General features: G+C 32.2%; 13 protein-coding genes, 4 long non-coding RNA genes, 3 other non-coding genes and 1 pseudogene across 22 annotated transcripts; 10 read left to right on the plus strand and 11 right to left on the minus strand.

Annotated features, from left to right (window-relative positions):
* Nucleotides 1–4,077: 4,077 nt before the first annotated feature.
* On the plus strand, nucleotides 4,078–9,681 carry LOC108466323 (uncharacterized). The gene is made up of 7 exons (XM_053021848.1): nucleotides 4,078–5,901; nucleotides 6,691–6,781; nucleotides 6,899–7,056; nucleotides 7,649–7,700; nucleotides 7,804–7,883; nucleotides 7,973–8,066; nucleotides 8,781–9,681. The coding sequence occupies exons 1-7, from the start codon at nucleotides 4,312–4,314 to the stop codon at nucleotides 9,527–9,529; spliced, it is 2,814 nt and encodes a 937-aa protein (XP_052877808.1). The 5' UTR covers nucleotides 4,078–4,311; the 3' UTR covers nucleotides 9,530–9,681.
* A 1,631-nt stretch (nucleotides 9,682–11,312) lies between these two features.
* On the plus strand, nucleotides 11,313–12,439 carry LOC108466324 (uncharacterized). The gene is made up of 2 exons (XM_017766655.2): nucleotides 11,313–11,428; nucleotides 11,518–12,439. Exons 1-2 carry the CDS (start codon nucleotides 11,331–11,333, stop codon nucleotides 11,876–11,878), a joined length of 459 nt encoding a protein of 152 aa, XP_017622144.1. The 5' UTR covers nucleotides 11,313–11,330; the 3' UTR covers nucleotides 11,879–12,439.
* Nucleotides 12,440–23,896: 11,457 nt separating this feature from the next.
* On the plus strand, nucleotides 23,897–26,476 carry LOC108461814 (uncharacterized). The gene is made up of 2 exons (XM_017761763.2): nucleotides 23,897–24,254; nucleotides 24,651–26,476. The coding sequence occupies exon 2, from the start codon at nucleotides 24,769–24,771 to the stop codon at nucleotides 26,209–26,211; it is 1,443 nt and encodes a 480-aa protein (XP_017617252.1). The 5' UTR covers nucleotides 23,897–24,254; nucleotides 24,651–24,768; the 3' UTR covers nucleotides 26,212–26,476.
* Nucleotides 26,477–27,613: 1,137 nt separating this feature from the next.
* Nucleotides 27,614–30,254, plus strand: LOC108467169 (uncharacterized). Of its 2 annotated transcripts, none has more exons than XM_053025227.1 (2): nucleotides 27,614–28,011; nucleotides 28,413–30,254. In XM_053025227.1, the coding sequence occupies exon 2, from the start codon at nucleotides 28,543–28,545 to the stop codon at nucleotides 30,022–30,024; it is 1,482 nt and encodes a 493-aa protein (XP_052881187.1). In that variant the 5' UTR covers nucleotides 27,614–28,011; nucleotides 28,413–28,542; the 3' UTR covers nucleotides 30,025–30,254. The 2 variants fall into 2 exon arrangements, with proteins under 2 accessions (XP_052881187.1, XP_017623208.1); XM_017767719.2 differs by having other exon boundaries at nucleotides 28,510–30,254.
* A 6,126-nt stretch (nucleotides 30,255–36,380) lies between these two features.
* Nucleotides 36,381–40,050, minus strand: LOC108466929 (heat shock cognate 70 kDa protein 2). Its single transcript, XM_017767310.2, has 2 exons — nucleotides 39,706–40,050; nucleotides 36,381–38,563 (listed from the first exon to the last, which is right to left on the minus strand). The coding sequence occupies exons 1-2, from the start codon at nucleotides 39,917–39,919 to the stop codon at nucleotides 36,831–36,833; spliced, it is 1,947 nt and encodes a 648-aa protein (XP_017622799.1). The 5' UTR covers nucleotides 39,920–40,050; the 3' UTR covers nucleotides 36,381–36,830.
* Nucleotides 40,051–48,438: 8,388 nt separating this feature from the next.
* Nucleotides 48,439–52,423, minus strand: LOC128289397 (uncharacterized). Its single transcript, XR_008279051.1, has 5 exons — nucleotides 52,202–52,423; nucleotides 51,971–52,108; nucleotides 51,425–51,856; nucleotides 49,175–50,413; nucleotides 48,439–49,033 (listed from the first exon to the last, which is right to left on the minus strand). It is a non-coding gene; the product is annotated as an uncharacterized LOC128289397 (long non-coding RNA).
* On the plus strand, nucleotides 49,356–53,773 carry LOC108466325 (uncharacterized). The gene is made up of 3 exons (XM_017766656.2): nucleotides 49,356–49,892; nucleotides 51,228–51,395; nucleotides 51,490–53,773. Exons 1-3 carry the CDS (start codon nucleotides 49,356–49,358, stop codon nucleotides 53,197–53,199), a joined length of 2,415 nt encoding a protein of 804 aa, XP_017622145.1. The 3' UTR covers nucleotides 53,200–53,773.
* LOC108461354 (dolichyl-diphosphooligosaccharide--protein glycosyltransferase subunit 4A) lies at nucleotides 53,618–53,878 on the minus strand. The gene has a single exon (XM_017761184.2). The coding sequence runs from the start codon at nucleotides 53,876–53,878 to the stop codon at nucleotides 53,768–53,770; it is 111 nt and encodes a 36-aa protein (XP_017616673.1). The 3' UTR covers nucleotides 53,618–53,767.
* A 1,507-nt stretch (nucleotides 53,879–55,385) lies between these two features.
* Nucleotides 55,386–55,457, minus strand: TRNAH-GUG (transfer RNA histidin (anticodon GUG)). The gene has a single exon. It is a non-coding gene; the product is annotated as a tRNA-His (tRNA).
* A 72-nt stretch (nucleotides 55,458–55,529) lies between these two features.
* Nucleotides 55,530–55,601, minus strand: TRNAH-GUG (transfer RNA histidin (anticodon GUG)). Its single transcript has one exon. It is a non-coding gene; the product is annotated as a tRNA-His (tRNA).
* Nucleotides 55,602–56,966: 1,365 nt separating this feature from the next.
* On the plus strand, nucleotides 56,967–57,048 carry TRNAS-AGA (transfer RNA serine (anticodon AGA)). The gene has a single exon. It is a non-coding gene; the product is annotated as a tRNA-Ser (tRNA).
* Nucleotides 57,049–57,610: 562 nt separating this feature from the next.
* Nucleotides 57,611–60,710, minus strand: LOC108465465 (rop guanine nucleotide exchange factor 7-like). Its single transcript, XM_017765789.2, has 7 exons — nucleotides 60,127–60,710; nucleotides 59,900–60,016; nucleotides 59,256–59,410; nucleotides 59,057–59,131; nucleotides 58,692–58,985; nucleotides 58,278–58,610; nucleotides 57,611–58,196 (listed from the first exon to the last, which is right to left on the minus strand). The coding sequence occupies exons 1-7, from the start codon at nucleotides 60,392–60,394 to the stop codon at nucleotides 57,774–57,776; spliced, it is 1,665 nt and encodes a 554-aa protein (XP_017621278.1). The 5' UTR covers nucleotides 60,395–60,710; the 3' UTR covers nucleotides 57,611–57,773.
* Nucleotides 60,711–64,514: 3,804 nt separating this feature from the next.
* LOC108466791 (copper transporter 4-like) lies at nucleotides 64,515–65,268 on the minus strand. The gene has a single exon (XM_017767157.2). The coding sequence runs from the start codon at nucleotides 65,110–65,112 to the stop codon at nucleotides 64,681–64,683; it is 432 nt and encodes a 143-aa protein (XP_017622646.1). The 5' UTR covers nucleotides 65,113–65,268; the 3' UTR covers nucleotides 64,515–64,680.
* Nucleotides 65,269–66,710: 1,442 nt separating this feature from the next.
* LOC108464974 (phosphatidylinositol:ceramide inositolphosphotransferase 1-like) lies at nucleotides 66,711–71,381 on the plus strand. Of its 2 annotated transcripts, none has more exons than XM_017765274.2 (13): nucleotides 66,711–67,216; nucleotides 67,303–67,392; nucleotides 68,089–68,175; nucleotides 68,263–68,331; nucleotides 68,415–68,495; nucleotides 69,044–69,115; nucleotides 69,199–69,259; nucleotides 69,357–69,459; nucleotides 69,653–69,748; nucleotides 69,831–69,877; nucleotides 69,955–70,082; nucleotides 70,165–70,310; nucleotides 71,034–71,381. In XM_017765274.2, the coding sequence occupies exons 1-12, from the start codon at nucleotides 67,184–67,186 to the stop codon at nucleotides 70,228–70,230; spliced, it is 933 nt and encodes a 310-aa protein (XP_017620763.1). In that variant the 5' UTR covers nucleotides 66,711–67,183; the 3' UTR covers nucleotides 70,231–70,310; nucleotides 71,034–71,381. The 2 variants fall into 2 exon arrangements, with proteins under 2 accessions (XP_017620763.1, XP_017620754.1); XM_017765265.2 differs by having other exon boundaries at nucleotides 67,325–67,392.
* A 4,643-nt stretch (nucleotides 71,382–76,024) lies between these two features.
* On the plus strand, nucleotides 76,025–80,391 carry LOC108466543 (serine/threonine-protein kinase BSK6-like). Its single transcript, XM_017766910.2, has 10 exons — nucleotides 76,025–76,292; nucleotides 76,374–76,597; nucleotides 76,700–76,835; nucleotides 77,164–77,297; nucleotides 77,386–77,491; nucleotides 77,644–77,729; nucleotides 78,301–78,489; nucleotides 78,591–78,755; nucleotides 79,138–79,251; nucleotides 79,489–80,391. Exons 1-10 carry the CDS (start codon nucleotides 76,211–76,213, stop codon nucleotides 79,729–79,731), a joined length of 1,479 nt encoding a protein of 492 aa, XP_017622399.1. The 5' UTR covers nucleotides 76,025–76,210; the 3' UTR covers nucleotides 79,732–80,391.
* A 7,182-nt stretch (nucleotides 80,392–87,573) lies between these two features.
* On the minus strand, nucleotides 87,574–89,164 carry LOC108466667 (uncharacterized). Its single transcript, XM_017767045.2, has 3 exons — nucleotides 88,975–89,164; nucleotides 88,527–88,853; nucleotides 87,574–87,931 (listed from the first exon to the last, which is right to left on the minus strand). Exons 1-3 carry the CDS (start codon nucleotides 89,036–89,038, stop codon nucleotides 87,783–87,785), a joined length of 540 nt encoding a protein of 179 aa, XP_017622534.1. The 5' UTR covers nucleotides 89,039–89,164; the 3' UTR covers nucleotides 87,574–87,782.
* Nucleotides 89,165–100,127: 10,963 nt separating this feature from the next.
* LOC128289399 (uncharacterized) lies at nucleotides 100,128–102,625 on the minus strand. Its single transcript, XR_008279053.1, has 3 exons — nucleotides 102,506–102,625; nucleotides 101,950–102,033; nucleotides 100,128–100,589 (listed from the first exon to the last, which is right to left on the minus strand). It is a non-coding gene; the product is annotated as an uncharacterized LOC128289399 (long non-coding RNA).
* A 3,649-nt stretch (nucleotides 102,626–106,274) lies between these two features.
* Nucleotides 106,275–109,116, minus strand: LOC128289398 (uncharacterized). The gene is made up of 3 exons (XR_008279052.1): nucleotides 108,657–109,116; nucleotides 108,104–108,187; nucleotides 106,275–106,736 (listed from the first exon to the last, which is right to left on the minus strand). It is a non-coding gene; the product is annotated as an uncharacterized LOC128289398 (long non-coding RNA).
* Nucleotides 109,117–112,443: 3,327 nt separating this feature from the next.
* On the minus strand, nucleotides 112,444–114,426 carry LOC128289400 (uncharacterized). Its single transcript, XR_008279054.1, has 2 exons — nucleotides 114,273–114,426; nucleotides 112,444–112,905 (listed from the first exon to the last, which is right to left on the minus strand). It is a non-coding gene; the product is annotated as an uncharacterized LOC128289400 (long non-coding RNA).
* Nucleotides 114,427–127,059: 12,633 nt separating this feature from the next.
* LOC108466740 (receptor-like protein 7) lies at nucleotides 127,060–130,781 on the plus strand (annotated as a pseudogene).
* A 2,698-nt stretch (nucleotides 130,782–133,479) lies between these two features.
* Nucleotides 133,480–137,243, plus strand: LOC108466855 (receptor-like protein 7). The gene has a single exon (XM_017767214.2). It carries the CDS (start codon nucleotides 134,046–134,048, stop codon nucleotides 137,241–137,243), a length of 3,198 nt encoding a protein of 1,065 aa, XP_017622703.1. The 5' UTR covers nucleotides 133,480–134,045.
* Nucleotides 137,244–144,179: the final 6,936 nt, after the last annotated feature.

The following is a 144,179-nucleotide window of genomic DNA, read 5'->3' on the forward strand; positions in this document are numbered from 1 at the left end:
AATTGAAAAACTTAATTTTTTATTCGAGTTAATCCGAATAATTTGATTAACTCAAATAACTTGAACTACTTAATTCAAAATTTGAAATTTTTATTGAGTTTTTCGAATCGAATCGGATTTTGCTCTAACTACATTTGGAGTGGCCTAACCATGGGGTGCCCTATTCACTGGTGGACTAAGACATAAATATGCTCTTAATTAGATTTGAGCTACCATTTAATGTTCAAGCTAGTAATTAGACTACTGAAAAAAATCTCATTAACATCATATTACTACTTTAAGGACTTAATTAAAACATTTTAAAATTTGAAACCATTTCAAAATCTGACCCATAATTTGAGGACTTTCAATCGAATTAACCCTAATAATATAATATTTCATTGGAAGTGGTTTGAAAATCATATGAAAACTACCCATTATCCCCCAATGCATAGCAAACCACGTGCACATGCATAACATCAAAGCCTCAAAGAGGGTAGTTGGTGAAAAAATATTATGATAGGCTTTTTCAAGGATCCAATGCACAAAGATCTATAAACTATCTCAAAGCCCTCACCAAAAATGTAGAAAAAAAGACAGTGATTTGATGATTACATTCCACCACTCTTTTGCTTTTAATCTCTATATCCAAAAAAACAAAGCAAAAAACAAAACCCAAATGTCAAGTTCAAAGCTTGTCGTCGTTAAAGATGATGATGAAGCTGAAAGGACCAGCTCATTGGAGTTTCAAAACGACAAGAAGAAGAAGAAGAAGAAGAAGAAGATGATGATGATATCATCGGGAGAATTGAAGGCAAATGATGATGAAGATGAAGACGAAGACGAAAGGAACTCGTTGGAGTTTCAAGACAAGAAGAAGAAGATTATATCATTGGGAGAATTGAAAGCAAATGATGATGGTGATGATGATGGGTTTAAGACTCCAACATCATTGGATCATAAAATCCCAGTGATGAAACAATGTCCACCAGCACCAAGGAAACCAAAGCCACTCTCATCAAAAAAAAGGAAACCATCATCGCCGCCATCATCAGGTGGTGATAGGAACCTGCTGAAAATCGACTTTGCCAAAGAGGTGGAGTCTTTGTTTCCTAGTGATGTTCTTGCTGATATACACCGCAAGGTCAAGAAAGCTCGTAAAGAAGATTATAATCAATGATTTTTTGTTTTTTGTTTATCCATATATGGTAAGAACATTTATAAGATGATCATGGTTATTGTTTTGGGAATTAATTTTCTTGTTTTATTTTCAAGAAAATCATCATCATCATCATGATGGTGGAATTGGGTATAAGCAAAACTTTATGATTTGATGTTATTGTATAGTTCAATGTATGGGGAAAGAAGAATTAAGAAGCATGAATTTCAAACCAAGAAAAATGATATTGGTATCTATATATATATATATATATAGTAGAGGTGGTTATGGGTCGGGTCGAGTTTAAGTATAATATTAATATATTTTATGCTTGCTTCAGCTTAACTCGGCCTGAAATCTGGGCTAAAATTTTACCCAAATCCGTCCATATTTACAAAAGACTAACCCAAGCCTATTTTAAGCTCGCTTATATTATTTTTATTTTTTAAAATTTATATTATATTATTTTAGCAATTAATAATTTTATGCAATTTTATTTATTGAAAATTTTCATATATTCATTTTAACTTTATTTTAATGTTTACATTAGAGTAGTATATATTTCGTATATGTTTATTTTTTTAATGTGTTATAAATTACATAATATATAAAAATAATATAATATAAAGTATTATAACTTAAAAGGGCGGGTTGGGTCAGGCTTAGGCCTTAAATGTTTTTTGCCCAAGCCCATTTTCGGATTTAATATTTTTGTCCAAACCCTCCCAAATTTTGGGTAGACCTTTAGGCCTAGGCGAATACCCGACCCATGAACAGGTCTAATATATACTAAAGTTACTATCTTTCATATTTACTTTATAGATTTAGTTGAATGTAAGTTTTAATTTTATTCATATAATAAATTCGGATAAATTCAATTCAAATTTCAATATGTGTAGGTTAAAAGTTTAATTTAATTTTTAAAATGTATTCATGAATTTCTATATATTTTTATATATTTTTGAAACTATTTCAAATCTCCCAAAATATAAAAATCTTTAATTCTTTTAATTAATTATATTGAACTCTCGTATTTTGCTTGATGGTTAAGAGTCAGCTTGTTCACTCATAAAATCCATTCAAGTTGAAACTTTGAAGAGCAGGAGGTAAACCTCTATTTGGATAGTTCCTTTTAGATCTAGCGCGGTGTATAATGTAGATGTATCCATACTAGATTTGATCATGGATTGGGCCGGGTGTCCGCCCGAAAGATAAGAGGATTTGGACAAAAATATAAGCCCGAAAAATAGACTTGGGCAAAAAAATGATGCCCAATTTCTAAACGAGTTGAGCCTCGGGTAAACTTTTTTTACCCGGACTCGGCCCAGCCCGAATTTGCAAATAAAATACTGTTGTTTTGGTGTCATTTTGTTATTATATTGCTACTATTTTTTTGATATTGTGTAATTCTTATTTTATTGTTAATTTTGCTATTATTTTAAAGGTATTTGCTTGCTAAGTTGAACCCATCTTACTGTTATTTAAGTATAAATAATTTTTAAAATTTATTTTCAATTTGTTAGAAAACATTTATTTTAATATTTTTAGTGTATTTGATGTATATTATATTTTTAAATTTGTTTTATATAAAAATAAGAATATAAAAAATTTTAACAAGGTCAATTGAGCTCGAGTTTTAATATTTTTATTTAAAACGGGCTGAGATAAAATTTTAAATCCATTTTTCAAATTAAACCGATCTAAAAACTAAAAGATAAGCTTAAAATTCTATTGAGTCCTTATCCTTACACAATCACCTCTATTCCATACCGTATGCGTGTAAATGCTACACCCAATTTACATTTATCTGAAGAAAAATATTATGCATCTTAATCAACTTCAATCCATTACATCTAAAAATCTAAATCTTCAAAAGTTGGTTCTCCAAAACTATACCTAATTACAATTACAAAATCATTTTCTCCATTTTTCAACTCAAACCCAAAAGTCTATACATTAAATAATAATAAAAAGCCTAATGATTCTTTTCTAAATTTCACTTCCAATGCCCTTTCCATTATGGCCTACCAATCCCAACCCCCTTTTTTGGGTCAATCAATATAAAAAAACCTCAACCCTTAATCAAACCCAAATTAATAAAATCAATCTTGATTTGATCATACATATTTTAAATGAAAAAAATAATTACGAGAGTTAGGTAAAATAGTAAGAGTTTTCTTTATCTTAATCACTTGTTAAGGGTTTAATTTTTATCTTAGGTATGAAGCAGTTTTAAAATTCGTAATAAGTGTTTATCCCTTTAGTAGGCCTACAAAATACGACAAATTAATTAAGATCTTGTGTTGATTATAAGTTTAAAATAATGGGAAAAAGAAAGAGAAAAGCAATAGAGTTTGAATTGACCAAATCACACAAGGTAAGTGGGAGTCCATGATCTTTTCATATCTATATACAAATGATGTAAGCTAGAAAATATATGTGGCGAAATCATGGGTAGCACAATCAAGCAAACCGATATATAATATATTTAAAAGGTCTAATTATATCCTCAATCCCTATATTATTAAAAAATTAAAGTCTAATTGAATCGACTCCAGGGAATAGGGGTCATGAGTAGTTTAGGCATTGTATAAAAGAATCTATTTTTTTAATTCTTCATGTCTGTTTTATAGTCCATAATCAAGATTCGTGGTCACTTTTCCTAACAATGTTGCCTTCTTTTAAAAGTGTAATGTATCTTATCACGACACTCAGTACTTGTTAGTATAAAAGAATCTAATTAATAACACTATTAATCGATTTTATTTAAATTTGTATATGTATTATCAATAAGACTTTAATTTTTAAACCAAAGTAAAAGAATTAAATTATAAAAATTAAAAAGATACAAGGACCAAAGACAAAATTAAACCAACATTAACAATGTCAAAACTAAACGACCCTATTTGACGGTCAATTTACTTTTCATTAACGATAATTTCCCTTCTTTTCCTCTCTTCCATCCTTCAATTTTCCTTCCAATTTTCTTCCCAAACACTTTCCCAAGAAAACAAAAGAAACGAAAGGAAAAAAAACAAAAACAAAGAATTGTTGAATCAAAAACCTATGTTTCAACCTCAAAAGTGATAACTTTTTTTTTCCTTTTTGTTGTTATTGTCGTTGAAAAAAGAAATTATCTTTGTTTTTTTTTTATTATTATCAAATGACCCAAAATGGAGCCTCGCAAATTAGAGCGAAGAAAAACCATGACCATGAATTGGGATGGCCTAGGTGACGATGATGATGAGTTCTTTGAACCTAGTAATAGAGTATCCTCCGCCGTGCCTCGAGACTTGACCGATGAAGATAGCGATGATTTCGATGATTGTCGACTTTCGTTCTCGTCCAATGGCTCACCCATTCATCGTGCAACGGAGGTGGCGACAGTCGCACCGCCAAGAGTGGCACCATCAATAATGCCACCAATGTCGCCTAATTACGATATATGGAAGTCATCGCCCGGGTCCATAAAGCACCGTAGACAACAATTATTTCAAGGGATGGGCTTATCCGCTAACAAAGAGCTTTTAAGCTTCAAACATTTAGATACCAATGAGGTACTTAATGGTTCGGTTGGGACGACACTACCACCACCACCACCACCACCCAAAGTTACAACTACAGTTACAACTGATTCTAAAGATGAGAAAAACAAGAAAGATGGTTCGAAAGAAAGCAAGCCACGTTCTGCGTCGGTGGGCGGATCTCGATCCGACGGCGAAATGGAGCTGCTTTCGATCGAAAAGAAACGAAAACAACAGTTGCTCGGTTCGGTATCGAAACAAAGCTTGAGGAGAACTTCGTCATTAATGTCAACACCCAGAGCACAATCGCATCCTAACAAAGAAGCAACCGCTAAGAAAGCTTCACCTAAAGATGCTACCTCCGTGGCGAGTAGTGGTAGCAACAACAACAACAATAACAATGCTTCGACGAAGCAAAACGACGGTTTAACGTCTGCTTTTTCGGACAACAACTTTGAAGCATTTTTCTTAATCAAGAATTTGGATAACGGGAAAGAATTTATCGTCAACGAGTTCGATCAAGACGGAATGTGGAACAAGTTGAGCGATATCCAAACGGGTAAACAATTAACAATGGATGAATTCGAGAAATCGGTAGGGTATTCGCCGGTGGTTAAAGATTTAATGAGCCGTGATGAAAATGTTAACCGCATGGTAACGAACCAACACGGCAGCGACCGGAAACTCAACTCTTATTTTTCAAAGAGCTTGAAAGTAAGCAAAAAGCGCGGCGCCGCCGTGTTGAAAAGCATCAAAGGGGTGGCAACTTCGATGACGTTGAGAGGTGAAAAAGAAAAGGAACAAAATTTATTTAATATCGATCAAAAGAAGAACAACGGAAATAGTAATAATAATCAATGGGTGAAAGTTCGACAAACGGGGAAATCGTATAAGGAATTGAGTGCTTTACATTTATGCCAAGAGATTCAAGCTCATGAAGGGTCGATTTGGTGTATAAAATTCAGTACCAACGCCAGGTTTTTGGCTAGCGCCGGTGAAGATACGATGATATATGTATGGGAAGTACAAGAATGTGAAGTGACGCCGATAAATGAAGCGTGTTCATCCCCGGAAGATAAAAAGAAGAAAGGAAAAGGATCGTCGAGTAGTAAAAAAGGGAATCAACTTCCTAACTATGTTCATGTGCCGGAAACTGTGTTTTCATTGTCGGATAAGCCGATCTGTTCTTTCAAAGGACATTTGGATGATGTTTTGGACTTGTCTTGGTCTCGATCCCAGGTATGATTCTAACCATTCTTAATTAAGCATCTAAAATTTTCTATTCGTATAGGTTATATCAAAATATAAATTAATTTTTTCTGTTAAAAATTTTAACTATTCGTACAATTAAAAATTGATTTGGTTGACGAAATAATCATATAGTGACACGTGACATACCATGTGTACATTATATTAACGGATAAAGATCAAATTTTAATAGTAGAAATAAATATAATTTTAATAGAAAATTAATTTACTCTTTGATATAACGTAAATAAAGTAAAGGGACAAAATGTAATTTATCTCCTAATACAAATATCTTCATGATACTTTTATCATGTTTTGTAACATGCATATATATATATATATATATATATATATATATATATATATGCGTTAGGTCTGGTCGGGTTTTATTTAAGTTACAAGCAAATACAAGAGAGTAATTGATCTCTTCGATTAAAAAATTAAAAAAAAATCTATTTAACCGGTCAATTTCATACTTTAACTAATTGTTTAGTTCTTAACCAATATAATTGAATCACCTAAACATAAGTCGATTTGGTTGGTTAAGTCAATAAAGCCGATTTTTGCTTACTGTATTCTCAAGCTTAATCCAATCAAGTTTTCAAATTTTGTCCAAATCATCTCTATTTATAATAACTAACCTAAGCCAGTCTAGTTCCATTCATATTATTTTTTAATTTTTTTAATATAATATTTTTATTTCAGATTTAGTAATATTTCAAAAAATCGAATCTCATTTTTCGAGTTTAATATTTCTATTGATATTTCATTATTTTGCAGCAATTGCTTTCGTCTTCTATGGACAAAACCGTAAGGTTATGGGATTTGGATACCAAGAGCTGCCTAAAATTATTTGCCCACAATGATTATGGTAAGATAATTTCATTTTTTTTAACTTCAAAGTTTATCAAATTACAAATCAATCCCTTTTTTATCAAATTACAAATCAGTCCCTTTTAATTTAATTTAATTTAATTTAATTTGGCAGTAACATGCATACATTTCAATCCAATGGATGACGATCATTTCATAAGTGGGTCACTTGATACAAAAGTTAGGATTTGGAACATACCAAAGAGGCAAGTTGTTGATTGGACTGACATTAATGAAATGGTTACTGCTGTCTGTTACACTCCTGATGGTCAGGTATTTTTCAATTTTCTTAAAATTTCTATACTCAGACCTTAATTGAGATATTTGAGCTCGAGTTCGATTTGAAATTTATTATTTAAAATTTAACTTTAACTCGATCAAATACTATTATTTAAGTTGATGTTCAACTCAACATAAAAATTTATATACTTGAACTTGAGCTCATTCCATATATAATCTTTTGGGCTAAGTAGTTACTTAATATCATAATATTAAAAATAGTTAAACTACTTTGGAGGTCCTTATAGGGACTAGATTAAATTATTCTATTATTAAATGGATTAGTTTAGTCTTTATACAATTTTAAAAAATCAAATAAGTCTAACTTGTAACAAAGTTAACATTTACTGCATAAAAATTATTTTGAAAATTATTTTTCCAATTGCATGTTCATTCGGTTTTATTTTTAAACAGTAAATATTAACTCTATTTCAATTTGATCTTATTTAATTATTTTTAATAGCACAAGGGCTAATATATTCCATCCCTATAATAGAGGGACCTCTTATGTACAATATATGTATGAAATTGAGATTTTGTAATATATTCAAATTCTAAACTATGAATATGTTTTTCATTAATGAAGGGTGCCATAATTGGTACACATAAAGGCAATTGTCGACTATACAGTACTGAGGGTATGGTTTGCTCTGATTTTCTTTTTAATCCATATATTCATAAATAGCTTTTAATTGAAATTAAATTTTATTTTTCTCATCATTAAATAAATTGATGATTTAGATTGCAGATTAACTCAATTAGATCAGATCACCAGTCAAAACAAGAAGAAAGACAATACTAAAAAGATCACTGGTTTTCAAGTAATTTCATTCCTTACCTTCAACCTTTATTTTTTTTAAATTTATATTTGATGCATTCACGGTTTATAATTGTTTTTAATATCAAATAGTATTGTCCGATTAATCCAACCGAATTACTTATCACTTCTGCCGATTCCCGAATACGAGTTTTGGATGGTCCCGAAGTCTTTTATAAATTTAAAGGTACTCCATGACTATTTATTGTGTTTAAAATTTGTATTCAATGTTGCATACGAATATGGGTATGAAAATATGATGCAACTTAATGTTAATCTTTTCTTAATTGGATAAGATAAGTCTGAGTATTTAGTTTAATGAGAGATAAAAAATAAATTTATTGATCTGTGAATTATTATTTAATATAAATCAAGCTAAAAAAAGGATTAAACTAGTGGTAAATTTTATATTTTTTTAAAATTTATAATTAATTAATAATTTATTAGATTTAAATTAAATTGTCTGATTAGATTGAGAGCGAATGGTATCATCAACCACCAATTTGATTCTAAAAACATTCACCAATGTTGGACGAAGGTAACAAAATCCGCACTACGAAGTTCTTATTGATATACTTCATATAGGTTTATTTTGTCAAGATACTTACTGTGTACTCACTCCCATGTTGCTCTGTTGTTATCCTTATATTGAATACATATTCGACTCTAAGTAAACGGAGTTCTACGAGTTTATTTTGGTTAATTATACTTACCATGGTTGTAAACATAGGATCAAACTAGTTAATTCAACCAGCTAAATCGAAAAATCGAAAATTGAAAATCCAACTGATTTGATTTTTGTTAGAACCTAAATTTTTTCCATGTCAGGCGTATGCCCAACTCCAAGTAACATAGTTCAACAAGTTTATTCAGGTCGATAATACTTTCTCTTTGTGATCAGGGTTCAAAAATACAAACAGTCAAATTGCAGCTACGTTTACATCCGACGGAACATATGTGGTCAGTGCAAGTGAAGATTCTCAGGTTTTCATATGGAGAACCGAAGAGCCTCGGAACACCGGCACCGGAAAACGATCGGTGATCACCGCACGAGGCCACGAATATTTCCCATGCAAAGACGTTTCGGTAGCAATCCCATGGCCAGGCACTATCAAAAGCGAGCCCCTGTCAATGACAGGATCATCGCATTTGAAACGGAACTCCAAAAGTTTACAAGTTCCCAACGGCGAATCCCCGACTAAAAATGATCACAACAAGAAAATTTTGCCCTTACCGCCACTTCCGAAAAAGAAGAGCAACCACCATCTAGGCAAAATTATAACTGACGAAGAAGGTGAGATGGCCGATTCGATGTCGAGGTCTTCCACTGCTTCGGCTTCAAGTCGAAGTAGTTCGGTCTCAAATGATGATTCATCATCATCAACATCATCGATGTCAAGGTCTTCCACTCTTTCCGGTGCCAGTAACTTGAACTCTTCAGGTTCGAACCAGGGTTCGGGTTCAATAAGATACGGTGATTCACCATCGATATCTTCTTTCATAGGATCGTCGCCTTGGTCGTGGTTCAATGTCAGCGGTCACGGACACAATGCGGCAGCTTGGGGACTAGTAATTGTGACGGCCACTTTGAGTGGCGAAATAAGGATTTACCAAAATTTCGGGTTACCACGTAGAGTTAGTCGCCTCTAAAATTTTATAATCATATATATCAAAGCATCGAAAAACAAATTTGCTTTTTTATTTTTATTTTTGTTTTATTTTAATCTAACAATTTTTTTTTTGCATGACAGAGAATTGAATTACATTGCAAAATTGAATTTTTTAATGTAAATTTTAATCTTTTAAAAGAAATTAATCAAACCCTTTTTGTGATTAATTGCTTCATCTAATTGAATTTCAAAAAAAAAATTCTGTTTGCATGTAAAAATACCATAGAGTTTGGACTAGATTGCATTTTGCCTCTTTTATTAAAAACAAAAGAGTAATTTTATCATTGTTTGTTAAATCAAAGAGCATACCGGTCTTTTTGGAAAAAAATTCCAACCATTTTTATTATTAAGTGCTTACGTGACTGATGGAGCAATTATACAATGACACTTGGCGTGCCACATGTACCTCAGGTTGACAATGAAGACTTATTCAAGCAAAATGGATGAAATTTTAACGGAAGAAATTGATGGAATTTTTAATAGAAACTGAAATGGCTGGAATTTTTAACATGGAGGAACTAATTCAAGCAACTAGATAGTAATGCATCATCACTTAATAATAGAAATTGATGAAACTTTTGTCAGAAGGACCGGTTTTCTCTTTGGTCTAACGTATAATGACTCATTTTACCTATTTTTTAAATAGACGGAGTAGAACGGACTTCAAACGTAAGGTCTCCATTGTAGTTTTATCGTCGTTTGTAATAATTTTTTATTTAAAGAAATTACAAGTAAAATCAATCACAATTAATACATTTAATAACTATAATTAAAATTAACATTACAAATTAAAATTAGATTAATATTCAAAATATACTTATACAAGGTTCACAAACTAAAATAAATCTGTAGCGATAACTCGTACATGATCTACACATAATGTAATCAAACTTGAAATTTCAAAGTTCTCAAAGTTTCAACTTTGTCACTAAACTAAAACCTCATAGACTATATTATTTTTAAATAATATAATGGGTCAAGTCGATTGACCCAATGTTGAAAAATCTACACACAAATTTGGCCCAAAGTGAGTCAGACCGGGCAAATCGAACTTAAACACCTCTATTTTATCATAATGGTGTCTGTGAGTTGAGTTAGGCTGGTTGAGTCATGTATGTCACCAATATATAATATAGTTGATTTAGTTCAGCTCAACGCGAAATATAACTATTAAATATTGTCTAAAAAGTTACTTCTATTTGTAACGATTAATCCAAAACCCATTTTTGTCCATATTATATTTTTCATTGTAAAATATATTTTTATAATTATTAATTTTCTGATAAAATTTTAAACATAAACAACGAATATCATTGAATTACATATTTAATTTGCATATAATATAAATTAGATTATGTATAAAAGGTTAAAATATACTCCAAATTTTTGTAATTTTTTACATTTGAAATTTAGTCCTTCTCTTTTCAAAAATAAAATGTAAGTCCAATTGTTAATATCGTTAAAATTCTTCCATTAAATCCGTGTTTATTACAATGTCATTTTTATTATATGACTACCGAATAATTTTTTATTTTTTAAAATGTCATGTTAGCGAATTTAATAGAAGAGTTTTAACAGTGTTAACGATTAAACCTAAATTTTAAAATCTAAAAATAAATGTATTAAATTCTTGCAAATAAAAGTAGAGAGGTTAAATTTTAAATGTAAAAAAAATACAGGGACTTGTACCATATTTTAACCAAAATTATAAACCTGATGCAACTTAGAAAAGCTTAAGTATTTGTAACCGATTAACTGGTTTGAATTTAAGGCGCGAAAGTATGACAGAGAACATAAGGCTTGAAGATTCCAGTCCTCTCGCCACCGTAGAAGATATCCAAAAGCGCCTCCTCCGCCCTGCCTCGCTTCATTCTCCGCCGTACTTTCTCTTACCTCTCTGCTTATCCAAAGCGGCTTTGAATTTCCCGTTTGATTTAATTGCAAAATTTCCTTCTTCTTTTTTTGCAGGGAAGGTTCAAACTCTTTGGCATTGAAAGTGAATTCGAAACAGAGCGGAAGAACAGTTAAAAAAAGGCTGGAAGATTATTTAGATCCGGTCATTCTAGCAGCGATCTCGTCCAAGATAAGCCGCTCAAAGAAGGTAAAATTGGAGACGAAATTTAAAGGATTTGAGTGGCCTGTTGATGAACTTAAGGTGTTCGTGGAAGAGGATTCGAGGAACTCTAACGGAGGCAGCTGGAGAAACAAAGCCATTGATCTTAACGATGATTTCGATGTGCTCCGGGATGGCAGTGATGGAGATGAAGAGATCGGTTCTCCGTTTCAGCGTGTGGGAAAAAAAACGGCGTTGAAAAAATTCGAACATTGAAGATCTGGAAATCCAAAAAAAAGATTCAGCTGAGGTTCGTTAGTTCATTGAAAATTGGTGAAGAAATTCGCGCGCTAGATTTGATCAAAAGGTAAGGTTCCTCATTTTCTCTTTCACTGTTCTTCTTGCTTTCGCAGTTAACCATTTTTGAATCTTAGGAAACCAAAATCCACAAGTATTAGGATCAGTTATGGTTTAATTCTTCCTCCAGCCCTTGTGTTCTTTAAACTTTTGAAATTTAGTCTACTTTTAATTTCATGAATTTAACATTAACAAGGTTGTGAATTGGACTTTAGTTTTTAAGTCAAACAAGTAATGGATTGAATTCATGAAATTAAAATTAGACTAAATTTCAAAAGTTTGAAGAATACAAGGGCTGGGGGAAGAATTAGACCATCAGTGATTCACTCTTGATCTTGCTTTAATGGGCTACTCAGGCCTAATTTAAAGCAGGCTTCCAATGGCTAGAAACTTGCTATTATTTTTAGCATATATGTCAACTAAACATTCATCGAACTAATAATTGAAACGAATTATAATAGCTCATTATTCATGAATCAATCTCTTTGAAATTTAATTTCATCGATTTCATTAATGGCAACTTGATTAAAACTCAACAATTAAGAAATGTAACACATGAGCATGAATTCTTAATCTTAGATGATCAAAATTCCATAAAAGTCATCGAGGTCGATTAATTTGTATCGAATGCAAAATGAAAGTTGTTGAATATTTATTTATGTCCTTTTTAGATGGTGATGTTTCTTTATTTATATGATATAGGTATTGTTCATTAATATGACGTTCTAGGTAGGTTTCATGCATATCAACAAGTATCCTACTCTAGACTTAAAACGTGTTTATGTAAATCCTATACGCGATTTTACGTGTGATTTTACAGGATAATATAGGTACCCCTACTATGAATACAAATCCTTATGCAAGTTTAGTCTACTATTATCATGCGAGCTTGATGACATCTGACCCGAACTCATTTAGGTTTTAGACTGATAATAACAAGTATCATAACAAAAATCTTCTTCTATTTCTTTATTTTGCTACGGATTGGAGAGGAAGAGAACGAAAACTAATGTTCATTCTCTCTTTCCCACTAAAGGGAGATGTATATATATATATATATATATATATAATTAGTGATTTAATTAAGTTAATAAATCATTAATCTATCACTAATCATGTTTTCTAATGTTGATTAATGAATACTGGTGGAGAAAACCATGGAATTCCACTACCATAATATTAATTGTGGAATATTTATTTCCAACGACTTGGTTACTAGCTTATTTAAGAACTTATAAAATTTCTAATCAATTGTCTATTCATTTATACTAACTTAATTGATATATTTAATTATTAATTAATTATGTTTTTAATCTAGTATTTGACTCATAATTTTCGTGATTCTAACTCCTCGAATAGCTCTAATTAGTTCAGTGCTTGCTTCGTACCTACTCAATTAAAAATTATAGACAGTTCAATTTAATGAATTTAGTTTTAAAATTAATTTTTCCGACACAATAAAAATTGAATCCTTATATTTTTCCTTCAAAATTTTTAATATATGTGAATGATGATTGATTTGAATTATATAATAATTCCATATTATTAAGCTTAAAACTCCATTAAAGATAAAAAGAGCTTAAAACAGATATAGGAAAGTTGGCAGTTTTTTGCTTGAGCATCAGTGACTTGCTGCTGATGTTAAGAAGAAGAAATGGTTGATAATAGTTATTGCAATTTGAATTTAATAATAAATAAGCAACCATCGTATCATTATTGTGTGACGCAAATCCCTCATTCGTTGAAAAAATAAATATACAGTAGTAAAATAAAGAGATTTGTGGGGGTGAAGGGCCAAAGCATAAAACTGGACTGAGGCACCTCTGCTATACGGACCATACAACACAAGTTGAATCCATATAGAATTATTCTTCTTCTATTTGACTTTCATTGGAACAAAGTTCTTCAACACTTAAATAAATGTAGTCAAAACACCTCTTGTACCATTTGTTTTTCAACATTAGTGAATTTTTTCTCCTCTGGCCGTGATTTTTTCCGAAAGGGTTTTTCACATAAAATCTGCATGTGCTTATTTTCTTTTCTTATTGCTTTATAATCGTTTTACCGCCATTATCAACGTTTATTATAACATAATATGTTAACAAATCACTTTGTGTTATCCTAACTGCTCAACCTAAAAATTTTAATAAAAAAAGTGATTCCAATTCACACATCTTAAATGAATTTCTTGATGAAAAAGTATTGAAATAGAGGTATTTATCAATCGGATATAATTGAATTAAAAATATCTTTTAAATTTAAATTTATTTTAATCTAAACTATTTTACTATTTAAAAATATAATTTTTATATTAACATTTATGTATTTTAATAATTAAATTAAACAAAAATATATTTTAATTTAAATTTAAATTTAAAAATCTTTACTCAAATTCAATTTAAATCGAGTAAACTTGTCCAACCCGATAAATGATCATACTCATAAACAAGTCTCATAAAGCGCAATAAACCGAAGATGATATGCTTTCTTACACAACAATGTGCGCACTACTTTTGTGGCTTTAATTCTGTCAACTAAAGTACCTACATACAACTGTGATGATATAAGCATGTGAATCACCTTGAATAGCATTAAATAACAAAAACAAGCATTCAATTTGCCATTTCATATATATTGTTAGAATTAAGTGACCCAAATTCTTATTTAAATAAAATACGATGGAAAATAAAATAAAAGTAAAATCCATATAGAACTAGACTTCTTTTATTTTATTTTAGAATAAGGTTTTAAACCTTATTAAACTCCATCTATTTTATATTGATTAGATAAGGTGTTTCAATCCTACTAGAATATGGCTTTGCAAGCCTATAAATAGACATAGTCTATTCCTCTTGTATTTGAGTAAAAATTTTTTCGACATAGTGAATTTTCTTCTCCTCCTGCGTGGTTTTTTTCCGAAAGGGTTTCACGTAAAATTTATGTGTTCTTTATTTTTATTTATTTTATTCTATTTTATTTTTCACAAATTGGTATCGAGCTTCCGGTTATTCATCTCGATCACGGTAATGGCGTCTTTGAAGTATGAAATTCACTGTTGGATCGCAACACCGATTTGCGTTGTGGCAAATTAAGATGCAAGCGCTTCTTGCACGATGGATCTAGAGGATGCCCTGCTAGGATAGATAAGATGCCTTCGACATTAACAGATGAAGAGAAGAAGCGTAAGGATCGAAAGGCATTAACACAATTACATCTGCATTTGTCCAACGAAATTTTGCGGGATGTGATGAAAGAGAAAACTGCCACGCATTATAGAAGAGGCTAGAACAAATATGTATGTCGAAAACTCTAACAAGCAAGTTGCATATGAAGCAGCGTCTTTATGCTCATCGTTTGGAGGAAGGTGCGTCAGACACGAACACTTAATGTGTTTAAAGAAATTCTCTCAAACTTGGAGGCCATGGAGGTTCAAGATGATAAGGAAGATCTAGGGTTGATTCTACTTTGTTCGTTGCCCGTCTTATTCAACCTTTAGAGACACGATTTTATATAGCCGCGAGTCTCTCACGCTTGATGAGGTTTATGATTCTTTAACCTTGTATGATAAGATGAAGCATCTTGTGGTTAAACCCAACTCTCAGGGAGAGGGTCTCATTGTTCGTGGGAGACAAGACCGGAATGTTGATGATGATCGTGGTAGAACACATGAACGGAATCCTCGTGGTAAATCTAAGGGTAGATCAAAATCTTCAAACAGAGGTAAAACTTGCAACTTCTGCAAGAAGAAAGGGCACATTAAATCTGAGTGCTATAAGCTACAAAATAAGATTAAAAGGAGGTCGAATCAAAAGGAAAACAAATGAAAAAATTCGGTGAAGTCGATATTGTAGAAGACTACAGCGATGGTGAACTTCTAGTTGCTTCATCAATGATTCTAAAGTAAGCGAGGAGTGGATACTTGATTCAGTGCACCTTCCACATGAGTCCCAATCGGGATTGGTTTACAACTTATGAAACAATGATCTCAAGGTGTTATTTTGATGGGAAATAATGCTTCATGTAAAATCGCAGTGTTGGAACAATTAAAGTTAAGATGTTTGATGGAGTTGTCGTAACACTTAGTGACGTGCGGCATGTTCCGAATTGAAAAGAAATTTAATTTCGTTGAGTACTCTTGATTCAAAAGTGCAGATACACACATTGAAAGTGGGGTTTTAAAGATTTCCAAAGGGTCCTTGTTGTGATGAAAGGGCAAAGAAAGATTGCCAAGTTATATGTTTTACTGTGGTTCTATCATATCGGTGATGCAATTGCCGCTTCCTCTTCCTTGTCGATGATGATATTACTAAACTTTGGCATATGCGCCTAGGGCATATGAGTGAGAATGGCATGGCGAAATTAAGCAAAGAGGACTTCTTAATGGGCAAGGAATTTGCAAACCGAATTTCTGTGAGCACTGTGTTTTGGGAAGCAAAGAGAGTTCGATTCACTAGAGGAATCCATAACACGAAGGAAACGTTGGAGTATATCCATTCGATCCGTGGGGCCGTCCAGAGTGCCTTCGAGAGGTGGAGCTAATTATATGCTAACCTTTATTGATGATTTTTCCGAAAAGTTTGGGCGTTCTTCCCAAGCGAAAGCGATGTGTTTTCCACATTTAAGTCTTGGAAAATTATGATTGAAAAAGACGGAAAAGCAGATAAAATACCTCCGCATGCACAATGGCTTAGAGTTCTGCTCGATGAGTTTAATAGATTGTGCAAGTCGAAGGGATCATGAGACATTTGACATTCGTCATACTCCACAAAAAAACGGCGTTGCGAACGAATGAACGAACGATCATGGAGAAGGTTCGATGTATGTTGTCAAATGCCAACTTACAAGTCATTTTGGGCGTAAGCGACCTCTCTCGCATGTTTTTGATCAACCGATCTCCATCCGTTGCCATTGAGAAAAAGACTCCACAAGAGGTATGGTCCGTAATCCTGCTAATTATTCCGATTTAAAGATTTTGGGTGTCCCGCTTATGCTCATGTTGATAATGGAAAATTGGAACCGAGATCCATTAAATGCGTTTTCTTGGTTATAAAGCTTGTGTAAAAGGCTATAAGTTATGGTGTCCTGAAAATAGAAAAGTTGTGATTAGCGAGAGATGTTGTTTTTGATGAAACCGCTATGCTACCTAACTTATCTCTTAAAGACTCTTCCAATAAAGAAAACCAAAAGCGGTGGAGCATCGATTAATACGAATCAACTCCTCAAGCCAAGACAAAATTGAGAATAGAGTTGCTTCTTCACCGCAATACTCTATCGCCAAAAACAGGACAAGAAGAGAAATTAAACCTCCAAAGAAGTATGCCGAGGTTGATCTAGTTGCTTATGCTTTAAATGTGGTGAAGATATAGATGAGAATCAAGAGCCATTTAATTATTCGAGGCGATTAGTGTGAAGACTCGAAAAAGTGGATGTTTGCTATGCAAGAGGAGATGGAATCACTCCACAAAAATGTAACATGGGATCTTGTAAAACTTCCTAAAGGTAAAAAGGCATTCGTTGTAAATGGGTGTTTAAAAGAAAGAAGGACTCAGGAGTTGAAGAACCGGATATAAAGCAAGGCTTGTTGCAAAGGGTTACAATCAAATTCCGTGAGTGGACTTCACATGTGTTCTCTCCAGTTGTTAAGCATAGTTCGATTCGAGCTTTGCTTGGTATTGTGGCCATGCATGATTTGGAGCTTGAGCGTTAGATGTAAAACCGCATTTTGCATGGAGAACTTGAGGAAGATATTTACATGCAACAATCAGAGGGTTTTATAGTCTCGTAAAAAGAGGACTATGTTTGCTTGTGAAAAAGTCCCTTTACGGTTTGAAACAATCACCAAGACAAGGGTACAAGAGGTTTGATTCCTTTATGACTTCTCATGATTTCAAAAGAAGTAGTTTTGACAGTTGTGTCTACTTTAAGAAAAAAAGTGATGGTTCTTTTGTGTATCTACTTCTTTATGTTGATGACATGTTGATAGCGACAAAAAGATAAAAGAGAGATAAGAAAGGTTAAAGCCCAACTAAGTGAAGAATTTGAGATGAAAGATTTAGGACCAGCAAAGAAGATACTTGGTATGGAGATTCTCGAGAGATAGAAAAGCAAGTAAATTGTACCTAAGTCGGAAGGGGTACATTGAGAAAGTTCTTTGCGGTGTTCAATATGCAGAGTGCTAAGCTCGTTAGTACTCCTTTAGCGACCTATTTCGGACTTTCATCGGCCTTATCTCCTCAATCGATAATGAGATTGAGTACATGTCACATGTTCCATACTCTAGTGCAGGGATCTCTCATGTATGCTATGGTTTGTTCACGTCCCGATTTATCATATGCAATCGGTCAGCTTAGCGATACATGGCGAATCTCGGTAAAGAACACCGGAAAGCGATTCAATGGATTTTAAGATACTTACGAGGCACTACTAATGTTTGCTTACAGTTTGGAAGAACTAAAGATGGAGTTATAGGGTATGTTGATGCTGATTTTCTTGGAGACCTTGATAGAAGAAGATCTCTCACGAGTTACGTCTTTACAATCGGAGGTTGTGCAATTAGTTGGAAAGCCACTTTGCAAACTACGATCGCTTTGTCTACCAATCAAGCCGAGTACATGGCGATTCATGAGGCTTGTAAAGAAGCTATTTGGTTGAAGGGACTATTTAGTGAACTCAATGAAGACCTTCAAATCAAGACATGATTTTGTGACAATCAGTGCCATCTTTCTTACAAAAGATCAAATGTTTCATGAGAGAACAAAACACATTGATATTCGGTATCATTTTGTTCGTGATATTATTGCTCGTGGTGATATTGTTGTGAGCAAAATTAGCACTCATGAAAATCCTGCAGATATGATGACTAAGTCACTTCCTATAACCAAGTTTGAGCATTGCTTAGACTTGGTTGGTGTTCATTGTTGAAGTTAAACCCTTAAGGGGTTTTTGGAAGAGGTGAAGAACTTGTTTATTGAAAGTTCGCGATGAAGAACTTGTTCATTGAGAATTTGTGTCAAGGTGGAGATTGTTAGAATTAAGTGACCCAAATTCTTATTTAAATAAAATACGATGGAAAATAAAATAAAAGTAAAATCCATATAGAACTAGACTTCTTTTATTTTATTTTAGAATAAGGTTTTAAACCTTATTAAACTCCATCTATTTTATATTGATTAGGATAAGGTGTTTCAATCCTACTAGAATATGGCTTTGCAAGCCTATAAATAGACATAGTCTATTCCTCTTGTATTTGAGTAAAAAATTTTTCGACATAGTGAATTTTCTTCTCCTCTGCCCGTGGTTTTTTTCCCGAAAGGGTTTCCACGTAAAATTTATGTGTTCTTTATTTTTATTTATTTTATTCTATTTTATTTTTCACATATATATATATATATATATATATATATATAAATGATTAAATTTACGAAATTTTTTAAAATAATTTCATTATAAATTTTGATCATATCTATTATTTTTAACATAATTTTTAGAACTATTCAATAACTCCTCTCTAACCCATAAATGGGAGGATAATGTGCTTTAACGCAATCAAACTCACGTACTTTTGTATTGGTAACAATGTCCATGCCAATTGAGCTAAAACTTAATTGACAAATGTACAAAAATTTTAACTACAAGGATGATTGTACAATACATGTATCAAACGTTTTGTGTAGAGTTGATCATGGCCTGGTTAAGGCAAAAATTTAGGCCTACCTGCTTTTAAAATTTTTATATAAAATAAATTTTAAAAATATAATATATCAAATACAATGAAAATACTAAAATAAATATTTTCTAGTAAATTGAAAAAAATTATACTTCAATAACAATAAGATACGTGTAATTTAGCAAGCAAATGCCTTCAAAATAGTAGCAAAATTAACACTAAAGCAAGAATTATATAATATCTAAACAATAATAATAAAATAATAGTAATATAATAGCGAAATGACAACAAAACAGCAGCAAATAGAAACTTTTTTTTTTTTGCAAATTTAGGCAAAGTCAGGTCCAGATAAAAAAAGACTTACATGAGATCCGGCCCGTTTAGAAATTAAGCCTTATTTTTTTCAAGTCTATTTTTCGGGTCTACATTTTTACCTACACACTCTCTCTTTTAAAATGGTCCGACCCATAATCAAATCTTATTTTGTGGTAATTATATTAATTATATTTTAACACAGTCAAACATTGTATATGTTATATCACATAGTGTAAGTCCAAAAATAAACACCAAAGTCCAAACATTGGATTTAGCCTAAGAAATAGGTGTCAAGCAAAAGGAATTAGCCAAATCCCCATTAATATCAGTAATAGTACTTATGAAGGAGTAAATGGCAGCTATAAAACAAAAAGAGTAAAGGGCAGGAGTCGGGTAAATTTAAAAATTCTTTTAGAAGGACCGGAATTGAATTATAATTTTTTGTGAGGTTAAAATATAATTTTATTTTGCATTCACTTACAATTTCAATACTTTTAAAAAAATTATATAAAAATCTTTTTATTTTTGAGGGACTAAAGTGAAATTTATCACATAATAACATTTACTTGTATAAATTATTAGAGAACTAAAAAACATTCTTCCCATTTGGGAGACGCCCCTGCATGCTTGCCCCCTTTAAATTCGCCCATCGTAGGAGTACCTTTGTCCATCAACTAGGGGTGTTTAATCGGTTAACCGATAGGTTAACTAACCTAAACTATCATAAACTGAACTAATCGACCTTTTTAAACCCTTAACTGTTAACCGAATCAAAATTTTTTCAAAAAAAATTAACCGAACCGAACTTTTTCAGTTAATTCAGTCGGTTAACCAAATTAATCGAAAATTTATATATATTTTTTTTATTTTTGGTTAAAACAAATATAAAACATATAAAAAATTAACTGACTTAACCGACCGATTAATTTATATTTCCAAAAAATTAACCAAACCGAACCGACCGAATACTTATATATTATAATATTATTTATTAAATTCGATTAATTCAATTAATCGACTGATTTCGAATTAAATTAACCGTTAACCGAATTTTTAAAAAATTATTAACCTATCCCTGACCAAATTAATTCGGTTAATCGATCGATTAACCGAATTCGATTGGTTAACCGAATTAATTTGATTTTATCCGAAATCATATACTTTTCAATCTAATCTTGTCTCTACTCGGAATCACCCAAATAAATTGTTTATTAAGTGCAAAAAGTCCAAAAAAATTGCTAATTTACATTGAGGTGCCTTGAAGATTTGATACCTACCCATCAACTCATTTGAATGGCTAATAGGATCCCCATATTCCACCAATCACCTTCATAGATCTCTATATAAGTTGTTTCAATTATTAAGTTTAAAATAGTAAGAACTATTGGGTTTCTTCTACTTAATTATATGCAGTTAAAGTATTCAACATTTTAGCCAGTTGAGTCTTAATTCGATTGACATGAGCATTATTATCAATGTAGAAGGACATGGGTTTAAGTGCGTTGAAATGCATTATCCTCCTATTTATGGGTTAGGGAGAGATTATGGGTAGTTTTAAGCATTGTCTCAAAAAAATATATATATATATATGATCAGAACTTATAATGAGATTATTCAGAAAAAAAGTATCCAAGGTTTTTGTTTTACTCCAAAATATTGAGTCTTTCTATAGTAGCTTTTAGGCACAAATATATATTCAACCACTCATTGATTGATGTTATGGAAATAAAATTATCAAACATCTTACAAACAATGTGTCACATTTATAAATTTGTAATGATTTTTGCTTATGCTTGATTTTGGGCATTATCTAAAAGATAAAATATTTATAGATATTATATGATATAATGATAAATTCAGCTTTCATTTTTTATATATTTTTATTAATTTGGATAATATTTTTAATTAAATCTAAATATTAATTTTTCAAAATGAGTTAAATTATTTTTAAAATAAAATGCTCACTAAAATATTAATTTTTAATGATGTTAGTGTAGCAACTTGCGTGGTAGTCCACTCGTACTTTCATACTGACATGACCCTGTTTATTGCATGCTACATTAATAAATAATTTAGAATTATAAAAAAATACAAAATAAAAAAATAACATGAAACATATGTGGATTGTTATATAGGTTGCTATATATGTTTAAAAATTTAACATATTTTTATTAAAATAATAATAATTCGATTATTTTTTAAAGGTTAATAGTCAAATTCAACTCTTTTTAAAAATTTGAAGGCCAAATTTAACTCAACAAAGAATGTAAAAACTAAGGGCTAAAACGATAACGTAAGTAACTAAAACGTAATAGTTCAAACATAAGTGACTATTTTAGCAGTTTCCCCCTTCTTTAAATAGTTATCAATTCCAATCGAAATAGTGTTGCTTTTCATCCTTGTCTTCTTATAACATTCAACAATTTGTACGAGTTTGTCTATGAGGGAAAATTCTAAACTCCAAAAAACATTAAAGAAGAATAGACAGGTGTCAATTTTTTATCACTATCATCCACTTGCTACTACAATTTGATAGAAATTAGTTGAGAAAAACTATTGGAACTTGGAAGCAACCCAAATTACTTCTTTTTTTTTTTTTTTTTTATATTTCACCATTAAAAATAAAAAAAAATTCGATTTAGTTTTAACTCGATTGGTATAGGTATTATTGTTAATACAAGCGAACATGAGTTCGAGTGTGCTAAAGCGCATTATTCTTTTATTAATGGATTAGGGAGGGACAATAAGAAAAAAATAGATATGATTAAAACCTACAAATATTAATTGCATAATTTATATTGAATTTAATAAAACAAAATATAATTTTTTTTGAAAAATAATCTTGATTGTTGTTTGTTGAAGTTTATTTAATGAAATTTATAAAATGATATCATTAGGACACGTGTACTCTAATAAAAAATGTGGGTACTTAATTAGTACAAAATAAAAGTTAGGTGCTTAATTTTGATAAAAGAAAACTCTTAAGTATTTAAGTGAAAAAACATAGTGCTAAAGTAAACATTGAAGCCAAATTCACGTTCTAAGTAGTATATCGACCTAATTAAAAACTAAGAACACATCACATCGTTATAAAACAATTGGGTAAACTACACCCAAGGTTATTAAATTATTAGTAAGTTTACGTTTTGATCATTTAACTTTAAAAAATTACAAAATGGTTATTGCATTATTCAAAAGTTTTCATTTAAGTCACTGAACTATTCAAATTTTTATTTAAGTCATTGGATTGTTAAACTTTTTTTTAAAATCTAGCTGGTAAGCTTTTTAAGTGACGATTCGATGATTAGTGTAGTGGATCAGTACCCATCAACATGTAAAAGAATATATATTAGATCCAAGCCGATCTAACAATCAATGATGGTGACTAGAGAAAAAGTTATTTGGATTTTGATTCGCAACTTTAGATTGAGGCACCGAATTTAACTAATATTGATTCAAAAAAAGAGAAAGCAAGAAATTGGTTCATCTGTTGTGTGTTTTTCTTGGAAACTGAATGGTTTTTCCCATGATTTTGTTGTTTCAAATAGTGTTGTTTTTGTAGTTTCTAGAATTCCTAATTTCTATGGCTAGATTTATTATTTAATTCAATATATATTTTCAAAAAAAAAAATTTTGAAATGTAAAAGAGAAGGGAAAGAAGAGCTTTCAATTGATGCAATCATTACAAACAAAGAAGGCCAAACAACAATCATTTTAATAGCTCAGTGACTTAAATAAAAATTTTTAAATAATTTAGTGACCATTTTATAACATTTTTAAATTAAATAATCAAAACGTAAACTTACAAAGAGTTTAATAAACTTGGGTGTAATTTACCCAATAACCAAAACGCTGGAGTGCTGAAAAAAGTGGCGCAAGGGAAAAGTCAACCGTTACCGTTAATTAACGGCGATAATCAATGTTGGTGATATCCAGTGTAGGCTTTTACTAACGAAATAAACCTCTCTACAACGAGACGGTGGCTTACCTGTCAATTATCTCTTCTTATAAATCTCTCTCACATTTTTTTTCCCTCTGTTTCCTCTGTTTTTTTCTTCTATTTTCTTCTCTGTTTTCTCTTTAATGGCCACGAAACAAAGGAAGTAAATGGAAGGAACAAAAAGGGAAAAAACCATATAAACGTATAATTATATAAACAAGAAAATAAATTTTTTAAAAAAAGTTGAAGAGAGAAAAGAAGTGGAAAAAAATGGTGAGTAAGGTTGGGGATGATGATGATTTAGTGGGGCTGAGCATTATAACCGTTCATGAAGGTCCTTCTTCATCTCGATTCCTCGATGCTTATCTCATAAGGTAATCTTTGAAGATCCCTTCATTTCTCTTTTAGAAAACTTGAAATTTCTCTCTTTTTGTTCTTTTGCTTTCTTAAAGTTGGGTCTTCCTTCTTCTTTTTTTTTAATTCTTAAGATGTAATTTGTTTCTTTTTGTTTATGTTAAGTAAAAATAAGAATTGGGTTATTTGTTTTTTTTTTATGGAATTTATGCTTTTGATTCAGTTTCTGGAGACTTTAGGGTTCTTCCTTTAGCAGTTTTTTAGGAAAATATTCAATAGATTTTGTGTTAGAATTTAGGGGAAATATTACATATTTTACAGTTTGTCTGTTATATTGTTGATAAGTTGGGGTTTATTGAATTTGATTTTTCTGGGGATTGTTGTTTTATGTTTTTGATTTTTTGATAAAATTATAGGGTTTTGATTGAGGGGAAATCATGTGGTGATTGATAATTTATTGAGTTTTTGGGGGGTAAATGGAAAAATTCAATTCACAAACAGCAATAGTTACAATCGCCAATTGCATAAGCTGAAATGGGAGCTTCTCTCCTTACAACTTTCTCAATGGAGAATCATCATCCTTCAACTCTTTTATCTATGGATTCGAGTGCTCACGACGAGTTCGATTTAGAAAAAAATCGGCAATCGGTTCTGTCCCGGCCACCGGATATCAATTTGCCGTTATCTGCTGAGCGTAGCCCTCCACCGCAGCAGCCATGGAACTCCGATCAGTGTGATATTCTTGATGTCGGGCTGTGTTCACAAGCTTATGAAACCGAGAGCTACCTTCCAGTCTCGAAAGCCGGACGGAAATGCGCTAAGCGGGTAGATAGTATATGGGGTGCTTGGTTGTTCTTTAGCTTTTACTTCAAACCCGCTTTGAATGAGAAATCCAAGGCTAAGATCGTTCGAGATAGCAATGGTGTTTCTGGTTTCGATAAATCGGATCTTAAGTTGGATGTTTTCATGGTTCAGCACGACATGGAGAATATGTATATGTGGGTTTTCAAGGAGAAACCTGAGAATGCGTTGGGTAAAATGCAGCTTCGAAGTTACATGAATGGGCATTCTCGTCAAGGGGAACGCCTTTTCCCCTTTAGTGTTGATAAGGGATTTATCCGTTCCCATAGGATGCAACGGAAGCATTATAGGGGATTGTCAAATCCTCAATGCGTGCACGGGATCGAACCTGTTCCATCACCGAATCTCATGGCTCTCAGTGAGGAAGATCGGAAGAAATGGATTGAGCTTACCGGAAGGGATTTAAACTTCACGATTCCACCTGAAGCTAGTGATTTTAGTTCATGGAGAAACCTCCCGAACACTGATTTTGAGCTCGAGAGACCTCCAATAATGAAGAGCGTACTCAATTTATCTACTCAATCTTCGAGCCATATGTACAGTGATGGCACTGACTTATCACTTGTGAGCAACAAAAGGAGGAAAGACGATGATTGCTATTTGCCAGTCATTCCTCCATCCGACCGAATCCCAGACATGGAAATTCATCCTAGTGAACCACACTGGTTAAATGACTTCAGCGGGGTAATGAAAAACGCTTACGGTCCCGTTACCGCTGTGAAAGCCATCTATGAGGATGAAGCCAGTTACTTGATCATTATCAGCTTGCCTTTTGTTGATCTTCAAAGGGTAAAGGTCTCATGGAGGAACACACTCACTCATGGTATTATAAAACTATCTTGTGTGAGCACAACATGTATGCCGTTCATCAAACGACACAACCGGACATTCAAGCTTACAGATCCCGCTCCCGAGCATTGCCCTCCCGGCGAATTCGTTAGAGAAATCCCATTGTCAACTCGAATCCCCGAAGACGCCGACATAGAAGCATATCACGATGGGCCAGGTTCTGTTCTCGAGATTATGGTTCCGAAACTACGGATGGTACCTGAAGAACATGAAATCCGGGTTTGTCTTCGTCCTAAACATGTAGGGAATGATCTCATGTTGACATGAACTATAAAAGGGTAGTTGCTATGGTTGGTTCTGCATTGTTTTTACTGACTTTTGTACCATACAATGTAATCTATGAAAACAAAAATATGGGTCTTCCGTTTTTTACTTTTTACCATTTTTGTCCCACTAATTAATATGTTTTGTTTAGTGGTCCTTTTTTGACTGTAATTAGATTTTGATTTTTCGGACATTTGATTATATTAAACTTGTGTTTTGTAGTTTCAGACATTTATTGAATTTTAATGAAGAGGTAGAAGTTGTTGAATTACTTGGTTAATCCTTGTATTATAGATCAAAGAACAAATTCGTCTTTTTAGTACAAAATATCGAACAACAAATTTATCCCTCTATTATAAAATAGATAATTTACTCCTTGTATAAATCTTTGAACTTGTTAACTTTTCTCAACTTAACCTGTAAAATATTTTTTGCCGCACTATTTAATTAGGACAAAAGAAAAAGTGAAGCATTAAATTCAACATTGAAGCTAAATTTTAAGTATTTAATTTTGATTAAAATAAATTTTAAGTATTTAACTAAAAAATTTAAGTATCAAAATGATATCATTAGACACATTATTTGAATAAAAAATGCACGTATTTAATTAGGACAAAAGAAAAACGTAAAGCACTAAATTGAATATTAAAGCTAAATTTTAGATATTTAATTTTGACTAAAAAATTTTTAAGTATCAAATAAAAAAACTTAAGTACTAAAGTGAATATTAAAGCAAAACTTAAATATCAAATTGAACATTGAAACTAAGCTCAAGTTTCAAATAGTACATTAACCAACTAAAACTAAGAATACACAATATCGCTATAAAATAATCATGGGTAAATTACAATTAAGATCACTAAATTATTAATAAATTTATGTTTTGGTCACTCAAATTTTAAAAAGTTACAAATTAGTCATTAAACTATTCAAAAGTTTTCAATTAAGTCACTGAGCTGTTAATTTTTTTTTAAAATATAGAACGATTAGATGATACAGTGGAGTAGTACCCATTAACGAGAAGAAGAACATACTTAGATCTAAGTTGATTTGACAGTTGATGTTGAAGACCAAAGAAAGAGTTATTTGAATTTTAATTCTCAAATTTGTGACATTCAAAGCTCTTTTATAAAAAAAAAAAGAAAAAAAAATTTTAGAAGAGATGAGTAAGGGAGAGCTTTTGATTGTGTAGGTAATTCGAATAGAGAAGGTTATACAATAACAACTTTAACAGTCTAATAACTTAAATAAAAACTTTCGAATAGTAACTTTTTGATATTGAATAAATTTAATGACTTTAGATGTAATTTACCCGGTAAACGAAACGGTGGAGCATTGAGAAAAGTGGCGCGAAGGAAAAGTGCACCGTTACCGTTAAGTAACGGCGATAATTAATATGGGTGATATCCAGTGTAGGCTTTTACTAACGATATAAACCTCTGTATAATGAGACGGTGGCTTACCTTTCAATTATCTCTCTTCTCATTATCTCTTTCACTTTTTTTTTTATTATTATTTTCATTTTCCTCTGTTTTTTCTTTTCTATTTTCTTCTCTGTTTTCTCTTTATTGGCCACAAAACAAAGCAAGTAAATGGAAGGAACAGAAGGGGGGGGGGGGAAGCATATAAACGGATAATAATATAAAAAAGAAAATAAAAGTTAAAAAAATAGCTGAAGAGATAAAGGAAAGGGAAAAAAATGGTGGGTAAGGTTGGGGATGATGATGATTTAGTGGAGCTGAGCATTATAATCGTTCATGAAGGTCCTTCTTCATCTCGATTCCTCGATGCTTATCCCATAAGGTAACCTTTAAAGATCCCTTCATTTCTCTTCTAGAAAATTTGAAATTTCTCTCTCTTTTTTTAATTTTGCTTTGTCAAAGTTGGGTCTTCTTTTTTTTTTTTAATTCTTAAGATGTAATTTTTTTTATGTAAAGCAAAAATAAGAATTGGGTTTTTTGTTTTTTTATGGAATTTATGCTTTTGATTCAGTTTCTGTAGATTTTAGGGTTCTTTCTTTAGCAGCTTTTTAGGGAAATTTATTGTGTTAGAATTTAGGGTAAAATTATTTATGTTTTACAATTTGTTTGTTATATTGTTAATAAGTTGGGTTTTGTTGAATTTGATTTAAAAAAAATAAGTTGTTGATTTCTGTGGGTTTTTCTGGGGATTGTTGTTTTATGTTTTCTTTTATAAAATTCTAGGGTTTTGATTGAGGGAAAAATCATGTGGTGATTGATAATTTATTGAATTTTTTGGGGGGTTTTTTGGGGTAAATGGAAAAATTCAATCCACAAGCAGCAATTATTACAATCTCCAATTGCATAAGCTGAAATGGGAGCTTCTCTCCTTACAACTTTCTCAATGGAGAATCATCATCCTTCAACTCTTTTATCTATGGACTCGAGCGCACACGACGAGTTTGATTTAGACAAGAATCGGCAATCGATTCTGTCCCTGCCACCGGATATCAATTTGCCACTATCTGCCGAGCGTAGCCCTCCACCACAGCAGCCATGGAACTCCGATCAGTGCGATATTCTAGATGTTGGGCTGTGTTCACAAGCTTATGAAACCGAGAGCTACCTTCCAGTCTCGAAAGCCGGACGGAAATGCACTAAGCGGGTAGATAGCATATGGGGTGCTTGGTTGTTCTTTAGCTTTTACTTCAAACCTGCTTTGAATGAGAAATCCAAGGCTAAGATCGTTCGAGATAGCAATGGTGTTTCTGGTTTCGATAAATCGGATCTTAAGTTGGATGTTTTCATGGTTCAACACGACATGGAGAATATGTATATGTGGGTTTTCAAGGAGAAACCCGAGAATGCATTGGGTAAAATGCAACTTCGAAGCTACATGAATGGGCATTCTCGCCAAGGGGAACGTCCTTTTCCTTTTAGTGTGGATAAGGGATTTATCCGTTCCCATAGGATGCAACGGAAGCATTATAGAGGATTGTCGAATCCTCAGTGTGTGCACGGGATCGAACTTGTTCCATCACCGAATCTCATTGCTCTCAGTGAAGAAGATCGGAAGAAATGGATTGAGCTTACCGGAAGGGATTTAAACTTCACGATTCCACTCGAGGCTAGTGATTTTAGTTCATGGAGAAACCTCCCGAACACTGATTTTGAGCTCGAGAGACCTCAGATAATAAAGAACATACCACATTCTCACTCGAGGAAACTGCTCAATGGGTCTGGACTCAATTTATCTACTCAATCATCGAGCCATACGTACGGTGATGGCACAGACTTATCACTTGTGAGCAACAAGAGGAGGAAAGACGATGATTGCTTTTTGCCTGTCATTCCTCCTTCTGACCGAATCCCGGACATGGAAATTCATCCTAGTGAACCACACTGGTTAAACGACTTCAGCGGGGTAATGAAAAGCACTTACGGTCCTGTTACCGCTGCGAAAGCCATCTACGAGGACGAAGCCAGTTACTTGATCATTATCAGCTTGCCTTTTGTAGATCTTCAAAGGGTAAAGGTCTCATGGAGGAACACACTCACTCATGGTATTATAAAACTATCTTGTTTGAGCACATCGGCTATGCCGTTTATCAAACGACACAACCGGACATTCAAGCTTACAGATCCCGCTCCCGAGCATTGCCCTCCCGGCGAATTCGTTAGAGAAATCCCATTGTCAACTCGAATCCCTGAAGATGCCCACATAGAAGCATATCACGACGGGCCAGGATCCGTGCTTGAGATTATGGTTCCGAAACTACGGATGGTGCCCGAAGAACACGAAATCCGGGTTTGTCTTCGGCCTAAACATGTGGGGAATGATCTTATGTTGACATGAATTATAAAAGGGTAGTTGCTGTGGTTGGTGCTGCATTGTTTTTACTGACTTTTGTACCATACAATGTAATCTATGAAAACAAAAATATGGGTCCTACATTTTATGTTTTTACCATTTTTGCCCCACTAATTGATATATTTCTTTGTAGTGGTCCTTGTTTGACTGTAATTAGAATTTGATTTTTCAGACATATTTGATTATATTTAGTCATTAATATAAGATATATTAAACTTGTGTCTTGTAGTTTCAGACATATTTATTGAATTTTAATGAAAAGGTAGAAATTGTTTAATTACTTGGTGAGTCCTTTTATTAACACGTAAATTGTTTTTTGGTCCACAATTTTTATCCAAATTTTGGTTCCATGTGATGATCTTGTGCTTTGATATTGTGCCAAAATTATATTTTCATAGAATAATCAAGTCATCATGTATTATAATTTTAGAGTATCGTATCATCATAAAGATCAAAATTGAGAAAAAATTAATGATATTCAAGTCATTACAAAAATATAAATCATTAACATTTCGAGAGCTTAAAATAATGTTTCTGGTCATATGGCTAAAACAGTTTAAAGTGGATTAAATAACGTACAACTGTTTCGAGAGTTTTTAGATTCAGTATGAACTCTACCAATAGTTGCGCGTAATACTATTTTTCTACATTGATAGCATTTTAAGATTGTAATTGTTTTATGCTGTTTTTTAAAAAAAATTTAAATTAAATCTAAACAAAATTCACGTATAATTTAAATATAGTAAAACTCGAACACAAATATTTAAAATTGGAGACCTATGACTTATCCTTTATCAATTATTTCAAAGTTTCATTGTCATAATTAATTTAATCCTAAATCAAGGACACAAGACCAAGTCCAACTGCCACCTAATTTGATGGAAAAGGGCAAAATTACTGTTTAACACTAATGAAAACATATAAAACATATAAAGTGGTGACACCTAACAACCTTTTATTTTATATAGGTATAATATTTTTTTAGCCCTCCAACTTTATAAAAAAATTATTTTAATTTTTTATTTAATTTTTTTTTCTTTTAACCTTTAAATTTATATTTTTTTTATCAAATCACCCCAAATGGATAGAGAAGTTAACGTTTGTTAACTTTGCTGACATAGCATACACGTGAATTGTTGTGTAGATGACATGTTAGCATTTAATTAATTTTAAAAATTTAAAAGATATTTTTTATAGTTGTTTATATACTTAAAATAATTTTAATGATTTTTCAATTTTTATATTTTCTTGAATTTTAAAATTTAAAAAATTAATTTAATGCCGATGTGTCATCTACGTATGTCACTTCAGTAAAATTAAAAATATTAACTTTTTCTTCTATTTTGAAATGATTTGATAAATAAAAATAAAAATTAAATGAATGATTAAAATAATATTTTTGTAACATTAGAGGTCTAAATAAGTCATCTTACCTTTTATATAATATAAAAGAAAGGTATAAATGATAGATAATTTGGGTGAAAAGAGATACTAATAATAAATAAGCTAAGCTATCTGTGGTGGGTGGGTGGGTGGGGAATTAGTCCACATTCTATGTATGGCTAATGACTAGTAGGAATTTGAGGGCAAATTCTTGTAGATTTAAAAAACTTAGGTCAAGTATGGCGTCTCTTTAGCTTAGCTTATCTTAAATTGACACTTTTGGTAGACTTTAACGTGGGCAGTGTAACTTGAGGGGATGAAATTTTTTCTCTTTGTTGATTGATTTTATTTAAATTTGTTGTATCGAGTTTTATTTAGGATAATTTAATATTTAATTTATAAATTTGTTAATTTTTTTATTTTGATCTTTTATTTTTTTAAGTTCACGTTAATTCTTGAATTTGGTAAGTTTTATATGTTTTGATCCATTTGATTATGTAATATTTCGAGATTATATCACATCATAACTTTTTTTTTTAAAATGGTACAATAGCATAGCACCAAGTCGGCATAATAATTAAAATTAGAAAAGATTGTCAAGTTCCAAAACTAAGAGACACTCAATGTCGTTAAATTATTAGTAAATTTACGTTTTAATCACTTAACTTTAAAAAAATTATAAAATGATATAAAATGATCACTGGACTATTCAAAAGCTTTTATTCTGGCTACTTAGTTCCAATCGACAGTTCGACAACCAATATCCATTACAAGAAAAAGAACATAAATTAATATAAGTCAAACGACAGTCTGTGTCGAATATTAGAAAAAAGAAAGTTTGGATTTTGATTTATAGATCATTAACATTTAAAGTTGTTTCATAAAAAATATAAATTATAAAAAAGAAAAGGAAATTAAAATTTTCGATTGATGGTGTGAATAAAGAAAGCCATACATAAACGATTTTAATATTTCAATGAACGGGATTAAACCGGACAGACGGTCCGGTTGATGCTGAAGTGTGGCTATAAGGTAACGTATGGCATCTAATAAAGTAGTACACTTTTTTATCATTTAACGCGCTTTTTTTTTTTTTTTTTATGGCTCATAGCCGTGTTGTAGGTATCGTCTTATCTATATGTACCAATTGTCAAAGCTAATAGTTAATTTTTTTATTAGGATTTAGTTGTTATATTTTAATTTTATTATTTTTTAGTCCTTATACTTTTTTAATTGTGAAGTTTTAGTTTTGGCTTAAAATTTTTAAAATTTAGGGGTGAAACCAAAAAAAAATTTAGGGGGCAGAACTGAATTATAAATTTTTGTGAGGTCACAATGTAAATTTATTATGTATTAATTTATAATTTTATCATTTTTAAGGGACTAAACATATTCTTTTTCATATTTTGAGGGCAGAAATGAAATTTTACCACGATTAACTTGAAATTTTATTATTTCTAGTGAGTCTGAATTGGAATTTTTCATTTTAGGGAGGGGTCGAAGCCCTTAACAACCCCCTCCCCGATAATCTCTTCTAATAATGATCAAATTGGAGAACAAAAATTAAACCTATAACTTATGCATAGGTCAAAACTAATAGTAGAATTTAACCTAGTAGATTTAACTACTGCCATTTGAGATAGGATTAAAATTTAAAAATTTAAAAACTATAAGGACTAATAATAAAATTTTCCCTTGTTTGGCAAGGAAAAACACACACGCATACGAAGTCTATTGTTGAACAGGTTCTTATCTATGTCGGTTACAGTTATAGAAAAAAATATTTGTATTTTTTTAGGGGTTAAATACCTATGAGGTTTCTGTATTATAGAGACTGAATCAATTTAGTCTCTATACTATTAAAAATATCAAATAAGTCTAAATTGTAATAGAGTTAACATTTATTTTATAAAAAAATCTTGAAAATTATTATTTTTCAAATGCAACTAAATTTCAAATAAAAGATTTCATTTATAGAACACAAAACTTTAAAAATATTAACTTTGTCATAGTAAATATAAATTCTATTCCAGTTTGGCCTTATTTGATTCTTTTCAATAGTATAAAGATTAAATTGATATATTTAATAGTAAAGGGACTAATTTGATTATATTCCTACAATAGAGAGACCCCTCAAGTATATTAACCATTTTTTAGGTCTAAAATCATTGCGTGCCGACGCAAAGTGATAAGGAAGAGTGAAGATGGTGCGTCCAAAAACATCCTCAGAAAAGATGGATTGAATTGTAAAGTGGGTTGGACCACTTGTCTCCCTTTGAATCATCATTGCTTACGAATTTTTGATAGGGAGCATTTACTATCAATCACATGAGAATATATTGGTATAAATATTAAATTTACACAAATTTTAGTTTATTTAAGTTTTTTTGGGTGTCGTTCAGATTGTGTGATCTGTATATTTATACAATAAGATATTATTTATCGATAAGATAGATTAGGTAGGCTTTATGCATGTAAACACATTCATTACTCTAGCCTAGATACGTCATCAACCTACGCACTTACCTCGCAAGCTTAGTACTTGAGTCAAGCCTGCGAGCTCATTAGGGCCTGGTCTAGTCCCAAACTTGAGATGGGTTTAGGCCAATAATAATAATCATCCTAACAAGTTTAATTTGTAATTTGATACATTAATTTCAATTTGCTGTAGTTAAATACACAAAATTGAAATGTGGTTTATATGTATACGTAAAATTTTGATTTCGATTCAATTGTACACATTTAAATGAATAAATACATATATTTATTTTCATATTGAATTAATATAATTATTTGTGTATGTTTTATATCAACATAAAATGATGTTAATTCAATAATATTATTAATTATTTGCAAAAATAAATAAAATCAAATTTTCATATATAAAATTGTGCAAAATTAAAGTCTATGTATGACATTGCACATTGAATCAAAGTTCATGTATAATTTTAATATTTATCTCCTTTTTCATGTGTTTATTTTAAAAAATTCTTTTATTAAAATATTGTGAAGATTAAAATTAATTAAATTTGTAACTAATATACAGTAATTTGAATTAATTCAAATTTATTATTCAAAAAGTAAAGCAAATCCATATATATATATATATATATATAATTGAAATATCTCGGTTTATATTCATATTTGTTTCAATTCTTTACGACTAATAATAATTAAAGTTGTTATACATTATGAGAGATGATTTATAAAACTGAGATATTATGTTATTTGTATCTATTTCTAATAAAAACATGCCACTTCAGTATTTTCATCCTAAATTTCAACATATTATATTGGATTTAAATTATTTTTTACAGGATGAAAATACTGAAGTGACAAATTCTTATTAAAAGGGATATCCCAATTTTATATAATCTTTTCTACTCGATTATTGAGCTTTTAGTTAACGATTTAAAATGTTTCTTCCAATGGATATCTATGGGCTTCATTTTTGTTCTTCTTGATGATATTGTAGATTTTGTTTAGGGGTCATTAAAACGAACGTTTATGGGTTTTTTTTTTTTGTTGAGGTTGGGTGTGATGGTTCTTGAAAACAAACTGGGGTGATTGCTTACGCTTTTGAAATTAGATAGTTAGAGTTAGGTTTTCGAGATTGGGTATTTAGAATTTGGGTTCTTGAATGAAATTGAATTGGGTTTTTAAATCTGGGTATTTTGATTGGGGTATTGGGATTTGGGTATTTTAAATTTTGTTTTTTAAATTGGTGTTTAAATTGGTTAAATTAGTTAAATATGTCGAAAAAATATTAATTAATAAAATAGATCAATTTTGTTGAAATTTAGGGAAATATGTCGTTTTTTGAGAGTGTGAAAGTGCACCCACAGAGGCGTAGCTAGGGGGCTGGTAGGAGCCCCGGTCTCCCTTAAAATAAAAAAATTATTATTTAAATCCTTCAAAATTTTTTAAAAATTTAAATTAATAAAAGTAAAATTACACTTTAGCCCCCTTAAATTTATAAAATTTTGATTTACTCATTTAAAAATTATAAAGATATAAACTATAAAAAGTTAAAATTTCATTCAGCCTCCTAAAAATTTGTTCTGGCTTTACCCCTGCGCACCTAGCTTTTCTGCTGACATGTAAGAGAAAGTGCACACAGCTATATGTGTTTTTTGATAATTACAAATAAAGCACATCCAATTGGAGAAAGAATTGTATAAAACTATGATTTCATATTATCCCTACCTCTCCCCAATAAATTTTTTCTCATGATTTTCAGTCTTTTCCTCTTGAAAAATTTCAAATCTTACTAAAAATGCTAAAAATCAAGAGTAAAAAGTTGATTTATTATTCTCCTATTAGAAAGTAGGGATGACGTGGAATCACAATTTTATACAATCTTTTCTCTATTAAATTGGGCACACGTTCACACTAACTGTGCAGAAAGTGCTTCCAGTTGGACGTGCATTCACATTCTTTCTCAAAAAATAACATATTTTTTTTAAATTAAAAAAAATAATCTATTTAATAATTAATTTCTTTCCGACATATTAGCTAATTTAGCCGTTTAAATTAGGAATTTATTTTTTAATTCTAATAAATTGACTCTTGTTTTTCAGTGCATTACACTTTCAAAAAATCACTTTTTTAGAGATTGGATCCACAAGGGCAAGATAAGTCAGAGAACTGTTCTCTATCTCTCAAAATTTAATATTTGTTTATGTGTGTATATATATTATTCCATGTTGATTGTCCGAGAGAAGATGGCAAAATGGTATTGTACATTGATATTATAATGCTACTGCTATTTATATATAATGGTTATTATATTATATATTCTATTTATACAATGTTCTTACTAATTGTTATTTATATGTAATTCTACTATATATATGATATTGGTGGTATATATGCTATTTCGAAAAAATACTATTTAGTATTTGGTTGCAATGTGTTACTGAAATTTGGGTTTTTTTAGTTTCTCATTTTGCATAGTGTTGACGTAAGAAACTTTTTTTTATTTATCGAAATGGATCTGAAGACCACTATCTCAATATTAACAAGCATCACCGAGTACAAGTCCATGAATATCGCTTGGATACTCTATATTAAAAGAAAAGGTACAATATTTATCAATAGAAAGTTTACAAAGGCCATCGACCACCCTATCATTCAAACGAGCGATCTACTCAATCACAGACTTGATAGTTCTTCAATCGAAATTCAGAAATTAAATATCCATTCAATACTATTGTTATGTGCCCAAGCAATACCTTCTCTCAATGTCTCCGCCTCAGCCCACTGAATATCCATGTTATAATCCAGGTAAACTACACCACCACCTTTTAAATTACCCAATATCAATTTAAGCGAATAAATTACCCAAGTTCAAGCAATAAACTGTATTTTAAGCGAATCTAATTTAAAATAGAGCCCACACCAATTACTTAGTCTACTTCCTCAATCTTAGGGCCAGCACCGCTTCCACCAGACGGAGGAGCATCCTCATCCATACTACCACCCATATCACCACCAGCACCTTGGTACATTTTAGCAATGATAGGGTTACAAACACTCTCCAATTCCTTCATTTTATCTTCAAATTCATCAGCTTCAGCCAACTGGTTACTATCCAACCATTGAATAGCTTCTTCAATAGCATCTTCAATCCTTTTCTTATCATCTGGTGAGAGCTTTGAACCAATCTTTTCATCTTTCACTGTGTTTCTCATGTTGTAAGCGTAATTCTCCAATGCGTTCTTTGCTTCCACTTTCTTCTTGTGTTCTTCGTCTTCAGATTTGTATTTCTCAGCTTCTTGAACCATCTTTTCGATCTCTTCTTTCGAAAGTCTTCCTTTATCGTTCGTGATGGTGATTTTGTTCTTTTGACCGGTTGTTTTGTCTTCGGCTGAAACGTTTAAGATGCCGTTGGCGTCAATATCGAAGCACACGGTGATTTGCGGTACACCTCGTGGAGCTGGTGGGATGCCGGAGAGTTCGAATTTGCCTAATAAGTTGTTATCTCTTGTTCTTGTTCGTTCACCTTCGTAAACTTGGATTAATACACCGGGTTGGTTATCGGAGTATGTTGAAAAGACCTGTTCTTTCTTAGTGGGGATGGTAGTGTTTCTTGGGATCAAAACAGTCATCACACCGCCGGCGGTTTCTAATCCGAGGGATAACGGGGTGACATCTAAAAGCAGGAGGTCTTGTACCTTTTCATTGCCTTCGCCACTTAAAATTGCGGCTTGGACTGCGGCACCGTACGCGACAGCTTCGTCAGGGTTGATGCTTTTGCAAAGCTCTTTACCATTGAAGAAATCCTGCAATAGTTGTTGAACTTTGGGAATTCTAGTGGAACCACCAACGAGGACGACATCATGGACACTGCTCTTGTCCATCTTGGCATCCCTTAAGCATTTCTCAACTGGTTCCATACACTTTCTGAATAGATCCATGTTGAGCTCCTCAAATCTGGCTCGGGTTATGGTTGAGTAAAAGTCAATACCTTCGTATAACGAATCTATTTCAATGGTGGTTTGAGCGGTGGACGAAAGAGTTCTTTTCGCCCTCTCGCAAGAAGTCCTCAACCTTCTAAGAGCTCTAGGGTTACCACTAATGTCTTTCTTGTTCTTTCTCTTGAACTCTTGCACGAAATGGTTCACCATTCGGTTGTCAAAATCTTCGCCTCCGAGGTGAGTGTCTCCGGCAGTGGCCTTCACTTCAAAGATACCTTCTTCAATGGTGAGAAGGGAGACATCAAAAGTACCGCCACCGAGATCAAAGATCAAGACATTCTTTTCACCAACACTGGTTGCCTTCTTGTCAAGACCGTAAGCAATGGCTGCAGCCGTTGGTTCATTGATGATTCGCATGACGTTGAGTCCGGCAATGACACCAGCATCTTTTGTTGCTTGACGCTGAGAGTCATTGAAGTATGCAGGGACGGTAACAACAGCATTCTTAACTGTAAAACCAAGGTAGGCCTCAGCGATTTCACGCATCTTAATAAGGACCATAGAAGAGATTTCCTCAGCAGCAAATTGCTTCTCCTCGCCCTTGTAATTGACGACAATCATTGGTTTGTCACCAGGTCCTGCTATGACCTTGAATGGCCACAATTTGATATCACTTTGCACTGAAGAATCAGTGAATCTACGACCAATCAACCTCTTAGCATCTGTATATGATGAAGCACATTAGTTTAGATTAAATAAAAATAATGAACAATACAACAAGAAAAACAAGAGACTAAGCACAATATTTTAATCCATGAACTATATGATAATATGAATAAGCATTAAAAACACACAACATTTTGATCATGTTATTTAAGCTGAGTGTGAGTGAAAACATTGATTACTGATATTTGATGTTCATATTCTTATATTTATATGAACGCGAATACTTTAATATAGTGAAGAGTCAAAACATACATAATATAACTAGTGAAATTAGTGACGGTATAACGTTGATTATGTCATGCAAAAATAATGATACCATAAAACTAGATTATGAATTAACATATTAGAACCAGTAAGCATTGACCACTAACACTTATCAGCTCTGTAATAAGACTTTTAAGAGCCAAAGGTCAAATAAAACTAAGAATAAAGCAAAAAACTACGCAATAAAGCATTGACCATTAACACTTATCAGCTCTGTTTTAAGACTTTTAAGAGCCGAAGGTCAAATAAAACTAAGACTAGAGCAAAAAACTACACAATAACAACTATATTAGACAAGCCAAAGTTTAATTCAACAAATAGCTAACAGTTCACCTAAATATTCAAGAAACAGTACGATTCAGCTTCGAACTAGGATCTAAAAACAAGCTAAAGTTGTCCTCCCTACGTAAATCTTATAAAACTTAGCTCGTAAACTTCAGATCTGTATTTTTTTGTAATTCATCAAACAGCTACAGTTCACATAAGGATTCAAAAAACAGTACGATTCAGCTTCGACCTATAATCTAAAACCAAGCTAAAGCTGTTCTTCCTACGCTAGTCATAGGCTCATAGCAAACTTAGCTCGTAAACTTCAGTTTTGTATTTTTTTTTTGTAATTCATCAAATAAATAATAGTTCACGTAAAGATTCAAAAACCGGTATCATTCAAGCTTCGAACTAGAATCTAAAAACAAGTTAAATCTGTTCTTCCTACGTAAATCTTAGCGATCTTAGCTCGTAAACTTCAGATCTGTATTTTTAAGCAAAACAACTAATCTTAGCATAGATCGAAAGTATGCAAATTCAGATCCAATCAAATACGAGATTCAAACTTCAAAATAAAGCAAAGTTACAAAACAGAGTCGAAGCTTACCGAAGACGGTGTTAATCGGGTTCATTGCAACCTGGTTCTTTGCTGCATCTCCGATCAAACGCTCGGTATCAGTAAAACCAACATAAGACGGCGTCGTTCTGTTACCTTGATCGTTAGCGATGATTTCAACACGGTCATGTTGCCAAACACCAACGCAAGAATAAGTTGTACCGAGATCGATACCGATAGCTGGACCTTCTCCTTTACCGGCCATTACTAACTATTTGTTGTGTAGACGAAAAGAATGTAAAGAACAAAGAAGAAAATTAACGAAAACTGAGAATCAGCTACGAACGGCTAGGGTTTCAAGTTGAAGCGTATGAAGCAAAGAGTTGGTTTATATAGAGTTTTTTAAAAAAGAAAATTGATTTCTAGAATGTTCTAATCCCTGTAGATTTGGAACCGTCGGATGTCGGAAATTGTTTTAACGGTCCCAGATCCATTTTAGCCTTTCATGTCTAAATCTGTCATTTCCAGTCAGGTGTCCATGGTTCGAGCCTAATCGATATTCGATTTTTTTAAAAGTTAAACTTGAGCTCAAATTTAACTCGGTTTAATTCTCTAAATGAACTAATATTATTGTTTAAAAATAATTATATAATTTTATATTAATATTTATAAAATAAATTATTATTAAATCTCGACTCAATATATACAGAGCAAATTATCTAACCCATAAATAGATATAATAGTTATATAAAATGTGTTTGAGTTGAGTAAATATATTATAGAGGCGCTTGTATTAGAAATTGAATTGTATTCGATTCTTTTTATTTAAAAATAATAATAAATTAATTTATGTACATTAATAAAGAATAAAATAATTTTTCTATTAAATTTTTTATTAATTTTTATTACTAAAAATTAATTTTATTAATTTTTTAACCTACATATTGGGTTCAAATTCAAATAATTTGAATTTAATTTCAACAAAGTTCAAGATGGTTGAACTCGATTTTTTTCTAATTAACCAATAAATAGTCGCCACGTCATTGAGAGATAGATATCTGATGGGATGTTGACCGTACGTTTGAGATCTGACGTTTCTGATTGGCCGAAGAAAAGGGCACATGCGAAGAATCTTGTTACGGCTGTTTCTCATTGGACCGTCACCATCTAGGTAGATTCATTCTATGTTAGGAAAAACAAAAGGTGAAAACTCGAAGACTTTTTTGGTCTTTTCCGTTGTCTGCTATTACCTTTTGTCTGTGTTGGGCTCGAGTACCGCGCAAGTTGGATAGTGAAAAGACATAAAAGGACACTTATGCAAGTGGCTGGATGCACAAATGAAATTGATTACATATGGTCAAATTATATAATAGTCCCTGTACTATGCCTAACTTATAGTATTAGTCCTTATCCTTTAATTTGGTCAAATTTACAACATATACAATTATAAAGACTAATAACACAATTTAACCTTTTCTTATTGCCTTCTTTTACTTTTTTCTGTGTCGTGCTCGAGGAACACGCAAGTTGTTGGTGTGAAAAGACGTAAAAGAAACACTCGTGCACGTGCCTAGTTGCACAAAGGAAAATGATAGAATAAGCTAATAATTATATTTACACAGTCAAATTCAAACTCTTGATTATGGAAATAAATAATTACATAATCAAGTAATCTAATCAATTTATAATTTTATACTAATTAATTAATTTCAGTTAATTACTTAATTCTTTTTGACAATAAAATAAATAAAATATCATATTAAATTGTGGTATATAAATTAACTAAACGTGAGTTTAGATGGACGCAGTGATGTAGTACAGTGCGTTTAGTTTACTTTTTATTTTATGTTACAATATCTAATTTTATTATTACCGTTATTTTTATACTAACCGTAGGTAAATACATTATCCATCCAAACTTGCACTAAATCTTACATAAAAGGAACTCCGCATCCTGCAGCAAAGGTTCGAAGGATGTCTCCATACGAATGGGTTGGTTTCACCAAGAAGTTAGCTACTGTATTTGCTTCATGATAAACATGTTTGAAGTTAACAGTCCACTCTTGAAAGTAAAACTTGACAATCTGTCTAAATATGCCCACTTCAATCCTTCCACTTACAATTCCCTTATTGTCAGTTTTCACTATTATCTTTTTATAATCCAAAGACCAAGTTAAAAATAATCCATTCAAAATGCCCAAACCTTCGCCATACCTACAATACTAGTCTCTAAACTTTCTAATAGTACATTGGTAATGTACCAGATACTAACCCTATATATATTATATACTTAATAAATTGGTCTATTTTTTTGGTTTTTTTTAATCAAATATAATATCTTATTTCAGTCAAAAGAGGGGAGGTTCAAAATCAAACCATTACTACATCCCAACCCAACCGAGAAGAGAAAAAAAAAAAATCTCTATAGGCCACCAAACGAGTATTGATTAACCTTTCTAATAGTGGATTTGGGAAAGGGATCATCTCCATGCAACGAGGAGCCCATCCATGTATAGAGGTGCCAGCAAGCTGTATAAATGCGTATGATCTTGTCTACCTCATGGGTCCCTCAATTCTATTGACTAATGGACCCAAAAAGCCAATTATGAAGATAACAATAAGTACAACCACAAGAGAGTTGAAATCCCGATGAGACTTGACAAATCAAAGTCATCGAAGATTTAGAGAATTGAGCCCCATGAGACTCGAAGGATACAACCATCCTAGGCAAAGGATAAATTTATCAATTCGGTCAGACCTAATCCTATGGGCAAAGCCTAAGATAAAAAAAAATGAAAAAGGGTCGATGATCAGTTGTTCCACGACCAAACATCCAATCACCGTAACAACACTTAAACTAGAGACTCAGATGGTTTTGTGCGTGGTGGATGTGCACAAAGGGTGGTTGAGTGCATGGAACCTGTTTGAGCAAAGGCTCAAGCAATTATACGTGGGTTGCGTTTGACACATTCCATGGGCTTCCATCATGTCATGCTTGAGAGTGGTGCCGTCTCGATTGTTAATAAACTTCATTTTAACAGTCTTGATTTGTCCATTTTGGGTTAATTGTTATTAGAAGTCCAAAGTTTGGATGTTTTATTTGATTCGTCGGTTTTTTTCTTATGTAACTCATTGGTTCGATAAAGTTGTAGATTGTCTCAATCATGTGGGCTTAGAATATGACGATACGTACTCTCACATCTAGACTAAATTATATGTCCTCTATTTATGGTATTGTGGTTAATGATGATACTAGTTATGAATGAATGGTCTATTAAGAATATCAGACAAGAGGTCTGTCCCTCCTTGTTGCAGGTTGAAAGAATGAAATTCACATATCTGCCTAAGTTAAATTATGCATCAAGTTGTCAAGTTGGATGCCCTTGTTCATGAACATCTCATTTCCCTTTTCATATGCAAATTGTATTAGCATTTGAATCAAACTCATTCCCCAACAAGGCCCATTTTGGTTCAATTAATAAAGTATGTTTGAAGTATCAATTGGGCTGAATGGTGGGTTGCCCCACAATAAGCTTTAGTCATATATGCTAAAGATTTGGGGTTAAGATTTAGAGAATATGCCAGCTCTCTATACGAAGCAAAAACAGATTACATTCTTAGTTCAAGATAATGTTCATATTAATGTATAATTGCTTTAATGGTTAAATTCTCAAATAAAATTATTTAGAGTAATGAATTACTATGATAAAATTATACAGATTATGTCTTCAAATCATGTTAATTGCATCTTCAAATTATTGAGGTTATAATAATTAAGTTCTTCTATTACTAAATCGATAATTTAATTGTTAAATGACACATCAAATTTTATGTGATATAATTTAAAATGAAAAAATTAATAAAAATGAATATAATAAAATGGATGTTTTAAAAGTTTTATCATTAGCTCTTTCTTTCTTTTTTCAATTTTATTTTATTTTTAGTTTTTCTTTTAAAAGTTATGTAACAATATTCTTTTTCTTTAAAAAATCGTTTTAAATTTAATTACATGAGAATTGGCGTGTCATTTAATAGTTAAATTAATAATTTTAAAAATAAAAGGACTTGATTGATTTAATATTGATAATTTAAAGATGTGATTAAAATATTTAGAAGTTTTAAGGCTAATTTAGAATGAAGGCTATAATTTGATAATATTTAAATAATACAAAATATCGAAAATAATTAAAACTTAACATATAAAAAGAAATAAATAATATCTTAAATTTTATGTAAAAGAAATTATTAAAGTGTAAATAAAGACAAATTCGGTGGGAGAAAGTAGGGCCTTGACTTCCTTACTTTTTCTTTTAAATAACTATGACCAAACTATACTTTAAGACCACTAAAAATTAGTTAATCTAATCTTAATTTTATTGATATAGACATTGTTACCAACGCAGGAGGATGTGAGTTTGAGTACGCTGAAGCTCATTATTCTCTTATTTATGGGTTGGAAGGAACTATAGATATTTATAGAAAAAAAATTTAACTTGATTGATATGGACATTGTTACCAAAGACAGGAAGATGTGAGTTTGAGTACATGAAATATATTTTTCTCCTATTTATGGGTTAAAATAGACTATAGAATACTATTAAAATTAATAATTTAACTTTAAAAATTTTAACGTATTTTTTTAATAATTGTTTTCTAAAGGAGTTATTTAAGTTTTAAACATAAAATTTTAATTTTATCTTAATTTTCTACACAAAATTCTGATTTCTTCTCTAAGTGTAAAGGATTATCTAAACATAATATTTATATTAATATATGCTTCAGTATGATTGCATTTTTAAATTAAAATTATATCATTACGATAAATCATTCAAATATGTAAAATGAATTGAAACATTAAATCTCAACCTAACCCTAAACTTTGAACTTGAACCCTTAAATCCAAGGCCTCAAACTTGTTTAAGGATCAAGATTTTAGATTTGAGGTTCGGGAAAATTTTTTATCAAAATTATGTGTTAATGATATAAAAATTGTTGAAATATTATTATATAATTCGGAATAGACCGTGAATAATGTAGTGAGAACGGTCCATAAAATAATTTTTTTATTTTGAATACATTAATTTACTCTTTTCTTTAATTCCTTATCCAAAGAAAAAAAAAAGCAATTTTCCTAAATAGCCCTCTCTTTTAATACCCAAACTTGACCAAAGTAAGTACATCCGAAATTGAAATCGAGTTTTCTTCTCTTTTTGTCGAAAACTTTATTTATACAATTCTTAACTTATTTATAACCTCCAATTCCTAAAGTGAGGATATAACGCGTTTGAATCTATATATTCTAAATGTTGCAACAACATTGATATTAACGAAATTAAAACACAATTAATGTAGGTTACATGTTGCAAGCTAACTTGCTTGTTAAAAAAGAAATCGAAATAGTTTCACTATGAAAATTAATGTGCTCTTATATGTTTATATGATTCTTTTAACTACCACTATCTGATTACGTTGTTTTTTATATTTTATCTATGATAACAAATTGTAATCGTATTTTTTATATCGTATCTAAAATTATCGGATATAACAAGTTGGGAAGTCATATTTTACTTTCTTATTTTATAATTCATTGAAGATTACATTGGAAATATATTAGGTACATCACCTTTTTGTGTATCAAATTTGAGGCTTACATTCCAAGTGATATATGAATGGCTACAATCTATAAGGCAATTATGTGTGCTTTCATTTTCATGACTAAAATCCCAATCCAAATTTAATTTTGTCCTCATCTAATTCTAGTAGTTCCATCAACTCTTATTTTTAGTCCAATTAATGCCCTGCCTCTGATGTTTGGCTAATCATTAATGTTGTTGATTTATAGTAAATTTGTTGGAAAAAAATTATACATGGTTTTTATTTGAGTATTATATTTAAATTTTTACGTTCTTAAAAGTTAAATTCTTTTTTCGACTGAGTTTTAGTTTGATTAATATGAGTATTGTTGTCAATATATGAAGACGTGTGTTTAAGTGCGTTGAAGCGCATTATCCTCTTATTTATGGGTTGGAGGGGGGTTATGGGCAGTTTTAGACATTTGTTAAAAAGAGCATATATATGATCAGAACTTATAGTAAGGTTGTTTAAAAATAAATGAACTTTAATTTTGTGCCATTTTATACATGGAATTTTAATTTGATTAAATTTCATAAATCACTAACAACATTATCAAATTCTCATCATTTTACGTTGATATATTGCATATACAAACAACTATATTAAAATGAAAATAAATGTATGTATCAATTTCTTAAATGTGTATAATTAAATCAAAAACAAAATTTAATGTATACATATAAATCACAATATTCAAGTTTCATGTGTACAATTTTACCAAATCGAAGTTCATATATCAAACTGTACATTGGATCAAAGTTCATGTATAAATTTGATATTTCATTTTGAATGATATCAAGAATTTAGAGTTTCAACTGATTTAAACTTAGTTGGCACTGTTGCCATTGCAACAATTAAGAGGATATGGGTTCGAACACGTTTAAATCTATTTTTCTTTTAATTTAAGTGTTTGAATAAAAATCATTAAATTTAACAAAAAAAAATTATAAGTGAAATGCCAAGTTTGCTTTTGCATTAAAGAGACTTGATGGAGAGTGACTAAGCTTGGAGAATGGACTTTGTCAATGTAAAATTGATAGCTTAAGCCACGAATTAAATTGCCATTGCAAGTGGAATCATATTAAGCTGTTTGTATCAATGGCAACCATAAATCCAACACTCTTGCTTTCCCAGTTTCCTTTACCGTAAGGAAGAGGGAGATCTTAGACTCCACTTATTAAAATATCAATGGGAATGGCGTATATTAATACTAGATTCATCAATTATGCATCAAACTAAAAAATTCAAATTTAAATTCGAATTTAAAATTAATTTAAACAAATAACAATATAATTCGAAATGATCAAGGTAAGAAATCCAAAATGACCTGATTAAGAAAATGTCAATTGGTAATTACAAATTATTCGAATTCAAAACAACCTAAATCGAAAATGACTAATCTTTTTGTTGAGCGAGAAATCTTCGAAGTGTTGTCTGTTAGGAAATCGACCTGATCCCTTAACAACTGAAAGTATTATCCTTCCGAGAAGATTGTCTCCCATGCTCTGCTGAGAGATAGTGTGCTGTGAGCGACTACTTGGAGGACTTGGTTCACAAAGCCGAGCACCTGGACCATACATGGGTGTATTGCCACTCACCAAGGGGACGTGAGCGTCTCGCTCTAGGCGAGGTTCGAACCCGACCAATTGTCAACAATTTTAAAACTTGAATTGACTTTACCAGATTGATTTCGTAATCACTCAATTATAATAAATTTCATCTTTTATCACCCAACTATAAAAAATAATAAAATCATCACTCAACTATGAAAGTTACCAACCTAATAAATTTACTCTCTTTTTCCATGGTTGTTGATTTATGATACAGTAATTTTTGAACTGCAGAACAAAAATTGGGTGATTCTAGGGAGGATACAAAATTTTCCGGGAAAATTATGATGTCACATTCGGTCATGTATCCTATAACAAGGACGTAGAAGATGTGGCCTGAATGTGACCGCTCATCTTTCAGATATGAACCAGCTGCGATAAGGGTTAGGAGGAGGGTTTCGTAAAAGAATCAAAATCATAAAATAACGATAAAATACTAAGACTTATTCGGGGTCGTTGGATTACAACTTGTTAGATTCTGGTTCTGGTCTCTTTCAAAATTCCCTCAATTGCACCCATTTCAACATGTGGAATGGAAGGGAAAGGAGGAACTTATTCCAAATGCAAGATGGTGATTGGAAAATTCGTATTCTTTTCATCTTGAAAGATTTTATGGAACTATCATTTATAACCTAAGAATTAGGAGATAAATAACATCAAACAATTTGAATTTTGTTTTGATTAGTGAATTTTAATCCAAAATGATATCCAAGTTTATAAAAAAAAAAAAAAGGTAAATTATACTCAAAATCATTAAATTATTAGTAAATTTGCGTTTTGATCACTCAGCTTTAGAATGTTACAAAATAATTATTAAACTATTCGAAGGTTTTTATTCATTTAAATCACTAGACTGTTAATATTTTTTTATAGAAAAAATTCAAGTCAGCAAGCTATAAACAACGATTTGATGATCGGTACAATAGATCAATACTTATCAACGAGCAAAAAAACATATCTTAGATCCAAGTCAATTTGACTGTAAATGTTGATAATCGAAAAAGAAAATAGTTTGGATTTTGATTTGCAGAATCGTTACATTTAAAATTGTTTTATGAAAAAAATTGAACTATAGATGAGAAAATGAATGAGAGTTTTCGATCATTGCAAAATGTGCAAATAAAGAAGACCAAACAACAACAGTTTTAATAATCCATAACTTAAATGAAAACTTCTGAATAATTTAACGATAATTTTATAACTTTTTAAAGTTAACTAATCAAAAACTAAAATCTTGACAAATAAATTTAGAAAACAAACATGCATGTAAAATAAAAAATTATCATATATGTCTCATTTCTTTAATTTTTATTTTAAAAATATTAATTAAATACACATGAAGATTTTTTTAACTTATTGAATTGAGAAAATCAACAGCCAAAGAATCATATAATTATTTATTAAACAAATTAAAAATGATTTGGCCAAGAAAAGAACAAATTAAAAATGAGTCAACACATGTATGTCATCAATTATTCATTTATACTCTGCTTTATAGAGTTAAAAACTCCACGTAATAATCCAAAATAAGAAAAGGTCGTTTTATAAAATCTAATATGGAAATTATTGTTGAAAAATGTTCCAAAAAAATGTGGGATTTTGGAATGTAGGACAAAAACAAGTAGAACAGTGACAATTCCGGATTTCTATATTTGGTAGTAAAAATTAAAAGGAATAAAGAGTAAAAATTCGATGAACGAGGTAAAAATATCATAAAGATCTTTGTATTAGGAGTTATATTGTATTTTATCTTTTTTATTGAAAAAATAAACAAATTAATCCCTATATATTGATTAAAGAGCAAACTAATACTGTTAAAAATTGATCTATGTAAGAATGAAATACATGTGATATATCACGTGAATTTGGTTATTCTATAAGCTATGTTAGTTTTTAACCGTAGAATGATCAATGTCGGGTTTGCTCTTTGATCTAACATATATAGATTAATTTACCTATTTTGTGAGTAAAGGAGATAAAATATAATCTAACTCTTAGTACAAAAATTTTCATGGTACTTGTACCGAAATAAAAAAATTATCCCTCAAAAAAAGGCACTTGATAGAAGGGTTTTACCGTATATGCTCCTGGTCCAATAAATGTTAGTCTCGAGTCCAACGTAACTCGGGATATACCTGGAGTTTACACCCAAAAAAAGGGAAAGATTAGCAATATTTTTTAACCATAATCCATGCAGAATCTCCAACGGTTTGCCTAAACTGACAATGACTTTCGATGGCTAAGTTAAAAAAAATACAAAAAGTACAACGAATCACCTTTATGATGCCAAAGAAATACTGCCGGCTTGAGCATTTTCACTCCAATAATGTAAAATACATCATAATCCTTCCATTAATCTTCCCAGGCTTGCAATTGCATACCACCATGTGTGTCTTTGTTCTCCTATAAAGCCTCTCGTCAACCAATCTCAGACTCTTGACAGACCTAAATTACATAATGAAAGCACCAATGGATAGCTCACAAGCTCCATGGCGTTTACGCCTAGGATCTGCTTTGCGGACTGTGCTAGCTTGCTCCATAGTGGGTTGCACTACCCTCTACGGGCCGGAATCTGTCCGGCATACCATAACGTTTCCTGCGTTTTCCTATGTGACAACTATCTTAATAGTCTCGGATGCTACACTTGGTGATGCCCTGCGAGGTTGTTGGCATGTTCTATGTGCCAGCATTCAAGTAATACTGCCTTCTATGTTGATTCTCCGGTTGATTGGACCATCTAGGTTCAACTGTGGACTAGCTGCTGTAGCAGTGGCACTTAGTTCATTCCTGATCGCGTTACCTGGTTCCACGCATTTGACGGCTAAGAGGATTGCCTTCGGTCAGACTGTGATTATTTATGTAGGTGCAGTTATTCAAGGTGCAAAAACTGGAATTATCATTCATCCGATTCATGTCGCAGCAAGCACAGCTCTTGGCGCCGTGGCATCTATTCTAGCCATGTTGTTTCCGTACCCTCACTTAGCCTACCGTGAGGTAAGTACCGAGCTGGAATATGAACTTGCTTTGTTTTGCATGGGACTGCATCTATTTTGCATCAAGATTTATGTATTGCATAAGCATAACGAAATAGTGCAATGTTTAGGGTCAAGTTTCATGGTTGTTCATCCTCACCTAGTGCTGTAAAACACTAAAATAGATGCCAATAAACCTTTTCATCAAATATCCAATCATTTTCCTTCTGTCTACAAGATGATGATGAGGATTACGTTAATTTCTTTTCTTTGTTAAAACTAAGAGCATGAAAGTTAAGGTACATCGAAAAGCATGGTCCTTCATAATGCATAAACAGGGAAGCAGAAGAATAGAAAAATCATGAAGCATCAGATTCTTAATACCGCCATAAGGGAGAGTATATCCATATGTAGACCATTCAATTTTGGCCCAAATCTGAAAACTCAACCCAACCTGATTTAATCATAAAAAAGTCAACTTGAATCTGTCCAACTAGAACTTGAAATGCGCCAAGCTTGAGTGTCAAATCTGAATGACAAAACCTGAAATGACCCAAATCTGAAATTATCCGACCTGAAAACCTTAACTAGCAAACCCAAATGACCCAAACTCAAAGTAATTCAAACCCAAAACACACCAAATCCAAAACTGACCCGAACACAAAATAATCCGAAAATTTTAAAACCTAAATTGATCAAATCCAAAACTAACCTGATCAGCACAATTAACACATCTTTCTGTATTCTTTTTTGGACAAATATCTATATTCTTTTTGTTTTGACTATTGTTTGCTCACATTCCGTTTAATGGTATATCATTGAACTTTCATGCTCAAAGTTGAACTGATATTTTACTTATCAAGTGTCTTCCACTCCCTTCGATAACACACTTTGGCATGTTAGCCAGTGACTATATTAGGAATTAATCAGTAAACTAAAGAAGGATTAAGCCCTTTTCATGAATCTTATTCGTTTTAATATTCAACATTGCCTTTAGTTCAATCAGGGTATCTAATTTAACTGAATATAGTCCAATACTATGAATAGCCCTATCAATTGGACAGGTCAAGTTGCTTTTAGATCAGTCATTCCAGTTTTTAAAATTTTTGGGTCATTTTGGTTTCAGTTTGTTTTACTTTAGGTCATTTTGGGCTTGAATCATTTGAGTTTGCCAGTCATCTTTTTTGGATTCAATCATCTCGGCTTCAAGTCATTTTTGTTTTGGGTCTTTTTAGGTTTGGTTTAGACAGGATCATTTAGACAGGTTTGTATTGTTATATCAGGCTTAGATTTGGATTAATTGGGTCGAGTTTTGGGGTTCAAGTTAGAATTGACGGGTCTTAATATGGATGTACAGGTAAGAAAGATATGCAGATTCTATGCGGAGAATGCTTCAAACAGGTTTAATCTCTTAGTGGAAGCTTTTTGTGCAAAAGGCGACATGGCAGCGCATAATTTAATAACAGATGCAAGGTTACTCTCTAAAGCAGGAGCCAAGCTAATTGGAAGTATCAAAGATAAACATGTAAGTGAAAAAGCAGTTAAAGAGCTAACCTTTTCTAATCTCTGTCTGAGCTTTTGTTTGAAAGTAACATTGACGAGGTGTTTTCTGTTAACAGGAAGGCATGCTTTGGGAGAAACCTTGGTTGAGATTCTTGAAACCAAAGCGCTCAGATCCCGGAGAGAAACTGAAAGAGATGGATATGCCGATTCAAGGGATGGAATGGGCCTTAACCAATTGCACTCCCTTCCCTGTCAGGATGATGGACGAAGAGCTCGTAAATGTTCTACAAATTGAAAAGAAACAGATTGCTCTAAAACTTGAGCAAGCTATGCGTTCCGTGCCTTTTGATGCAGCAACAACTCCAGATATGAAGGGAGAAAATACAGACAGATCTTTGTGGACCCAAAAAGCCATTTCAACAAACCATGAAGATCTGTCATCCTTCTTCTTCTTGTATTGTATGGAACTCCTACAAGACGGTCCTGCATGCATTTTAAAGAATGGTGAGGAAGCTAAAATACAAGAATCAAGTCAGCCAAAGAAGCAAGGAAAAAGTAGAGTGAAACAGATGCAGAGTTTCCGCAGGGAAAACTTACTTTTCGCAATCAAGTGCTCACTTTCTCTAGGTCTCGCTGTGCTATTCGGTTTGATATATAACAAAGAGAACGGATACTGGTCGGGACTAACAATTGCCATTAGTTTCGTAACAGAGCGACAAGCAACATTTATGGTGGCTAATGCCCGTGCGCAGGGGACAGCCATGGGATCAGTATATGGAATACTATGCTGCTTTATTTTTAAAAAGCTTACAGATTTAAGGTTCTTACTTCTACTTCCTTGGATCATTTTCACCAGTTTTCTGAGACATAGTCGCATGTATGGCCAAGCTGGTGGGATTGCAGCAGTTATAGGGGCATCACTGATATTGGGAAGGAAAAACTACGGCACTCCAAGTGAATTTGCAATTGCTAGAACCGCAGAAGCTACCATCGGATTAATATGCTTCGTCGCAGTGGAGATTCTGTTCCATCCTTCAAGATCTGCAACACTAGCAAAAACAGAACTCTCTAGGACCTTAAGAGCACTTCAAGATTGCTTTAAGGTAATAAGTCTTCATACTGATCAAAAAGAAAATTTGAGAGAATTAATGCGAGAAAAGCAGAAGCAGCTGAGATATCATGTCAGGGAACTGCAGAATTTCATTGCAGAAGCTGAATTGGAGCCAAATTTCTGGTTCCTGCCATTTCATTGTGGTTGCTACAATAAGCTTCTAATATCTATTTGCAAAATGACAGATTTGCTACACTTTACTATCCATCTAATTGGATTTCTCTCAGCAGCATCCCAGATGCTGGGAGTCACTTGGGAGGAGATCCAAGAACAGATAAAGAATGTCCTAGAACATCTCGTGGACAAAACAGGCTCTTTATCAAAATGCCTGGATAAGGTATTACTAGTTAAGTCTCTGGAAGAGATTGAAAAACAGTTGCAAATGGAAAGTGTATCCCAAGACCTTGAGTTGGGAAAATCACCAAATGCAGATGTCTCTACACGATTGGGGTATGAAGAAACCAGCATTTCTGAGATCGGAAAGTGTTTTCTTCAATATACAATCAGAGTGGCAGATAAGACAGAGTGTAATGAAGTCGAAGAGATGCTTAAGAGCCAAATGGTTCTATGTCTAAGCAGCCTAGGCTACTGTCTTAATGATTTGAAGAGAGAAGCCACAGAAACAGAGAAAGAAATAGCTGAACTACTGAAATGGGAGAATCCAACAAGGCATGTAAATTTTCCTGAACTGTTATCCAAGCTTCATGCCACATGATAAAAATACAAAATCACACTAAACCTGTCAAATTGCAAGCTATACGAGGAAGCCTCAACGGTGACCCAGCTATTGGCAACCTCTGGTTCAATTTCATTTTTCTCTGCAACTAGATAAAAGAGACAACAGAAGTGAATATGTGAACTAGGCCTTTTCAAAGCCTATGTATATATGTATCAAGGAGGTTTCAATGCAATTTGCAAAAATTTTTCGGGACTTATCCAATCCGGCAAGGCTATATTCAGGATAGTATGGATCAAGTGATTGACTATCCTCAGTTGAAATGCCACCCCCTCTTTCAGCTCCAACACAATGCGGTGCTGCTATACGTTTAAAGTATTTGTGTAGGGAATTCATTTCCACTAGTTGCTGCTAAAGCACTTACGAATGTAAAGAATAAAAATATTTCTCAAACAAATTTCAACAATAAGATGACATTTATAGCCACAATTTGTCAAAGGTTTTCAACAACAATGATTTGTCTCTATTTTCAAAACAAGTCGGTCTACAAAAGCTAATCATCTAAATGTCCATTGCAGACACTTTTAAAAAAAATGCAAAATCTTCATTAGTTTTCATATTTCGGGTCCGCCATCACAAAATGATACGCTATAACCAGAACAAAAATGAAGATTCCAAGGAAACTTGCGAAGAAACCAAGGTCTTGATCGTCAATCATCTGAAACATTACAAGCAAAAATAACAGGATAAATCAGTTTCGGAACATAATCTTTCTCATTTCATAGGGCATATCTTGCAGCCAAATGGAGTAAAGAAAGAAAACACCAACAACCAGAAATAAAAACAGTAGTTTGTGAATAACACTTTACTCTTTTCTATATCACTAACCAGAAAGGCATACTAGAAACAGCAAATTTCCCAATCGCAACATTAAAACTAATTATAAAATTAAACTACTCTGATAAAAACAGTACTAACACACTTAATCAAATAATGATTGCTTCCAACGATTGAGTTAAAACCCAAATGATGAGTTAAACTGCCACACTCAAATTCAAGACTTTCTTGGAACATAGTGAGGCCAACCTAGAGATGACAATCGAAGGTGTGGATACGAATATTTGTGAATATCTGACTTGCTTTCTATATATTCAAGTAATATTTGGATTTGGATATTTAATTACTATCTGCATAAGATTCGAAGCAGCTGTGAATATTACTGATCCGAATCTGCTTTACTTTTGTAGATAACAAATTCAGACATCTAAATCCATTATCCACTTTACATATTAAAAATTTTATTCTAAAAACTTTCTACACTCACTATCTTCATATACTTAACGGATTTGGATATTTGATTGATAATTTAATTAATTTTCGGATAGTAATATTCAAATTTAATACGGAAAAATAAGGATTTAGGTTTTAAAGCAGATTTGCAGTCTCAGATTCAAATTCAAAATCGAATTCGAATATGAAGTTCACGGAAATTGCAGATATCCAAACTGTTATCATTCCTAGGCCAACACATCCACTATTCCGATCAAAGCATAAAACTGGAAGCTCAAGCAAAAAATAAACCACGAACTAAAATTTCTTAAGAAGCAATAATAGATCAGTCATGGATGATCAGCAGGAAAAGAAGATTAAATCTTTCTCGAACAACACCATAGTGGAACCAAGAATTCAGTTCTAAAAGTTAAAACTCGGTGATTATGAAAAATTAGTAGCTAAAAAAAGAACAGATTTAATGGCAGAATTTAGAACACTTACGATGAGAGCTTAAAAGGTAATGAAGAAAAGACGAATCTGAAAATTCCCAAATGGTCACTCACAATACTAGAAACGCGCAAGTATTGGCAGTGTTTTAAACAAAACTGGGCGACAGTTCAGGGTTGGCCTATAAACGAGGTCGTCTTGCAGCAAAAACATATGGTTCAATTCTTATATTAGTCCCTATATATTTCAAATATTGTAAGTTTAGTCCCTATACTTTAATTTGATCAATTTTAGTGCTATACTTTTTAAATTTTAAATTCTAATCCTGACCAAACAGAAGCAATTAAATCCAAATTTCTACTGAGTAATATATAAAAAATATTAGCTGATATGGCATCACACATCTTAATGAATTTAACAATTATGAGAACTAAAATATTAAAATTTGAAAAGTAAAGGGACTAATAGCTAAAATTAACCAAACATTTAAAGAACAAAAAATACAGTGTGGCTGCTGGGATTCGAGCCCAGGTCTCCATGGCCACAACGTGGAATTCTTACCACTAAACTACAGCCACAACTTGTTAAAGTTTTGAAAAGTAAAGGAGTAATATCTGAATTAACCAGAACATATTAAATAAAAAAATATTTGTGGCTGCTGGGATTCGAGCCCAGGTCTCCACGGCCACAACGTGGAATTCTTACCACTAAACTACAGCCACAAGTTGACAAGCATAGTCATTGTATAACTATTATGATGTTATGTTATTTTCAACAAAGTGCTTTGACATTCAATATTTAAGTTTGCAAAGAGCTTTATTGGAGCAATAAAATAACAAGAGCTTTAAGCATGTAAATAAGTTATGTAGAGAAGAAATAGTTGTAATTGAAATATTTATATTGATTCTTTGGGTTGTTTGATTGGATATGTTAGCACATCCGTTTACCTAGTGATTAATTTGTTAATCTTGTAATTTATATTACTTGCGATTCTTTTTAAAAGATATTTTTATTCTTGATAACTACTTATTATGTCAAGTAATTAATTTTGTTCTTTTAAAATATTCTCTCTAAATTTTAATAACTTTGTATCATTATTTATCACTAACAAACTATGTTAATCATGATCTCTCATTCAACCTTTTTACCTTGTGTATCACTAACAACTATGTTATAAGTAACTTCTTCTAGCCTCTCCATCATCATTATTATTAACCTCTTTTATAATATTAAGAAAAACAATATTTACTTCATTAATATTAAAATGACTTATTATAATATGTAAACAATTTTAAAACTTGTGTTATACATATATTTTTCTTTATTTAGCAAAAATATTAAATAAGTGTTTTGAGATATTATTTTATAAAACATCAATTTTACTTTATAATAAATTAAATATTGATGACATATCATAGAGTCTTAGAAAAAATATATGGTATTGGTTTAATCTAAAAATCTTATAATAATATTTAGATTTGTAAACTTTTCTCAACTTTCAAAACTTAATTCTAATTAATTTGAACTCGAACTCAATCTAATTTGATTTTATCATAAAATAATAACTAAATTCATTCAACTTGAATCTTAATTGGTTCGAATCCAAATTAATTTGAACTTAAAATGATTTGTATCGATGTTTACTTACCAAAAATCATTTCATGGTAAAAGTATTATGGAAATGAGTCAGATTGCATTTTTTCATTCTACACAAAAATGGGCAAATGAGTCCTTATACATTAAATTAATGAGCAAATTTTAAAATTCATCTATTTGTACTGTTAAAAACTAGCGTGGCTAACGAAATAACCAAACTATGACATGTGGCGTGCCATGTGTATCTAATGTAGATGTATAAAGACTAGTTTTTAACAGTAGAAATAGATGAAATTTTTAATAGAAGGATCGGTTTGCCCACTTTTCTATATAGGGGGTAAAATGCAATTTGACTCTTAGTTTATGAGTCTCCATGGTACTTTTACCTCATTTCATAGTCTCCATGGTACTTTTACCTCATTTCATCCAAATCTAGTCAAAATAAATTATAGTAAAAATTAAAGTTAACGAAATTCTATCAACAAATTGGAGTGGGTGCGCCGGAGTGGTTATCGGGCATGACTAGAAATCATGTGGGCTTTGCCCGCGCAGGTTTGAATCCTGCTGCTCACGGTTTTCTGGCCTCTAAACTTGGATTTTGTCAAGATTTGATGATATGACTAGTGTTATTAGAACAAGACCGAATTGGACAAATCGACCGAGAACTGATCAATATAATGGTTTGAACAAAAGGGTTGAGCCAATTAACTCAAAAATTGCTTGAAATTGATAAAAAATAAAAAAATTCAAGACAAAAATCGACAATTGAACAGGTTGACTCGATTTAATAATTTCTTTATTTTTATTTTTTAAATTTTTATAAAATTTTAATTATTTATTTAATTATTGTTTGCCTGACAGCTGAACTGATCGAACTAGTTGAATTGGGAACAGGGGGTTTAACATTTTCAATCATGCAATGTAGTTATTAAAACACTGAATGTGGCATTTTAAAATTTGACCACATTATCATATTTATCTAAATTTTTAAATTTTCAAGTAATGATGTGACACTACATCATCAAAATTTATAATTTTCTAGTCTAGGGATCAAAATGGACTTAATTGTCAAGTTCAAGTATCAAAATAGACTAAAAGAAAAAGTAAAAATACCAAACTGAACTTAGTTACCAAGTTCAGGGACCAAAAATTACAAGCTCTTTATTTATTTTTAAATATCTACTAAGGATACAAATTACACAAATGTGTGAATGTTGAAACATTCTCAAGCATCTCCCTATTCCTACCAAATAGATTCGACTGAAACAACAGTTTTCGCCGAAAATCGGGTTCCAATCTCACTGCTCTTTCTCTGGAACCGGCTCCTCATTTCGATGTTCAGACGATACCGATGTTTCTTGATAAGTGCTTGAACCTGATTCTTTCGTGCTTAAATCGATACTAAGATAATCCGTCAAGACCTTCTTCGCACCCGTGCTGCGATGTGCGATTTTGTTGCTTGTGGAAAATGATGATCTGTCCCCCCTCGCGGGGCTAGCTAGCTGTGCCGGTGAAAAGTTCGGGGTGGTAAATGTTGTTCTGTAAGGAGTGCTTGAGACACTCTTCGGACCTATTAAACCGGCTCGTAACAGCGAAGAGAATTGCTCCGAATGTTTCGTTAAGTCATCTATGTAGAGCAGGTCGTCGATACGTGCAACAATGTTATGCGCAAGGCTCTCCAACACTCTCGAGTAGCTTTCTAGAATCGATTTCCCAACATCCTAATCAACAACGTTAACGACTTTTTGTAACTACAAGCTTGGTGAGAACGAATGTTGTTATCGGGATTTATCGAAACATACCTTGTTGTATTGAATTTTGGCCATGTCTAACGTGGTCTGAGGAAGACCGGGGAACCTTTGCTTCAAGCAAAGGAGGAGGCTCTCAGCTCGGTCCGCGAGTATGTCTCTCTTGTCTACATCAACCATCAAGTCCTTGACCAATTCCCAACTCGACCGGGCTGCATTGTTGACAGGCCTTTTACGCCATAAATACATCGAGGCCTCCACTCGGTTGGCAATCTCTATCGCTTGATGTTCGGAGGACAAATTAAGGCAATCGAGAAGACATTCGGGTGTAAACATATCTGATGAAATATGTCGATAAATGACATCACCTAAACTGGCTCGACCATTCTGAAACACATTTGGAACAAGAAAACTTAACAACCAAGTAATCAAAACGCCCGAGAAAGCGTAAACCCAAAAACTTATTACCTTTGGAAGTGCTTCCAAATACGATTCGGGGACTTCAATATCAGCAAGACTAACATTGTTGATAGCCATTGCAGCTTTTAGTATCTGGTTCGTGCAATCCCGTTTATGTTGCAATTTCTTTCGTGAACTATCATCGAGGCCTCCTGGAGGTACTCGAGGTACGGGAAGCCACCATTTTTCCTCTTGTCGTTGAAGGGCTTTTCCGAAACAGTTCATCAATCCATCACCTTCCGGGGCTACTATCCCTTGATCAACATACCAAAACTCGGTATCGACAAAGCTATCCAGTATTTCCTGCAACAATGTTGTTCATATCAACAAAACCAAATCATTATCGCACCGAAACGAGAACCAAACGATCTTACAAGAAGCATTTTGTCCAATTTTCTCAATGCAGGGAGGTTAACGTAAAGATCCGATCGAGGCCTACAAGTCATGACCTGAAAATCACAGGTGATTTTGGTGTCAATGGCATTCGAATTGCTTGGGGAGCATGTTGTCCAATTTTCTCAATCGCATTGCATCGATACCGAATAAAAACATGTTCGCTTATCTAGCTTTTACCTCAAGCTTAGTTCCATCAGGAAAAGTCTGAAATGAAGGTACCAATTCAACAATGTGATCACTAACACAAAGAAGCCATTCGATCTCTCGTCGCCACATCGATTTCTTCTCGGCCGGAACCGGTTCTAGCCTCCACATTTGCCCAAATAAGGTGGCTACAAAGTTAAATCAGCCAATACCAAATCATAAAACAAATGCTCACATTGAAATTTTGATTAAAAAAAAGGATAAATTGCATTAGTAGTCACCTAATTATTAGTAAATTTCTTTTTTAGTTACCTAACTATGATGAAAAGTTACAGAATGTCACCTGACTATTTGATATATTTCTTTTTTGATCACCAACCGGCTAATGATGACAACTTTTAAAATTGGCATTAGAGTAACTTTAACCCTTAATATTTATACAATGTGTCAATTTAGTCTTGATTTTAAAAAATTTAACCTCAACGATTACTTATATTGTAAAAATCTTTTAGAACTAAGACTAAATTGACATAATTTATAAATATTGTGGGTTAAAGTTACTATTATGCCAATTTTAAATGCTAATAAATAATAGGGTAAAAATAAAATTACTAATAATTGAGTTACTACCAACTTATTTTACCCAAAGAAAGAAACCATTGTTAGCAATAGCATACCACAAAGATTGGTGATGGCATTTGAAATAGCCAAAGCTGTGCAAACACCATTTCCACAACCAGACATATCTTCACCAAGCAACAATTTAGCAAATCTTTCCTTCATCAATCCAATCTCTAAAAACCCATTAAAACCAGACACATTAGCATAATGATTCAAGCAAGTAAAATGACGGCCACACACACACACACACATACATATATACATACATAAATACACTCTTTACCTGAAATTGTGGAGCTTTGTTTCTTTAATTTTGTATCATCCAATGGGGTCTCCTTTGCATCTTCACTACAACTAGAAGTGGAGCAGGAACTACTGTCACTGTGTTCTTTGTTGCTCTTTGTTTCTGCTGTCAAAATATCAGAACTTGAACTACTTTCACAACCCTTGTCTTCAAGCAACACTGCAGATGTACCCAATTGCACACCATTTTCAACGAAGTTTTCATTTTTATCTACAAAGCTTCGTTTTTTTTCAACCAAGTCCTCCATTTCAGCTTTATTGCCACTATGCTTTAGCCTCTGCAAGCAAGAGCTGTTTGTGTCTATGTCTCTGCAACACAAGCTGGTAACAGATTTTGAAACCCAATAGCTGTCAGCTTTAGGCTTTGGTGAAGACAAACAAGGCTTGAACTGGCAATGCTGTTGTTGGTGATAATGTGGTGTTGGGTGGAACTATTTGTTGTTGGTGGGTGAAATATCCATCCGTAAGGTTGTAACCATGTCTGCTTCAATGGGGCAAATTGGAAGTTAAAAACAATAAATAAATGAAGAGAATTTTGGTATGGGTTTTATTTTTCCTTTATATTGTGACAAAAAAGTGGGAGTCTTTGTTATCTTATGGCATGATAACTCATGATAAAACTATTGGTCTAATTTTTTATTTAGTCCTTCTATTATACTAAAATTTTAGATATAATTTCTTTGTCTTAATTTGACATTGTTATTTGGTCCTCTATTTTATATTGTTATCATTAATTGTTGTTAAATTGATGATGTAGATTTGTTTACTGTCAAGGGCAGGTAGGATTTAATCTCGTATAATTATAAGTTAATACATAGTAAAATTTTATTTTAACCTTTTAAAAATAATAAAATTTTAATTTAGTCATTTTAAAGGCTATAAAGTTATAAGCTAATACAATGGTAAAATTGTATTTTGACTCTTATAAAATTTATAATTCGATTTCGACCCCTAAAAATTCTAGTTTTGCCCTATTTACTATTATTCGATCACACAATTAGTGTAAATCCAATTAACAATGTTCATCCAACAATAAATTTACATGTCAATCGAATGTCAAAATTGTTCGAAAGAAGAAAATTCACATAATCAGTTTAGGGGCAACACCTAATAATATTTTCGATTTGACTCTACTAATAACATTATAATAAAAGTAGTAAAACCAAATTATATCAAATTAAAGGATTAAATGCAAATTTCACCTAGGGACTAAAACAATAATTAGACCAAAACATCTAAAGACCTCCCAAGTTTCCAAATTTAAAATTTTTTTTTTGGATTTTTTAAAATCAATGAAAAAGTAAGGTAATGGGAAGTCGTGTAGCCGACGGATCCTATCCATTATGTCTACCATTTTTAAAGTTTAAATCTTTCATTTTTTTTTTATTTTTATTTTTTTGCTTTATTGCCAGTTCTTGAAGTTACTTGACAACCCTTTTTCATGGCTATCTTGAATTTAAAAAGAAAAATAATTTCAAAATTCAAAACATGTAAAGTAAGAATAATTTTCACTTTATGATGCTTATGTATGTTATTTTCCACTTTTGTATGGTCATTCATGCAAATATCCCCTTTGGCATTTGAAATTTGACAATTAGGAATCTTCTTTTTTTTCAAATTCAAATCAAATTTGTCAAATTTTGATTTTTTCATAAAAGATGTTTAATTTAATATTTAAATTTAATGTATTCATAATCATAAACCTTGATATGCTATTAAAAAGTAAAGATTGGTATGAGAGTAATGGTGAGCTGATTGGTTATTGAGAGTTACAGTAAAATATTGGTGGATTTAATACTAGGGAATGAGAGAGGGGGAAACTTTTCGCTGGAGTTAGAGATCTGTAATTGGATGCTGAAAAATTAGTATGTTAAACTTCGATTTATGTCAAGAACAACAAATATAGTAGTTGATACTATAAGTAAGGAGGTTCGGAGACGTAAAATGGGATTGCTTATATTTGCTTGACCACCTGTGAGGATGCATGATGTAATCCTAAAAGATAAATGCTAAATAAGTCTGTTTTTAGTTTTTTCTATTGAACATTGCAATTCAACTTCCTTTTTGTAACCAAAAATAAATGAAGTCATATAAATTGATTTTAAAAATAAATTTAATGAGTCATATAAATTGATTTTAAAAATAAATTTAATGATAGGCCAAAGGCAAAGGGGAATGTAGAGGGTTTGGTTCAAAATTGGTAAATTTATTGTTAAGTCCTTGAAATTTTTTTAAAAAAAATTATATGGTAGATGGTGCTCGTGAGTCAGGCTAGACTGAAGGTTGATTTTTAAAAAAATTCTCAGGCTCGGGTTCAAGTTCTACTTGCTCAAAAATATTGTCTTACATTAATATTTATATATTTTTATAATTAAAAATTACTTAAATTTAGTTTGGATAGGGTTGGATCAACTCGAACACAAAGACTTTTTGTCCAAGCTTGACCCAAGTTGAGTTGGTTTGATAAGACCAAGCAGTCCACTCAACTCATGGATAGGTCAATTTTCAATAATTTATAATTCAATTATGACTTCTAATTTTTGTTACCTTTTTTCTTAATTAAATGAAACTAGAGGTGTTCATGAGTCGAATCCGGCTAGTCTTAAACATAATATTAACACACTTTATGCTTGCCCAAGCTCGGTCTGGTCCAAAATATGTGCTTAAAAGTTTGCCTAAACTTACTCATTTTTGCAAAAGACTAAACCTAAGCCCATTTAAGGCCCACCCATATTATTTTTAATTTTTTAAATATATATTTCTATTATATTATTTTAATATTCAATAATTGAATACAATTTTTATTTATTGAAATTTTTATATAGTAATGTTAATATTATTTTAATGTTTACACTATAGCAATATTATATATTTAGTATAACTTTATTTTTTTAATGTGTTCTAATTACATAATGTATAAAAATAACAAAATATAAAGTATTATAAACTTAAAAAATGGTCGGGCTTAAAAGGGCCTAAATTTTTTTACCCAAATCCATTTTTCGGACTTAATATTTTTACTCGAATTCTCCCAAATTTCAGACGAGCCTAAACGAGTAACCCGATCCATGAATAGGTCTTAACGAAACTATATATAGAATTATATACTATCAATATTTCAAATAATTCATTAATTTATGTTGTTCCTTTCTTTGCGTACAAAAGTGAAAACCCAAGTTGGAAAACAACTTCTTTTAAGGATTGATTTGAGAATTAAGACAAAATCAAAATAAATTTTCCTCACAACTAACATTGAGAATGATTGGGAAAAATGACATTGAAATTTGAAGTTTAAGGTCTCATAATTATTTATCTAATGAAATCCCTTTGTTTAACATACATCTACACCACTTAGCCTTTTTCTAACTTTCCTTGTAAGGCTTTAGAATCTTGTGGTCACTTCTCTTTGGTTAATGCGGTTGGTCCAACAAAAATTATATTTTAGAATTTGGTTGATGTTGATTTCTAATTTGAAAAGTCATTAGAGGGATTAAAAAAGAAAAAAAAAAAAACTTGATTGTCAAGCTGTTTTGGGTCTTAGTATATCAAAAAGTTAATGTATTAAAAGTTAGATTGTATTTTGTCCCCTTCACTAAGAAAAAGGATAAATTAATCCATGTATGTTAAATTAATCCATTTGTACTATTGAATACTAGCTTGGTTGACAACATAACAAAATAGTGACACGTAGCGTGTCACATGTACCTCAGATTGGCGTACAGGGAACAGTTGAAATGGATGAAATTTTAATAGAAGGACTAGTTTGTTAAATATAGGGACTAACTTGTATATAATTTAGTAGAAAGTGTAAAATGTAATCTGACTCTTAATATAAAGGCTTCATGGTATTTTTACTAATACATGTCTTATTTAAGGTAAAATAGAAAAAGTGTAACGCAACATTTAGCTCTTGAACTTAACAACTCTTTTTGGTCCACGTTAGTTATAGAATTTGATAGTTTTCTTAGTTTTGGTCTATGTGATGATGTGGCACTCTGATATCGTGCTATATTATAACCTAAAAACTATAATTTTATAATAAAAAAGTGATGATGTGGCACAATATTAAAGTACTAAATTAAATATACTAATAACATTATAGAAAAAATAAAAGGGCTCAATTATGCTAAATGATAAAGAGATTAAAATAATAATAACACCTATGAAATTTCAACTACTTCATTATGGCCCTAACTTATGAAGCAAATTTTATGTTAATCCTAAATTTTGAAACATTTCAATTAAATCCTTAAATTAAAATATTATTTTAGTCAAGTTTTTTTTCACTGTAATCCTCAATTTTTGCTTTAAAATATTTATATATTTTTGACTTTACATTGACATTTAATTTAAAGCCGACTAAATTAATTTTAAAAAATAATACTTTATTTAATAAATGCGAGTGCAAAACTCAAAATTTAAGATATCTTATGCCCTTAACCTATCAACTCAAAGTGAAACTTATACAATCCGTAACGAATCCGAAACATGAACCATAAAACACACTCGAAAATAAACTTATCATTTCGTTTCCCTACTTCCTAGGAGGAAGGTCAGGCACTTTTTCAGCTTTTCTAAAAGCTTTACTCCCGAAAACCAAGAACCCGATCGCATGTCCGAAAACGGCAGCAAGAAAGACTCCGCCGTTAAACGACATGACAGCCAACATCACCATGTAACTCAACCCGGCTCGCACTGTGTGCATCGCTGTCTGGAAGAACCCGGCGGCGACTTTATTAGCTCCGGGCTTGATGATGCTGCAATAAGAGAGCCATTCCACGACCATGGCTAGTGCAAATACCAAGATCAAGGCTAATGCGTACATGCCCGAATTACAACCGGGCCAACCTGAGAAAAGGATTTCGGATTTATGACCCCAATAGAAACTCATGTGTAGCAAGGATTTCCGGTGAACGTGCAGGCCCGTCGTGTTCCAAGCCGACGTGGTTTCGACCATGTTCGCCATCTTCGTACTAGTTTTTTATGGGATTTTGAATACAACTGTGATGGGATTTTAAAGAGAAGTGAATTGGAATCTCCTGAAAAACTCATTTGAAAGCAATCCCAACATGGAACTGGCATTTTCCAAGTTCACACGGACCGAATGAACTGCTACAGCAGAGATTTTCAGAATTTATTCCCTCTTTTTCCATATATAATATATACACTTTAGCTTTATTTTGAGTCCTATTACTCTGTTCTGGCCTTCTGAGTTTTGTTTTAGGAAAATTGTTTTGGCTTTATTAAATGCCATCTTCAATAAAGTGGATGAGGGACTATTAAATTTTAAAAAAAAAATTTAGGAATTTAATGATTTTTTTAAAATCAAGGGTATAATTAATATTTTTAGATTAATGAGAATTTTAAAAAAATTAAGGAGGTTTAATTAAAATTTTAAGGGAGAAATTAAACTTTTTCAAAATCATCGTAATATTTGTTTCTCTTAAAAAGTAACTAAATTTGTTCAACAAAGTACTTTTTAGAAGCAATACTAAACACACCCTTAGAGGTGTTAATGGGTTCGATAAATTCAGTTCCTATTAAGCTTATACCTCTACTATTATTTAATAGTACTTTGTTCTTTTTTATTTTTTAAAAAATTGCATATGGGGAGAGTTGAACTAGACTTGGCCTAATCCGAAGGTTCGTTCGCAAAATGGGAAGGTTTGATTAAAAATAATACTCATTTTTTTAATGGGTTAGGCCTCAGGTAAGTTTTTTTTTGGCTTGAGTTCGGCCCAAACTTGCAAAAAAAAAAATTGATGTTGTTTCTATTGTTTTGCTGCTGTGTTTTGTTATTGTTTTGCTACTATTTCGCTATTATATTGTTACTATTTTTTTTTGTTGTTGTTTGGATATTGTATAATTTTTGTTTCATTGTTAATTTTGCTATTATTTTTTTGTCCAAGCTTATTTTTCGAACCTATATTTCTTTTCAAACCCTTCCACTTTTCAATCAGGCTAAATGACCCGATCCATGATCAGGTGTAATTATCATTAATTTTCATATAAAATATGAAAAAAGATTAAAGCACCCTCTTAATAATATAATTAACTTTGTGAAAATAATAACTTTTTATTTATTTCCCAACTAAATTGTTAACTGATTAACTCTTGACATTAATTCGGTCAGAGCTTTTAAGTATAACCAACATGTATGCATGCGTATATTTTCTCCTCGTCTAATCTTGTTTTATCATCATTAGACTTAATTATTTTGTCCCGAACCTAAAACTCCAACTACTTAACACGTATCCACTCATTCCAACTCAATTTTGACAAAAAAAAAAAGAGACAATTTTAATCTAAAATTATCAAAATTTAAAACCAATCAAAATTAAAATAATTCAAACCCAAAATAACTCGAAGCCGAGATCAGAATAAAAACCTAAAATAATCCCAACATTGCAATCTAAAACCACCTAAACCTAAAATTAAATCCAACAAAACAAAACTAAAAAAAGTAACCGAAATGTCCTAAAATTTTAAGCCCTAAATAAGTTCACCTAAATTAACCCCAAATATTATTTAGTTTACAAAGTCATCCCTAACCTTAATACAGTAAAGTTTCTAAATACAACTCAACTTGCTAGCTGCTACGGGTGTTTGGGCTAATTGTTAAAAAAAACCCCTTCTGAACGGCTTCTCCGTGTTACCCTCGCTGTTTTATTGTTCCATTTTTCTCTTAATTGTTGCCATTTTTAGCAAAAAAAAATGAAAAAAAAAGAAACAAAAATTTTCCATTTCATTTATATCAAAACCCGAGGAGAAGAAAGACCTTTAATACCAACCCATTTCCCATTCCTTTGATTCTCTTTCTTTGTTCTTCCTTTTGGGTTTTTGTTCTTGATCGTAAATCGCCGAGTCTTTGATCATTTCAAGAATCGGCTACATTGAAGGAAGCAGAGAAAGAGAATAATAAGATAACCATTTGTTTAAAATTTTTTTTTGAGGACTTTAATTTGGTTTTTAAATGATGTTGATCAGAATTGGGTGGTTTTGAAGTACTATGGAACTGATTGGTAAACGATTAAAAGATGACGCTTTACATTGGTCGCGAAGCTTCAAAGGTGGGTGTCTGTGTTTGTTATGGTTCGTTCTACATGAGGTTTTTTCAGGGTTTTTGATTTGGTATTTTTTAAAAAATTATTTGTAGTTATGGAAGAGAATTTGTGCAGAAACAAGTGCAGAGAGCAATCTTTTTATAGACAATTGGAAATACATTATTGCCGGTTTCGTTTTTCAGGTTCATTTTCTGCATTTTTTTTAATAGATGCTTGATTTTATGAAGAGATTTGTATATAGTGAATTGTAATACTTAGAGAAATCTAAGCTTATGGCATTGTTTTAGCATTTGAATTAGGGTTGAAGGTGTTACTTTTATGCTGTTTCTCGAAAGAATTTTGGGTCATTTGAGATTGTTAAATGTGTGTTTGTGTGTTGCAAAGTTCAAGTAATACTTTAATTAGTCATTTTCTGGCCTTTTGTTTTGGTATGAAATCTAGCATTTGAGGGTTTAAGTTGTTACTTTTATGTTGTTTCTCGAAAGAATTTCGGGTCATTCGAGATTGTTTAGTGTGTGTTTATGTGCCTTTGTTTTGGTTTTGAAATGTAGCATTTGGATTAGGGTTTAAGGTATTACTTTTATGCTGTTTCTCGAAAGAATTTCAGGTCATTCGAGTTTGTTTAGGGTGTGTTTTTGTGTTACAAAGTTCAAGTATACTTAATTATGTTCATTTTCTGGCCTTCTGTTTTGGTACTGAAATGTAGCATTTGAATTAGGGTTTAAGTTGTTACTTTTACTCTCTTTTTCGAAAGAATTTCAGGGTCATTTGAGATTGTTTAGTGTGTGTTTATGCATTACAAAGTTCAAGTATACTTAATTATAGTCATATCTGGCCTTTTTATTTTGGTACTGAAATGTGCATTTTGCTCTCTGAAGTACATACATGGTGTAGCCGCTCGAGGAGTTCATTATCTACACCGGCCTGGACCGACACTACAGGATCTTGGATTCTTTCTTCTTCCAGTAAGTACACGTTTCTTCTGTTTTTCCCTTTTGCTTATATCTCCATGATGTACAAGTTTCATATACTTAATTTTCTTGTAAATTTAGGAGCTTGGACAAGATAAAGTCTATGTTAGCGAGACAGTGTTCATGTTTGTCTTTCTATCATTTTTCTTGGTAAAGTTATATTCCTCATTAGTTTCATTTTTTTGTAGCATCGTTTTTGTTTCCACTTCTAATGCATGAATTGTTATTTGCAGTGGACTTTCCATCCTTTTGTTTTCAAGGTCAAAAAGTTCTATACGGTTCAAATTTGGTGCAGGGTGCTAGCATATTTAGTTGTAAGTGCTAATGCATTAGTCTTTCTCTTTTGTTCTGATCATAAATATGCACCCACCATAGGTTCCTTCAATAAAGCAGTTTTAAGGTTCTTTGCTTTTCATATTTTGCCAATTTATGTTACCATGTTTGAGTGAGAATCAACTTCAGCATTGTTGGTACAAAACCCTTTTTATCTTTGACCAAAGGTTTCTATCCACAGGGACGAAGCTAGAAAATTGCTTTAGGGGGGCTAGAAATGAATCATAAATTATTGGGGGGCCAAAGCGCAAATTTACTAAGATGTAATTTCATAAAAATTTAAGGGACTAAATGGAAAATCTACCATTTTGGGGGACCAAGGCCACTGCTTGCCCCCCTTTGTCTTCATCCTTGTCTATCGATTGGAAGTACCACTTTCATCAATGACCGGTCCAGTAAAAATTGAACTCAATGCTGAAGTTGTTCATCTATACTAATTTGGTGCAAATCTTGATAAATCAGAAGCCTTTAGCATTTCCTCTGTAATTTTACTTAATAGTTGTTTGTTTCATTTATTTATTTGTTGCAGGTTTCTCAGACTCTCCGAATTTTCACTTTCTATTCTACTCAGCTTCCCGGTCCAAATTACCATTGCCGACCGGTATATTTGTTCTCTGGGGGTTAATGTAACAAATGAAACGGATTGGTTTTATTGTTTTAGTAAATAACTTGTGTTTGTTGCAGGGTTCAAAGCTTGCTAGATTGCCAGAACCGGATGGTGTGCTAGAAGTCCTCGTAATTAATTGTTTGTATTTTTCTTTTGTTGAACTCTTGATTTATTGTTTTTAAAAAACATAGATATGTTCTTTAAGCATATACTCATTTGATTGTCGAATTTGCAGTTCCTCAAGGTGTAATATATGGCTGTGGTGACTTGATTTTTTCATCACACATGATTTTCACCCTCGTCTTTGTTCTCACCTATCAGAAATACGGCACACGAAGGTAAAACATGGTTTGTTCGTATTTAATCAATGGACGAGTCATCCTAAGTATGGCTGTAGTTGTAGCCTAAGTATGTTTGATCGGTTTTCTCGTATATAATCAATGCACTAATCATCCTAGCTTTGCTCTGTAGACATTGCATATGAGTAAACAAATTGATTGGTTTCTAACGATGTCATTTGTACAATTGCAGATGTATAAAGCAATTTGGTTGGTCGATAGCTGTTATTCAAAGTCTCTTGATTGTAGCATCTCGCAAACATTACACAGTTGACGTAGTTGTCGCTTGGTAATGAAGCAAACTCCCAAAATTTTTTATTTATACATAACTAAACTTCATCTTCGTTTTAATTTGGCGGGGTTTTCTGCAGGTATACTGTTAATTTAGTGGTATTCTTCGTAGACAAGAAATTGCCAGGTTAGAAATGTTTCGATCTTATCTAACTTTGGTCATGGCATTTTGGTAGTGGTTCTAACACTAACATTTTACTGCAGAATTGTCCGACAGAACTAATGGAAGTTCGCTTCTTTTGTTACCATTGAGCACCAAAGATAAAGATAATTGGACCAAAGAAGAGAATCACAAGCTTTTGAACGGGAATTCTGTAAACCCTGCTGATCGGGTACGGTAACTTTATCAGTTTAACTCTTTTCCCTCTTTGGATATCTTGGTATTTATTGGTAGTGTTTTCTAAATTTGTTTAGAGGCCAAGATCTCAGAGTAATGGCAAGAATCTGGAAGATGTCAATATAAACCAGGTCGATACTTAAATGAACAGTACACCATAATGGGGGACTGTTTTGAAACCATATCGTTCTTGGATTTAAAGGCTCGGCTTCTTCCAAAAATGGTAAACTTTATTTGTAATTCTTAAAAGAAAAAAACAGTACTTGCTATTTCTTGGTTTAAAACCATCATCAGCTATCATTAGCATCAAACATGTACATGCTGGTTCTTTCTTTTCTCTTGTTGATAGCTTTTTTTTTTCATTTGTTGTAGCTTTTGAAATATTGGTTCTCTTTTTTTGTCTAATTACGGTTTTAGTCCATCTAACATGGCAAAATTTGAGATTTAGTCCTTCTACTTTATTTTGGCATAAATTGTTCCCTCGATTTTTATAATGTTTTTACTTTTTAGTAGGTAGTTATTGTTAAAGTGATGACAGTAAATTTTCTTAAACAACATTAAGTATTCATTGAACATCTAAATTTATTATTGGTTGAAATAATAGTAAAAAAAATTCAATTATTCTTTAACTGCAACAATTAACGGTACTATTTGGTTTTAGTCCATCTACCATGGTGCAATTTGAGATTCGGTCCCTTTATTTTGGTATAATTTGGTTTTAGTAGGTAGTTGTTGCTGTTAAAGTGATGACAATAATTTTTTCTTAAACAACATTAAGCATTCGATTTAATTTTCCATTATCTTGACTGTGACCAAATAATGGTAAAAGAAAATCCCAATCATATTGATTTAGACCTATTTATAGTAGAGGATCAAATTATACTATCGAATTATGTCAAATTCAATGTGAATGATTGGAACATAATTGTTGTCTCTCTCAATACAGGATTTGCAGGTGAGAAGTGCTTGAATCTCAAAAGAACTTAAATCCCAAAAGGGGGTACGAACTATGGCCAAGCTTTGAAAACTCTGGTTCCTGTGACTAAAATGGCTATGGTGATTTCAATACCCTGGAGCCACCATTTGTCTACAATTCTTACCCTTTTTCAATACCTTTGAATGGGGCAATGATGTACATGGAAAGAAAGAGAAAGGCTTCTTTTCGTAGCCAGGCTGCTTAGTCTTTATTGCTTGTGTAAACCCTTTTTCTTGTAATGTTCCAATTAATATACCTTCCACAGTTTTTTTAACAGCATTTCACTCTTTAATAGAAACTGTCACTCTCTAATAGAAACTTGAAACTTGTTAGGATAATTATCACCATCTATCCAAATTCCATCTGGGTTTGGGCCGATAGGTTTTGAACCGGCATCTGCCCAAACTTACAAGGTCTCAGATTGAGCTTGCAGGCAGAGTTCGCTCGCCGAGCCTATTACCTATGAATCTATATGTGCATGAGAACATTTAACACGTATTAAACCTAGAATAGCGGCGTGTCTGTATGAATAGAGCTTACCTAGTATGTCAATTCAATGAATAGTACCCATATCATAAAAATAGAAAAATATCACTAGAAAAAGAGAGAAAAAAAATTACCTCAACAAAACAAAATATTGGGTCTTGATTCTCTATTTTTGGGGGTCAATTAATTGGAATTTATTAATATGCAAGCTTACAAAGAAAGTGAATCTTAATGGTATCGGTACATAAGAATGTAAGCGCTAAGCTACACATATCTCGAAAAACTAGTATCATCGTTTGATAAAAAATGAAGACATTGGGAAATACATGACCCTAAAAGATGTTTTTTTCCGACTTTTTCACCTAAAAAGTTTAAAAAATAAATTATCAATTAAATTGATTAAAAATATATAAAAATTGAAACCATCCCAAAATTCAATATAATAATTTTTATTGTTTCTTGTTCTTTTAAAATTAACCTTCAATGTTACAAAAAAAAACTGAAAAAAAGTTAAATTATATAATGTGTAAATGTTGAAGGTTAAAAAAGTTAAATTACATAATGTGTAAATGTTGAAGGTTATGTTATAATCAAAACTAAATCTATATAATTTATAAATTTTGATAATTAAAGTTGCTATTAAGTCAATTTTAAAAGCTACCACCATTAGTTAACCAGTGACCAAAAAAAAAAAAATTAAATAATTGAATGATCAAAAATAAATTTACTAATAATTAAGTGACTACAAATATAATTTAACTTAAAAATATGTTATCTATCTTTATAAATTGTCAATGTAATAAAAATGTCAAGTATATGTGCTGTACAACAGCTAGTGTTGCTTGCCCATGTGGGATTCTCTATGGAGGGTGCTTATGTCGACAAATTGACGGCAAAGAGGCCCCATTTTTCTTCCATAATCTTATAAGCTAAGGTTAAAATGTTTGATGCCCTCAAAAGCAATGCTGCCGCAATTTAAGCTCTGAAAAATTGGTCCTACTAGTTTATCTCATTTTTATCCCGTAAATTTTGATATAAATTCGAAAATCAACTTGATTTAACCTGATTAGATCATAAATATTTAACAACTCAAATTTATTAACCCTAATTAAAATAACTTTAAAATATAAAAATCTAAATTGTTCCAATCCAAATTAACTTAAAATAGATTTCATCCGATAAATTTTCGGGCGGAATGGAGGTGCAAACTTTCATCATTGTTGCATGTAATAACGACCACTTTCTCCTTTTGCATGCATTGCCGGGCCTTTAGGTTTTTTTTTTTTCATGTAAAAGAATAACCAAAAAAAGGGTCCTCTTGAACCCTAATAAGTGGGTGATATTAATTATGTCACCACCTGTTAGACATGGATTCTCTTTATTTTTCTATTATTTTTATTTTTATTTTTTCGATCTTTTATAGGATTAAGTTTTAAATTTAAGCATAATAGAATAATTAAAATTATGGGTTTTAAAGAGGTTATCAATAACATAAAGGTAGAGGAGCTACAACCATAAATAGAATGGTTTGATTGAAACGATATTTTTATTTAAGAGTTCGATTAAAATTAAAATTCTAAAACGAGCATTGGGATTTCATCTTATTTTATAACTCAAAAATAAAATTAAAAAATAAATCGATGAGTCATGTTTACATATGGTTATAGACGGGCTAGGAGAGATATTCTTCGAAAAAAATAAAATGAAACTCGATGTTCTCAAGTTTTTATAAGATGAAAGTGAACTTCAAAAATGTCGAAGTTTTATAATGAAAAAAGTAATAACATAAGTTTCTCTCCTTCATCTCTCCTTTTTATTCTATTTCTTGTGACTTTACATTTTTCTCGTCTCTATTACGAACATTTGTATATTTAATCTCATATTTATCTTATAAAAATTTGAAATAGTCTGAAGTTATTTCGTTTTCGTTGAAGAATATTTCTCAAAGCGTAAATAAATCAAATTACATGTTTTTCCCATGTAAGATGTGCAACTCAATTTTCCAATGGATTCCTAAAAAATAATTTTTTATGATAATTGTATATTTATAAATAATTTTTAGATGATTTTTTTTTCATAAAACATGATTCTTGTTTCATGCAGAACACATATTTCCCAATTTAATTTCATGTACCACATTTTCAACAAAAACAAAAGCGTGAATCCAAAGAAAAAAAAATTGTGGAATTGTCCCTCTCAAGATTCTTAGTAAAATAAGGGTCTAATTGTGATTTTAATCCTTTAAACATTCAACTGACATGTAAATTTATTAATAATTGAATATGATCGATTGGATTTTCATGACCAAATAAATTTATTTTCAAAATCACAAGGATTGTAATTACTTGTGCAATCAATTTAAATTTATTAATAATATTATAAAAAGATCAGATATATTAAACTAGAAAGATCACGATTCAAATTTTAGCATAATAAAAGAACTAACATAATAATTAAACCCGAAATAAGATCATTAAAGGCAATCTTTTCTTCTTTTTTTTTTTTTGTACATATAATGATATAGCCTTAAAGCTAAAGTTATGTCAGTACTAATCTATCTCAAACAATGGACACATGGTGCGATGGATGTCATCATCCAATAAATTTCTCACAATATCTAGGGGTTTCTTACAAATAATCAATTGTTCCATTTTGTCTCGAGCCTCTTTGGCGATAGATCTGTCTCTATGTTACTTTCTTTCAGGATCTACTAAAATTTTACTTCCCAATCCTTAATATATCAGTCTTGAATAAGCCTAACTTCACTGTAATTATTGGCTATTGCTAATCCCTTTTGTATAACGGCAATCAGCAGAGAATTATCACTCTCAATCTCTACTTGATAGTACTCCTATGCCCAAGCATACTTTAAACCTTCAAGTAACGCTCGAGCTTCAATTTGAAAAATATCTGACAATCCTACTACCATTTCAAAAGCCCCGTCCAACTTTCATTTGGCTCTCTCACCACTCCGCCTATGGCCGCTCTTGGACTAAAATTCGATATTGAACCATCAACATTCACCTTATATATATGTCATCCATGAGTAGAAAATTGCCACTAACCCTTAATCATGGATCTACAAGTTAAATCAATTTCTTTAGTATAAAAATTGTAAGTTGGAGCTTAGAAATGTATAAAAAAAATTGTTAATGCAACTTTACCAAAATCTTAAGACCAAACTGATGGACAATCACATAAAATCTGCTTTCCCACGCCATTGATTTGTTTGACTTTTTGAGCAAACGAAGCACGTTGCTTGTCGTTGATATGTTTGACTTTTGACATTATGTAAATTAAAAATCAAAGAGGGAAAGGAAAATCAAATGATGAGTTTTGAAGAAAAAGGAAATAGCTTTTATGGAATGGGGTTGGATAAATTGTAAAATTCAATAAATTATAGGGTTAATTTTAATAGACATCCTCTAATTATGCTTAGATTTTAAATTGATCCTTGAACTTCAAAATGTTTTGATTGCATCCTTAAAGTATTAATATTATATCAATCAAATCCTTTTATCAACCTAGACATTAGTTTAAACATTAAATGCCATATCAAAAATGGCGATAAGCATATTTAGAACACGTGAATTAAATTATAAATATGTATATGTGTATATATATATTATATGGACAATTTGTATCTAACATGTTAAAAAAAAGAAAAGAAAATAGTTTCTACATTAAACACGTTATTTTTAAGTTGTCCATTCGATAATTTGGGTAGGTGTATTTACAATTTTATTCACATGTTTTAAATATGTTTCACATTAAAACTTAATTAGAGGTGTCAATTGAGACACTGGTGCTCCTAAGCTACTTGAGTTTCATTCAAAAAAATTAAACTAGATTCTTTGTTTGTCGAGCCAAGATGGAACTCGAGGTGCTTGAGTTATTAATTAAGTCAAATTTGAGCTTAGTAATACCTGGTTCGAACGACTCATAAGACTTATCAATCTTTTCAATTTTAATATATATTTTAGACATTTTATATTATGTTATTATGTTATTGCCCTTAATATATGTTATTAACTCTAATATTAATTGTTGAGCCTAGTTAGAGCGCAAGTTTAAATACATGCGAGCTTAATCATGCTTGAGCTTAAGTATAAAAATTGATAAACAAGCTTAATTGAGTTAACTCGTTTATATCCCAACTTGACCTCAAGCTTGAAAATAGATGTTCGATTAAGTTTAAGTGAAATATCGAGCTTTGAATTTCAAGTCGAGCTCAAACTTTTCAGTATTGAAGCTCAGTTCGACTTTCCTCTATTACTCCCGTAATTTGAACTAGAATTTAAGTACTAAATTGACAATTTAGTGGAAAGAAGAACCCAAGGGATATAATACTAGTACTTCGAGAACTTAACAATTTGACGTTTAGGGACCAATTTAAAATCTGAGTGATAGTTTGAGGGCATTAATTGGAATTAACCCTGAATTGCAAGTCATAAAATGTCGCATTTTTATTGCAGAGCGAGGGAAAAAGTTGTGTTAAGCTGAAGAAAGCACACAGTAAAGGACAAAAAAAAAAAAAACAGAACTTTGGGTTCACAACGATCAGAATTTGGGATTTTAGCACCAATGTATGGTGTATGATCATTTAACAAGTCATTGATTCCCCCATTTTTTGATCGATTTGACTTGAAAAAGAAAAAAAAATGGGTGCTCGTTGTTCTAAATTCTCTATCTGTTGGTTTCAATCTCACCTGAAAGCTACCGTTCTTGAATCCTCCGATTTTGGTACCTTTTTTTTCCCTCTGTTTCTCTTTCTCTGTTTAGGAAAAGCAATGTCATGTTTCTTTATGTTATAATTCAATGTAGATAATGGAGGCAAAGGTGAGAAGCAAACATGGCCGAGTTTCACTGAGTTCAGCTTAGAACATATGAAAGCTGCCACAAATGGATTCTCTTCAGATAACATAGTATCTGAACATGGTGAAAAAGCTCCTAATGTTGTTTACAAAGGGAAGCTCCTCAAAAACGATCATTGGGTTGCCGTTAAACGTTTCAACAAGTTCGCTTGGCCTGATCCTCGTCAATTCCTGGTCTGTTTAATTCAATCCCATTTGCTCATTTTCATTTTGTTTTCTAACTGTTTGTTTAAAATACTGAGTGAATTTTATGTTAAAATTTGTGTGTGTTTTTAGGAGGAAGCGAGAGCTGTTGGGAGTTTAAGGAGTGAACGGTTAGCTAATCTGATTGGTTGCTGTTGTGAAGGCGAGGAAAGATTGTTGGTCGCCGAGTTTATGCCTCATGAAACGTTGGCTAAGCATCTTTTTCACTGTACGTTAATACCTTTTTCTGGTTAAAAAACCTCTCCAGTCCATCTCAATTTCAAAATTGAGCGAATTGGTTCCTATAAAAAAATTGGGGCAATTTAATCGTGTCAATTTCGAAACTGAATAACTAAGGACAATTAATCACGATGCTAACCTTAGTTGTTTAGTTTCGAAATTGACTAGATTAAATTGCTTTGATTCTTTCGAGAGGGACCAATTTGCTCAATTTTCGAAATTGAGAGGGATTGGAGAGGTCTTTCTACCCCTTTTTTCTTTATTTCTTCTTCGTTGTGTAAATGAAGTAAAAATAAGTACTGGGTTATATTTGTTAGGGGAAAATCAGCCGATGAAATGGGCAATGAGGTTAAGGGTGGCACTATACTTGGCACAAGCATTGGAGTATTGTAGCAGTAAAGGAAGAGCTTTGTACCATGATCTTAATGCTTACAGGATTTTGTTTGACAATGTGAAATTTAATGAAGATTTTGCTTGTAAAAATTACCCCTCTTTTTAAAAAAAAAGGTTCTGATTCTGAATTGGGTTTTATGTGGCAGGATGGTAATCCTAGGCTATCTTGCTTTGGCCTAATGAAGAATAGCAGAGATGGCAAGAGTTATAGTACAAACTTAGCTTTTACACCTCCAGAATATCTAAGAACAGGTTAAAATTTGTTTAAACAATTCATTTTTTGGTCTAAAGTGTAAGGACTAATTTACTCATTTTTGAGTAGAGGGGGCAAAATACAATTCCTGATACTTTTAGCTTATGGATTACTTTGAATATTAGCTCAAAGTTTGGATATTCTTTGGCAGGTAGAGTGACGGCTGAAAGCGTTGTATATAGCTTTGGAACCTTGCTGTTAGATCTTATGAGTGGCAAGCATATCCCTCCTAGCCATGTAAATTATTGTCTCTTAATGAATTTTTATTGTTTTTAGGATCTTCTCTTTGTTACTGAAGTTTTCTTAGCAGGACAAAGTTTGGTCATATGAACTTAATAGGAAACTCTTGTACCATGAAAACTCTTGTACTAGGAGATGGATTGCATTTTGCTGCTTCTACTAAAAAAATAGGTAAATTAATCTTTGTACGTTAAATAAAAGAACAAACTGGTCTTTCTATTATAAATTTCATCCGTTTTTACTGTAAAAAATAGGTCCTTGTACATCAACGTGAGGTACATGTTACATGACGTCTAACTGTTTGGTTATTCCGTCGGCTACACTAGTTGTTAACAGTAGAAATAAATGAAATTTTTAACAAAAAGAATCAGTTTGCTTTTTAATCCAACGTACAGAGACTAATTTGCCTATTTTTTGAGTAAAGGAGGCAAAATGCAATTTGGCTCCTAGTACAAGGACTCCATGGTACTTTTACCTCTAAAAGCTTTTCGATGCCAGCATTTGGATGCTGTTTAGGATGTTGAACTCGAATTAATGCATGGTGTTGAAGTGAATTCACTGTTTGTAGGCACTTGACTTGATTCGTGGCAAGAATTTTCTCATGTTGATGGATTCTGCTCTGGAGGGTCATTTCTCTAATGATGATGGAGCAGAGTTAGTTCAGTTAGCTTCTCGTTGTTTACAGTATGAAGCTCGTGAAAGGCCAAATGCGAAGTCACTTCTTGTATCTCTCATGTCAGTTCAGAAGGAAGCAGAGGTACGTTTAAATTGCAGATCGAATTGACTACAAGAAGTTCATATTCTCTAGCTGTTATTTTGTGTACCATGCACATATCTCATGAGATTGAGTATTGCTAGGTACCATCGTATGTTTTGATGGGTATTCCACAAGGAACCACTTCTCCAAAACAGCCACTGTCATTAACTCCTTTTGGAGAGGCTTGCTTGAGGTTTGATCTGACTGCCATACATGAAATATTGGAGGAAAAGGGATACCAAGATGATGAGGGTATCGCAAACGAGGTTCGCTACTTCATCCTTGATGTTCTATTTGCACAAATCGTGAAACATGTCGTTCTGTAAGCCATTTATAGCATAACCAATGATTAGTGACAAGCAAAGCTTCGTTGTTATCTTAAATTTAACTAACGGCAAACATAAACATTCTTCTGCCTGTCACAAGCTCATATCGGGGTACGGATTTGAGAAGATAATGGATATAAGAAACGCTATTGTCAATAATTGATAACCATTTACTGCTAAATTTTCCAGTGGAGACACAATTCTATATACCAAATTGTTTGGTGAAATCCACATTTTCTGACTTAAATGAGCACAAAGGATTATTTCCTTGGATTATTTGCAGCCTACTTGGTCCTGCTCATTCTTTTTCCTGACTTTTCAGCTTTCTTTCCAAATGTGGACCAGCCAAATGCAGGACACCTTGAACTCTAAGAAACATGGAGATACTGCTTTTCGAGCTAAGGATTTCACAAGTGCAATCAATCACTACACACAGGTAAGCTTCCCACATCCAAATCTATATAGTTTGTGGTTCTTGACTATAATACTGAGTTCAAGACTATATGACTCCTAATTTGAAACATTAGACACCATTTTATGCAAAAACAGAGAAACATGAAATGGGATTTGGGTGGGGTTGAAGCACTTGGCTAGTGTTTTCGGTAAAAAGAAAGTTGTCTGATAATCAGCATGATATATATGTATAGACTCAAAGACCTTGTCTGTCATGTAGTTCATTGATGGCGGAACTATGGTGTCACCAACAGTCTATGCAAGACGCTGCTTGTCGTACTTGATGAATGATAAGCCACAAGAGGCGCTCGGGGATGCTGTGCAAGCACAGGCGGTTTCCCCAGAATGGCCGACCGTGTTCTATCTACAAGCAGCTTGCCTGTTTAGCCTAGGGATGGAAAGCGACGCCCAAGAGAACCTCAAAGATGGCACTAACTTGGAAGCCAAAAAGAGCAAACACTGAGCATTTTGTATAGGTTTTCAATTTATTTTTTTTAAAATTTAATTTTCTTTTACGCCCATAGTTTACTTTAAGCTCTTTCATTTATTCCTTCATTTTCTTCATTATGGGATTTCGATAGATTTCTTCAATTTTTTTTTTTATTGTTGGTTTTGATAATTCATGTTTATTCAATGTCTGTTCGAGACTTTTAGCTGTTACAGATGGTTGCCTATAGAAAGAATCATTAGCATTATTGGTCATTTGACCTCTGCCGTGTGTGATCAAATCAGTCTCTCCGGTCATCATCTCTAATATTGATAAAATGTCTTGTTCTGGAAGACTTTTTAGTGCAAAGTCATCCTTAGCATCGGCAACCATCAGAACTTGGGGACCCTCCAATGTATGCTGGAGTACCAACCATTTCAATTTGAGGAGACTGAAATGCAGAAGCAACCTAAGCTGCAGCAAAGACACAAACTTGAGGATCTTGCATGTGTCATGGACCACGTGTTGAGACCGCGGGTGACAATTGAGATTGCCAACGAGGGCTAAAAGGCCGACCGAGTCACTAGAGGGATGTTGGATCTAGTGTCTAAGTGTAATATTTTTTTTATGTATATTTATATTTTTTAAACAAAATGATTTGATAAAATATTTATTAATTACATTAATATTCTTTTATCTTTGATATTTTTACACACAAAGTAAAACGAAAACAAATATTAATTCATTGGTTATCTAGCATTTAACTAGTACTCCACATTATTCGTAATCGAACCGTAATGCAAGAAGATATTTTGTATTAATAGATGAATCTAAACATGTCTTTAATCTAATTGAAAATGGGCAAACTGAAAGATTAATATGTCGCCTATCAAGTCCAATTGGAGAGATAATTTTTCTTTAAGTATCAGAGTGGATGACTCATATGATATAGAAAGTGACTGATTAGATTGACAGTACATCAGGTAAGACCTAAGTAGAATAGATACTAAATCCATTTATAGATTTATTCACTTATGACATTCGTAGTGTGACATACCTAAATTCTGAGTAAATAATGGACTATATATGCGTGACTCGTATATTCTAATGTAAGTAAGAACTTAAGTTCAAATAATTAAGGAACTGAAAGTTGATGTGTTGGGTATACAACTTCTACAGTATATAACATTATTCACAATAGTGGAATTCATAGCCCAATTAATAGGTAAATGATATCTTCTCATCGACATTACATGATAGATGAAAAATAAATGTGATCACAAGTCATTTATCTTTCTGATAAATGACTTAATTACTATTTAATAGTAATTGACTTTTCATTAGGAAAGATGAAATAATTATCATGAGACAAAATATGATCATATTGGGGAACAAATTTATTCCAAAGAGACTAATGGAATTGTAGATAACACACTTATAACAAGGTCATTAGATGAACACTAATTAAGTAGCTTTCGTAGTAATATATAATTGAAGAGAGTTTAGTCATAATACTATAATGGAATGATTTTGTGACTAAATGAATTTATAACCAATAGGCGAAAAGTTAGAATTTAATTATAAATCATTCAAGCCCTAATTACATATGTCCAATCAATCTCTTCACTATCTCGTTGAAATCATAAATGAATCGCATGTAGAATCAAATGAACAAAATTGAATGAAAAGGATGAAGTTAGAGAAATGGTTCGTGTACATAAATGAATACATTTTCTCACTAAGTATAAATATGACTTGAGAATTAATTTAAAGTTTTTGAATTATTATTTAATTAAATAATTGAGTTTCAAAAATAGAAATAAATTAATTTGTCATTATGAATCCGTTGAATATGAAAATTAAATAAAATTTCTTATAGGTTCTTTTATGATAAAGTCAATATGATATTTACGAAATTAAAATTGAGTTGACAAAATTATTGAATTGAGAAATTAATTTAATTAATTAATTAATATTTATTTTGGGAAATAGAAATCAAATATTAGATTGCATTAAATTCTAAAGTGCTGAGTCAAAAAGTTGAGAAGCACATATAATTGAACCTAATACATGCATCTAATCCCCTTTAAATGATAAGTGAGGGGTGACAACTCTAGTAATATTTACTAAGGTGTGTCGCCCTTACTCTCGTAGTTAGAGTAGGAAAGTGTTTTCTATTAAATAAATATGATTTTTGTTATTCTTATTCAATAAAAATTCTTCTATCTCTTGTTATAAATAGATGATACTAGTAGAGTTATTGAGATAAGTTTTGATATATAAGTTTTATATATTGTTATTCTGCTAGAAAGTAGTACGAATTTATTTTTAATAATAAATTCTATTACTTGGGAATTGCAATTTCTATCTGTTTCTATTTGGCAGAATTACTTTCCTAATGAAAGTAATTTAAACGTTTCTTGTTCTGCATTTGGTTTGTGCTGCTCAAACTCACACTTGACACAATTTAGGGTATGAGTATAGCGATGAAGACTGTCCGATTGAAAGATGGGAACGATACTTATTTATCTTGCACAAAGTATATGTACTTTTTGGGAAAAAGTTCATTATTATAAATATCATAAATCAGTTCAATTTTCAAAAATTTTAAATTTTCACTGTGACTGAAAATAGTTTTCTAAACTGAATTTTTCCAACAAAGGGCTCCCGAGAAATAACAGGTTTGAGCCTCCAACAAGGTTGGTAAATCTTCTAGAGATAGGAGAAGTCTCTAAAAGCTTGGAGGAGCAATCGAAACAATAAGGTAGCACCTAGAACCCTCTAGAACCAAGCAAGCTTGTAAGCAACACTATGGTAGGGAGAATTGGGTTGCTAAGGTGTTAGAATCAAACTAGTAGGGTCCAAGCACATACAAAAGACTCTAGAACCGTCTGGAGCGCGTAGGAAGTGTCAGGCATGTGGGAATAGTGCCTGACAAGCTTAGAACTTTCCAAGAATGGCCTAGAAAGGTCTTATATTGCCTTTAAAAGATATTTTAGGCTAGAATTAATCAGAGCCGTCCACTAGAGATAATATTAACCATTGGATCAATTTGAGCTGCCTATAAATAGGATGGCACCTATCTCATTTGTAACAAACAAGAGAGCGTCCAAGTGAGGTTGTGAACTTAGGAAACTTAGGCATACTCATAGTTCTTTCTTTGTAAGGCCTTTTTTGTAAATATCGCTTTGGGCTTATTTTACTATCCAAGAATTCCCTTACACTTCCTCATTCATTTTGTTCTCTCAAGTTGTCATTGTTAATTGTTCGAAAGGTTGAACTTAAGGAATGTTGGCATAAGACTTGTGTCTGAGACTGCACGGTGTGCCGAGCTAAAATCTCATCTCGTGACACTTGCGAGTTAGGATGTACAACCACTTAATTCAATGGATGCTTCAACACATACCTTGATCATTCAAATCTTGGTCGTCTGCATGCCTAGATCACCCTCTCAATTCTCCATGGGACTTTACCTCGATGAAAAACCATGGTAAATAATTTTAAAGATCCAGTAGAGGAACGAATGGGCATTTCAACTCTTGTTGGGCTAGTAAATTATACAACTTATGAGTATTTATTCCAAATATTGAGTCCAATATGAAAATAAATGTTATTACAAGTGTATACTTTTGAGCAAGGTGAGCTTTGGGCAATATAATTTTTATTTAAGAATACCATCAAAAGTCAAATTAAATTATAGTAAATATTTTTTAATTAAATTTAATTATTAAAATATTAAAAAAGTTTATTTTAAATATTTTAAAATTTATGAATAATGAACATAAAATTTTCAATCAAAGTGAGTCAAATTGTGTTTAATTTTAAACATAAAATTTATTTTTGAGTAGCTTAATTCATCAACAAATTTTAAACATAAAATTTCTTTTTGAGTAGCTTAACTCATCAACAAATTTAATTGTAATGACAAAAAAAAATACAAGTACTTGAAAATTTTAATTAAAATTCAAATTATGTAATCAAGTGGTTATGGCATATGTACTTACAAAATACAAGTACTCAAATTTGATTTTTGCTTGCTCGATCAGATTCGAATGTTATATGCGAATTTAGGAGGGTTGGCAAGTTGCCAACAACCCTTCCTAAATTTTGTAAAATTATTTTTGAAGGTCATTTAAGTTTTAAATTTTTTTTATTATAATTAGTGTTTAGAAAAAATTTATATTTGGCCCTCAAATTTTTAAGTTACTTTTGAAGGCCCTTTAAGTTTTAAATTTTTTATTTTGATATTATAATTAGTGTTGATGACAAATTTGTGTTGTAACAGCCTAATTTTCAGTGGTGTCGGAATAGTGATTCGAGATCACTAAATCCTACAAATGAGTAGGAAATATTGTTAATTTAGTGAGTATAAATTAAATGTGAAGTTAGGAATTTTTTTTTTTGAAAATAGTGAATAGTGTACTAAAATAAATATTAAAATAATTAGAATCGAAAACGAGGTATTGAGACCTCGATAATTTTAAATCGAGCCATAAATATTTTTATAAATATTTATGGAGTGTTAATATGTTAGTACTAAAGTTTCGTCAAGAAATTTTAAAGTTCTGATAGTTAATTGAACAAAAAGGACTAAATTGTATCAAATGCAAAATTGTGGGAAATGATTAAATAGCTTAATTGATAAAAGAAAGAGGGTTTAAAAGGAAAATAAACCCAAGGTCTATTGCTGGACGGCAAGGGCATGAAATCAGCAAGAAAATAAGGAGAATTAAGGGTAAAATTGAAAAATTGTAAAATTTACTTAATAAAGCTAGGACTAAAGTGGAATTATCTAGATTTCTCTTTATTTTTCTGCATTCTCATCAGAAAAATGCCATGGAGGAGTTATATTAAGCTGGTTTTTCATATTTTTACTCCAAGTAAGTTCAATTATTGATTATTTCTTGAAATTTTTGTGTTTTTGTGACTTTTACAACTAGGTCCACTTGTTGAATTCATTAGTTTTTGATTCTATGAAAGAAATTGAAAGTTTATATACATATGTGCTGGAAGCATATGATTATTTGGCATGGAATTAGAGTTTAAAATTGTTTATATGTTGATTTTATTGTAAGAATTGAATAGAAAGTGAATGTTTGGGACCTAATTGTAAAAGAGTTTGAAGTTAGAGTTTTATGTGGAAATTATGAATTTAAATAGTTATGAAGTAACTTATAATGTTTAAGAAAAGTATTAATTGATAAAATTATCTTAATTGAGGGGTTAATTGAGCAAGGACTGAATTGTATGAATTGTGAAATTTGGGGCAAAATGGAAATCAATATTTTGCACTAAAACTGTTTTGGACAGCAGCAGTAGTCTAACTTTGAAAAATTACCAAAAATTTTAGAAATGGAATTAGAGGATGAATAAAATATGAAATTAAAGCTTATTGAGTCTAGTTTCTTATAAAAGAAATTATGTAAGCAATCGAATTTTAAATCATGAGATACAATAACTTTTGTGAGACAAGGTCAGAATGATTTCGGGTTCCCCTGTTTTGAATTTGGAAAATTATAAAAAATTGGATAAAAATAATTAGAGGCTTAAATTTATATGTTTAGAATCCTGAATGAGTCTATTTTCAAGAGAAACAAACGAGGACATCATTCGAATCTTGTACGAGAAGATAATTGATTTTTAGTGAAGAAGGTTAGGAACTGTCAGACAGCAGAACAGGGGAGACTTCAATGAATAAACTGTATTAATTGGCCCAACCAAAAATTATGAAAATTTTATGGTAAAAAGATATGTGAATCTAGTTTCTGGGAAAATTCATGGATCTTAATTTGGAGTTCTTTAGCTCAAGATAAAAATAATTTAGTGACTATGACACAGATGGACAGCTTGAATATTCACATAAATAGATAGTGAAAATTATAGATAATGTTACTTACAAGTGTGTTGTTTATACTAAGGATGTGGATGGAGAGGAGGAGGAGGAAAATATACAAAAATATATGAATGAATCGTGTATAAATTGATTACATGCCCGATTATAATCGATAAGTGTTGAATTAGAAACGATATAATGTTTTACTTGGAATATTTATATTATGAAATTATGATTATCGCTATAATACAAAAATCGAACTTGTGAGTTTATATAACTAAATTTAGTGACCATTTGTTAATATTATTAAATTTCAATATTATTTTATGAATGGTGATTAATATTTATGTATGTTAATTGTTGAAAATAAGTAAATTATGTACAAAAGTTATGAAATTAAACCGAGAATTTGGAGGAACGAACGCAGGAAATGAGTACAATCTTTCAGTGAAAAAGATGAATTGACGGTAAATTACCCAAGTAAACTGAGATTCAATATTTGTTGCGAATTCTCGTGTTTGCTTTCCGTTTAGCTCCTACGAGCTTCCGTTAACTCATATAAGTTTCAGTTAACCCTTTTGGGGTTTCATTCACTCGATGAGCTTGATTAGCCAAGACTTCCGTTTAGCACTTATGTGCTTTAGTTAGCCTCCGGGCTTCCGTTTAGCACTTATGTGCTTCAGTTAGCCTCCGGGCTGCCGTTTAGCACTTATATGCTTCAGCTAGATTTCGGGCTTCAGATCACGATGTACTCAAATCCGTAAGTTGTTCCTTGGATGGACAAGTTGGTAAGTCGTAAATGTAACATGTGGAAAAAGAAATGTAAGTAATGTTATCATTATTATTATTGAGCTCAATTATGTGATTTTATCATTCAGAGATTGTGTTTGACAATATATGTTAGTAAATTATGAGTATGTGAATCAAAGTGACAGAATTTAAACACCTAATGAGGTTGAGCTGATTCACACGAATTTGTCATTTGAAATTGTGATTGACAGGAAGAAACAGTGAATTACATGCTTATCAATGGTTACACATAATTATCTGAAAAACAAGAAAAATGGCGGTTATTGATATATGGAAATGTAAGACATTGATATATGAATGTGGAATATGTTTGATAAATGTGTTCATTCTTAACAATGGAATTATGTACTTCATGTGTGCTATTTGCATAAAGATGATATTTCAAATACTTTGGTGAGTAAAGCGTAAATATGAAATAGTATGAAATCGAGACAAGTTGTTATGAAAATATATTTAAATTATTTGTAAGTGTTTTTGTACTCTTCGGTAATGCCTCGTATTCTATTCCGGCGACGGATACGGGTAGGGGGTGTTACATGTGTTCCCAAAGTTTTTCAAAGTTTTTTAAAATTGATTTCCTTCGTAGAATTTATAATTTTTTATGATAAATTTAGTAATATTTTTAGTTTAATACTTTAATTTAGTAAACTAATATAAAGTAGTATCTAAATATTAATTTGATAAAAAAAAGTGTTTAATAATTGCAATATCTAAATATAAATGGTATCTAAATATTATTTAGGTAAAAATAAAGTTAAAAAATTATAATATCTAATACAAATTGAACATTTAACTTATTTTATTTTCTCTAAATTCATGTAATTAAGATTATCCATAATTTAAAAATACCTTGTTAAAAATACCTTACGACGTACCATCATGCCTAGACCTCGATCTAGCCCTAGCCTAAAAGAAAACTTGCATGAATCTGATCCTAAAAGTTTTTAGAGAATTCGATCTCAATTTTTTTAAAGAATTAACTTGAACTTTTCATGACCCAAGTTTAGAACAAATAAAATCTTAATAGATCGTGTCGGGTCAAACCCTGCCGATTTTGATTTTCTTGCCATCCCTACTTATACTATTTAATATATCTTAAATTTTTTTAAAGAATTCGACCTTAATATTTTTAAAGAATTAACTCAACTTAATTTACTCTGAACTTAATTTTAAAACAAATCAAGCATTAACAGATTGGATCGGGTCAAAATCCGTCAATAAAATAGTAAAATAAATTTATAATAAATAGAAGACACATATTATTATAATTTAACAAATGAATGTCCAATCCAATAAACCCACCCTGAAAATTCTTAAATACAAATATATTCTCTTTCTCAAGTATTCCTCAAAACCAATTCACATATGGAAATGAAGTAATTGTGAATTGTGATGAAATCATATTATTGAAGTAAAAAAAAAAAATAAAAGAAAGCAATTTAGATCACCACATGGGGGCAGGGGCAGGGGCTTCAACGGCTGTTGCTTGGCTAGAAACAGGGCCAGGGGCAACACCGGAGCTCAATATAAGCTCCACCATGCTCCGCCGTGGGTTCGATCGCTGAGCGTTGCAAAGATCAGGCAAAAATACACCTGCAAACAAAAGGTTACAATATTAAACAAATTTGAGGGGCTAAAGCGAAAAATCTTAAATTAAAAATGTTTAAATTAAATTATCAAGTTTTTAAAAGAATTAAAATTATACCTAAATTGAATGTTTTAATTTTGGAAAGAACTTAAAAAGCAATTTACCCAAGTTGCTTTGGCTACGTCCATTTTAGCCATTTAGGATTATCAAGTTAGATAATTTCAAATTACTTTTTCAATTTATTTTGAGATTGAATTATTTCTTATTCGAATTGTTAACTTCTTAATGTCAAATCGAATAGGGTCAAGTTTGGGTTTGAGTTAATATGTTGAGTTTTTAGGTTTGAGTTCAAAATTGACAAATCTAAACTATGATTGTTGGAACCGAACTAATTCAATTGATTGAGTTAATTGAATTAGGAACTTGCCGATATACTAGTTTGGACAAAAATTGAACCGACTTTGAATTGGATTTCATTTTAAGCAAACCCTTTGGAGCCAATGAATCCAAGCTAAAAATTTGTTGAAACCAGAATCGATTATCGTATTGGTTCGATCACTGTACGATTTTAATAATAATACGTAGGTAGCAAATTCATACCTTCTCCGGCGGCCAAGTTGAAGTAAAGGTCAACAATATTGGGACACTTCTGGTAACAAGCAGGGGTACAAAGCTTGGCGGTGAATTGTTGATCGAGAAGAGAATCTGATGAAATGCCGACGGAGTTTCTATCGGCGCCACATGCAGCAACACATTCGTCAGTCTCGATATACTCCGCCATCCTCTCCACCACAACCTCCGACGTCCGGCATTGATACTGGACGTCGCCGTCTTTCTTCACCGCCGTTTCCAACACACATCTTTTCCCCGATGAGGCTATCGAAAACGCGCACAAGTCTTTCGGCAAATCTTCACAAATCATCTCAGCTGCCAAAAAGACAACAAAAACCATTAAAATCAAATAAACAAAACAGGGTTTTAAGAAACTCCATGGATTGATCATAAAATGGAAATGAACTAATGAAGAAGGTGTTTGATGGATAGATACCTAGAGAAGAGTGGAGGAGAAGAGAAGAAATGAAGAGAACAATGGGGAATTTGAGAGAAGCCATTGTTGATAATGGATTTGATCAAATAAATTTAATGGGTTTGTTTGAATTGAGATGGAGAAATCAATGAGTGAAACAGGAAGGCATCTTTGTGATGTATATATAGAGAGAGCAAAGCACCAGCTTCGTTTCCTTAAGCTAGTTTCCATAGTTGAATGACGCGTTTGGAAGTTTACCGGTCTTTATTTGAATTTCTTGGTTGGTACTTTAGTTTTTAACAAGTCCCTTTACTCTTCACCAATTCAAAATTTAGTCCCTTTACTTTTCAAATTTTAAAATTCAAGTCCAATTGTTAATACTTTTGAAATAGAAAAAGGAAACTCACTTCATAGCTATGTAAATAAAAAAATGAGATCATCGATTTTTTATTTAACTGGAGTTGAATTATCAATTCAATAATAAATAAACGAAAAATATAATCATAACAGATTAAACTATCGGAATTTTAGTTTCGATTTTCGATTAAACCTTTTTTGGGTAAATAACATTTTGGATAATTTAATTTACCATCAATGAAATTAATTTTATCAAATTGGAATACTAAATTATTTTAAGGAGTTTAGAGATGAGTCATAAAATTTTAGGTGTAGCAGTGTAATTTTTTCATTATATTAATTTGTAATTTCGTATTGAGAGGACTAAGCCCATTTTTTGTCCGTAATTTTTTTTTCAAAAGGATAACAATCCATAATCCTTTCCCTAACCCATAAATAAGAGGATAATTTATTTCAGTACACTCGAACCCACGTCCTCCTGTATTAACAGCAATATCTATACCTATTGAGCTAAGACTCAATCGGCATTTCTTACCTCTAATTTCATGAACCAATTATATTAAATTTTAATTTTCGAATCAATTGTAGTTATTTTTTATTTATATATTTTTACTACTTGGTTAATACATGTACTCTAGTGTTTAGTTTTAATCTAAATAATTCCTTTCAAAAAGAATAAATTAATTTAAATAACCAATTTTAATAAAATTAATTAAAAATTTACAAAATTTTCACTTGATGTTAGACAAATTTTTAACTAAACATCAAAAAACGTGTTTTATTTTCCTTGATGATTAATTAGATTTCTTAATTTTGTTTCTAGAATATTAAAGTTTGAACTTTGAATAACTAGTCAACATGTCTCCATTGGCTCAATGCCTAATATTGGTGGGGGATATTTTTCAATTAATATTACTACTCCCAAAATTCCACGGTCCGCTTAAAAAAACAGCATACCAAAGGTAAGCATTTCTTTTTTTTTTTTTTTTGCCAATAAAAACGAAGATAGTGAATCACGATAGTTAGGTGAGATAATAAAAATCTTTTCTACTTTAATTAGTGGTTGAACTATCAATTTTTATATTAAGTATGAAGTACATTTAAAATTCGTGACTAAATCCACTCTTTTAATGAGCTTACAAAATACGAAAAATTAATTAATAAACTCGCTCTAATGAAATACCGAAAAATTGGAAAAGAAAAACAAAAATAGTGGAAAAATAATTTTCCATATATATGCATCTTAATTAATCCCATATTTTTAGTGGATTGATATAGATTATAAAAGATTCATAATATCTTTTCGGTTAAATTATGTTTCAAGTCTTTGTATTTTTTATATTTAGAATTTAGTCCTTCAACCTTTTAGATTTAAAATATATGTCTAATTGTTAATATTTTAAATTCAAATATTTTACAATGTCATTTCTTTTGTTACATGATTACCCAATAAGTGTTTTTATTATTTCTAAATGTTACATCGTCAAATTTAACAGAATAATTTTAACGGTATTAACAGTTGAATATAAACTTTTAAATATAACAAATAAAGGGACTAAATTCTAATAAATTTAAAGTAAATAAATTAAATTTCAAATATATAAAAAAATATAGAAACTTAAAACATATTTTAATGTTGTAAATATTAGATTATAATATTAGATTAAATGCTTCCAGATAATGTCTAATACCTAAATCACAAAAATTGAAGGTAATAATAATAAAATATTTTTTGAGTAATAATAAGACCATTACACATACACGTACATGACACGTTTATGAATTATTGACTTAATATTCGTCAATTTCTGTTAAATTAATAATAATGAAGCATTGACTTGTACTTTTCTTTTCTTTTCTTTTCTTTTCTTTTTTTTTTTTCACAATTTTCATTTAGAAAAAAATACTTTAAGACAAGGTCACGTTTCCTGTTAAATATTGAATAAATAAAATCATGGGTAAAAATATTATGGAAATTTTTGTATAAAAAGTCAGATCACATTTTACTATTTTTATTAAAAAATGAGTAAATTAGTCTTTGTGTGGTATCAAAGAATAAACTGATCGTTTCGTTAAAAAGTTTATTCGTTACTACCATTGAAAACTAGTCTATATACGTCAAAATGAGGTATTGCTATGTGTAATTATCTGGTTATTCTAGTTTTTAATAGTAGAAATAAATATACTTTTTAACAAAAATATCCGATTTGTTTTTTAATACAAGGGCTAAAATATAATTTCATTCTTAATACAAGGGGTTTAGGAGAAATTTACCCATAAATATGAAAGCTTGGAAGTGTTGTTGGAAAGTTCAAACTCATCAGCACCCTTTGAATGACATTGTCACCTATAAATGCCACCTATATACATATAGTCATAGATAGGTAATTGATTAATTATTTAGTATTGGTAAAAAGCCAAAGAAGTTTCAATTTGCTTCCTAAATTTGGAGTCTTTGCTACGCTATGACCAGAGTCTCTTGAAGCTTTCAAGGAAATTATGTGAATGATAATTGCATTTGCCAACGTCATCTCAAATCTTCTTTATTTTATTTTATTTTGTATATAATTAAGGTATATTTTATGTTAATTTTACAGTTTATAAAATTTAATTCTTTCTGAGTAAGGGTGATATCGATTTAGTTCGGTTAGATTTTTGGATCATTTAAATTGCTTGTCATAATTTAACTTAGTTCAATTCGATTTTCGAGTTTTCCATGTTAATTATTGGTTTTAGATTTTTTCAAATTTATTATAACAAAATAAATTTTATTTTATGGTTTTGAATATCAATGAATAAAATTTTAAAGTTTTTCTTAAATATTTTTAAAACGTAAAATTTTTAAGAATTTTAAGTTAATTTCATTATTGTAAACATAAAACATTTATTTTATATCATAAAAATTAAAATTATTTATATATTCAATAAAAATAAAATTTAATTTAATTTTGGGTAATCATAATTTCTAAATTTGAATTTTATAAACCCTTCAAACATTTTGATTCGAGTTGGTTTTACGTTTTTTTCTCAATCCTATTTCAAAATTCATAATTATTTTTCCAAATAATATTATCACTTAAATTCTCTTTAAAATGCAATATGTCTATGCCTTTATTTTGTGATTGATTTGCTCAAGTGTGAAGTTGGTATAGCTAATGAATGATAATAATTAATAATGATAGTAACAATGATGTATCTTTGTGCTTGTCGCCACTTAGGTACAAAATTACTCTAATCCCTAAGAAGTTGGACATTTGTAAAAGTTGGGAGATAGAGTTATTTTGTCGTCTACATGTTTTGATTGTTTCCAACGTAAAAGAATTGAGTTGTTGTCTACATTTTAAAATTTGTAAATCAGAATTTAGTATTTATATTTTTATTTTTAGGAATTATATTTTTGTATTGTTAAAATTATTAAATTTAAATTTAATAGTTAATTCTGTTAAAACTTTTTTTAGATTTAAGTTCATTATAATGTTATTTTTTATAGGGTTACCAAGTGTATTAATTTTAAAATGTCATACTAATATATTTAACAAAAAAAAACAGTATTAACAATTGAACTTGAATTTTGAAATTTGAAAAGTAAAAGACTAAATTCCCGAAGGGATAAATATCAAAAACTATACATGAGCTTTGATTTGGTGTGATTTTATACATAAAATTTTGATTTGATTCAATTTTCACAAAGCATTAACAACATTATCGAATTAGCACCATTTTACGTTGATATTGATCCAATATGAAAATAGATGTATATGCTCATTTCCTTAAATTTGTATAATTGAATCAAAATCAAAATTTTATGTATATATAAGAACCACAATTCAAATTTCATAAGTATAATTACACCAAATCAGAGTTCATGTATAAATTTGATATTTATCCCATTACTGAATATAAAAATACATTGACTAAATTTTCATACCTACATCTTGATAAATTCAGAGAAACTTAATCAGTATTGGAAACAACATACCTTCTTAACCTTTCTTGATAAATTCAACATCTTGAATATTTGAATTTCTTATACTTATCTTTGGCGGATACCTTCATGCTGGCAGTGATATAATTTCATGTTTACACGCCTCATATCATTCTTACCGTATCATCATTCATTCAACTACTTGACTAACTTCAGTTCTTGACAGACGATACAACCTTCCTTTTCTCTTCAGACACTTTCAACGATAATTCCAGAACAGATAATTGCAGACACTATTGTTGGCAGATATCACTTAGTGTTCATACCTTTGGCAAATACCCATATTGTCTTTGCTAAATCAAATCTTAATTCAGACTATACCTTGATTCAACCCAATCCATACTCATACTTATGAGGAACCCTCCAGATTCGTCCAGAAGAATGTTGCACATCTTCATTACAGGCACAAGATATTCAATATAATGAATAACTTAGATTCCATCAGAGCTCAGTACAAGACGTAATACTATTCAGATACAATGAATATCAAGTAACTCAAAATTGCACCTTAATAGCATAATAGCTCAAATTGACAAACTCTTATTTCGAATACATCCACATACCATATTGATAGAAAACCACGATGAATATTCTCTTTGAACATATTAAATCTTACATCTTTACTAGAAACTTCCTTTAAAACTTATTCAATTTATATCACAAAACCTTTCACTCTATCTTTAGACAAATCATATCCTCGACAGAGTCTTACCAGAGTACGCCACCAGAGCTAGACATATTACGCCACAAAGGCTACAGAATACATTATACAAGCTAACAGAATACGCCACACAGGCTAAAAGAATACGCCACAAGAGCTAGATCAAAATGTCGTGAAGGCCAAATCATAGTACTCCATGAAGGCTAATAGAATGCCACCCAAGCACCCTATGGTTGCCGTGTTTACAATATAGATTTGCTTAAACTCATAGCGCTTAAGGTTTGTCCATTATCGCCTTGGGACACGCACAGAACCCCAATCGATAAATGCTGCTCAATAGGTTTTTTTCAGAAATGTGCCATGGCCATAGACTTTTGTTGGGTTTTTCACACAGGAAGAAAAACAGAACTAATTTATCCGGATAAAATATGAAGCTCTTGTTGAAGCTAAAGCAACAAAGTAATAATTTCGGATAAAATATAAAATAAGTTTGAGATGTAAAGAAATGAGAGTTGCAAGGAAAGCAACCAAAAACAACAGAAGCAAAAAGGATGAGAAAACTAAGAGAACAAGAATCGACTATTCTCTTTTTGTAACACCCCTAACCCGTATTCGCTGCCAGAACAGGGTTTCGGAGCATTACTACAATTTACAGATCACTAAAAAAAATTTAAATACTTACCGATTCAATGCATCATATAAATAAATATATTACCATTCAATCAACAGTTTGACACTTGTATAAGCATCAAACAGCAACATTGTTAGTATGCTTGCACATATCTCATATAAATTTAACATTGATATATCTATTTTCTCGACATATCGCACTTGAGTTTAATAATAGTCTCAACTTACATAATTTCTTTGTATCAACATATCAAAGATAATCATATATGTACATGTCATGAAACATATCATGCTCTTACCGTTTCTTCATAAGCATATATCATTCATTTCATTATATCAATATTTCATGCTCCATCATTTTCATATATTTTATGTATATTTATTCGGTAATAGCTTATATCAAACTTAACATAAATTATATTCCATGTACTTATACTTATTTCGTTTATCTATCTTCATAATTATTTCATATAACCATTCGTCATCGATACATATTACACGAATATCAATTGTTCAATGAGATGTTAGAGTGTCTCCTATCCACGGTCTTATTTATCTTTGACATGATGCCATAGTGTCTTTCAACTATGGTCTTACTCATTTTCTGTCATGTTGCCATGGTATCTTTCAACCATGGTCTTGTTCATTTCATATCACGTTGCCATGGTATCTTTCAACCATGGTCTTACACATTTCATATCACTTTCAACCATGGTCTTACACATTTCATATCAGGTTGCCATGGTATCTTTCAACCATGGTCTTACACATTTCATATCAGACTGCCATGGTATCTTTCAACCATGGTCTTACACATTTCATATCAGGTTGCCATGGTATCTTTCAACCATGGTCTTACACATTTCATATCAGGCTGCCATGGTATCTTTTAACATGGTCTTACACATTTCATATCAGAGAGCACACTCCCGCGAACCTCATCTTTATAGTGGGATTACCACTCCAGGCTAAATCCCCTGTAATATAAACTCATAGAGTATTGTCGGGATTACCAGTCGGGCTAAATCCTAACGACAATTACTCTAATGAGCTTGGATTTGAATTACCAGTCCAAGGCTAAATTCAGACCCTAATTGGATTACCCGTCCGGCTAAATCCATTTTACACGTATTCTTCTGGAGGGCTATATCGAATAGGATCACCCGTCCTGCTAGATCCTTTTTACCGTCAATTCCTTTTCAGAGATCCATCGAATTTTCCTTTCATTCAACTAGGATTTATTTTCAATTTATATCGAGTATTATCAATATTTCATCAAATATCATGAATTGAACATTCAAATCATATTTTCATCACATAACCACATATTTCAATTATTTAAAATACAATTCAAGTTACACAAACTTACCTCATTGCTTGTTTGTGTTTATAATTTCGTTAATCCGATATATTTTCTTTTCCACGATTAAGTCTCATATTTGAGTCGTCCGGATCTTTATAAATAAATTTGATCATCATTTTCATTCATTTCATCTTCTAATGCATTTAATTAATGCTCTAGGCAAAATTACCATTTTGCCCCTAAACTTTTAATTAATGATAATTTCGTCCTTAGGGTCAGGAAAATAAAATTCTTGCAATTTAATCCTTATTTCCAGCTATTATTCTCATATATATTGATAACAGTCCATGAATTCTATAAAATATCAGAATTTTCCATAATTTCAACACTTTTCAATTTAATCCCTAAAACATGTTTTCCCCCGATCTTGAACTAAATTAATAATTTCATTCAATTTTGTAATTTAAATAATAAAATAATCCATTTCATGCAATTTGGTCATTTCTGACATTTTTACAAAATTACCCATAAAGTTTTACTTTTATTCAATTTAGTCCCTAAGCCTAAAATATGCAAATTAGCCATGCTTAATGAATATTCATATATGTTTTCCTCCTCCTCCTCTCCATTCCACATCCTTGATGTATGTAGCACACTTGTAAGTAACATTATCTATAATCTTTATTATTTACTTTTTATGAATATTCAAGCTGTCCATCTATGTCATAGTCACTGAATTATTTATATCTGGAGCTATAGGACTCCAAATTAAGATCCGATAATTTTCCCTGAAACTAGACTCATATATCTTCTTACCATAAAATTTTCAGAATTTTTGGTTTAGTCAATAAGTACAGTTTATTCTTTAAAGTTACCCCTATTCTGCTGTCTGACAGTTGTGACCCTTCTTCACTAAAAATTAATTATCTCCTTGTACAGAATTAGAATGATGTTCATATTTGTTTCTATTGAAAATAGACTCATTTAGGATTCTAAACATATAAATTTAATCCCCTAATTATTTTTATCCAATTTTTTTATGATTTTACAAATTCAGAACAGGGGAACCCGAAATCATTCTGACCTTGTCTCACAAAATTCATCATATCTCATGATTTAAAATTTCATTGCTTACATAATTTATTCTATAAGAAACTAGACTTAATAATCTTTAATTTCATATTTTATTCATCCTATAATTATATTTATAAAATTTTTGATGATTTTTCAAAGTTAGACTACTGCTGCTATACAAAACTATTTTAGTACAAGATATTAATTACCATGTTATAACATCCTTATTTTCTTTTTCTACACCATTTCTCATCACTTTCTCTTTTTTTTTCTTCACTAACATATTAAGAACATAGGACCTTATGTAAGATATCTCTACTATAACATTATTTCCATGCTTTATCAATAATAACAAACTTAAAAACATATTGAAATCTTGATGTACTTACCTTCAATCTTTAACTTGATTTTTCTCTCTCCTCCAGCTTCGATTTCTTGAATCCAACTTGATATTCTTGCTCCCCATCATCTCCTTGCTATCTTTCTCTCTTGATGGCTATGGAAATTCTTTCAATTTTTAGGTGAAAATAATGAATTTTTGGTGGAAGGACTAAATTGTAAAGAAAGCAAACTTCTTTTCTTCTTCTTATCTTACGTTAGTTTGCATGGGAAAGGAAATGTGTTAATAATTCTTCATCTTTCCTTCCTTTTATACTAAATAAATAATAATATAATAATAATAAACATCTCATAAAATATTAATAAAATAATATTTATCTAATTAATTAATTTAAAATATCATCAACATAATCATTACATTCTAGAATTCTCTCTCTTACTAATTGACCATTTTACCCTTCATGATCTTTTAGAATTCCATCCTTGAGTCATCACTTAATTTGGTAAAATTGTGATTTAGTCCCTCATAATTTTTTACCTATTCAATTTGGTCCTAATTCATCAATTTTTCTTGGTTTCTAGATCATTCCATCCTTAAAATATTTGCACCATTAGTCCTTCAACTTTTTTATATTTACACTTCAACCCCTTAAATTTTGAGTATTTACCCTTGTGCAACAAGACTTTTCTCATCTTTGCAATTTAGTCCTTTCTTGAATTAATATATCATAATACACTTCTCAATATTGACATCACTCAAAAATTCCCTTTTTGTCACTTTATTTCCTTATTTTACTATATCACGGATAATATTTTACTGTAAAAATTTTCGGGGTATTACACTTTTGATTAATTCATCAAATGTATGATGTACATATATAAAACTACAACAATATTTTTAACTTGTAGAAGTGAACAAACATTAAATACATCTTAATGATAACCTAGGACCTGTTTAAAACTGGAAAGTATTTGACCAACTCTATCCAGTCAAAAAGTTTTCTGTCATATCATATACAGGTCATCTGTTGCAAAAAAAACATACTTCATCCGGATAACATACGTACATTTGTAGTTGTTGTATTTCATCCGGGTAACATACATACTGTTGTTTGTTGCCACCTTTAACACTCCTCCTTGGCTATAAAACAACAGACTCCAATTTGCTTCTTCAAATACTGGAACCTAGTGGCAGCTAACGGCTTGGTCAAAATGTTTGCCAATTGAACTTTTGAGCAGCAATGGACCAAGTTGATCTCCTTTGACAACTCTGCCTCCCTCACAAAATGGTATTTGATTTTGAAATGCTTAGTTTTACCGTGAAACATAGGGTTCTTGGCAATTGCAACAGCTGACTGATTGTCAACTTTGATCTCAGTTGCTTCAGGTTCACCAGTATTCAAGTCATCCAACAGCTTTCTAAGCCAAATTGTTTGATTAACAACCCCAGCAGCTGCAATATACTCTGCTTCAGCTGTTGATTGAGCAGCAGTTTGTTGCTTCTATGAGCTCCAATTAAAAAATCCTGATCCTAGAGTGAAGAAGTATCCCGATGTACTTTTCATATCATCAACCGAGCCATCCCAATCACTGTCTGAATAATCGACCAGCTTCAGTTCCTCAACTCTCTCAAACTTCACACCATAGCCTAAGGTGCCTTTAACATACCTTAGGACTCTTTTAGCAACTTTAAAATGTGCAACATTGCAGCAGTGCATGAATCTCGATAGAAGACTAACAGCATACAAGATGTCTGGCCTTGTTGCTGTCAAGTAGAGTAGGCAACCAACCAAACTTCTATACTCCTTTTCATCTATTCGATCATGCTCATTGATGCTTGAGAGTTTCTCTCCTAGTGCAACAGGAGTGCTAACAGGCTTGCACTTTGACATGCTGAATTTACTTAAAACTTTCTGTGCAAATGCTTGCTGGCTTATGAAAATGCCAAGCTCATTCTGATTAACTTCCATACCAAGGAAGTAGGTCATCAAACCTAAATCAGTCATCTCGAACACATCTAGCATTTGCTTCTTAAAGTCTTCAATCAGCTCACCCTTGCAACTAGTAACCAATAAGTCATCCACATAAAGTGAGACTATCAACAAGGTTTCTTTCTCAGCCTTCTTCACATAGAGTGTAGGCTCACTTATGCTCTTCTCAAATCCAAGCTTCAACAGGTATGCATCAATCCTGTCATACCAGGCCCTTGGAGCCTGTTTTAGGCCATTCAATGCCTTTTTGAGCTTGTAAACCTTGTCTTCCTCACCAGGGACCTTGAAACCCTCAGCTATTTTATGAAGATTTCTTCATTGAGAAATCCATTTAGAAATGCTGACTTTACATCCAATTGATGCACTTTCCACTGTTTTTGAGCAGCTAAGGCAAACAATAGCCTTATGGTGTCTAACCTTGCAACAGGTGCAAAGGTTTCAAAATAATCAACACTGTGAAACCCCTCGCCCGCATCCGACGCCCGGACGGGGTTCGAGGTGCTACCTGACTTTTACTGACACTTTCATACTAAACAGGGCCATGAAATCTCAAATAATTAAAAACTTTTCTTTTCACATGCAATCTGTCCCTTATACGAGCTTACGAGGCCCAATACATGCATTCGGGGCGATTCGGGACCCAATCGAGAACTCATGAAAAACTTAGAAAAATCTCGTGCGTTAAGGCTTCACACGCCCATGTGCTCAGGCCGTGTGGCCAGAAATAGGCTAATTATCAAGCCTTTTGTCACTCTCACACCACATGCATAGATACATACTTATCCAATAACATACAACGTGACATAAATGAGCTCTTAAACATCTACAAACATGTTATGCTCAAGTTATTTTCTTATACAATAAATATTATAGAATTTGCCCATATCATTACCACATACTAGACATAACTATCATTACATCACAAACCATTCATGAAGCATTATTAACTATTTACCAATCACTTAATCCTGCATTAGTTACTAGCTCATCAATGAATCTCAATTCAATCTCTAGGCATACATGTTGTAAGCCACATCACAAGAGATAATAACATACATGCATAAGAATAATCATATGGGCCCATAATGTCATTAGCCGACATAGGCCAATTTACATGACTAATACTACCTTAATAACAAGCCAATGCCTTTGGCTAAATCATAATATTACATACTCACATTAAAACCCTATACATGCCATAGACTCGAATCACTTGAGTTTACTTACTCCGATAACGTTAACTCGATAGGGTGATGATATCTCTGATGGCCTCCAACCCGAGCTAACCTGGAAACTCTAGAAAACATGGGAAAGAAGGGGGGTAAGCTTTCGCTTAGTAAGTTCATATGAAAACAATAAGCAACTCATTAACTTGTTTTATCAATGTTTATAACATATTCTCAAGTTTACTACAAGCTGTCTTCCTGAGTAAAAGTCACTAAATTATTTATATCTGGAGCTACGAAACTCCGAATTAAGTTCCGTTAATTTTCCTGAAACTAGACTTATTTTCCTTTCTTCCATAAAATTTCCAGAATTTTTGGTTAAGCCAAATAGTACAGTTTATTAGTTAAAGTATCCCTGTTTCAGGGTATGACCACTCTGACCCCTATGCACTACAAACCGAATTTCTCCCTGTACAAAATTCCAACGACTATGCCGTTTATTTCCCATAAAATAGACTCAATAAGGAATCCATTCATGTAAGGTATAACTCTTAATAATTTTTGTACAATTTTGGTGAATTTCTACAGTTAGAACAGGGATCTCGAATTCATTCAGACCCTGTTTCACAAGAATTCAAATATCAAATAATATGGAATTCTTTTCTTTCTCTGTTTCTTTCATGTGAAAATAGACTCATTAAGCTTTAATCCCATATTTTATTCTGCCTCTAACTCATTTTCCACTATTTTTAGTGTATTTTCAAAGTTACACTACTGCAGTAACTCAAATCTGTCAAGGCTAAATTACTCATTCATGATCTTACCACCTTATCGTTGTTGTATCTATTTTCAACCCGAGGGTTAAGTACATACCTGTCCAAAATATCCATTTCACAATACTTACCAATACGTCACCTACATCTTAAGTGTTCTTCCATTCCACTAGAAATTTTACCCGTTGAACACATCGAATATAACTCGGATACATGGATAATTTGCACATAAGTGCCATATTTGTAGCCAAGCTACCATGTAACCCGCCCATAAGTGAACTCGGACTCAACTCAACGAGCTCGGGCGTCAGATCCGTAAGTGAACTCGGACTCAACTCAACGAGTTCGATGCCTAGTTACATCTCACGAACTCGGACTCAACTCAACGAGTTCGGACATTCCACATCCATAAGTGAACTCGGACTCAACTCAACGAGTTCGGATGCTCAACCATTCTAGTGACATGTCACTTATATCCTAATCTATTCCTAAGGTTCAAACGGATTTTCCTCGAACACGCCTCCTTGCTATCTTCCGTAAAATACCGAAACCAATACTCGGTAGCACTTTATATTTAACAAATAATACACTTAATTTGCATTTTATTCGAAAATAACCACAAAGCATATATTTCATAATAAAATTCAGCATAACATATAATTAACATCAATAACTTAAAAATAACCATTATGCTACCTTATTTACACATGAACTTACCTCGATACCACAAATGTGAAAAGGACGTACTCGTCCATAAATCGATTTCTTTCCGTTCTAGGTCCAAGTCTCAATTTTCATCATCTATAACATCACATTTAGCCTACCAATCAGTCACAATATTCATATGGGTCTAAAAATCATATTTTTACAAATTTTCATTTTGACCCCTAAACTTTTGCATATTTGCACTTTTGCCCCAATGCTCGTAAATTAATTTTTATTCAATTTATTTACTCCTTGAGTCTAGATGAACCATTTTCATAACTATAGCAACTCATAATTTCAACTATTTTACACATTTACAACTCATTTTACAACTTAGCAATTTACCCCTTTTTAAGGTATTTTCATGCAATTTCTTTCACAAAAGTTGTTTATTAGACAACTAGGACTCATAATCTTCCATAAAAACACAGCAAACAACACATTTACTCTCATGGTAAAACCCTAGACTCTTCATCATTTTGCAAAATAATCCCCTCTTATGAAAGCTTATGCTTTAGGGGTTCCAAAAATACAAAAATCATCAAGGAAAGACATTAAAATCACTTACAAGCAAGGGAAATATGTTGCTGAAATTTTCCAGCTTCAAAACCCTTTCTTTGCTGCATATTTCGGTGAAGGGGAAGAGAAAAATGATAGCTTTTTCTTTTCTTTTTTTTATTTGTTAATAATAAAACTATTTTGTCTAATTTTGACTTTTCAACTATTTTGTCTCCCATGGCCGGCCATCACACTTTCAATGGCCTAATTTCACTTTAAAGACCCCCAATTTAAGATAAAAGGCAATTTAACACCTTTAGGTATTAAAACACAACTTTTACTTTTTACGCGATTTAGTCCTTTTTCGAAATTGGACTAGAAATCGCTAAAATTAATATACCAAAATTAACATGCACTTATAAAATCATATTATAACACATAAAATAATACTAAAATAATTTTCTCTGGCCTCGGAATAGTGGTCCCGAAACCACTGTTCCGACTAGGCCCAAAATCGGGCTATTACATTTCTTCCCCCCTTTAGGGATTTTCGTCCCCGAAAATCTTACCAGAAAAAGTTGTTCTCTACTTTCACGAGTCACTTATATCTTTTTCTCACAACTTACAAAACAACTCCGCACAAGTTCATACTCAAGATTTCCTATAGCTTTTCCATAGTTGAGGTATAAACCTCGGAGCTCAATTTGAAACACTGGAGACTGACATTCTTGGAACCATAAACTTAGAAACATACAACTCAGTCATATCTGTTGAATAATATATCTGTACATACTAAAATAATCATGCAGACTTCCATCATCAATCTTTCACAATTCAACTTGCATCTCCTTTTTCCGGAAATGAGAGACATCCCGATCTGAAATTCATAATGTCTTTTCTCATTTTCTTCCCATTGTCATCATCGACAATAATAATCTCAATACATTTGATATTCGGCTTTACCCTATAGACAATTCGACATCCTTTGAACGAATAAACAAGATATCATTGTGAACTCAGACTCAATTCTCTCAGATACCCGAGTTTCTCAAGATCAAATCTTACTCAATTAATAGTAATAGAAACCGAAATCAAATCCTCCTGCAATTCCAAATTAAAAGTCGAATCATGTCAGTACTTGTTTAATTTACCACTTATAGCCACATTTCTATACTCGATCATCAACTGCTTAGAAACTTTACTAACATGAATCAAATGATTCCAACTTCATAGATGTGGTCTTTTTATTAATCAGATAACTATACTTATAACACCTCTCTAACAAGAGAAATCCAACTAATATGTTTCCATAACATACTTTCAAGAATAAAACCCCATCATTTCGATTGTATGCGACTACTTACCAAAGAACACGTAACGGTATTCTCGAACCGAGAATAAACTTAAATGCACATAACTCAGATTTACTTTTGTAGAATAACCATTCTTTACCCCGAAATTTTAAAGAAATCTCGACATCGAAATCCCCACACTTCTATGGTCGAGCCGAAGCTTAATCATAACAGATTCTAATATCGCAAGTCAAAGATTACTCGTAAAGATAAACCAAGCTTGATAATTCTCAAACAAGAACGATAGAAAAGCCAATATAAGAAATTCCAAGATATAAAGATTATACCGTAAATCGAGAATATAATCCGAAGAAAATAATAAAGATGATCCGAAAAATCCTCGAGAAAACCGTAGGAAACTATCATCAGTATGCTCTAGAATTTCTCATAATAGAGATAATATAATTCTCGCATATATAAACCATAATCAATAGAACATCGAATAATCTTACATAGATTTTTATCATCAACTTCATTCCAATATATCGAATAGAAATCAAGAGATGGGGAAATGTAGATCATAACTAATCGGACCAATAGAACTTTTCATCTAATATCACACTCACTAGCACCCTCATACGATAGAATTTCCATTCGAAAGGGATAACCATACGTATTCCCGAATAGAGGAAAACATAGAATACTCGTAAGAGAAAGATAGCCATCACTTTATTTAATTGAATCCGTCATATTCGCACATCCGTGCAAGTCCGACATTATTCCTCTAATAATTACGTCTTCGCTAATCTCATACTATTCCATTATTGTACTCTTCATTTCACTTTGCAAGCTTATGCAACATATCTCTCGAAAATCTCATCGTATAACTCTATTCGGTAAGGGGCGAAGATTGTAAAGCCTCTAAACTTTTGACTCTCAAGCAAATACATATTCAACAACAATATAGCTTTACGCATATTGATTCAAACATTTCAAATTTCCAACTTATTATAAACACATTTTCACATATCTCAAGAATACATGTAACTTTATTTCATGCGAATATTAGCAAAACATAAGTGAATTTATCATAACTCAAACTTTCATTTCTTTTCTCAAATTACCCTTAATGTTTTATCAAATTCCCATATTTAGTCTTAATCACTTGCCAATATTTATCAAATTGGAGAACGTCTTATGGTTTTGAGTACATCGCTACTTGATGCCATAGTTCAACTATGGTCTTGTACTAGCTCTCATCCATCTGTGTCGATGCCGTGTCCCGCATGTGTCTTACATCGACACATGTAACCGTCTTGATGCATGTCCTGGACATGTCTTACACTAGCACATCTCGTAGCCGACGCATGTCCCGGACATGTCGACATCGGCTATCATCTCGAGGCCGATGCATGTCCTGGACATGTCTTACACTAGCCCTCGCCTCAATGCCGATGCCATGTCTCATACATGGTCTTACACCGCACACAAATCTCATGTATTGCCATGGTCCAACCATAGTCTTTTCCGTCAATTCATTAGTGAACGATCGTACTCATTCCTGCGTTCCACCCAATTTGATCTTTCATTACAACTTTCATGCTATTGTGACATTTATGATTCAGAATCGAGATTATAAAGCATAACATTATTGCATATTGACTTCATCAATCTAGACATAAATGTCAACCTCATGTATATATCGATTATTAATCATGCAATAAAAGCATTCATACATACATTCTGTCATTTCAAGCAAATTTCTTTCTTTTCCTAAACACTTGGCCAAATCAAGTTGGACATTTAACATCGTATGAATACTAACATGCATAAAAGCGCTTTTCACAACTTAACGTGTTTTACTCCACTATTTCACATACTTTATCTCAAGAGTATCACATAATGAAAACTAGTTCTTATAAAAAAAATCATGGATTTCTTTTCATACCTTTCCAAATTTTCAGCATATCATAAGCATGATTCAATAATCTCAACTTTACTCTTATCTCTATCAAGATTTGCTCGGTTGGAACTCATTCTGTCTTAATCAACAGCTTTTGTTAGGGCGAGAGATATCACACTATCACGAGTAATACTATGGCATGTATAACTAGACTCTCTTACGCTAGGTTAGTCCGAGAACCGACTAAACCATGCTCTGATACCACTAAATGTGAAACCCCTCGCCCGCATCCGACGCCCGGACGGGGTTCGAGGTGCTACCTGACTTTTACTGACACTTTCATACTAAACAGGGACATGAAATCTCAAATAATTAAAAACTTTTCTTTTCACATGCAATCTGTCCCTTATACGAGCTTACGAGGCCCAATACATGCATTCGGGGCGATTCGGGACCCAATCGAGAACTCATGAAAACTTAGAAAATCTCGTGCGTTAAGGCTTCACACGCCCATGTGCTCAGCCGTGTGGCGAAATAGGCTAATTATCAAGCCTTTTGTCACTCTCACACCACATGCATAGATACATACTTATCCAATAACATACAACGTGACATAAATTAGCTCTTAAACATCTACAAACATGTTATGCTCAAGTTATTTTCTTATACAATAAATATTATAGAATTTGCCCATATCATTACCACATACTAGACATAACTATCATTACATCACAAACCATTCATGAAGCATTATTAACTATTTACCAATCACTTAATCCTGCATTAGTTACTAGCTCATCAATGAATCTCAATTCAATCTCTAGGCATACATGTTGTAAGCCACATCACAAGAGATAATAACATACATGCATAAGAATAATCATATGGGCCCATAATGTCATTAGCCGACATAGGCCAATTTACATGACTAATACTACCTTAATAACAAGCCAATGCCTTTGGCTAAATCATAATATTACATACTCACATTAAAACCCTATACATGCCATAGACTCGAATCACTTGAGTTTACTTACTCCGATAACGTTAACTCGATAGGGTGATGATATCTCTGATGGCCTCCAACCCGAGCTAACCTGGAAACTCTAGAAAACATGGGAAAGAAGGGGGGTAAGCTTTCGCTTAGTAAGTTCATATGAAAACAATAAGCAACTCATTAACTTGTTTTATCAATGTTTATAACATATTCTCAAGTTTACTACAAGCTGTCTTCCTGAGTAAAAGTCACTAAATTATTTATATCTGGAGCTACGAAACTCCGAATTAAGTTCCGTTAATTTTCCCTGAAACTAGACTTATTTTCCTTTCTTCCATAAAATTTCCAGAATTTTTGGTTAAGCCAAATAGTACAGTTTATTAGTTAAAGTATCCCCTGTTTCAGGGTATGACCACTCTGACCCCTATGCACTACAAACCGAATTTCTCCCTGTACAAAATTCCAACGACTATGCCGTTTATTTCCCATAAAAATAGACTCAATAAGGAATCCATTCATGTAAGGTATAACTCTTAATAATTTTTGTACAATTTTGGTGAATTTCTACAGTTAGAACAGGGATCTCGAATTCATTCAGACCCTGTTTCACAAGAATTCAAATATCAAATAATATGGAATTCTTTTTCTTTCTCTGTTTCTTTCATGTGAAAATAGACTCATTAAGCTTTAATCCCATATTTTATTCTGCCTCTAACTCATTTTCCACTATTTTTAGTGTATTTTCAAAGTTACACTACTGCAGTAACTCAAATCTGTCAAGGCTAAATTACTCATTCATGATCTTACCACCTTATCGTTGTTGTATCTATTTTCAACCCGAGGGTTAAGTACATACCTGTCCAAAATATCCATTTCACAATACTTACCAATACGTCACCTACATCTTAAGTGTTCTTCCATTCCACTAGAAATTTTACCCGTTGAACACATCGAATATAACTCGGATACATGGATAATTTGCACATAAGTGCCATATTTGTAGCCAAGCTACCATGTAACCCGCCCATAAGTGAACTCGGACTCAACTCAACGAGCTCGGGCGTTCGCATCCGTAAGTGAACTCGGACTCAACTAAACGAGTTCGGATGCCTAGTTACATCTCACGAACTCGGACTCAACTCAACGAGTTCGGACATTCCACATCCATAAGTGAACTCGGACTCAACTCAACGAGTTCGGATGCTCAACCATTCTAGTGACATGTCACTTATATCCTAATCTATTCCTAAGGTTCAAACGGGATTTTCCTCGAACACGTCTCCTTGCTATCTTCCGTAAAATACCGAAACCAATACTCGGTAGCACTTTATATTTAACAAATAATACACTTAATTTGCATTTTATTCGAAAATAACCACAAAGCATATATTTCATAATAAAATTCAGCATAACATATAATTAACATCAATAACTTAAAAATAACCATTATGCTACCTTATTTACACATGAACTTACCTCGATACCACAAATGTGAAAAGGACGTACTCGTCCATAAATCGATTTCTTTCCGTTCTAGGTCCAAGTCTCAATTTTCATCATCTATAACATCACATTTAGCCTACCAATCAGTCACAATATTCATATGGGTCTAAAATCATATTTTTACAAATTTTCATTTTGACCCTAAACTTTTGCATATTTGCACTTTTGCCCCAATGCTCGTAAATTAATTTTTATTCAATTTATTTACTCCTTGAGTCTAGATGAACCATTTTCATAACTATAGCAACTCATAATTTCAACTATTTTACACATTTACAACTCATTTTACAACTTAGCAATTTACCCCTTTTTAAGGTATTTTCATGCAATTTCTTTCACAAAAGTTGTTTATTAGACAACTAGGACTCATAATCTTCCATAAAAACACAGCAAACAACACATTTACTCTCATGGTAAAACCCTAGACTCTTCATCATTTTGCAAAATAATCCCTCTTATGAAAGCTTATGCTTTAGGGGTTCCAAAAATACAAAAATCATCAAGGAAAGACATTAAAATCACTTACAAGCAAGGGAAATATGTTGCTGAAATTTTCCAGCTTCAAAACCCTTTCTTTGCTGCATATTTCGGTGAAGGGGAAGAGAAAAATGATAGCTTTTTCTTTTTCTTTTTTTTTTATTTGTTAATAATAAAACTATTTTGTCTAATTTTGACTTTTCAACTATTTTGTCTCCCATGGCCGGCCATCACACTTTCAATGGCCTAATTTCACTTTAAAGACCCCCAATTTAAGATAAAAGGCAATTTAACACCTTTAGGTATTAAAACACAACTTTTACTTTTTACGCGATTTAGTCCTTTTTCGAAATTGGACTAGAAATCGCTAAAATTAATATACCAAAATTAACATGCACTTATAAAATCATATTATAACACATAAAATAATACTAAAATAATTTTCTCTGGCCTCAGAATAGTGGTCCCGAAACCACTGTTCCGACTAGGCCCAAAATCGGGCTATTACATTTCTTCCCCCCTTTAGGGATTTTCGTCCCCGAAAATCTTACCAGAAAAAGTTGTTCTCTACTTTCACGAGTCACTTATATCTTTTCTCACAACTTACAAAACAACTCCGCACAAGTTCATACTCAAGATTTCCTATAGCTTTTCCATAGTTGAGGTATAAACCTCTGAGCTCAATTTGAAACACCGAGACCGACATTCTTGGAACCATAAACTTAGAAACATACAACTCAGTCATATCTGTTGAATAATATATCTGTACATACTAAAATAATCATGCAGACTTCCATCATCAATCTTTCACAATTCAACTTGCATCTCTCCTTTTTCCTGGAAATGAGAGACATCCCGATACGAAATTCATAACAGTCTTTTCTCATTTTCTTCCCATTGTCATCACTGACAATAATAATCTCGAATACATTTGATATTCGGCTTTACCCTATAGACAATTCGACATCCTTTGAACGAATAAACAAGATATCTTTGTGAACTCAGACTCAATTCTCTCAGATACCCGAGTTTCTCAAGATCAAATCTTACTCAATTAATAGTAATAGAAACCAAATCAAATCCTCCTCGCAATTCCAAATTAAAAGTCGAATCATGTCAGTACTTGTTTAATTTACCACTTATAGCCACATTTCTATACTCTGATCATCAACTGTTTAGAAACTTTACTAACATGAATCAAATGATTCCAACTTCATAGATGTGGTCTTTTTATTAATCAGGATAACTATACTTATAACACCTCTCGAACAAGAGAAATCCAACTAATATGTTTCCATAACATACTTTCAAGAATAAAACCCCATCATTTCGATCGTATCGACTACTTACCAAAGAACACGTAACGGTATTCTCGAACCGAGAATAAACTTAAATGCACATAACTCAGATTTACTTTTGTAGAATAACCATTCTTTACCCCAGAAATTTTAAAGAAATCTCGACACTGAAATCCCCACACTTCTATGGTCGAGCCAGAAGCTTAATCATAACAGATTCTAATATCGCAAGTCAAAGATTACTCGTAAAGATAAACCAAGCTTGATAATTCTCGAAACAAGAACGATAGAAAAGCCAATATAAGAAATTCCAAGATATAAAGATTATACCAGAAATCTGAGAATATAATCCAGAAGAAAATAATAAAGATGATCCGAAAAATCCCTCAGAGAAAACCAGAAGGAAACTACTGTCTGTATGCTCTAGAATTTCTCATAATAGAGATAATATAATTCTCGCATATATAAACCATAATCAATAGAACATCAGAATAATCTTACATAGATTTTTACTGTCAACTTCATTCCAATATATCAGAATAGAAATCTGAAGAGATGGGGAAATGTAGATCATAACTAACTGGACCAATAGAACTTTTCATCTAATATCACAGTCACTAGCACCCTCATACGATAGAATTTCCATTCGAAAGGGATAACCATACGTATTCCCCAGAATAGAGGAAAACATAGAATACTCAGAAGAGAAAGATAGCCATCACTTTATTTAATTGAATCCGTCATATTCAGACATCTGTGCAAGTCCGACATTATTCCTCTAATAATTCTGTCTTCGCTAATCTCATACTATTCCATTATTGTACTCTTCAGTTTCACTTTGCAAGCTTATGCAACATATCTCTCGAAAATCTCATCGTATAACTCTATTCTGGTAAGGGGGCGAAGATTGTAAAGCCTCTAAACTTTTGACTCTCAAGCAAATACATATTCAACAACAATATAGCTTTACGCATATTGATTCAAACATTTCAAATTTCCAACTTATTATAAACACATTTTCACATATCTCAGTAATACATGTAACTTTATTTCATGCGAATATTAGCAAAACATAAGTGAATTTATCATAACTCAAACTTTCATTTCTTTTTCTCAAATTACCCTTAATGTTTTATCAAATTCCCATATTTAGTCTTAATCACTTGCCAATATTTATCAAATTGGAGAACGTCTTATGGTTTTGAGTACATCGCTACTTGATGCCATAGTTCAACTATGGTCTTGTACTAGCTCTCATCCATCTCGTGTCGATGCCGTGTCCTGCATGTGTCTTACATCGACACATGTAACCGTGCTGATGCATGTCCCGGACATGTCTTACACTAGCACATCTCGTAGTCGACGCATGTCCCGACATGTCCGACATCGGCTATCATCTCGAGGTCGATGCATGTCCTGACATGTCTTACACTAGCCCTCGCCTCAATGCCGATGCCATGTCTCATACATGGTCTTACACCGCACACAAATCTCATGTATTGCCATGGTCCAACCATAGTCTTTTCCGTCAATTCATTAGTGAACGATCGTACTCATTCCCTGCTCCACCCAATTTGATCTTTCATTACAACTTTCATGCTATTGTGACATTTATGATTCTCAGAATCGAGATTATAAAGCATAACATTATTGCATATTGACTTCATCAATCTAGACATAAATGTCAACCTCATGTATATATCGATTATTAATCATGCAATAAAAGCATTCATACATACATTCTGTCATTTCAAGCAAATTTCTTTCTTTTCCTAAACACTTGGCCAAATCAAGTTGGACATTTAACATCGTATGAATACTAACATGCATAAAAGCGCTTTTCACAACTTAACATGTTTTACTCCACTATTTCACATACTTTATCTCAAGAGTATCACATAATGAAAACTAGTTCTTATAAAAAATCATGGATTTCTTTTCATACCTTTCCAAATTTTCAGCATATCATAAGCATGATTCAATAATCTCAACTTTACTCTTATCTCTATCAAGATTTGCTCGGTTGGAACTCATTCTGTCTTAATCAACAGCTTTGTTAGGGTAGAGATATCACACTATCACGAGTAATACTATGGCATGTATAACTAGACTCTCTTACGCTAGGTTAGTCCGAGAACCGACTAAACCATGCTCGATACCACTAAATGTGAAACCCTCGCCGCATCCGACGCCTTGGACGGGGTTCGAGGTGCTACCGACTTTTATCGACACTTTCATACTAAACAGGCCATGAAATCTCAAATAATTAAAACTTTTCTTTTCACATGCAATCATCCCTTATACGAGCTTACGAGGCCCAATACATGCATTCGGGCGATTCGGGACCCAATCGAGAACTCATGAAAAACTTAGAAAAATCTCGTGCGTTAAGGCTTCACACGCCCATGTGCTCAGCCGTGTGGCGTAAATAGGCTAATTATCAAGCCTTTTGTCACTCTCACACCACATGCATAGATACATACTTATCCAATAACATACAACGTGACATAAATGAGCTCTTAAACATCTACAAACATGTTATGCTCAAGTTATTTTCTTATACAATAAATATTATAGAATTTGCCCATATCATTACCACATACTAGACATAACTATCATTACATCACAAACCATTCATGAAGCATTATTAACTATTTACCAATCACTTAATCCTGCATTAGTTACTAGCTCATCAATGAATCTCAATTCAATCTCTAGGCATACATGTTGTAAGCCACATCACAAGAGATAATAACATACATGCATAAGAATAATCATATGGGCCCATAATGTCATTAGCCGACATAGGCCAATTTACATGACTAATACTACCTTAATAACAAGCCAATGCCTTTGGCTAAATCATAATATTACATACTCACATTAAAACCCTATACATGCCATAGACTCGAATCACTTGAGTTTACTTACTCCGATAACGTTAACTCGATAGGGTGATGATATCTCTGATGGCCTCCAACCCGAGCTAACCTGGAAACTCTAGAAAACATGGGAAAGAAGGGGGGTAAGCTTTCGCTTAGTAAGTTCATATGAAAACAATAAGCAACTCATTAACTTGTTTTATCAATGTTTATAACATATTCTCAAGTTTACTACAAGCTGTCTTCCTGAGTAAAAGTCACTAAATTATTTATATCTGGAGCTACGAAACTCCGAATTAAGTTCCGTTAATTTTCCCTGAAACTAGACTTATTTTCCTTTCTTCCATAAAATTTCCAGAATTTTTGGTTAAGCCAAATAGTACAGTTTATTAGTTAAAGTATCCCCTGTTTCAGGGTATGACCACTCTGACCCCTATGCACTACAAACCGAATTTCTCCCTGTACAAAATTCCAACGACTATGCCGTTTATTTCCCATAAAAATAGACTCAATAAGGAATCCATTCATGTAAGGTATAACTCTTAATAATTTTTGTACAATTTTTGGTGAATTTCTACAGTTAGAACAGGGGATCTCGAATTCATTCAGACCCTGTTTCACAAGAATTCAAATATCAAATAATATGGAATTCTTTTTCTTTCTCTGTTTCTTTCATGTGAAAATAGACTCATTAAGCTTTAATCCCATATTTTATTCTGCCTCTAACTCATTTTCCACTATTTTTAGTGTATTTTCAAAGTTACACTACTGCAGTAACTCAAATCTGTCAAGGCTAAATTACTCATTCATGATCTTACCACCTTATCGTTGTTGTATCTATTTTCAACCCGAGGGTTAAGTACATACCTGTCCAAAATATCCATTTCACAATACTTACCAATACGTCACCTACATCTTAAGTGTTCTTCCATTCCACTAGAAATTTTACCCGTTGAACACATCGAATATAACTCGGATACATGGATAATTTGCACATAAGTGCCATATTTGTAGCCAAGCTACCATGTAACCCGCCCATAAGTGAACTCGGACTCAACTCAACGAGCTCGGGCGTTCGCATCCGTAAGTGAACTCGGACTCAACTCAACGAGTTCGGATGCCTAGTTACATCTCACGAACTCGGACTCAACTCAACGAGTTCGGACATTTCACATCCATAAGTGAACTCGGACTCAACTCAACGAGTTCGGATGCTCAACCATTCTAGTGACATGTCACTTATATCCTAATCTATTCCTAAGGTTCAAACGGGATTTTCCTCGAACACGCCTCCTTGCTATCTTCCGTAAAATACGAAACCAATACTCGGTAGCACTTTATATTTAACAAATAATACACTTAATTTGCATTTTATTCAAAATAACCACAAAGCATATATTTCATAATAAAATTCAGCATAACATATAATTAACATCAATAACTTAAAAATAACCATTATGCTACCTTATTTACACATGAACTTACCTCGATACCACAAATGTGAAAAGGACGTACTCGTCCATAAATCGATTTCTTTCCGTTCTAGGTCCAAGTCTCAATTTTCATCATCTATAACATCACATTTAGCCTACCAATCAGTCACAATATTCATATGGGTCTAAAAATCATATTTTTACAAATTTTCATTTTGACCCTAAACTTTTGCATATTTGCACTTTTGCCCCAATGCTCGTAAATTAATTTTTATTCAATTTATTTACTCCTTGAGTCTAGATGAACCATTTTCATAACTATAGCAACTCATAATTTCAACTATTTTACACATTTACAACTCATTTTACAACTTAGCAATTTACCCTTTTTAAGGTATTTTCATGCAATTTCTTTCACAAAAGTTGTTTATTAGACAACTAGGACTCATAATCTTCCATAAAAACACAGCAAACAACACATTTACTCTCATGGTAAAACCCTAGACTCTTCATCATTTTGCAAAATAATCCTCTTATGAAAGCTTATGCTTTAGGGGTTCCAAAATACAAAAATCATCAAGGAAAGACATTAAAATCACTTACAAGCAAGGAAATATGTTGCTGAAATTTTCCAGCTTCAAAACCCTTTCTTTGCTGCATATTTCGGTGAAGGGGAAGAGAAAAATGATAGCTTTTTCTTTTTCTTTTTTTTTATTTGTTAATAATAAAACTATTTTGTCTAATTTTGACTTTTCAACTATTTTGTCTCCCATGGCCGGCCATCACACTTTCAATGGCCTAATTTCACTTTAAAGACCCCCAATTTAAGATAAAAGGCAATTTAACACCTTTAGGTATTAAAACACAACTTTTACTTTTTACGCGATTTAGTCCTTTTTCGAAATTGGACTAGAAATCGCTAAAATTAATATACCAAAATTAACATGCACTTATAAAATCATATTATAACACATAAAATAATACTAAAATAATTTTCTCTGGCCTCGGAATAGTGGTCCCGAAACCACTGTTCCGACTAGGCCCAAAATCGGGCTATTACAAACACTTTGCTGCTGACTGCACCCCTTTAGAACTAATCTGGCCTTATGCTTGTTCAGAGATCCATCTGCATTGTTCTTGGTCCTGAACACCCATTTGACACCTATGATCTTTCTGTTTACTGGCCTATCAACCAACTCTCATATGTCATTTTTATGGATCATTTCCATTTCAGCTTCCATAGCCTTCTTCCAGCATTCTTCTTTAGCAGCCTCTTCAAAATTTGAAGGTTCAACTATTGCAACATTACATCTTTGATAGATGTCTGCAATAGTCCTTGTTCCTCTCATAGGTGCTTCATCAAAATTATCATCAACTAGCCCTTCTTCAGCTAGCTCCAAACTGCTGTCCAGCTGATCTTCATCAGTCAACCTTGCATCAGCATCATTCCAGCTCCATACTCTACCTTCATCAAACCTCACATCCATACTCACTAATATTTTCTTTGTTGAGGGATCATACACCCTATAGCCCTTATTAGTGATGCTGTAGCCAACAAATATTCCTGGAGCAGCCCTTCTCTCGAGCTTGGTTCTCCTCTCAGCTGGAATAAGGGCATAACAAACACAGCCAAACACTTTTAGGTGTGAAATAGAAGGTTTGATTCCATGCCAGGCTTCAAAAGGAGTCTTTTCCTTCACAGCAACGGTTGGCAACTTGTTGAGCAGGTACACTGAGGTATTAACAGCCTCAGCCCAAAACTTGCTTGGCAGCTTGCTATCAAACAGCAAACATCTAGCCATATCAAGTGTTGTTCGATTCTTCCTCTCACATACTTCATTTTTCTGAGGAGTATAGACTGTTTTTAGCTGATGATGAATCCCAGCTTGTTCACACAACTTCTAGAACCTTTCAGACAGATACTCAGTGCCATTATCTGTTCTTTAAGCCTTAATTTTGCAACCAGACTGATTTTCAGCCAATGCCTTAAATTTATTGAAGGCTTCAAACACTTCAGATTTCTGCTTCATGAAATAAACCCAGCAAAACCTAGTTAGATCATCTATAAACAGCACAAAGTACTTACTGTAATAACCCGAATTTTGCGGTTATCGGAAAAGTGTATTTTCGAGTCTTCGTTACTAAAAAAAAAAAAGGATCCGTAAATATTTATCAAAAATATTTAAAAAGTTCAGAGTGGTTAATTAGAGTTTAATTAAGTGAATTTAGCTTAATTAAGGATAATTGGATAAAAGGATTAAATTGAATAAAGTATGAAAGTTTAATTATAGATTAAAAAATAAAAAGACCAAAATGGCAATTATGCCATTTAGCATAAGTGAGGCAAAGATATAAAATAAAAATCTAAGATTTTTACTTAGATTTTAATTAATATATATATATATTAGTAATAAATGATATTAAATTAATTTATTATAATTATATTATAAGATATTTATATGATAAACAAATTAATATAAAGACAAATGTATAGTAAATAAAATATACAAGTGTATGGATAAAATACATACATTTGTAATACATGTATTAGATATTAAATAGATATTTATTAATTAAATAATTATATTATAAGATTTTATATGATAAATATATTAAATAATGACAAATGTATGGTTATAAATGGATACAAATGTACTAATAATATACACATGAATAAATAAATAATACTTATTATTCAAGTATAAATACATGTGTATATATATAAAAAGGAAAATAAAAAGGAAAAAAGAAATAAAGGAGAGAAATAAAGAAATAAAGCAAACGAAACAGAAAGCAGGGGAAGGAAAGAAAGAAAAAGAGAAAAGAAAGAAAAAAAAGGGAAAATCAAAGATGTGAAGCTTGGAAGTTTAATAGGTAAGTCAATTGAGCCCTTTTTACTTAATTTTGATATTTTAGAAGCTTTGGACAAGATTTTGATGAAATTAAGTTGATATTTTGAAAAGATATTAGATTTTTAGATACTGTTCATGTTGAGTAAAATGATGAAATAAGGGTCAAATTGATAGAAATTCAAGTTAGAAATGAAATAAGGATTGAATTGTAAAGTAATTCATAACTTTTATGTTGAAGGGCTAATTTGAGGAAATTTTGAAACTAGTTAAATAAGCTGAAAATTTAGGAGTTAAATTTGAGTTGGGATGGAACTTGAATAGAAATAGAGTATGAATTAAGTTAGTAAAATTAATGGAAATTGATTTTAGGACATAATTGTGAAAATGTTGGAATTAAAGTCTGGTACTGAAATTATGATTTCCAAAAGTTGTAAAGTAGTTTAAAGTGATAGAATAAAGTGTTAATTGAGAAAAATCATCTCAATTGAGAGGCTAATTGAGTAGGGACGAAATTGTTATTTATTAAAGCTTAAGGGAAAAATGGTAATAAACAACTTGCACTAAAACAATATTGGACAGCAGCAGTAGACTAAATTTGAAAAATCACCATAAATTGTAGAAATATAATTAGAAGATGAAAAAAATATGAAATTAAATCTTATTGAGTCTAGTTTCTCATAGAAGAAACAGTGTAAGTAATAGATTTGTAAATCATGAGATATATTAAATTTTGTGAGACAACATCAGAATGATTTCGGGTTCCCCTGTTCTGACTTTGAAAAATCATAAAAAATTGGATAATCATAATTATGAGCTTAAATTTATATTTTTAGAATCTTGAATGAGTCTAGTTTCAATATAAATAAACAGAAACATCACTCGAATTCTGTACGATAAGATAATTAATTTTTAGTGAAGAAGGGTCACAACTGTCAGACAGCAGAATAGGGGTAACTTTAAAGAATAAACTGTACTTATTGACTAAACCAAAAATTATGAAAATTTTATAGTAAGAATATATATGAGTCTATTTTCAGGGAAAATTATCGGATCTTAATTTAGAGTTCTAGAGCTCCAGATATAAATAATTTAGTGACTATGACACAGATGAACAGCTTGAATATTCATAAAAGTAAATAATAAAAATTATAGATGATGTTACTTACAAGTGTGTTATATACATTAAGGATGTGGAATGGAGAGGAGGAGGAGGAAAAATATATATGAATATCCAGCTTGCATGGCTAATTTGCATGTTTTAGGCTTAAGGACTAAATTGAATAAAAGTAAAACTTCAGGGGCAATTTTGTAAAAATGTCAAAATGATCAAATTGAAGGGAATGAATTGTTTTATTATCTAAATTAATAAATTGAATGAAATTGTCAATTTAATATCAGGTGAAAATTGAGAAAATGGTAAATTACCAAAATGTCCCTAAATCTTGATATTTCTACAATTTCGCTAGGTAAGTTTATGTAACTTGAATTATATTCTTTAATGCTTGAAATATATGTTATTGATGTGAATATGATTTGAATGTTCATTGTATGAAAATTGATGAAACATTGATATATTTGATAAAATGGGAAGAAATCCCGGTTGAATGAAAGGAAATTTCGATGGATCTCTGAAAAGGAATTGGTGGTAAAAAGGATCTAGCCCGGACGGGTGATCCTATCCTGATATAGCCCTCCCGAAGAATATGTGGAAAATGGATTTAGCTCGGATGGGTAATCCGAATTAGGGTCTGAATTTAGACTGGACTGGTAATTCAGATCCAAGCTCATTAGAGTAATTGTCGTTGCAGGGGATTTAGCCTGGACTGGTAATCCCGACAATACTCTATGAGTTTATATTACAGGGGATTTAGCCTGGACTGGTAATCCCGACAATACTCTATGAGTTTATATTACAGGGGATTTAGTCTGGACTAGTAATCCCACTGTAAGGATGAGGTTCGCGGGAGTGTGCTCTCTGATATGAAATGTATAAGACCATGGTTGAAAGATACTATGGCAACCTGATATGAAATGTGTAAGACCATGGTTGAAAGATACCATGGCAACCTGATATGAAATGTGTAAGACCATGGTTGAAAGATACCATGGCAGCCTGATATGAAATGTGTAAGACATGGTTGAAAGATACCATGGCAGCGTGACATGAAATGAATAAGACCATGGTTGAAAGATACCATGGCAACATGACAGAAAATGAGTAAGACCATAGTTGAAAGACACTATGGCATCATGTCAAAGATAACTAAGACCGTGGAAGAGAGACGCCAAGATATCTGTTGAACAACTAATATTCAGGTAATATGTACCAGATGACAAATAGTTATATGAATTGGTTGTACAAAATGGTTGTGTGAAATGTTTATAGGAATTGGTCATATGGAAATATATGTACAAAATAGTTGTATGAAATAATTAAGAAGATAGATAAATGAAATAAGTATAAATACATGGAATTTAATTTATGTTAAGTTTAACACGAACTATTAGCAAAGTAAATATACATAAGATATAAGGAAATGATGATGCATGAAATATTGATATAACGAAATGAATGATATATGCTTATGAAGAAATAGTAAGAGAATAATATATTTTGTGACAAGTACATATATAATTATCTTTGATATGTTGATATAAGGAAATTATGTAAGTTGAGACTATTATTGAACTTAAGTGTGATATGTTGAGAAAATAGGTATATCATTGTTGAATTTATATGAAGTATGTGCAAGTATACTAACAATGTTGTTGTATGATGCTTAGACAAGTGCCAAGCTATTGATTGAATGGTAACATGTTTAATTATAAGGAGCATTGAAATGGTAAGTACTTAGATGAAAATATAATTTAAGATTTTGCGAAATTTTTTTTGATCCCGATTCAATTCCGGTTAGTTTTTAATGTATGTTTGGGGCTTCGAGGGCCCAATAGAGAAACGTTATGGTTATTTTCAAAATATGAATAATAAATGACTCAAAATTATCTGAAAATGTTTAGTAAACTCCGGTAATGCCTCGTACCCTATTCCGGCAATGGATACGGGTTGGGGGGGTTACACTTACTATCATTTAAGGAAGAGGTCTTCATTGGTCCACAGACATCAGAATGGACTAACTCAAGTCTTTCTCGAGCCCTCCATGCCACATTAGCAGGAAAATGTAACCTGGTTTGCTTACCAAGCTGGTAAACCTCACAGACAGTGTCTTTGGCTTCAAATTTCGACATGTCTTTAACTAAGTTCAACTTGTGCAACTGATCAAGTGACTTGTAATTAACATGTCCTAATCTCTTGTGCCATAGACCAGCATCATCAACAAGGCTGGTGTAAGCCTTCTTCTCAAGTTGATTGACATCAAGCATAAAACACCTGTCTGTCATTGCTACTGTGACCAACTCTTGAATATGAGAGTCTTCAACAATGCATGAGCTATTCTTAAAAGTAAGTGAGTAACCTTTTTCTACAAGCTGACCAACACTAAGTAGATTCTGATCTATGTCAGGCATAAAAAGTACATCAGAAATCACTTTGTTACCTGACTTTGTGTTGATCACCACATTTCCCTTGCCTTTGGCTTCAATCAGGTTCCCATTGTCAATCCTGATCTTTGAGGCAAAACTTCTGTCGAGCTCTTTGAACAGTCTTTCATCAGCTGCCATGTGGTGTGTGCAGCCACTATCTACTAGTCAGTCACAACTGACCTTGCTCGAGGTTGCAAAACATGAGGCTGTAAAATATGCTCCTCCTGAGCTTGAAGATCCTTAGCAGCCTTAGCTTGCATTTGCTGCTGAGCTTGTGCCTTCACTTTATTTTTGCACACCCTCTCAACATGTCCCAGCTGTTTGCAGCTCCTGCACTGAACATCTGGTCTGTGCCAGCAGTTCTTCTCCAAATGTGAAGTCTTCTTGCAGTGAGTGCATGGTGGAAATCTATTCTTCCCTGCATCTCTCCTTGATTTCTCCCTTCTATCGACCCAAGGTTTCTTCCCCTTTTGACTAGAACCTAAGCCTTCTTTGGCCTTTGCTTGGAAAGCTCCTTCAGGATGCTCTTCTTGCCTGTTGGCCCTCCTTTGCTCAAGTGCATATAGGGAATTTACCAACTCAGACAATGAGATGGTTGATAAATCCCTCAAGTCCTCCAATGAAGAAATCTTTGACTCAAACTTCTCTGGGAGAGTTGTAATGACCTTTTCAACAACTCTGCTCTCACTGAAATTATCACCAAGGAGTCTAATGTTGTTGACTATGGCCATTATTCTGTCAGAGTACTGCTTAATGGTCTCTGACTCTCTCATCTTCAGATTCTCAAAATCCCTTCTAAGGTTGATCAGTTATTGCTGTCTTGTTTTGCCTGACCCCATAAACTCCTCCTTTAGCTTCTCCTATGCTTGCTTTGGTGAATCACAAGCCATTATTCTTGTGAAGATCACATCAGAGACCCCATTTTGCAAGCAGGTCATTGCTTTATGCTTCTTGGCACACTCTTCATTGTGTTGCCTCATCTGAGTAATGGTTGGATTGCCCTCAATGGAGGTCGTTCAGCATCATTCTTGATCACACTCCACAAATCATGTGCTTGAAGGTATGTCTTCATCTTAACTACCCAAATGTAGTAGTTTTCTCCAGCAAACATAGGTGGTGGTGGTGGTGTGAAACTCATCTTTGCAGCAAACAAACAGACCAACAAAAAAAACAGCTTCTGCTTCTTTTCTCTCAAACACAAACAAGGTCCTCAAAGACTTAAGGTCTTGATACCATTTGTTGGGTTTTTCACACAGGAAGAAAAATAGAACTAATTTATTCGGATAAAATATGAAGCTCTTGTTAAAACTAGAGTAACAAAGCAATAATTCAGGATAAAATATGAAATAAGTTTGAGATTCAAAGAAATGAGAGTTGCAAGGAAAGCAACCAAAAACAACAGAAGCAAAAAGGATGAGAAAACTAAGAGAACAAGAATCGAGTATTCTCTTTTGATTAATTTATCAAATGTATGATGTACATATATAAAACTACAACAATATTTTTAACCTGTAGAAGTGAACAAACATTAAATACATCCTAATGATAACCTAGGACCTGTTTAAAACTGGAAAGTATTTGACCAACTCTATCCAGTCAAAAAGTTTTCTGTCATATCATATACAGGTCGTCTATTGTAAAAAAACATACTTCATCCGGATAACTTACGTACATTTGTAGTTGCTGTATTTTATCCGGGTAACATACATATTGCTGTTTGTTGCCACCTTTAACAACTTTCTTCAGAGTTTCATATCAAAATTCGTGTTTACTGTCCCGACGAACTTCATCGATTACCACCACGTTGACCAAACTCATATATTAACCTCTCCATACTCAGATACACCCTAGTCCCAAAACATTCCAAATCACTCATCATACATCCAGTATAAACTCACATACACACATCTCACAGTAAACATTCCATACACAATTCATCTCATAGTATATAATCCAGGCATACACACATATTGTTATTTTTTTCAGAGTCACAAACATCCATACACAATTCATCATATTTTGGACTCATTAGATCCTATACCAAATATACTTACTTTTCTTCAGCAATCATTCATGTACTCATTTACTGTTTCTGAAACATTGATTATAAGGGACTTATCTAAAAAACTTGTAGGAGTCTTAATTAGGAATTCACCTGACAATCACCTACTGCAACTACCAACTCCAGACTTAAACATCCAGTTCGAACCAGGAACAACAACTACTTAAAGAACATGAATTTACCATTAAAACACATTTGTAGACAAATTTCTAACATTTCTTTTACAGAAAACCCCTATGCACTTACTAGCCATATACTTCATAGCATCATTATTTTTAACATTCAAAGTTATCAGACTTACCAGGAGATAACATTCTTCTATATTTTCTCAAGAATCTTTAGCTTCCAGTTTACAGAAGAAGAGTAACTAGCAAATAAATTTTAGTACTTAAGAAAAAGAAAAAAAAAATTAAAGAGTCATTTTGAAGAAAGAAGAAACCTTCTCACCAACTTTTCTCATCCGTATATATAACTCACTTTTGTTTAGTGGAATTTGACAAGTGTCAAGAGATTTCAGAATGTGTCCCTTTTAATGGCCTACAAATTTCGAGGGAAACATAAATGAGAGCTTTTTTTCACACGTCATTTGTCCAATCAGTCTAGTTGGCTTATAATCAGATCTAGTTACTGAAAACAAACTAGGCATAATATACCTTTGGTGGCAACCTACACAAGGCTTATTTTTTCTATTATTGAGAATTTCTTTTATTGAGAACATGTCGAAGACTAAATCCTAATATTCTTCTATGGGCGGATGCACAATTTGCCAATACAATAGTTTGTCAAAAGCTACAATTTGGCGAACTAACTATCAGAATGAGCTAGAACAAACAACTTTACTTCTACATGCTTTCAGTTCAGATCATCCAGATTTGGGGTGTGACATGAATATTTGTGGTAATCAAAGTAGTGTTACTCGGAGGAAATTTCTTCAGGATTAGATTATTGAAGAAAAAGGCTTATGGTCAAGGAAAAAAGATAGTTGACAAAGCCTCACATGCATTGCACCAAAATGACAGAAATATAGTTGAATAATGTAAGGATCAGACAACTTAAAAGTTGAGAAGACTTCATGGAAAAGAAAAGTACTTCATGAAAATTTACCAAGCCTTCACTGTGAAAGTTCAAAGTTAGAATGGAAGGCTTCAAGTTGAGGATATGAATTCAGATTGTATTGCAAATAGGAAGGGAGTTATGAGAGAACCAGCTGATTTGCATTGCAATGGCATGTGTTCCAAGGGACAGCCACGAACTATGAAATTATTAGTCTTAATGTCTTATTAGTTGATAATAAATCTCTGTAATTGGAGGATTGATTTGATCCTATGGCTTTTTATTCTAAATCATGTGTTTTTTTTTCTCCATATCAGCTACAAGGTTAGGATCTTCACCAGCTTCAACTCAGCTTATGGAGGATTAATCCCATTTACATAAATAAGATTAAAGTAATAACTGTAGTTTTAACTCTTCTAATTTCAATGACTGTGTACAAGCCCAATTTTGGGCCCAACACCCAAAACCCACTAAACCCAATTACAAACCAACCCAAATAACTCAGCCCAACTAAGCCCAAACCTCACCTAACCCTAGCCCACTATCCTAAACTCCTCCAAAGAAACCCTAGCCGTCAGCACATGCTCCCCACCCCTCCACCACCGACGCCTGCAAGTGGCCTCTGCTCCACCACCGTTTACCTGCAGCAATAAAGGAAAAGAGACAGAAAACAAGAAGCAAGTTGTAAAAATGCCTATAAGAGGCTGAATCCAAAACCATTGTAGAGATCGGCATTTTTTGATAAATAAGAAATAATATTAGATTTGAAAAAAATACAAAGCAAAGAACAGATATCATCAATACATCAAGAGCAGAAAACGAAACTCAAGGAGGAGATCATAACCAGAAATCAAAAGGTTTTCTAAAATCCTCTAAGTTTCGAATCGGTTTCCTTTTTTTCTTTTCTTTTTCTTTACTTTTTTTTCTTTGTTTGCATGTACGTGTACATATATATTAAAAACAGTAAAAAAAATATAAAAAAAATTACCTTTTCGAAACTCCACCATCAGGTGCACTGGCTGGCCGTGACAATGGCACACGACGGTCCGTGATCGGCCATGGGCAAATCCCCTGGGTCGAAATCGCCCCCCCCTCTCTCTCTTTTTTTTCCCTCACTCGCACCAAATGAAATTTCTCGAAAAATTTGGTTTTATACGCCCCAGACGACGCGTTTTGGGCCTCAACTCCCAAGCCAAAACGACGCCTGCTTTCACGCTGAACCGAAGCGACCCGACCCGACTGACCGAGGATCCGCGTGTTTTTTACAAGCATGGTCTAATTGTTTGTGAAGTCCTTCCGCTTTTTATACATTTTGCAATCAAGTTTTCATTTCTTTTAAATTAGCCCTGAAGTTTATCGTGCTTTGCGATTTGGTCCTCCCTTCAGTGACGCCGTTTTAAGGACTTGGGAAAATTTCCCTTTTGGCCCTCTGTAGTCGCACACATATTCAAATAGGTCCCCCTTTTTTATATTTCCTTTCGAATTGGGCCCAAAACTCTGTTTTAGTTTCGGATTTGATCCTTTTTAGATTTAATCTAATTTTTTATATTATTTTTACCCTATTTTCTATTTTTGTAGCATTATTTATTATTATATTAACTGTTATTATTATTATTATTATTATTATTATCATATCCATTAATATATTTTTATTTTTACTGTACCATTATTATTATTATATATATACATACCTTTAATTATTATTCATGTACATATATTTTAAATATTATTACCATTATTATTATTATCACTTACATGGTTATTATTATTCTATTAATATATACTTTATTGCATGTATACGTATATACATTTCTTTATATGTATAGTATTATTTTAATTACTTATATACTATCATATTATATTCACTTTTTGCATTTTAACATTATTATTATTACATTTTCTTCCTTTTGTAATCACTTATATGCTACTATTTTTATACTAACTAATTTAGTATATACACACATATATATATATACTATATAATTTTATTACGTATACATTTTTATATACTACGATACGTATCCTTTAATATTATACTATTATTATTATGTATGTATATATTTCTTTTATATATTTCTTATTACTTCTATTATTATGTATGTACCTAAATACTCATATGTATATACTTTTTTATCATTATTATCATTACCATTGTCATTTTATTTTACCATTTTTTACATTCGTTTATTTATCTATTCGCTTGTGTGTTCGATTATTTCATTTTCCTCACGTATGTGTTTACATTTACATATTTCTAAGCTTCACTATTGTTTCATCTTTTATAATTGTTTTTTGACGCTATTACATCTATCATTATGTCATTATGCATATTAATACCATAGCATTTATGTTTTATTATAAATCACGTTTTTACTCAATATATTAAAATAATTCTTTCATAAAAGCGATTTCCGATATTAGGTAATTTGAGATAATTGTGCTCTAACTTACTGGGTTTCGATTTTTCTCATTTAATCTAAATAACGGAATACTCTTTTAAATCGCTATACAAGTTTTGAAAAATGTTTATTCTCGAAGATGCGAAGTGTTGTGCCCTAACTTACCGGGTATGACATTTTGTCATCTCGAAATAAGAATTTTGTTTTGAAATAAAGGCAATATTCGGTGTTTGAGAATTCGAGAAAACGTGCCCTAACTTAGTGGGTTTCGACTTCTCTCGTTTATTCTAAATAATCGAATACCCGTTTAATAAAATACACAGATTTCATAAAAGGCAAACTCGCTCTCGAAAATTCAAGATGTCGTGTCCTAACTTACTGGATGTAACATTTCATATTTTGAGACGAGAAAGTCTTTAGCACTTGAGCTTTTTATAAAGAAGGATCGTATTTTAAAATTCTTTCATGTTTTTTAATTTTCGACACTAAGACACTAATTAATCAACTAGGTACCAATTTTGGGCGTATCGAGGGTGCTAATCCTTCCTCGTGCGTAACCGACTCCCGAACCTGTTTTCTTGATTCGTGTAGACCAAAATTGTTGTTTAAATAAGTCAAACTATTTATTGAAAACAACCACTTTTATGAGGTGACCCGATCACACCTCGTCAAAAAGGATCGGTGGCGACTCCCGTTCTTTTATTTTCAAAATCCAAGTCGATTCCCGTTTTTCGTTTTTTTCAAAAAAATGGTTACGACAGACTGTATGAAGTAAATCCATTATAGTCATCAGCATTAAAATGACTCAATTTGAAAAAAAAAAAATGATGAATGAATTAAAACGCAACATTCAGCCTTATTGAATAAGTGAGTTTTGTCTCAATGGTCTGGTTATATTAAATTCAAGGATGGGCAGCAGTTTTGCGAGACCACCACTCAAAGTCTTCGTATGATTTTTCCAAGTTGCTAAAAAGAAGCTACAAACTTCAGCCAGTCTATTGAACAAAATAAATGCTAAAGAAAAGCCCACAAAACAACGCGTCATGTACTGATGCTGACTGCACATGGTTTGACGGTTCTTCCTTTTGCCTAGCATCTCATATCTTTGCTTCTTCTCTAATTTCAGAGTTTCCATCTTCCTTCATTCTACATTTTGCTAAAAGGGTTTGTTTTTTAGTTGCTGCCACTGAAAAAGGTTATGCCGAAAACTCGTGATTGTGGACTTGCTCCTTCCTCAACCTAGTGCCATTGTTATCTTCTTCAACTCTTTGTTGTATTGATATCTCTCATTATTGATACTAATGAGGATTTCACTCTTTTCATTGCTTTTCTTGAATTCTTTTGTATCGGTTATGTTTATTGTCGATGTGGTTTTGGTTTCGGCTCAATGTCAAAGTGATCAGAGTCGGTTGTTGCTTCAACTCGAAAGCAGCTTCAGCTACAATTATGATTCATCAGGAAAGCTGGTGCCGCTGAAATGGAATCAAAACACAGATTGTTGTTCCTGGGATGGTGTAAGTTGCGATGGAGGTGGTCATGTCATCGGTCTTGACTTGAACAGGAGATCAATTTCAAGTTCAATTGACAATTCAAGTAGTCTTTTTCGTCTTCAACATCTTCAGTGGCTCAATTTGGCTTATAACGAATTCAAGCCAGCTTTTCCTTCTGCGTTTGATAAGCTGGAGAATTTGAGTTATCTTAACTTGTCCCATGCTGGCTTTGAAGGACAAATTCCAATAGAGATATCACGCTTGACAAGGTTGGTCACTCTTGATTTATCTGTATCTTTATATCTTGGAAGACCATTGAAACTTGAGAAGCCAAACCTAGAGATGCTTGTTCAAAATCTCACGAAGCTGAGATTTCTCTATCTTGATGATGTAAATATATCAGCTAAGGGGAACGAGTGGTGCAAGGCTTTATTGCCACTGACCGAGTTGCAAGTGTTGAACATGTCCGGCTGTTATCTATCGGGACCTATACATTCTTCACTTTCCAAGCTTCGATCTCTCTCAGTAATTCACTTGGACTTCAACAACTTGTCTGCGTCGGTTCCAAAATTCTTTGCGGAATTCCCAAACCTGACTTCCCTCAGTCTTACTTACACTAATTTGAGTGGAAGATTGCCAGATGAAATTTTTCAGATACCTACATTACAGACTCTTGATTTGTCAGACAACGATTTACTCCAAGGTTCGTTTCAAAAATTTTCTCCCAATCTTTCTCTTCAAATTCTGTCACTTAGCCGCACAAATTTTGAGGGGCAAGTACCAGAATCTCTCGGTAACCTTGGAAAACTGACAAGAATAGAGCTTGCAGAATGTAATTTCAGTGGAGCCATACCCAAAACAATGAAGAAACTTACCCAACTTGTGTATCTGGATTTTTCCTTTAACCGTTTTTCTGGTCCAATACCATCATTCTCATCATCCAGAAATCTTACATATCTAAGTTTTGGTTATAATCAGTTAAATGGTGGAATTCATTCCACTGATTGGTCAAGTCTTTCTGAGCTAGAAATTGTTGACTTAGGAAAGAACAAGTTAAGTGGAACCATTCCACCGGCTTTGTTTTGCGTTCCATCACTGCAAAGACTTTTCCTTTCTCAAAACCAATTCAAAGGTAACCTTAGTGACCTTCATGGTAAGGCCTCTTCATTGCTTGAGGGACTTGATCTTAGTAGCAACAAGTTTCAAGGGCAATTCCCAATGTCCGTGTTTGAACTCCATGGTCTGAAGTTACTATCCCTTTCCTCAAACAACTACAGTGGATCGATACCAATGAGTGCCTTTCAGAACTTGAGGAATCTTTCTTACCTTGATCTCTCATATAACAGGTTGTCTATTGATGTCACCGATACTAATATTTCCTCGATTTCTTTCCCCACATTTACCACATTGAAGTTGGCGTCTTGCAACTTAACCGAGTTCCCTGATTTTTTGAAGAATCAGTCCAGTTTAATTCAACTAGACCTCTCAAAGAATCAAATTCATGGGAAAATACCCAATTGGATTTGGAAAGCAACAAGTCTCGAGTACCTAAATCTTTCTCAGAACTTTTTTGTGGAATTTCAAAGACCTTTGGAGAATATAACTTCTAATGTTCGTTTTCTTGACGCACATGGGAACCAATTGCAAGGGCAAATCCCAATTCTTAACCCATATGATGTCTTTTATCTGGATTACTCTTCTAACAATTTCAGCTCCATTTTACCACCTCACATTGGTGACTCCCTCCGGTCTGCTTCTTTCTTGTCCCTTTCAAATAATAACTTTCATGGGAGTATCCCTCAGTCGATATGCAATAGTACATCTCTTGATGTACTTGATCTGTCTAATAATTCCCTGAGTGGCCCAATTCCTCAATGCCTCTTTCAGATGAACGTGTCTCTTGGAGTACTGAATCTAGGAGGAAACAATCTCAGTGGCATCATTTCTGACACTTTTCCAGAAAGTTGTAAACTCTAGATCTCAATCAGAACCGATTGGGAGGAAAGGTTCCAAAATCATTGGGGAATTGCAAAATGCTGGAGGTTTTAGACATTGGCACCAATCAGATCAACGGCAATTTCCCATGCCATTTGAAGAATATAGCCACGCTGCATGTCCTTATTTTACGATCCAACAAATTCAACGGTCACATTGATTGTCCGGGAAACAATAGTGGATGGCCATTGCTTCAGATTTTTGACTTAGCATCCAACAATTTTAGTGGTAAACTGCATCTATCTGGTTTGGGGACCTGGGAGGCTATGCGGTCTAATCAAGATAAAAACCAATCAAAGCTCAAACATCTCATGTTTGACCTCTTAGAAGATGATGACCAATACTACTATCAAGATGAAATAACAGTTACCATCAAAGGCAATGAGTTGGAGCTGGTGAAAATCTTGACCGTGTTCACTTCCATTGACATGTCATGCAACAACTTTGAAGGGCCAATACCAGAAGTAATCGGCAAATTCAACGCACTTTATGCCCTCAACTTTTCACATAATGCTTTCACAGGTTCAATCCCATCATTTTTTGGAAAATTGCAACAGCTTGAGTCCTTGGATCTCTCAAGCAACAGCCTACGTGGTGAGATCCCTTTGCAGCTAGCAAACCTCAATTTCCTTTCATTTCTCAACGTCTCAAATAATAAGCTAGTGGGTCCAATCCCAACGAGCACCCAACTTCAATCATTTTCAGAAGCTTCATTTGAGAACAATACCGGATTATGTGGACCTCCTTTGAAGACAAAGTGCGGATCGTCACCACCAAAAGAAGACAGCCCTTCAGATTCTGAGACAGGGAGCATTATACAGTGGAATCATTTAAGTGCCGAGATAGGGTTTATCTTTGGGTTGGGAATTATCATTGTACCTCTTATCTATTGGAAGAGATGGAGGATATGGTATTTTGAGCGTGTCGATCGTGCTCTCTCCAGGCTTTTCCCTCGTCTTGGTCGTGAAACCAAAAAGCATGGGAGGAAAGCAAAGCAGAACCAAAGGAGGACCTAGCAACTATTGGGATTAAGTAGGGAACGAGTTAAAACAGGTACTTCAACTATCTTTTGTAAAGTTAAAATATAGTATTTATACTTGTACTTTTTTTTTTCAATTTCAAAACATCACACCAACAAATATAATAAATAAAAATTAACGTTGTTAACAATTAGATGTGAATTTTAAAATTGAAAAGTAGGATTAAATTTCTGAAGGATAAATATCAAAACTATATATGAACTTTGATGTGTAATGTCATATATGAAATTTGTTTTATGTAACTTTATACATGAAATTTTAATTTGATTCAATTTTCACAAAATTATTAACAACATTATCGAATTAGTACTATTTTATGTTGATATTGATCCAATATGAAAATAAATGTATGTGTTCGTTTCCTTAAATTTGTACAATTAAATCAAAATCAAAATTTTATGTATACATATGAACTACAATTTAATTTTCATTTGTATAATTACACCAATTCAAAGTTTATTTATCAAATTGCATATTTAATCAAAATTTATTTATAAATTTGATATTTATCTTATTCCTGAAGATAAAATTACATCAACTAAAATTTCAAATTTGTAAAAAATACGGTAGTTGATGGCATACTTTAACCTAACATGACTAAAATATGCACAAGCATCAAGGGAAAACTACTAGGTAGTGCATTCATGTTTGACTCTTGTACCAGTACCATGTACTTGTGTGAAGTAACATTAAGAAACTAAAAATTAATCTTAATGAAATGAGAAAAATGGGAAGAAAGACTTGGAAGTCAATGGTTTTGACATCTTATTAGTGAGAAAAAAGGTGTATGGAATTAATTCAACCAACCTTTTAATGGTGACAGGGTAAGGCTACCAATTTCCTTAAGTCTATTGTAGAATATATATACTTATATATATCAGCAATTGATGCCCTTATTAATGGAAAATTGTGGTAATCAAAGTAGTCTTACTTGGAGAAAATTTCTTCAAGATTAGATTATTGAAAAAAAAAAAAGGCTTATGGTCAAGGAATAAAGATAAAGAGGGACAAGGCATGATCCATCAAGCCTCACATGCATTGCACCAAAATGATAGAAATAGTCGAATAATGTAAAGATCAGACAGCTTAAAAGTTGAGAAGACTTCATGGAAATTTACCAAGTCTTCACTATGAAAGTTCAAAGTTAGAATTGAAGACTTCAAGTTGAAGATATGAATTCAGATTGTAATGCGGTTAGGGAAGGGAGTTATGAGAGAACCAGCTGGTTTGCATTGCAATGGCATGTGTTCCATGCATCCAATATTCCAAGTCAATAAGACCTGTGATGGCGATCACATCTAAAAGCACACAGAGACAGCCACGAGTTCTGAAATTAGTAGTCTTAATGTACATTTATTAGCTGATAATAAATGTCTGCAATTGGAGGATTGATTTCATCCTATGGTTTTTATTCTAAATCATGAGTTTTTTTCCTCTCATATCAACTACAAGGTTAGGATCTTCACCAGCTTCAACTCAACTTATGGAGGATTAATCCCATTTATATAAATAAGATTAAAGTAATAACTGTAGTTTTAACTCTTCTAATTTCAATGACTGTATGAAGTAAACTCCATTATAGTCATCAGCATTAAAATGATTCAATTTGGAAAAAGAAAAACATGTATGAATTAAAACCCAACATTCAGCCTTACTGAATAAGTGAGTTTTGGCTTACTCTAGCCAATGATTTTCATTGTAACTTGATATTTTTTTTATGACAACTTCTTATCCCGTAATCATATCGAGTTCTAATTAAATTTGGAGTAAAGTCGGGTCAGATCCCTAGAAAAGAAGTAAACTTTTTCAGTGTTAATTTTATCATGAACAAAATTTAAATCCAAAACCTTATTTAAAAGATATTGAACTCCTTATCACTTGATCCAACAAAGTTGCTAAATTTTTAGTAATTGATTTTCAAACTATTATAAGAGCAAATGAGCAATTCTTGAAAATGGTAATATTTGTTAAGCCTAATCTTGTTAAATTTTTATACTTTGTGTCCATTTATCTCTGAATTTTAGTAGGTATCGATTTGATATTTATTGTAATTTCCTTTTTTACTAAAAACATATTGAAGGATTACTTTTATTCAGTTAAATGACAATGAATTAAACAAAATTATATCGGTTTGGTTAACTAGTTAGTCATAAGTTTCTATTTTGTTAACCATTATAGTATGTTTGGAAGGAGTATTAATTTTTACAAGTACTTTTATTCATCTTTTTAATTGCATGTTTAAATACTAATTATTCTTTATTTTATGTTTAACTATTTTAGAACATATATTGTAAAATATATATTTCAGCAATTTACCTTTTACTTCTCTTTGTTTCAATAAATAGGATTAATTAAAGAATTTAAGATTATCTATCCCTTTAATTTATTGAACAATTAATAGACGTGAGTGCTTCTATTTTAAAAGTTAAAAGTTTTACTTAGGAAGTTTAAGGATCAAATTGATTAAATTTGTAAATGTAAAGGGTCAAATTTATTGAATTTTTAGAATTAGGATCAAATTAATAAAATATGTAAATATTTAAGGCTAAATGTATTATTATATCAATTAGAAAAAGCTTCCCATTATCAAGCGAGTGACCAAAATAGTAACAAATTGAAACATTAGTGTTTAAAATAAAAAAAATTTAAAGTTGAGTGATCAAAGTAGAAATACAGATATAGTTAAGTGATCATTTATATGGTTTGTCGTAATTATAATTAGTTGCAAATAGCAAAGTTTTCAAGTTTGGACCAGATGTCAAATTGATTAGGACATCTATTTGTTGGTCCTTTTAAATTCGATTACATAACTCATTAAAAATCCTGTTCAACAAGTCTATACCGACAACTGAATCAACCGGATCAATATCATTCTCCAAACTGATATCTAAATCCTTTCTCGATCTAACCAGCTGATCCAGTCGAGTTCAATCAACCTCGGAAAATAGTCTCGATGGTCCGTCTCAATTCGGGGATGGGCAGCAGTTTTCCATCAAGACCAATCAAAGTCTTGGTATGATTTTTCCAAGTTGCTAAAAGAATCTACAAATTCAGCCAAAGTCTATTGAACAAAATAAATGCTACAGAAAATCCCACGAAACAACAAGTCATGTACTGATACTGACAAGCCAAAGTCTACAACTAAAACCATGTACACACGCTTTGACGGTTCTTTCTTTTGCCTACCATCCCATTTCTCTGCTTCTTCTCTACTTTCCGAGTTTCCACCTTCCTTCATTCTTTTTGCTAAAAGGGTTTGTTTTTTATTTGGTTGCCACTCAAACAGGTTATGCCAAAAACTCGTGGTTGTGCACTTGCTCCTTCCTCAACCTAGTGCCATTGTTATCTTCGTCATAACTCTTTGTTGTATTGATATCTCTCATTATTGATACTAATGAGGACGTCACTCTTTTCATTGCTTTTCTTTTACTCTTTTGTATCGGTTATGTTTACTGTCGATGTGCTTTTGGTTTCGGCTCAATGTCAAAGTGATCAGAGTCGGTTGTTGCTTCAACTTGAAAGCAACTTCAGCTACGATCATACTTCATTAGGAAAGCTGGTGCCGGTGAAATGGAATCAAAACACAGATTGCTGTTACTGGGATGGTGTAAGTTGCGATGAAGGTGGTCATGTTATCGGTCTTGACTTGAACAGCAGATCAATTGCAAGTTCAGTTGACGATTCAAGTAGTCTTTTCCGTCTTCAACATCTTCAGTGGCTCAATTTGGCTTATAACGAATTCAAGCCAGCTTTTCCTACTGCGTTTGATAAGCTGGAGAATTTGAGTAATCTTAACTTGTCCTATGCTGGCTTTGAAGGACAAATTCCAATAGAGATATCACGCTTGACAAGGTTGGTCACTCTTGATTTATCTGTATCTTCACTTCTTGGAAGATCATTGAAACTTGAGAAGCCAAACCTAGATATGCTTGTTCAAAATCTCACGAGGCTGAGATTTCTCTATCTTGATGGAGTAAATATATCAGCTACGGGGAACGAGTGGTGCAAGGCTTTATTGCCGCTGACTGAGTTGCAAGAATTGAGCATGTCCCGCTGTTATCTATCGGGACCTATACATTCTTCACTTTCCAATCTCCGATCTCTCTCGGTAATTCGCTTGGACAATAACAATTTGTCGGCTTCAGTTCCACAATTCTTTACAGAATTTGAAAATTTGACTTCCCTTCGTCTTAGTGCCACTAGGTTGCGTGGAAGACTGCCAGAAGAAATTTTCCAGATACCTACATTGCAAATTCTTGATTTGTCAACCAACAAATTACTCGAAGGTTCATTTCCAAATTTTCCTCTCAATGCTTCTCTTCGAACTCTCGCACTTAGTGGCACAAATTATGGGGGGCAAGTACCAGAATCTATTGGTAACCTTGAGCAATTGACAAGAATAGAGCTTGCGACTTGCAATTTCAGTGGAGCCATACCCAAAACAATGAAGAAACTTACCCAACTTGTGTATCTGGATTTTTCCTTTAACCGTTTTTCTGGTCCAATACCATCATTCTCATCAGCCAGAAATCTTATATACCTAAGCCTTAGTTATAATCAGTTAAATGGTGGAATTCATTCCACTGATTGGTCAAGTCTTTCTAAGCTAGAAATTGTTTACTTAGGAAACAACAAGTTAAGTGGAACCATTCCACCGGCTTTGTTTTGCATTCCATCACTGCGTGGACTTCACCTTTATCAAAACCAATTCAAGGGTAACCTTAATGACCTTCATGGTAAGGCCTCTTTATTGCTTGAGGACCTTGATCTTAGTAGCAACAAGTTACAAGGGCAATTCCCAATGTCTGTGTTTGAACTCCATGGTCTGAAGTTGCTATCCCTTTCTTCAAACAACTACAGTGGCTCGATACCAATGAGTGCCTTTCAGAACTTGAGGAATCTTTCTTACCTTGATCTCTCATATAACAGGTTGTCTATTGATGCCACTGATACTAATATTTCCTCACTTTCTTTCCCTACCATCGTCACATTGAAGTTGACATCTTGCAACTTAACGGAGTTCCCTGATTTCTTGAAATATCAGTCTAGATTATCATATCTAGACCTTTCAAACAACCAGATTCAAGGGAAAATACCGAATTGGATTTGGAAAGTGAGAAGCCTTGGATACCTAAATCTTTCTCAAAACTTCCTTGTAGAATTTGATAGATCTTTGAAGAATATAAATTCTACTCTCAATGTTTTGGACCTGCATGGCAATCAATTGCAAGGGCAAATCCAAATTCTTCCACCATATGCCATTTATTTGGATTACTCAAACAACAATTTCAGCTCTGTTTTACCAGCTCAGCTCCTCCAGTTTGCTTATTTCTTCTCTGTCTCAGGCAATAACTTCAATGGGAGTATTCCCAAGTCGATATGCAGTAGCTTATATCTCAAAGTACTTGATATGTCTTATAATTACTTGAGTGGGTCAATTCCTAAATGCCTGACTCAAATGAGTGCATCTCTTGGAGTACTGAATCTAAGGGGAAACAACCTCAGTGGCATCATTTCCGACACTTTTCCAGAAAGTTGTAAGTTGCAAACTCTAGATCTCAATCAGAACCGATTGGAAGGAAAGGTTCCAGAATCATTGGGGAATTGCAAAGAGCTGGAGGTTGTAGACATTGGCAACAATCAGATCAGTGGCAGCTTCCCATGCCATTTGGAGAATATATCCAAGTTGCGTGTCCTTGTTTTACGATCTAACAAATTCAACGGCAGTATTCATTGTCACAAGAACAATACCAGCTGGCCAATGCTTCAGATTGTTGACTTAGCATGCAATAATTTTAGTGGTAAACTGCATCAAACATGGTTGGCGACCTGGCAGGGTATGCAGGTTGTCGAGGATGAAGCCCAATCAAAGGTCAAATATATTCAGTTCCAATTTCTGGAATACGGTCCAAATCACTATCAAGATGCAATAACAGTTACCATCAAAGGTTTAGAGTGGGAGCTGGTGAAGATCCTAACCGTGTTCACCACCATTGACATTTCTTGTAACAACTTTGAAGGGCCAATACCAGAGGTCATTGGAACATTCAAAGAACTTTATGGTCTTAACTTTTCACATAATGCTTTCACAGGGCCAATGCCATCATATTTAGGGAACCTGCGACAGCTTGAGTCCTTGGACCTCTCAAGTAATTACTTAAGTGGTGAGATCCCATTGCAGCTTGTAAACCTCAATTTCCTTTCATTTCTTAACGTCTCGAACAATAAGCTAGTTGGACAGATCCCAACTGGCACCCAGCTTCAAACGTTTTCAAAAGCTTCATTTGAGAACAACCCTGGATTGTATGGGCCTCCTCTAACAGTAAAGTATGTAAATGTATCTCGACCTAAAAATGATAGCCCTTCAGATTCTGAGACAGAGAGCATTATAGACTGGAATCATTTAAGTGTCGAGATAGGGTTTATCTTTGGGTTGGGAATTATCATTGTACCTCTAATCTATTGGAAGAGATGGAGGATCTGGTATTTCGAGCGTATCCATCGTGCTCTCTCCAGGCTTTTCCCTCGTCTTGGTCGTGAAACAAAAAAGCACGGGAGAAGAGCTAACCGGAACCAAAGGAGGAGGCTCTAGCAACAATCGGGCTTTTCCCCCTCTAACATCTTTTTGTATTGTTGATTCGACTGTATGTTGTTTTTGTTGCTTCTGTTTCCACCTTGTATTACCCTTGTTAGAAGTTTTATCCTGTTTCTTTTGGATTAAATTTTATTTTAATTTGAATTTAATCATAAAAATGTTTATATAAATATATTCTAATATTTTATAGTTTATAAGTAATGAAAAAACATTATCGAATCAAATTAAATTTAAATTTTTATATGGATTTTTTATTGAATCGAGATACAACCCCTCAATAAGTCTATTGCAAGTAAATTTATTCATGGGTTGAGTTACTCGATTCAGTTTAAAGGTCTGCTCTAAAAGTGAGATAATTTAGATAAAAAAAAAAGTTTATTTAGAAAACTAAGCCTCTGGTATGATCTTTTTGTTCAGGTCCGGCTCAAATTTGCAAAAAAGAAAATGTGATTTTGCTATTGTTTTCTTACTGTTTTTATGTCATTTCACTATTATATTGCTACTATTTTGCTGTTATTGTTTGGATATTTTATTATTAATTTTGCTACTATTTTAGATAGTGACGAAGCCAAAAAAAAATTAGGAGGAACGAATTAAATTGTATATTTTTACGATAGTAAAAATACAATTTTACCATTTTAATATCTATATATTTATAATTTTTAAAGGATTAAATCAAATTTATATCATTTTTAGGGGGCCAAAGTGTAATTTTGCCTTTGCTAATTTAAATTTTAAGGGCCTAAATGAAAATTTTCCATTTTAGGGGGGACCGGGTCCCTTGCCAGCTCCCTAACTACACGCCTGATTTTAGAGGTATTTACTTATTAAATTGCACCTATATTAGTGTTATTTAAGTATAAATATTTTTCTAATTTATTTTTAATTTGTTGGAAACATTTATTTTGATGTTTTAGTGTTTCTGATGTATAATATTTTAAATTTTTTTTATATAAAATTTTTTAATACAGACAGACCAGGTTCGATTCTAGCATTTTTTTTATCTGGGTTGGGTTAGAGGAAAATTTTAAACATATTTTTCGGGCCAGACCTATCAATCGAGCATAAAATTTTGTTAATACTCGATCCATGAACAACTCTAATTGCAAGCCGAAATAAAATATTTTAGAGAAAAAAAAGGGGAAATCTAGTAATTTTGATTAAAATTATGATTATATGGTATAAACACAATAAACACAATAATTAAACGATTGCAAGATAATAATAACATAAATATCAAACGGCTATCGTAATAGGTGAAAGAATCGTAATTTAGTTTAAAGAATTAATGTACAATTTAATCCAATTAAATCTAAAATTCTTTCTAAAATATTTCTCAAAAACAATTTACAACTCAAGTAATTTTGATCGATTCTTTCTAAAATGAAACTCTATCTAGATAGATGCCAATTTATAAAATGCACAAATTATTATTTTTGAATGGTATCATCTTGTAAAATGCACATTTCTATATAAAAATTTTTGGTTCAATTTATTAAGATATACTTAAAAGGTTTTTAAATTATAAAAGATTTTAGTATCCAAAAGAACAATTTCGAGTCACATGTGATAAAAATGTTAAAAGTGTCATAAAAGTTTTTGTATTACGACTAAAATTATATTTTATTCACTATATTTAAAAAAAAAAAAGGTGAATTAGCCTTTATATGTTAAGTCAAAAAGTAAATTAGACGCTTTGTTAAAATTTAAGAGTTAGATTACATTTTAGTGCATTCATGTTTAACTCTTGTACCAATGAACTCCAAAACTTGGTTCTATAATAAACTCATTAATGGAAATTTGTGGTAACCAGAGTAGTGTTACTTAGAAGAAATTTCTTCAGGATTAGATTATTGAAGAAAAAAGCTTATGGTCCAGGAAAAAAGGCAAAGAGTTGACAAAATATGATACATCAAGCCTTACATACGTTACACCAAAACGATAGAAATAGTAATTGGAAGTCTAAAAGTTGAGAAGACTTCATGGAAGAGAAAAGTACTTCATGAAAATTTACCAAGCCTTCACTGTTAAAGTTCAAAGTTAGAATTGAAGGCTTCAAGTTGAAGATATATGAGAGAACCAGTTGGTTTGCATTGCAATGGCATGTGTTCCAAGCATTCAATATTCCAAGTCAATAAGACCCGTAATGGCGGTCACATCTAAAAAAAGCTTATGGTCAAGGAAAAAAAGACAAAGAGGGACAAGACATGATCCATCAAGCCTCACATGCATTGCACCAAAATGACAAAAATAGTTGAATAATGTAAGGATCAGACACCCTAAAAGTTGAGAAGACTTCATGGAAATTTTGATGCGGTCGTTAAGAGTACTAAAAATATCCTATTCCCTATAAATAACGAAAAAGAAATAGTAAAAGGGAAGTAGGTCGAATCCTCAGGGACCGAATTATACGAATGCTTTTCTCAAATCTGTGTTCTGGAAAAATTAAAAAACAAAATTTAAGAATTGATTTTGGAAGCGAAAAATAAAATAAAATGTAACGACCAAATTTTTTGTGGTGTCGGAAAGCAAAGATTCGAGATCACTAAATCCGACAAGTATGTTTAGAAATTTTAACAAATAATAATTATAGGCCAAGTGCGAACTTAAAAGAATTGTTTTTAATTAGTGAATTTTGCGATTTTAAAAGAATTAATCAGGTAAATTTGGTTGAAAACGAGGTATCGAGACCTCGGATTTATAAACCGAGCCATAAATATTTTTATAAATATTGATGGAGTGTTATTAAGTTAGTATTAAAGTTTCGTTAGAAAATTTTAACGTTTGGTTAGTCAATTAATTAAAAAGGACTAAATTGAAAATAGTGTGAAATTTATTAAATTGTGATTAAATAGTTTAAGTGATTAAAAAGGAGGGATTTAAAAGGCAATTGGACCCAAATTGTATGGGCTGGACGGTTGGGCAAGAAAATCAGCAAAAAAGACAAGGAGAAACAAGGGCAAAATGGGAAATTTTGCAAATTAAACATATAAAACAAGACAAATTTGAAAAATCTAGAGATATCATCATTTTTCTTCAGCAAAAATGCCATGGGAGGTCTGAAAGCTGCTGGTTTTTCATACTTTGACATATGTGAGTTCAATTCTTACCCTTTTCTTTGAGATTTTTATGTTTTTGTGACTTTTACAATTAGGTCCAAGTGTTTAATTCATTAGTTTTTTATTTTATGAACAAAATTAAAAGCTATCATTGATAAGTGTTAGCTGTTTATGATGAAATAAAATGAATTTTAAGCTTTGATTTTGTTGTTTGATGATTTTATCAAGTAATTTCAATAGAAATTGATTTTAGGACCTAATTGTGAAAAAGTTGTGAATTAAGGTTTAGTGTTAAAATTCTGATTTTTAAAGATTGTGTAATAGTTTAGAATGATGAAATAAAATGTTAATTGAGAAAAATTAGCTTAATACATGGGCTAATTGAGCAAGGACTGAATTGTATGACCTTTGAAATTTAGAGGAAAAATGGTAATAAACATCTTGAACTAAAACAATATTGGACAGCAGAAGTAGACTAACTTTGAAAAATCACCATAAATTGTAGAAATCGAATTAGAAGATGAATAAAATATGAAATTAAAGCTTATTGAGTCTAGTTTTTCATAAAAGAAACGGTGTAAGCAATGAATTTGTAAATTATGAGATATAATGAATTTTGTGATACAATGTTAGAATGAATTCGGGTTCCCCTGTTTTGACTTTGGAAAATCACCAAAAATTGGAGAAAATTAATTAGAGTTTCAAATTTATATGCTTAGAATCCTTAATGAGTCTATTTTCAATAGAAATCAATGGAAACATTATCCAAGTTTTGTACTGTGATATAATTAATTTTTAGTGAAGAGAGGTCAGAACTATTGGATAGTGAAACAGGGGAAACTTAAATGAATAAACTGTACTAATTGGCTAAGCCAAAAATTCTTAAAATTTTATGGTGGAATGATATGTGAGTCTAGTTTTATGGAAAATTTACGGATCTTAATTTTGAGCTCTGTAGCTCGAATTATAAATAATTGAGTGACTATGACTCGTGTGAACAGATTGATGTGAGCATTAATAAGTAAATTGTGAAATCGTACTTACAAGAATGTTATATACATTAAGGATGTGGAATGGAGAGGAGGAGGAGGAAAAAAAATATATATGAATATTCAGTTAGCATAGCTAATTTGCATGTTTTAAGCTCGTGGACTAAATTGAATAAAAGTAAAACTTTAGGGGGTAATTTTGTAACAATGTCAAAAATGACTAAATTGAAGGGAATAAATTGTTTTATTATCTAAATTAATAAATTAAATGAATTTATCAATTTAAGATTGGGTGAAATTTGAGAAAATGGTAAATTACCAATATGCCCCTAAATCTTGGTATTTCTGCAATTTAGTCAGGTAGGTTCGGATACCCTGAATGAGCAAGTAAATATAACAATTTAAGTATTGTATCGTATTTTATATGATATTTTGAATTGAATATATGAAAAGGATGTTACATGAAACATGAAAATGAATACTAAATAATATAAATTAATTGAAATTATTCTGAAAATTTCGGTAATGCCTCGTATCCTATCCCGGTCTCAGGTACGGGTATGGGGTATTACATTTAATGGTATCAGAGCTAAGGTTTAGTTGGTTCTCGGACCGAACGTAGCATATGTGAAGTCTAGAAATACATGCCATTATATAACTTGTGATAAGATAATGTAATATCTTCTAATTCTGATGAGATTTATTTTACTTAAAGATAGAGATACTTTCCCAACCGAGCTAATTACGATAATGATAAAAGCGATACTCAAATATATGAGCAAAAGTAGATTATGATGAGTCGAAACTCATAAATGTATGAATAAATGTTATATTTAAATTTATGTGTATAGTAAGTAAAATTTTAAGATAAGTATTAATATTGAATTGAATTTGTATGGATATATGTGATTGATGTGGAAATAGAATTTTGGATATATGTTATATTTGAAAATTTTATTGATTGGGAATGTGATGAAATTGATATGAATATGTGATTAATTGAAATGTGTATTGATTGGAAACTAGAAAGTGAATTGAATACCCTATTAACTGTACCGGACTGAGTCGGATATAGTTGGCATGCCATAGGATTTTGAGAAGGGATTTGGAGATGAGATTTGGATTATGCTGATGTTTATATCCTTCGGATTTATCCGAAGAGGCACTTTGTACTATTCTGGTGTGTTTTGGATGGATTATATTATTCGGTGTGTTTGGGAGGATTATATGATTCGGTGTGTTTGGGAGGATTATATGTGTTTTGGAGGATTATACTAGTGTGTTTTGGTTGGACATTTTGGTGTGTTTGGATGGAATCCGTGTATCCGCCAAAGTCCGAGTCTTGTTAATAGGGGTAAATATGAATATTAAGTGAAATTGAAATGAGAATTGAATTCCCTATTAACTTGTCAGACTAGTCGGATATAATTGGCATGCCATAGGAACTGGAAGTTTACGGGATTTGTCGGCTATACTGATCAGGCACTTTATGTGTCGTATTTCAGGCACCTCGTGTGTCGTTTCAGGCACCTCGTGTGTCATTTCGCACTTATGTGTCGATTCGATCAGTACTATGTACTGCTTTTAGGCACAATGTGCCTTACTAGTGTGTTTGGTTGGATCCGTATCCGTCTCGAGTCCGAGTTATGTTAATAGGGTTGAGTAAATGAAATGAGAAAATCGAATGAATTTGATCGAATAAACTATTGAAAGTGTGAAAAGTGGAATTATGAAAAGAAATGTGAATTGTGAATTGAAATAGAGATATGAGATTGAAAGCTTGAACCAAAGGTTCATGAATTGATTAAAGATAATATAGATGATATATGATGCTATTTGATGAAAGACTATTGCGAGATATGAAATTAAAGCATAATTAACACATATGACTTATATTGTTACATGTTTGATGTCTATTATTTATTATAGTATTTATAATTTGAATTATGGTAATACCACTGAGTACAAACATGCTCAACATACGATTATATTATTATAATTCAAATTATTTATTATTATTAAGTGTTAAATCCTATCACTCCATATGGGATTCAATTCTATTATGTTTGGAAAAAGAAGTCGATGGTGAAACTTACATGAGACTATTCTTCATCTCTTCCGGTTTTCTCGAGAAATCATTTGGATATTTATTATTATTTTCGTATGAGTTATGTTCTCGGATTTCTGGTATGGTATCGTATTTTGGAGTTCTTTATCTCAGTTTTCCTATCACTCTTATTTCGTAAATTATCGATCATGATTTATCCTTAAAGTATGTTCTTTGGTTTATGATGACTATGTCTATTATGATAAGACTATCCGTGTCTGTTTGGCATGTCTACGATGCTATGTGCCCAACATGTTTGATTAAGTAAATTTTATTCAAAACTGAATAAGTGTGTGTTTATGTACACTTGGTTGAATAAGTATGATTAGTAAGTTCATATGGCTAAATTTGATGTTGTGATATGAAAATTTCATGAATGATATAGTATATTATTGCATATGAATGTCATTAAACTGTGATAGTTGTAAAATAATATTTGAATAAAAGTACAAATTAAGTGGAACAACGGATTTGAGTACTTTCGTTCAGTGGCTAAGACGAATTGACGGAAAATACCATGGTTGGACCATGGCATCAATGTGATATGTGATCATGTAAGACCATAGCTGGGCTATGGCATCGAGATATGTGATTACGTGCTTCCGTATAAGACCATATCTGGGATATGGCATCAATGTGATATGTGATTCGTGTAAGACCATGGCTGGGCTATGGCTACAGTGTGTGATATGTGACTATGTGCAAGACCATAGTTTTACTATGACATGATGAAAACGAAGTACTCAATTCCGAAATGGTTCCCTAAATTGATTAAGAA

Source organism: Gossypium arboreum, chromosome 2 (genome assembly GCF_025698485.1).
Source record: "Gossypium arboreum isolate Shixiya-1 chromosome 2, ASM2569848v2, whole genome shotgun sequence".
Classification (NCBI taxonomy): Eukaryota; Viridiplantae; Streptophyta; class Magnoliopsida; order Malvales; family Malvaceae; genus Gossypium; species Gossypium arboreum.

Excerpts from the sequence above, each read along its gene's own strand:
- LOC108464974 (XM_017765265.2), top strand. The coding sequence starts at position 67,156 with ATGGAACTGATTGGTAAACGATTAAAAGATGACGCTTTACATTGGTCG. Across the intron at positions 69,878-69,954 it reads CGTAGACAAGAAATTGCCAG|AATTGTCCGACAGAACTAAT; the intron begins GTTAGAAATGTT and ends ATTTTACTGCAG. Across the intron at positions 70,083-70,164 it reads CTGTAAACCCTGCTGATCGG|AGGCCAAGATCTCAGAGTAA; the intron begins GTACGGTAACTT and ends AAATTTGTTTAG.
- LOC108466791 (XM_017767157.2), bottom strand. The coding sequence starts at position 65,112 with ATGGCGAACATGGTCGAAACCACGTCGGCTTGGAACACGACGGGCCTG.
- LOC108467169 (XM_053025227.1), top strand. The coding sequence starts at position 28,543 with ATGGGAGCTTCTCTCCTTACAACTTTCTCAATGGAGAATCATCATCCT.
- LOC108466323 (XM_053021848.1), top strand. The coding sequence starts at position 4,312 with ATGGAGCCTCGCAAATTAGAGCGAAGAAAAACCATGACCATGAATTGG. Across the intron at positions 5,902-6,690 it reads TGTCTTGGTCTCGATCCCAG|CAATTGCTTTCGTCTTCTAT; the intron begins GTATGATTCTAA and ends ATTATTTTGCAG. Across the intron at positions 7,701-7,803 it reads TCGACTATACAGTACTGAGG|ATTGCAGATTAACTCAATTA; the intron begins GTATGGTTTGCT and ends TTGATGATTTAG.
- LOC108466324 (XM_017766655.2), top strand. The coding sequence starts at position 11,331 with ATGACAGAGAACATAAGGCTTGAAGATTCCAGTCCTCTCGCCACCGTA. Across the intron at positions 11,429-11,517 it reads GCCTCGCTTCATTCTCCGCC|GGAAGGTTCAAACTCTTTGG; the intron begins GTACTTTCTCTT and ends CTTTTTTTGCAG.
- LOC108465465 (XM_017765789.2), bottom strand. The coding sequence starts at position 60,394 with ATGGAGGACTTGGTTGAAAAAAAACGAAGCTTTGTAGATAAAAATGAA. Across the intron at positions 59,132-59,255 it reads CTGATGGAACTAAGCTTGAG|GTCATGACTTGTAGGCCTCG; the intron begins GTAAAAGCTAGA and ends TGTGATTTTCAG. Across the intron at positions 58,611-58,691 it reads ATTTGGAAGCACTTCCAAAG|AATGGTCGAGCCAGTTTAGG; the intron begins GTAATAAGTTTT and ends AATGTGTTTCAG.
- LOC108466855 (XM_017767214.2), top strand. The coding sequence starts at position 134,046 with ATGAGGACGTCACTCTTTTCATTGCTTTTCTTTTACTCTTTTGTATCG.
- LOC108461814 (XM_017761763.2), top strand. The coding sequence starts at position 24,769 with ATGGGAGCTTCTCTCCTTACAACTTTCTCAATGGAGAATCATCATCCT.
- LOC108466667 (XM_017767045.2), bottom strand. The coding sequence starts at position 89,038 with ATGGCTTCTCTCAAATTCCCCATTGTTCTCTTCATTTCTTCTCTTCTC. Across the intron at positions 88,854-88,974 it reads TCTCCTCCACTCTTCTCTAG|CTGAGATGATTTGTGAAGAT; the intron begins GTATCTATCCAT and ends TCTTTTTGGCAG. Across the intron at positions 87,932-88,526 it reads CAACTTGGCCGCCGGAGAAG|GTGTATTTTTGCCTGATCTT; the intron begins GTATGAATTTGC and ends TTTTGTTTGCAG.
- LOC108466929 (XM_017767310.2), bottom strand. The coding sequence starts at position 39,919 with ATGGCCGGTAAAGGAGAAGGTCCAGCTATCGGTATCGATCTCGGTACA. Across the intron at positions 38,564-39,705 it reads CCCGATTAACACCGTCTTCG|ATGCTAAGAGGTTGATTGGT; the intron begins GTAAGCTTCGAC and ends CATCATATACAG.
- LOC108466325 (XM_017766656.2), top strand. The coding sequence starts at position 49,356 with ATGAAAGCACCAATGGATAGCTCACAAGCTCCATGGCGTTTACGCCTA. Across the intron at positions 49,893-51,227 it reads CTCACTTAGCCTACCGTGAG|GTAAGAAAGATATGCAGATT; the intron begins GTAAGTACCGAG and ends ATGGATGTACAG. Across the intron at positions 51,396-51,489 it reads GAAGTATCAAAGATAAACAT|GAAGGCATGCTTTGGGAGAA; the intron begins GTAAGTGAAAAA and ends TTCTGTTAACAG.
- LOC108466543 (XM_017766910.2), top strand. The coding sequence starts at position 76,211 with ATGGGTGCTCGTTGTTCTAAATTCTCTATCTGTTGGTTTCAATCTCAC. Across the intron at positions 76,598-76,699 it reads CTGATCCTCGTCAATTCCTG|GAGGAAGCGAGAGCTGTTGG; the intron begins GTCTGTTTAATT and ends GTGTGTTTTTAG. Across the intron at positions 77,730-78,300 it reads AGCATATCCCTCCTAGCCAT|GCACTTGACTTGATTCGTGG; the intron begins GTAAATTATTGT and ends CACTGTTTGTAG.
- LOC108461354 (XM_017761184.2), bottom strand. The coding sequence starts at position 53,878 with ATGATTGACGATCAAGACCTTGGTTTCTTCGCAAGTTTCCTTGGAATC.